We start from the raw sequence: 144,179 nt of genomic DNA, 5'->3' as shown, positions 1-144,179 counted from the left end.
ATTTAATTCCAGTGTATTTTTGCAACCATCGTAGTCAGTGCTTAAGGCGAATAATTCGCATTCACCTCATGCCTCGAGTCACTCATATATTTCAGAGTTGGTTGCTGATGGCGAGCTGGCTACTGCAGGGAGTTAGCTACACGGGTTGGAACTAAATACTGTTCTGAATCCGCCAACGTACACCTTGGTGTTACCGAGTTGGGAATACTTTTTGGCAGCTACCCATTAAATTGTGGTAGCTAATAAATTGCACTGGACCTCCGGGTTTTTCAGTTCTACAGGGCCTTCGGGTCATCTGTTCCATCCGGCACTGGACCTTCGGGTTTCTCAGTTCTACAGGGCCTTCGGGTCATCTGTTCCATTCGGCACTGGACCTTCGGGTTTTTCAGTTCTACAGGGCTCTTGAGTTATCTGTTCCATTCGGCACTGGACCTTCGGGTTTCTCAGTTCTACAGGGCCTTCGGGTCATCTGTTCCATTCGGCACTGGACCTTCGGGTTTTCAGTTCTACAGGGCCTTCGGGTCATCTGTTCCACTCTTTGGGTAATAGTAGTACATTGTAGAAACTAGACCGTAGTCCTAGACTAACACCCGAGCGCCGAATTTATCGCGTCAATATACGAACGCCGTACATATCGCCTCCCGAACACCGATACCCGAGCATCAACACCCGAAGCCGTGTTCCCGAACATCAACAGCCGAACGCCGAAGCCATCGTGTTCCGAACATCAACAGCCGAACGCCGAAGCCATCGTGTTCCCGATCATCTGCAGCCGAACACCGAATTCATCGTCTTCCCGATCATCTGCAGCCGAACACCGAATTCATCGTCTTCCCGATCATCTGCAGCCGGACGCCGAATTCATCATCTTCCCGATCGTCTGCAGCCGAACACCGAATTCATCGTCTTCCCGATCATCTGCAGCCGAACACCGAATTCATCGTCCTCCCGATCATCTGCAGCCGAACACCGAATTCATCGTCTTCCCGATCATCTGCAGCCGAACGCCGAATTCATCGTCTTCCCGATCATCTGCAGCCGAACGCCGAATTCTTCGTCTTCTGCAGCCTAACACCGAATTCATCGTCTTCCAGATCATCTACAGACGAATACCGAATACATCATTCACACCCGAACACAAACAACACTGTTTTCCCTGAAGACTAACCCGCTTCACAACACGAGCTCCTCAGCTGCCAAACCCCAGCGAGTCTGCATAATACTTAATCAAACTATTAATCCAAATATATACCCATTGAATTCATTCTTATCGCATTTAAACACAAGTAGATTGTAAATTAGTATTTAATCAATAAATCCCTAGTCTTTCCGTAAGGTTTAGTGGGTCCTTATGGAGACCTTGGACGCGACTGAGATTACCCCAGCCGACGAGAAAACCACGTTACAAATGGCGCCCGAGCAGGGACCCGATTCGAAATCGCATTGCGGAAAACCCGAAACCACCGCCAACGACAACGGATCGAGTCAGAAATGCGATAAGAAGATGGAAGCGGAGTCATTGGGTTGGATTTATCTGTTAAAGAAGGAGCGGCTCGTCGAACAATGTCAGGCAGCGGCAATATCGACCGAAGGTTTAACAGTCGGATACTTGAGGAAGCAATTGGCAGACCTCGTGCGGAAGAAGCGGCAGAAGGCCGAAAATTTTCTTCGGGAGTTGAAAAACGAGTTGCGAGCCGAAGAGGAAACTCTGGTTACAAAGCAATCCCTGACCGTTCCTGAACTTGTCTCCCGACGAAGGACTTGCGATTCCGAAATCATAAATGTTGTGCGATGCTGGAACATCAAATGCGCTGGCGAAGAAAACTTGGTGGAGTTCCTAGAAAGGTTTGAGGAATTGGCCGAGTGTTATGGTATACCCAATGACCGTTTACTGTCCACCCTACCCATCATCCTCGAGGGTAATGCCTTGAAATGGTACAGGGTGAAAAAGAGTGACATCGTGTCTTGGAACACTTTCCGGAGGGAAGCCGAGAAGTTCTTCCTTTCAAAGCGACATCTAGCACAATTAGAGCATTGCTTCTACAACTGCCGACAAAATAACCGGGAAAAAGCGAAGGACTTTATCCTGCAGATGTTGACAATGGCGAAACAACATCCCACCCTCAGAGCAATGGATCACCTCGACCGAATCGACGATGGTCTCCGCCCCGAATATCGCCATTACATCCGCCGATTCGATTTCCAGACCTTGGACGAGCTTATGTCACTTACGGACGACTTTGAACTCTTAAAAGGGGATGAAGCCCGTACCGAACGTCCACATACCTCGCATATGCTTACTTATCGGGCCGAAGACTATCACCGTTCAACGCATTGCTGGAGGTGTAAGCAAAAGGGGCACACTCGCTTCCAATGCAGAGCCAAGTGGAACATCTTCTGTTCGTATTGTGGCAAGGAGGAAATACTAACAAGGAACTGTCAATGCCGGGACGATACGTACGACGTCGCCAGGGACAGCAACCTCTATATACAAAGGGGCCAGCAGCATTACAACAACTCCAGAGCACAGACGAATCCATTGCGACTTAACCCACAATTAATTTCTCCATTGGGAGAAAGCGCGAACCAAATTGTCGGGGAGGAATCTAACCCCAGCCGGCAATCCATTAGCAGATGTTCAACTGACCGCCGCGTCACCAAAGCACCGACGCCACCCAGCCAACGGTCGGCTTCGATTGCAAAGGAGGAACCTAACGTAAGAGGAACCGTTACCGTATTGTTCAATGTCAACGAGCATGCAACCTTATCGAGGAGAACCGATTCACCGCTCCCTAGAACTTCACCAACTAGCGAAGACTCTGACCAGGCGAAAGGAAGATACAAACCCGAGCAAAAATGTGATAAAGACAGCAGAGGAATAAACCAAGGACTGGCAAGGAAAGGGAAACAAAAGTCAAGAAGGAAGAAGAAATTTGAATCCTTATGCTAGTTTTAAGGGTTCCTTCGGTATACGAAGTATCCCTTTCCGAAGAGGGGGGGAGATGTAACGTGACAATGTGTTCACGAACATAATACAACAACTACTACAAAGAAACCCCTTTACAGTCATTGGTAAACAGCGCTTTGACAACACTCCACCATAGATTGTCTCTACGTGGCATTAGTGGTATAACAGGCCACACACTGGAAAATTTAATTCCAGTGTATTTTTGCAACCATCGTAGTCAGTGCTTAGGGCGAATAATTCGCATTCACCTCATGCCTCGAGTCACTCATATATTTCAGAGTTGGTTGCTGATGGCGAGCTGGCTACTGCAGGGAGTTAGCTACACGGGTTGGAACTAAATACTGTTCTGAATCCGCCAACGTACACCTTGGTGTTACCGAGTTGGGAATACTTTTTGGCAGCTACCCATTAAATTGTGGTAGCTAATAAATTGCACTGGACCTTCTGGTTTTTCAGTTCTACAGGGCCTTCGGGTCATCTGTTCCATTCGGCACTGGACCTTCGGGTTTCTCAGTTCTACAGGGCCTTCGGGTCATCTGTTCCATTCGGCACTGGACCTTCGGGTTTTTCAGTTCTACAGGGCTCTTGAGTCATCTGTTCCATTCGGCACTGGACCTTCGGGTTTCTCAGTTCTACAGGGCCTTCGGGTCATCTGTTCCATTCGGCACTGGACCTTCGGGTTTTCAGTTCTACAGGGCCTTCGGGTCATCTGTTCCACTCTTTGGGTAATAGTAGTACATTGTAGAAACTAGACCGTAGTCCTAGACTAACACCCGAGCGCCGAATTTATCGCGTCAATATACGAACGCCGTACATATCGCCTCCCGAACACCGATACCCGAGCATCAACACCCGAAGCCGTGTTCCCGAACATCAACAGCCGAACGCCGAAGCCATCGTGTTCCGAACATCAACAGCCGAACGCCGAAGCCATCGTGTTCCCGATCATCTGCAGCCGAACACCGAATTCATCGTCTTCCCGATCATCTGCAGCCGAACACCGAATTCATCGTCTTCCCGATCATCTGCAGCCGGACGCCGAATTCATCATCTTCCCGATCGTCTGCAGCCGAACACCGAATTCATCGTCTTCCCGATCATCTGCAGCCGAACACCGAATTCATCGTCCTCCCGATCATCTGCAGCCGAACACCGAATTCATCGTCTTCCCGATCATCTGCAGCCGAACGCCGAATTCATCGTCTTCCCGATCATCTGCAGCCTAACACCGAATTCATCGTCTTCCCGACCATCTGCAGCCGAACAACGAATACATCGTCTTCCAGATCATCTACAGACGAATACCGAATACATCATTCACACCCGAACACAAACAACACCGTTTTCCCCGAAGACTAACCCGCTTCACAACACGAGCTCCTCAGCTGCCAAACCCCAGCGAGTCTGCATAATACTTAATCAAACTATTAATCCAAATATATACCCATTGAATTCATTCTTATCGCATTTAAACACAAGTAGATTGTAAATTAGTATTTAATCAATAAATCCCCGATTTAGCCCCCAGGAAAGGGAGAATACTAGTCTTTTCATTTCGTAAGGTTTAGTGGGTCCTTATGGAGACCTTGGACGCGACTGAGATTACCCCAGCCGACGAGAAAACCACGATGTTGTTTTAGTGTTTGGTATCAATAAACCACCACCATTTATAAATGTGTGTATATGGTAGGGATAGCCAGTGAGAGCTTACTGAGAGCAAGTGAGCATACATTTCAATGCGTTTTACATTGAAATTTACTCTCCTTTGCTCTCAGTAAGCGCCCACTGGTACATGTGGTTGTTTTTTTGTGGCTTTTGGGTTTGTATTTATATTATATCTAAACAAATAATTGTTTGCACCCAAACATAAATTTGTTTGCACCCAAACATAAATATGTTTGCAGTCAAACAAATATTTCTTTGCACCCAAACATAAATATGTTATGTTTGGGACTGATTGTAAACAAATATATGTTTGCTGCAAAATATGTTTGGGACATATGTTAAGAGCAGTACACATTGTCAGTTTTGAATGTTGATATTTCGCAGTTATCGATAACTGTCCAACCGTCCAGCAACCACAAAACATTTTGTGGTTGCATGATGAATGACAAAAATGAACGGCCACACTAGCAAGCACCAACAAAGCTGTCATTCAAAACTGGCAATGTGTACTCAGCTTTAGAGATGCCTTTTTTCCTCCGTGTAAAAGTTCAAAATTTTCGCTTTAGTTCACTTAAAGGGCTGTTCAAACATTTCTTTGAAATTTACATCAAAGGTAGACCCTGCGATTCTGATTACAAGGACATTCTTCAGGACAATTTAAATGGGTGGTTGGTACAAAAGTAATAACTCACAAAATTAGATCATTTCCAAAATTGACTATGTCGGTAATCCTCTGCAAAAGTTCAACAGTACTGTGCATCGAGTTGTGTTAGTTTATCTCTACATTATTTTTTCCCCACATCGGCATCCCTATTAAATTATAGTAGGAGCCTATTTCGGACAAGGAATTAATTGAACTATATCCACCTCTTGCGTTTCTGTAGTTCCTTTCGTGTTTCTCGTTCTTCAATTTAACGCCTACGTCGGTCTTTCGTTGTTGCTGTTTGTTCGCTGCAATTTATTTATTTTTATGTTAATTCATACACCAAACAATGAAAACATTTCGGTCTCGGAACTATTTGGAACAAAGGAAACAAAAAGAGCGACGAAAGAAAAAGATTCGTTGAACTATTTCGGTCTCGGAACTATTAGTAATGAAAAGAACGATGAAAGAAAAAGATTCGTTGAACTATGTATTTCGGTCTCGGAACTATTTGGAATGAAATGAACGATGAAAGAGAAAGATTCGTTGAACTATATCGATCTCGGAACTATTTGGAACTAAGGAACTAGTTCCTTTTGGGAAATGGAACTAGAAAGATCGATCCGCTCCGGGTACTAGATTGCCCAAGTCTACTCTATATATCTGTTCCCATCGAACATCTTCCCTGTCCCTTTCTCTTTGCCCTATATTTTTTCAGGATTACCACTATGAACCACTGGTCTCCGCGTGAAGTGGCGGTTAATAATCAAGGGAAGCTGCGCAAGTATTTATGTGGCATTTCGCTATCCTAAGTCTATGGTTAAGGTCGCAGGATTTTATATAAAAACATTCCTTGTTAAAGTCGTTTGGCACAGCTAACCTCAAACCCTATCGTCTTGTTTTGTCACATTTCGCTCCCAATAGCACTTTCGCTAAGGTCTTTATATCACCATTGTATTATATCAAACTGATTTTTTTTCTTTAAAGTGTCCGAATGATTCAGGAAAAGGATGGCAGATCATAATCCCCAAAATATTGGCTGGGGTTCGAAAAATTCGCCGTTTCTTCATAGAAAACGCTTTTTTACACTTCCAACCAAATTTTGTATTGTTTTTTGGTGTCAAGTCAATGCCAATCAGAGAGATAAATGTCCACATTGGATAGATAGTGTTTTATTATCTAAAGTACTTAATCCGCAAAATTATTTCTTAAATTATTTGTTTATTATTTCTGTCGGAAAATATGTCTGACATTCAATGTCTCATTTCCCAATTCATGGGTGTCCCCACAAAATGCATTAACTTGCTAATGTCAGGACAACCTCAAACTTTCTTTGTGATTTATCCTTTAGATTTATTGAAATCACTAGTTAATGGACAAATTTGCTTTCATTAAGAAAATCAAATGGAATTTTTCTGCACATTACCCCCAAGAGGATAAAGTCTCACAATGTCACACAATGCATATCTTTGCACTCACACAAACACACAGCAGTCCAAACCACTCAGCCACAATACATTTCAACAAAATTACTGTCGAAATCATTTCAAGGACTATTGGGAATAGACGACAACAACGACCTCACAAATGGACTAATTAGGAATTAAGGAGATTTCTTGGGTAAAATTGCCATGGTTAGTTGCTGTCACTATATGACAAAACAACAACAACAACGACAATGAATAAGTTCAAATCGAAGCTAGAGATACATTTACCCATGAAACCTAGGGGAACAAGTGCCACAGATCCCCTAAAATATTTCCCAAAAATCCCCATAGTAAAAGAAACCACAACAAATGCAACAAAATAAACAATGATAAATTATGAAAAAAAAACTATAAAACAACAAAAAAAGTGTGCAAAGGAAGAAATATATGAAATGAAATTGTAGACAAAATTATTGTGTAAAGAAATCTTAAGGATTTGCTATTGCTATTGTTGTTCTTATTGTTTTTCTTCTTCTTTCACTTTAATGAAATAAGTACACAGGACATAGAAGTAGTTGTCGAGAACATAACCTCAAGTAAAATTACAATACAAACAAATACACTTGCACACCTTCAAATGCACACACACGCACACATAACAACAATAGTCAACAAACCCACAACCAAAAGTTTCAGCAATGTAACATACCAACAGATGAAGAGACCAACAGCAGCAAAAACCTTAAAAGCTCTCCTCCTTAAGGATATTACTCTTACTCACTCTTTGCTCTCAAAGTTTGTTGTTTTTGTTGTAAACATTATGGTAACTCTTATAGGGTTGCCAGATTTTTTGAAAACCTTATTTAGGATGTTGTGGATTCTTTACACCAAAGTTTCCGCATGCAGAGCAACATCATCACTTAAGATGTTGGTATAAGGATTGTCATATTAGATGCCAAGAGTAATGGTACCAACGACATTGACGTAATAGCTTTTTCGTATATGATGAACTATGTCGGACAACTACTTCCGATATCTCCCTCATAAAAGTACAAAATTTTCGTTTAAGTTCGAGGGCTGCTCGGGATTTTTTTTTTGAAATTTACATCGAAGGTAGTCCCTGCGATTATGATTATAGGGATATTTTTTCGTTTTGTGGGCAAGTACATGCTTCTTAACTGACTAGGTGGCACAAAAACTTTAGAAAGTAGTAACTTCCAAAATTGACGTGATAGTCTTCTCACACAGAACATCCTCAAAAGGTCTTCTTTCTCTAGAAGATCATCAAAGGCCGTCACGGTAAGTATTAAGTGTCGTCTTACACACTTAGCTAGACTAAAACCTGAATGTGACTAAAATCTTCAAAAAAAAAGCTTAAATCGGGTGGTACCCTTATATGGGGCTATGCCAAATCGTGGACCTATATTGTCTGATTTTTTTAACACTTTTGTTTACCTGTTCTACTGTTTTCAGTTATCTCCAATTCTCTCTGTTTAGTGCTTCACTTTTTGGAATACCGCGCCTTGTCATCTCTTCATCCACTTGTTTGCGCCATCTATTCTTTGGCCTGCCAATTCTGCGTGCGCCATGTGGCTCGAATTTATACGCCTTTTTAGAGGGTTCATCATCGCTCATTCTTATTATATGGCCTAGCCAACGCAATCGCTGCATCTCGATACAGCTCGTGGTTCATACGACGTCGATATTCACCGTCAACGCAGATCGGTCCGTAGATCTTTCGAAGAATTTTTCTCTCAACACGCCAAGCACTGCCTTATCTGCTTGCGCAAATACCCACACAGAAAAAAATATTTCAAGAATTTTTAAATATATTCGTTCGTGATGTAGTTTTTTCATACATTACAGGTACCTCACATAAGATACATGTGCAGTTTCTTATTTCTATCCAAAAGCCACTATTGTTACAAAAATATGTAAGATGTTCATGAGATACAAAATCATTTTCTTATTTTTCCCTATATTCCACTATTTTCTCTCATATTTCCTCTCTTGGTTGGTAAATGCTCTCAACATTGTTCTCGTTTTCTTTTGAATGGCCTCGTTGTCTCACCATCGTATTGACAATGTATCAACAAACCACAACACAACCCCCACATTGAGACTATATCAACAAACCACACCACACATATACCCACCACAACAACATACCTAAACTACGTGGCAACCATTTTGTTGTTAGTTAACTGACAAACCAATCAACTACAGTGCGTTTGTGGTCGAAAAAATAGTGTTTGGGGCTCTGTAGTTCGCAACTACAAATTTTTAATTTCTTTACTATAAAGCCAACATCTAATACCTCAACCTAGTGCTGATAGACTCAACACGTATATATGTACATATGGTTCGTATTGTTCTGCTATGTTCACAAGACGATAACAACTACAGTGAAAATTATTAGAAGAAACGGTAAGTTACAATAATACAAAATAAAAGAATTAATAAATTTAGCAAAATTTGTCTCTGGTTTGGTTGGTGGTGTGTGGCGGTTGTTAGCCCAACAATAACAAAAAAAACAACAACTCGTCAAAAATTTTTTTCCAATCTCTCAGAAAAAACCAGTGTTTTTATTTGCTTTATGAAAGGCGTTCATGAAATGCAGAACTTTGAACTTTGGCAAGACTTTATGAACACTATTCCTGAAATGCAGTAATTATTTTTTTCTGTGCAGGCTTCGGAACCATACATCAGCACGGGTAGTATCAGTGTTTTGTAAAGCGTTATTTTTGTTTGACGAGTTGTGCCTTTGTTTTTAAAGTGCTTACTTAAGCCAAAGTAGCATCTGTTGGCCAATACAATTCTTCTTTTTATTTCACAACTGATGTCGTTTGTTGTGTTTACGGTGGTGCCACTTTAGCAGATTCTCCTTCGACCTTCATAAAGGTATCGGTTTCTTCTTTTACTGATCGTCCCATGATGTCTATATCATCAGCATAAGCAAGTAACATGTGGCTATTGGTGTAGATTGTGCCACTTCTTTTGACGTTTTCCTCTTTTGACGTTTTCCTTTTCTAGCAGGATGTTGAAAAGATCACACGAAAGGCTGTCTCCTTGTCTGAAACCTCGTTTGGTACAAAACTCTTCGGAGAGGTTCTTTCTTATTAAAACTGAAGATCTTGTGTCAGTTAGAGTCATTTTACAAAGTCGAATGAGCTTTGCGGGGATACCAAATTCAGACATTGCTTGGAATACATTTGAACGAAGCGGGCTGTCGAAGGCTGCTTTATAATCGATAAAAAGGTGGTAGGTGTCGATCTACATCTCTTGCGTCTTCTCCAGGATTTGCCGCAGGGTAAATATCTGGTCAATGGTGGACTTACCAGGTCTAAAGACGCATTGGTATGGTCCAATTATTTCGTTGACCATGGGCTTAAGTCGTTCGCACAATATCCCTGACACTATCGTGTAGGCTATAGGGAGAAGACTTATGCCCCTGTAGTTGGAGCATAAAGTCTTATCTCCTTTCTTATGGACTGGACACAGGATGCTCAGGTTCCAATCGTAGGGTACGCGTTCTTCCTGCCAGATGGAGCTAACTAGGTGATGCATACACCTTATCAGCGTGTCGCCTCCGGTTTTAAACAGCTCGGTTGGTAGGCCATCGGCTCCTGCTGCCTTATTATTCTTAAGCCGGTTTATTGCTGTCTTTACCTCATCTTTGCCGGGTGGTATACATTCAATATCGTCTTCTGGGATTGGATCTGTGGTATCTTCGTCGACTTCGCTACTATTGGATACCAACAGTTTGGAAAAATGCTCTTTCCATATCCTTAGCACACTATCTGTATCAGTTACCAAATTACCTTGCTGATCTCTACAGGAGGATGTGCCAGTTCCAAAGCCATCAGTTTGATGTTTTACTCTTTGGTAGAATTTTCGGACTTCATTCCGTCTCCTGTACATCTCGATTTGTTCACACTCTCGCTTTTCCATCTCTCTCTTTTTCCTGCGGAAAAGACGTTCCTCCTCTCTCGTTTTCTTCCGATACCTCTCTCTCGTGCACTACGCGTTGCTACTGATTGTAAATTAGCCCTATATGCCGCATTTTTCTCTTCGGTAGCAGCACGACACTCCTGGTCATACCATGGATTCCTTGGGTGAGGTCTCTGGTATCCAAGAACTGATTTTGAGGCTGTTTGCATGGAGTGGGCAATGTTTTGCCATTGTACTGATACGCTATCGGGACGAGAAGTGCTTTGATTATGCTGTAGCTATCTGTTATGATTGGAGCTTACCGATGTCCAACTTCCGTGTTGTGTCTGTTCGCACTTTGTTTGCTACGTTTAATCTGGTACGTACCTTTGCTGCAAAACGTTAGTGGTCCGAGTCTATGTTTGCACCTCGAAACGATCGTACATCCAACACTCTCGATGAATGTCTTCCATCTATCACAACGTGATCAATTTGATTTCATGTTCTTTGATCTGTCGAGATGCTTAAATCTGGTACTGCTAACTAACATGTTTCTTGCAGCTGCAAAGTCTGTCAGACTCATACCATTGTCAGATGTTTCACTGTGGAGACTGAATTTCCCGACTGTTGGGCCAAAGATATTCTACTTTCCAATTTTGGCATTAAAATCGCCTAGTATAATTTTAATATCATGGGCAGGGCAACGGCCATTAGTTTCTTCTAAGCGCTCGTAAAATATATCGTTCGTCTGTTCGTCCTTGTCTTCAGTGGGAGCATGAGCGAAAATAAAGCTGATGTTGTAGAATTTTGCTTTTAATCGGATTGCAGCGAGTCTTTCATTCACTGGGGTAAAGCTGGAGACCAGATGTTTTAACCTCCGACCTACTACAAATCCGCAACCAAACTCATGCTTTGTGTCATGGCAGCTATAATACAGTGCGTCACCTTTAGGTGTTGTTGTGACGCCTTTCCCGTTCCATCGTATTTCCTGTATGGCAGTAATATCGGCCTTGTACTTTTCAAGTACATCTGCCAATGCGTAAACTGTACCTTCGCTATAAAGAGTGCGAACATTCCAGGTGCAGATTCGCAGATCATGGTCCTTAAAACGTTTGCGGGGTTCGTCAAATTTAGATTGGTTTGTTTTTCTTTTCTTTCGTTTTTTCATATTAGGCTGTTTTTTCAAGGGGAGGGTTACTAACCCGACGCCCAAACCCAAGTTTTTAACGTTTTTATGTGTGAACGCGCGGCACATGTTAGCTCACTACCTTTAACGGGTGTTAAATGCAGTTTCCCAGGTGACACCACGGGGAGGTCAGTGTCCACTTGAGATGAAAGAGGGACCAAGATAAATCCTGGGCCTTGCCATGTTAAAGTCGGTCAGGACCGTTCCTTGGTATCTTCCATCCCCTACGTCACCCGTAAGTGGTGAACATTTAAGCAAATGCAGTGTGTCATGTGCTCCTAATCCATGTGCAGGATTTTCGCCTTAAACCATTCGTGCTTGCCTTGGCAGGTGGCGATCTTCTGCGGCAATAGATGGGGGTGGTATTCGAGCACTTTAGCTTTGTACTGCCTGCTCAACTGCATAAGTGTGAACGCTATCCAAGCCTGTCTGATAGGTTTCCCTGGTTTGTACCTTTGGACTTCTCTCTCTCTCTCTCTATCATAAATATCTCTTCTGACGTGTCTGGTGCGTCCTGTCCACTATATTGTGATAGGGAAGCTCAATGCGATGGCAACAGATACTAAATCGACATCTTCTTTTGCTGAGGTATAGGTAAAATCTAAGTCTCCCCATGAAGGTCTAACATGTAAGAGGTTAACAAGATTTCTTTGACAGCATCGCAAGACCTGCCGGCCAGCGAATTGAGGGCATTGTTCCTACTTTTGATCTTGCCGCAAATAGCTGTGACTTGCTCGGACGACTTAAACATGATATCGAACGTTATACCGATTATCGTTGGGTAGTTAGTGGTCGGAATCAGGACTCGGTCTACCAATATGTTTAGAGGGAGCCTCATTTCAGCCGTCCAAGTGGTGAAGAGTATGGCAGGGAATTTAGCGGATATTTTCCTATTCATAATTTAGAACTGCACTAAATCAGCTACATATGTAGTCATTTAACATATCATGTATGTCATTGACGAGATAGGACGCGACACTAAATCGTACAATCATCCGCATAGGTTCCGTTCTCTTGCCGTCTGGGGGCATGATATTTCAGAATGGTTGAGGTTAAACAGTTCCGAAGATATCACACTGCCTTGGGGAATTCCCTATGTCACTGTCACTTCATATTCCTGAATTCCAGAAACGACAGGCGCCCACACTATACAGTCGAACTGTCCGATTTCATTCAAAATTCCCTATACATACTTTATAGAGGTTTTGGCAAATATTTCGATGCGTTACTAATGGAATGACAATGTTATTTATACCCTCCATATTATGGTTGATGTAAGAAAAGTTCATGATTACTAACGGAAAACTAAATCCTGAATTACCATCTGGCAACACTTCACACTACTAACTCACACACAATTTTACTCGAAACAGTTCAAAAGGACTGTGGCCTTTGAATGTTGTGTTATACAACAATACAATACTCATTCGCAGTGTTACCGTGAGTTATTTGTTCTCCGCTGTTATTGTTGTTACTACTGCTATTTTTGCTGTTGCTATTGTTATGTTGCTTTTACGGGTGCTTTTGCTGCTGCTCCTGGCTTGTGTGTCTTCAGCAAAGACGACGACACAACAAGGAAGAAGAACAATAAAGCCAAAGCGTGTAGAAGACAATTCATTTTTTCATTATAACAATATTGTGTCATGTGAAACGTCCTTCAGCCTAAAGGGATTACTTAACTTGAGGATGAATAAATTTCCGTGGCGTGGAGAAACACCGCAACACACCTTTCAACATACACATTTTATGTTTATGTCCTTTTTATTTGTGTGTGTGTGAATATGTAGCCCAACAACAAATGGTGATTGTTTGTGGCTGACGGAGGGATAGATGACAAGAAAATTAATTGCAAAATTTTACTTTTGCCCAAACTTTAGTTTTAAAGATTTTTATTTCCTATTTGGGGGGGACCAACGACATAAATTGATAGAAGGAACGTGATTTCCACATAATCAAATGAATGTGCCAAAATGTTGTTGATGAATATTAATACAGTGGGCATAAAATGACATCCAGTGGCGCCCAATACATATGCCATTAAATTGCAACTTTTAGAAAATATTATGTAAAATATTTATTTGAAAATAAAATTAGGAATTTTTATTAATTTAATAGTTATACTGTATCGACCGGGCCGAACTTTTTATACCCTCCACCTCGAATAGTATTGAAGCAAAATGGAGTAATTAGTGCTAAGCTTCTCCGCCAAGGTGTTTTTACCAAAACATTGCCATGTATTAACAACATTCCGAATAAAACTTTTTTATCCACATTTCAGTCTGAAGCAGTGGGAAAGAACCCACGAAACAGGGACGTACGCTGGGGGTGGCACAGGGGGCCCAAGACCCTTCGAAAGGAAAATATGTCATACAATTTTTGAACATTTTGCTTCCAAAAAATCATATTTGGTCTTGTTTCGTAGTACCAATTTTCAGCCATTTCCGTTTGATATTGACGCTGAAACCTTGAAAATACCGAAAATCGGGAGGTATCTTTCTATGGGGGCTATATCAAAACGAGGACCTATAGTACCAACAAATTTCTAGAGGAATTTTTTGTAGTCCCCAAAAAAGACTGATACCAATTTTTAGCCATTTTGGTAAGATAATGTCGTTAAAACCTTGAAAATACCAAAAATCGGAAGGTTCCGTTCTATGAGTTCAAAACGTGAACTTTTACTGAGATATTCCTGGGGAATGTTTTTTAGCCCAAGAGAAGGCTAATTGCCACATTTCAGCCATTTCGGAATGATAATGTCGCTAAAGCCTTCAAAATACCGAAAATCGGGAGGTACCGTCCTATGGGGACTATATCAAAATGATGTCCTATTCTGACAAATTTCTGGGCGGAAGTTTTTTTTTACCAAAAGAAGACTTAATGCAAAATTTCAGCCAAAATCGGAAGCTAACGTTCTGTTGGGGCTATATCAAAACGTGGACCTATACTGAGCCCCAAGGAATACGAAATACCAAATATCAGCCATTTTGGTAAGATAATGCCGCTAAAACCACGTAGGGGATTGAAGATACCAAGGAAGTGGGGGATGAAGTAGGGGATGACAGATACCAAGGAACGGTCCTGGCCGGCTTTAACATGGCAAAGTCCAGGATTTATCTCCGAGGTGTCACCTGGGGAGCTGCCTTTAACACCCGTTAAAGGTAGTGAGCCTACATGTGCCGCGCGTTCACCCATAAAAACGTCAAAAACTTGGGTTTGGGCGTCGGGTTATTAACCCTCCCCTAGAAAAAGCAGTCTACTATGAAAACACAAAAGAAAAACAAACCTTCTAAAGTTGACGAATCCCAAAGTCGGGAAAATGGGCAAGGATGCCAGCAAAAGTGAATCGTACAGGCCGATTTCTCTTTTATCGCCCGTAGCAAAGACCCTTGAGGCCTTAGTCCTCCCCAGTATCAGGAATAGCTATCATGTTGCCGGTCATCAGCATGGATTCCATAAGCAGCACAGCACGACAACAGCGCTGCACGCCATCTTCACATATATTTGTCAAGGATCCAACCAGAGACCGCCGTGTGATAGAACGGTGATGATGGCGCTTAACTTATCAAAAGCCTTTGATACAGTCAGGCACTCCACGCTGTTTGAGGACATTGACCAGACAACCCTCCGACCAAGCTTGAAACGTTAGATAGTCAACTATATGTGTGGACGCCCGTCGTACGTAGAATTCAGGAACAAGAAGTCCAAACCCCGTAGAGTGGAACAGGGAGTTCCCCAAGGTGGGGTGATATCTCCTGTATTCCGCCCCCTCCAGACTGCATCGAAATCGTAACGTAACGATCCTGGCGTCAGGTACCTTCCCTGATGACATCTGTGAGATGTCTTTTTCCACGCGAGTAATATGCAGATTTCAGCCACAAAATCTACAGACACTCTGTACACCACATGGACAGCGCAGTTTGGAAGAGATTTGAATGTCGTGGTCGACGGTAGCAGAATTCCGACCACAAACTGCCTCAAAATTGTAGGGGTCACATTCGACACTACTTTCAAGTAGAGCGCGCACGCCACAGCTATCTGCGACAAACTGAAAAGCAGGAACAAGGTCCTCAAGTCCCTAGCCGGCAGCACTGTGGGTGCAGATAAAGAAACCTTGTTAACCACATATAACGCGATAGGTCGGCCTGTGGCAAGCTATACCTGGTGTCGGGATTATGTGATATGAATTGGGAAAATATTCAAACTTGTCAGAATGCCGCCCTAAGAACAGGCATAAGGCATATCAGGAAGGATATTCATGCTCTAGAGGGGGAGGTTCAACAATATAGGAGAGAACCCCTAGATCAACAGGCATACGAAGCAGGTTTAAATAGTATTCATACGGATGAAGTTGCTAAGGCCATAAGCAAATATAAATATCTAATATCAAAGTCCTCGGAGTACATCCCCCATCTATTGCAGCTGAGCAGCGTCAGCTGCCACTACAAACCAGAGTAGTTTTGGCTCAACAACGCTCGGGATATTACAGTCGCCTTAATTCTTATTGCGCACTATGCGGCATGTGCCCGCACGACACAAAACACCTTTTCAACTGCCCCGCCAAACCTACTCATCTAACTCCAGTGGATCTGTGGTTACATCCCAACGAAGCAGCCACTTTCTTTGTACTGGAAATAGACCCAGAGCCAGATTGAACAGAAGAACGAACATACAAACATAATAACAAACACTGTTACAACAACAACCCCGCAAACGTTTTAAGGACCCTGATCTGCAAATCCGCACCTGGAATATTCCCACTCTTTATAGAGAAGGTGCAGATACAATAACAAGTACTCAAATTGATTGCCTTGTGATAGATGGAAGACATTCATCGAGCGTGTTGGATGTACAATCGTTTCGAGGAGCAAACATAGATTCGGATTAGGTATCGTGAGAAAAGAAGGGAGGAGAAACGTCTTTTCCGCAGGAGAAGAGAGAAATGGTAGATCGAGATGTACAGGAGCCAGAATCAAGTCCGAAAGTTCTAATAGAGAGTGAAACATGAAACTGATGGCCTTAGTACAGGCACATCCTCCTGTGGAGACCAGCAAGGTAATTTGGTAACTGATACAGATAGTGTGCTCAGGATATGAAAAGAACATTTTTCCAAACTTTTGGTATCCGATAGTAGCGAAGACGGCGGAGATACCACAGATCCAATCCCAGAAAATGTTATTGAATGCATACCGCTCAGCCAAGATGAGGTAAAGACAGCAATAAACCGGCTGAAGAATAATAAGGCACCAGAAGCCGATGGCTTTTCAGCCGATCTGTTCAAAACCGGGGGCGACACGCTGATAAGGTGTATTCATCAGCTAGTTACCACCATCTGGCAGGAAGAACGAGTACCCGACGATTGGAACCTGAGCATCCTGTGCCATGTGCCAGAGTGAAACCTCTTTCAGACAAGAAAACGGCCTCTCGTGTGACTTATTGAACATTCTGCTGGAAAGTGTTTTTCCACTAATAAATTATTTGTTTTAAAATAATAAAACAACAAGAACGAAATTAAGCCAGAGTATTTTGAAAAAAAAACAGAAGAGATGGCAAGTTCAAAAGAAGTGGCAAAATATATACAAACAGCCATATGTTATTTGCTTATGCCGATGACATTGACAATCATGGATCATGGGTCGATAGGTAACTGATACCTTTGCAAAAGTCGAAAGGGAATCTGCTAATGTGGGTCTGGCGGTAAACGGTGAGAAGACCAAGTTAATGGTGTCGACGCGCAATGCGTCCATAGAGATCGCACCAACTGTTGATGCTGGTTCCTATAATTTTGAGGTAGTAAACGAATTCGTCTACCTCGGGACCGCCGTAAACACAACATACAACATCAGTTGAAAAATAAAAAAAAAGAATTATATTGGCCAACAGATGCTACTTTGGCTTAAGTAAGCAGTTTATGAACGAAGCCACATCTCGTCAAACAAAAATAATGTTTTACACCCGTGCTGATGTATGTTTGAAATTTCATTGATTGAGTGGGTGACTGAGAATAGTTTCTTTCGAACTTCGACATAAATGTACCATTGTCCTTATCATTTAAAATTGCCTTTTCGGTGGTTGTCAAAGCTGTTGTAGTACCAACGCAAATATGTTCGTTCTTATATCTTTCCAGTTATCTCATTCCAACTAAACAAATTCAGTGACGTGTGGTTCCTATCCATATGCCGGCCCTGTGTTGGGTATCGTAGTATCAATTCGGGCCCTATACAATTTGAGGCGGCTGCATTTCCGGATCTTAACTGAGCTAAAACCACTCGTGTTTGCCTTGGCTTACCACAGAAGATTTTGTACCAAATATCTGTGGCTTGCGTGAACGACTTGACGTTACACCCAATATCTTGGGGTAGGACAAACAAAAAAAAAACATTGTTCCACAACATCCCATACGGGACAAGGGAGACTTCTCTCATATCAATGAGTGCACCCCGATTCATATTTAGCTCAATGATATGGGACCTACTGTTTATCGCCGAGTCCGAACGGCGTGTCCTAAGACACCACTTATAGAGAAGTTTTTCAAGGCTGAAATACTCAGGAAATGTCGCCAACATTACTGAGGGGTATTTTGCCACCGTTGAAAAATGTTTGGTGTTGCCTGGCCGGGGAATCGAACCACCGACCTTCTGCGTGCAAGGCGGGCGTGCATACCATTGCACCACGGTGGCACCCTTGGGGTAGGAATCAGGGCAATATGTTCAGGGGGAGACTCATTTCAGCCGTCCAGGTGGTGCCTTGGGCACATTCATGTTTCACTCTTCGGGGTTTGGACTTCTTATTTCAGAATTCTACAGACGACTGGTGTCCACACATTTAGTTATAGTTATTCAATGTTTCAAACACGACTAGAGAAGTCTTCTCTATATCCTCGAACAGGAGTTCATAAAATTAGGTCATATGACCAATGTTACTTACTTAGCTGGTTCATTACAAAACATTTGTTCCATAAACCGAACTAAGAAAATATCTCCAATTCTCTCTGTTTGTTGCTTCGCTTTCTGGAATACCGCGCCTTTTCATCTCGCCATCCACTTGTTTGCTTGGCTTGCCAATTCTGCCTGTCATGTGTCCCATATTTATAGGCGTTTCTATATATATATATATATATATATATATATATATATATATATATATATATATCAAAATGTCGTTCTAAACCGACAAATTTCTGGCGGAAAGTTTTTAGACTCAAGAAGACTCAAATTTCCGATATTTCGGTAAAATAATGTGGCTAAAATCTTCAAAATACTGAACATCAAGAGATACGCTTCAATGGGGGATATATGAAGACGTTGACCTATGTATACTGATAATTCTCTTCTGGAATATTTTATAACCCTATGGAAGACTAAATAACAAATTTAAGTCATTTCGGTGGGATAATCACGTCTCAACCTTCAGAATTACGAAAATCGGAAGGTTCCTTTCTGTAGAAACGGTTTTACGCTCAACGTTGACTAAACCAAATTTCAGCCATTTCGGTGGGAGGTACCGTTCTATGGGGCTATATAAAGACATGGACCTGTACGGACTAATTTCTGGGGGAAAGTTTTATACCACCAACGAAGACTAAGTACCAAATTTCAGTCATTTCTGTGGATTATTGTGGCCACAACCGCCAAAATACCAAAAATCTGGAGGTACCATTCTATGGGGGCTATATAAAGGCGTAGACCTCTACCGACAAAGTTCTGGGGAAAGCTTTATACCATTCAGTCATTTCGGTATGATAATGAAGCTAAAACCTTCCTTGGCATATCTACATATTGACCTATCAGTGGTGATCTATTATTCCATTTCTTCCTGGTTGTAAATTTGAGTTTAAAGTCTGATCAAAGCTCATTGCAGGAGTGTAGTAATCAGCATTAGTTGCTATTTGTCTAGCTATGTAGTTTAAGAAGCACGCTTGCATGTCCGTATCATCTATCTCTCCACATTCCTACCCAGCAAAATACCCCTTAAAAAACCCCTATCAACCCATTATTTTAACTGGGGCATGTCGCTTGAAATAAGTGATTATTTGTTATCCTCTAAAATAAGTAGTTGTTAAATGTCGTAAAAAAAATAACCACTTATTTCGAGCGACATGCCCTTGTTAAAGTAATGGGTAAGTAGGGGGTTTGGAGAGGGTATTTTTGCTGGGTAGAGCTCGAAGCATAGCGGCATTACATGTCGCATTTGCTTTGTTGTGTAAATCTATTGTCATTGAGGGCTTCAGCCGGACAAGTTCACTTTGCCCCTGTCACCCGATGCATGCGGATCTTTGTATACTGTATAATATGTTGATCACCCTACTAATGCTCCATATGTGAGAATTGGTATAAGTAAGCTGGTGTACATCCGCAACACCACTTTATGTTTAAGGCCCAGCGGCTCCCAAACGTGCTTCATAAGCACGATATTCGATGTTACGTTTCCATGACAGCTTTAAGTCTAGAACAAGTAAAAAATGCGTAAAGTTTGACCGGGCCGAACTTTTTATATCCTCCACCACGAATTGTATTGAAGTGAATAGGAACAATAAGATTCCTTTCGTTTATGATAGCACTAAGTTCTGTCTCTTATTCCTCGCGGGAGAGAATGTCTTAACTGATAATATTCCGTTAAAAAAAGGTCATATGCGTGGTGCTAGTAGCACTTTACAAACATGAACCAATATTTATAACAAAATACATAAAATCGGGCAATACCGGCAGACATAAAGCAGGATATTCTGGGAAAACAAAATTCCAATTCGGTAGAAAAATGTGAATAAGATCTTCAAAGATCTTAAATGCGACCTATCTTATACGTATACTGTCTGAATTTTGGCAAGGGATGTTTTGTACTTGTAAACATGTTTCGTAAATTTTAGGTAGGAAGTTTTATACCCCCAACGAAGACTTAATACCAAATTTCAGCCATTTCGGTGGGATTGTGAGGTCTCAACCTTCAAAATACGGAAAATCGGGAGGTACCGTTCAATGGGGGCTTTGTAAAGAATTTGACCTATGCAAACAGATTTCAGGTGTAAAGTTTTACGCCCCCAATTAAGACTTAATTCATAATTTCAGCTATTTCGGTGGGATATTGAGGCCACAACCTTCAATATACCGAAAATCGGGAAGTACCGTCCTATGCGGGCTACATGAAGACGTGGACATATACCGACAAATTTCAGGTAGGAAGTTTTATATCCCCAACGAAGATTTAATACCAAATTTCAGTAATTTCGGTAGGATATTGAGGCCACAACCTTCAAAATACCGAAAATCGGAATGTACCGTTCAAATTTCAGATGAAAAGTTTTATATCCTTAACGAAGACTATATACCAAATTTCAGCCATTTCGGTGAAATTTTGAAGCCACAACCTTCAAAATACCAAAAATCGCAAGCTACCGTTCAATGGGGGCTATATCAAAACATGGACCGATATAGCACATTTTCAATACCAAAAACCCTAGGAGGAATAGAAACTTCTATACCAAATTACAAAGCTCTATCTTAGAAGAGGCGAGGTGTATCTTGATTTCAATAGACGGACGAACGTACTGACAGACGGACATGGTTTCCGATGAATATTTCGATGTGTTACAAACGGAATGACAAATTTTATTATACCCTCATTATTATGGAGGAGGGTATAATAATGTCTACGTATTTGGTGTGATCTGATAAGGATTTTTCTTGACCTCGTAGTCGTGGTGGATTGGGGTTGCATATTTTGTCTTTGTGGTGAATAGCATCATCTCAGTTTTCCCTGGGTTCATCCCCAGGCCACAGCTTGTGGGCCAAGTATGCATTGAGTTCAGGGCCCCGTTCGTGATATTACTCACCACGGGCGGAAACAAACTAGAGACGGTCGCCATATGATCATGTTTGCTGAGTATTTCTGTAATAACAGGGAGACAAAGCAGTGGTAAGATCACCCCTCTCTGTGGAGTTCCTCTGTTTGCGTGCTTCGTAGTGTGGCATTTTTTCCTGGTGTGGCATTGATGACTCTACTCTGTACCATGATGGTTATCCATCTGCTAATGAATGGTTCCACTCCGAAGTTTTATAGAGCTTGTTCTATTGCTGAGTTACTGACGTTGCTGAAGGCGCCTTCTATATTCAGAAAGATATGACTAGAAAATATGTTGTTTTAGTTGTCCTTCTTTTCTCCAATATGCACATCGATTAGTCTTTTGATTGATTTAAGCAGAAAAGATGATAGGCTTATATTTCTGATGTTTTTAGCATTTTCATAACTACGCTTTCCTGCTTTGGTTATTAAGACAACCTTTATCTGTCTCCAAAATCTATATGAATATAAATGAACACTAACCAAGGATTTAATATGGAATCCGCGATTTGCAGTATTTTTAGTACAACAACATTTGGTCCCGGAGATTTATACAGAAGGAAGCTGATAATAGCCCATGAGACTTCAAGAAGAAGAAGACGAATTTCTAGAGATTCTGCAGAGTTTTATGACCAGGTGCCGTTGTTTCTCTTTACATAAGTGGAATTAGAGTGACCCTTTGAAATAACATTACATAGTTTGGCTGTAAGTTTGGTGAGTCAATCCAGTATTAATATTATGCGTTGGCTATGGCTTAATCTAAAGCAACTGATACACACTCCTTATAAACATGCCGCCGTCTTGAACAGTTTGGATGGCAGTCCATCAGCTCCTGGTGCCTTACTTTTCTTCAGCCGATTAATTGTTACCATGACCTCAATCTGGAAGCCGCAGTACTCGTATTGGAGTGGTAAACACGTCCGCCTTGCACTCAGAAGGCCTGCTGTCTAGTCCCTGATCAGAAAATTATCGGCTGTGGCAAATCACCTCAGTGTAATGATGGCTTACATTTCCTGAGTATTTCAACCATGAAAATTTTTTCGTCGTAAGACGTCCAGACTCGGCGATAACGATGACCCAATATGAATCGGTAAGTATGTTAGGATGTTGTGGGAACATGTTGATGTGTGTGTATAATCTCACTTTTACCAGGTGGGATTGTCCAGGTTTGAAACCAAAAGCTTGATAAAGTTATCCTTCCAGATCCTCAGTGCGCATTTAGATTTTCTTCATAATCTTGGCAGAAAAATGTGCCTGCCCTTTAGGTGGTTTTATACTGTATTTTCTTACACGTTTTTGTTTTTTTACGTTGTTTTTGTTATCCAAGTTTTGAATTTGCGATAAGTTGAAGAGAATGGGTTTTTATTGGGATAAAGAATGCCATCATTCAGCATGTGGGTAAGGTTTGTACTAACTGTTGTGTTTGTAGGTTCTCGACATCCAGTTCCGTCCTGTGTTAGACCCCACCTTTACTGCATCATTAAGATGAGGGCGTACTATGTCTGTATAATCGCTCGTCGAATCGTTCGGAGGTCTAAAACGCTGGAAGAATTATTTCGATCCACGTGGCCTTGTGTATGTCGAGGTTTTGGAACATGGTGCTGTTGACTCCCACGCGGCATGGGCGTAGATGATACTAATGTTAAAGAACTTTGCTTTTTACGCGGATTGTGGCAATTCTCTCCTCCATCGGGGTCTGAATCTGAAGACGTGATATTTAAGTCTCCGATTTACCATATATCTAACATGTAGCTCTTGTTTCGCTTAATGACAGCTATAATAAAGTGTGTAATCGTTTGCGTTCTTTACGTCGATTCTCGATTCCATCGCACTTCCTGTAAGCCGATGATATCAGCTGTGTGCTTACGATCCGCCAGGGCGCAAACTTCATTTATTCATTTCAGGTTAAAATTCGCAGACCATGGTCCTTAACACATTTGCGAGGCTCGTCAACTTCAGAGGGGTTTGTCTACTTTTCTTTGTTTCTATACCCTCCACCATAATATGAAGGGTATAAATAAATTTATCACTCCGTTTGTAACCCATCGAAATACTCATCGGAGACCCTACAATGTATGTACATATATTCTTGACCAGAGTAAAATTCTAATATAACCATGTCCATCTGTCCGTCCCTACGTCTGTTTAAATCAAGATACAGCTCGCAACATTTAAGATAGAGACGTTTGGTATTATAAATGGACTATATCGGTCTAGGTGAAGGTTTTAGATTCATTATCACAACGAAATGGCTGAAATTTGGTATTTAGTATTCATTTGGGGTATTAAACTTTCCATATGAAATTTGTTGGTATAGGCCCATGCTTTCATATAGCCTCCATAGAACGGTACCTCCAGATATCCGGTATTTTGAAGGTTTTGGCCTCAATATTCCTCCGAAATGGCTGAAATTTGGTATTAAGTCTTCATTTTGGGTATACAACTTTCTATAAGAAATTTGTTGGTATAAGTCCACGCCTTCATATAGCCCCCATAGAACGGTACCTCCCGATTTGCGTAATTTAGAGGTTTTGGCCACAATAATCTATTGAAATAGCTGAAATTTGGTATTTGGTCATCGTTGGTGGTACAGAACTGAAATTTGCAGGTATAGGTTTACGCCTTCATATTGCCTCATAGTACCTCCCGATTTTCGGTATTTTGAAGGTTGTGGTTTCAATATTCCACCGAAATTTGGTATTTAGCCTTGGTTGGGGGTACAAAACATTCCCCCAGAAATTTGTCGGTATAGGTCCACGCCTTCATATAGCCCCCGTACAAAGGCACCTCCCGATTTTCGGTATTTTGAAGGTTGTGGCCCCAATATCCCTCCGAAATTGCTGGAATTTGGTATTTAGTCTCCTTCATAAACGAAAGGAAACTAATTGTTCACTTTTGCTACAATACAACACGTGGTGGAGGGTATTCGGCTCGGCCGAACTTAACGCCGTTTTTACTTCTTTTTAGTTGTGGTTGTCGTAACAGTGTTTATTATTATGTGCTTGCGTGTTCGTTCTTCTGTTCAATCTGGTTCTGGATCTATTTCCAGTTTCAGGAAAGTGGCTGCTTCGGTGGGATGTAACCACAGATCCACTGCAGTTAGATGAGTAAGTTTGGCAGGGCAGTTGAAAAGGTGCAGTGTATCGTGCGAGCCCATGCCGCATACTGGGCAGATGTTTTGCACAGTGCTATCGATACTGGCCCAATAGGTATTTAAGCGACTGCAATATCCTGAGCGTAGTTGAGCCAAAACTACTCTGTTTTGTCGTGGCAGCTGACGCTCCTCAGCTGCGATTGATGGCTTTAGCAACTGCGGACCAGCCTGATATGCCTGTTGATCTAGGGGTTCTCTCCTATATTGTTGGACCTCCCTCTCTAGAGCATGAATAACCGTCCTGATATGTCTGGGTGTGACGGGCCTAGCCAGCAGATGGTGACTGGGATGGCTCTCACGGTAACACCCGAACAAGTACTGCAACGAAAGCATCTCATTGTGTTGCTGTACTGGAAGAATCTTTGGTCCACTGAGGACTTGAGGAGGCTGTTCTCAGGGCGGCATTCTGACAAGTTTGAATCTCTTTCTAATGCGTAGCAACTAAATTCGGGGACCAAACTGGCACTGCATAGCTTACAACAGACCGACTCTATCGCGTTATATGTGGTCAACAAGGTTTCTTTAACTTCACCCAAGTGCTGCCGGCTAGGGACTTGAAGACCTTGTTTCTGCATTTCAGTTTGTCGCAGATAGCTACGGCAGTCGCGGACGAACCCTAGAATTTTGGGGCAGTTTGTGGTCGGAATTCTGCTACCATCGACCACGACATTCAACTCTCTCCTATACGGCGGCGTCCATGTGGTGAACAGAGTCGTAGAACGTGGTCGTAGATTTAGTGGCGGATATCTGCATATTCCTCGCGTGAAAAAAGGTTGTATGATCGGCTAAATAGGAGTTCTGTCTCTCACAGATGTCATCAGGGTAGGTACCTTACACCAGGATCGTACAATCATCCACAGACGTTACGATCTCAATGCCGTCTGGAGGGGGCGGAATACAGGAAAGGTAAAGGTTAAACAGTTCAGGAGATATCACCACACCTTGGGGAACTCCCTGAATTCCACACTCCACACATATAATTGATTATCCAACCTTTCAGACTTGGCCGGAGGGTTATCTGGTTAATGTCCTTTAACAGCGTGGAGTGCCTGACAGTATCAAAGGCCTTTGATAAGCCAAGCGCCACCATCACCGTTCTATCACACGTCCTTTCCTGGTTGAGTCCTCGACAAATACATGTGAAGATGGCGTGCAGCGCTGTTGCCGTGCTGTGCTGCTTACGAAATCCATGCAACTAGATAGCTATTTCTGACACTGGGGAGGACTAAGACCTCAAGAATCTTTGCTACAGGCGACAAAAGCGAAATCGGCCTGTACAATTCACTTTTGCTGGCATCCTTGACTGGCTTCAGTACCGGGCCACCCTGCCCATTTTCCAGACTTCGGGAACAATGAGGGTGGCCAGCTATAATAACAATTATTATATGACTCGTGTGGTTTTCAAAACATAATAATCGTACTAATTGAAGCCATGAAGGGTATATAACCACCACGAAAAACTTTGTTAAAAAAGATTCCCTTCTGGACGTGCATAAAAAACACCCTTCTAGATATCACCCCATAAATACTTTAATAGGTTTACTTTTTTATTAATATTGTCATTTTACCGCCACATTGGACCACTGTCCACCATTGGCTATCCTTGGAGCTGAACCATAAAATAACGAGTAAGTGTATGATAGTTATTTTATTGGTAGTAGTTGTTGTTGTTATTCTGTTCTATTATTTGTATAGTAACTACTCTTGTCTGGCGTTCTGATTCTTTTTGCTATACTGTGTGAATTTCGGGGGTGTTGTATAACACACAAGACGAACCGACCGAACCAAACCAAACTAAATCGACTCTTAGGTAACAACAGCTGAGAAATGACGTAAGATTTGAAGGGGTAATAAAATTGTGTGCTAGTAGTAGAAGAAGAATAAGTATGCGAAATATGGCACATAAATGTGAACCAAAACTTTAGGACCACTGGCTCTCTTCTTGGCTGTTCCATGGCTATGCAATCAGTGAAAATTGTATAAGAGTTTGTCGTCTAAAGCACTGAGATTACTTAACGATAAAACACATCACGTGGTTTGGTCAAATGCAATAAATAAAATCACGCTCCTTCTCTCGTGCCTTTTGGTAATGTTCTGCTCAGAGTCAGCAGAGTATTTTGGTGGGTCTCTTGTGTATGGGATTTCCGCATAATTACCATTATTACCAAACCCTGCAAATAAAACAGCCATAATGCCAATGTACCTATAACCAGATTTATGTATGTTCTAATGCCACACAAAAGACACCAAAGGCCTGGCCTAGGAGGGCAGATGGGGGGACGTGCATTAATAGAACTAAATGCAAATAGGTATGCACACTTTGCTCAGAGCATATTGTACTAACTGGCGTCGTGCATGTCCGTCCCTACCATACCTCACCCACTTATAGTTAAATAACTTTTTAATCAATATAGTATGTGTCCCGAGAACACACACAGGCACACTTAGGCAAACGAATTTTCCCTTTTCTCTTTTAATTTCTTTGCAAAAATATATATTTGGTCTCTCTCTCGTGAGCATAGTCTTCCTTCTTTTGGTTTGTTTCTTTCATATTATATTTTATTATTACATTTTCCATCATTTTCATTACGTTTGGACTTGCGCTTTTCAACCATTATTATTTCTTCCATCGAGCCATGTAAAGCGAAATCAAAAAGTATAAAAAGAAAGGTAATGTTAAAGTAGAATAGAAAAAATAACAACAACGTTCTAAGTCAAGTATGTGCGTAAAAATTCAATATTTTTGTATGTGTGTATGTCTGCATAAATATATATGTGTGTGTGTTTGTTCGAATATCTTACTTAATCCCCAAAAAAGTTCGTACAACATTTCATACTCCTTAAGGGTGGAACTTTTTCTTTTTTCGAACAAAGGAATTTAGTAATGCTTCTTACTGTTCTAATGATGGAAGAAGAGTCGAGTTCAGTTCAGTACTAAATGAGAATGAGAAGAAGAGAGTGAAAAACGAGAGAGAGAGCTTATTATGCTTATACGAAAGTAGTCAGGAAATGATAATGAGGACAACGAACATCCTAGCTGAAAAGTTTTTACAGGTTGCACACAAATTATTATCCCGGAAGAGGTAATAATTCCCTCAGCCTTTAGTCCAACAATGTGCTTCATCGAAATATGGAGTTGATTTAGCCCTGTCCGTCCATCCGCGTGTCTGTCTGATACGAACGATAACTCTAGAACGGATCAATCGATTTGGTCCAAGCTTTGCACCTCCTAATATTTTGCCCAAACTCAGATTAAAGAAGTACCATATAAGTCCATTTCTTCGGGTACATCCCCCACAAAAGTTCAAAGCTTTTTATGTTAAAATTTTACACACAATAGCTCTACAGTTGGTCTAAATATTGCACATCGTAATATTTCTCCCGAACCTAGATCAGATTCGAATATCGACTATATCGGTCCACTCTTTTAGGTATCTCCACACAAATATTCTAAATTATTCTCAAAAGTGCAGTTTAAGGACTTGCATCGGATGGTTTTGACTTTTTTGCGAGAGGTTATCCTAATGGTCCCTTTTACAACGGTAAAATTTATTCTGGGATAAGTTCATACTAACTGAGATAATGACCCTAATGCTCTGAAAAACTTGCTGACACCAACTAAACTGGCTAATGCTCATGATAAACCAGTAAGGAGAGGATCAAAGTCGGCCGGGCCGACTATATGATACACCTACACCACTGTGAATATGTAAAATATATATGGGAGATATATAAAAATCTGAACTAATTTCTATATAATATGGTACACTTATTACTAAACCAAATTGCGTCACACATTCCAAATTCCAGATATTTGGGGTCTTTGGTGCAGCAATTGCGTGCGAAAATATATGGGAGCTATATCTAAATCTGAACCGATTTAGATATAATTTGGCACATTTATTTTTATACCGACTTCAGTCACATATTCCAAATTTCATCGAAATCAGGTATATATAGCATGTTTGAAGCAGAAAATACGTGAAATCGGCTGCAAATATATATGGGAGCTATATCCAAATCTGAACCGATTTCGATATAATTTGGCACATATATTTCTAGACCGAATTCAGTCACACATGTCTAATTTCAGTGAAATCGGACATACATAGCGTGTTTGGTGCAGCAAATACGTGAAATCGGCCGAAAATATATATGGGAGCTATATCCAAATCGGAACCGATTTCGATATAATTTGGCACATTTATTTCTAGACTAAATTAAGTCACACATTCCCAATTTCATTTAAATCGGACATATACAGCGTGTTTGGTGCAGCAAATACGTGAAATTGACCGAAAATATATATGGGAGATACATATATCCAAATCTGAACCGATTTCGATAAAATTTAGCACATTTATTTCTATACCGAATATAGTCACAAATTCCGAATTACACCGAAATCTGACATATATAGCCTGTTTGGTGCAGCAAATACGAGAAATCGGCCGAAAATACATATGGGAGCTATATCCAAATATGAACCGATTTCGATATAAGTTGGCACATTTATTTCTAACCGAATTCGGTCACACATGCCAAATTTCATCAAAATCGGACATATATAGCGTGTTTGGTGCATCAAATACGTGAAATCGGCCGAAAATATATATGGGAGTTATATCCAGATCTGAACCGATTTTGATAAAATTTAGCACATTTATTTCTAAACCGAATTCAGTCACACATTCCGAATTACATCGAAATCGAACATATATGGCGTATTTGCTACAGCAAATACGTGAAATCGGCTGAAAATATATATGGGAGCTATATCCAAATCTGAACCGATTTTCACCAAAAGCAATAGCGTTCTTCCTATAAAAAATTATATTCCCCAATTTTGAGCTAAATCGGACAATAAATGCGACCTGTACGTTGCGAACGGACGGACGAAGGACGGACATGCATAAATCGACTCAGGAAGTGATTCTACGTATATATGTGGTATATATGTGATATACGTATATATATGGCTAGCGTCTATCACGTTTCCTTTTGTATGTTACATACAAATGCACAAAGACATAATACCCCTTACCACAGTGTGGTGTAGGGTATATTTACGAATTGAGCATTCGATTTGATCAAAGTTTTCACATGGTAAAATTTCGTCCAAATTCCAAAAAGGTCAAAAATTTCGCTTAAAAAAGGGCTGTTTGGAAAATTTAACTCTTCAATTGTGGTGTTGTTTACGGCGACATAATATTTGTCGTGAGCATGTCCATGTTCCAGTCTAAAATCTTACAGTGGCTGACATTGGCCCAAGCTTCAAAAATCATAATATTTCTCTCAAACCTAAATCACGTTCCAAGATGGACTTTATCGGAGAACTCTTAGCGGTGCTTCACTTGAGGTCATGTTTACAGCGATAAAAGCTTTCCGGTTTGGTGACATAATGTTCCAAAAGTTTTAAAAAATTTTATGGTGACCACCTACATTGTCTTGTTGGCACGATAACTATCAAAATGAATGACTCCTAAAATTGGATTCACTTTAAGATATATTCCCAAATAAAAGTAAAAAAATAAATGTTGGAAAATATAATTTTATACCCTCCACCATATTATGGAGGGTATAATTAAATGTGTCATTCCGTTTGTAGCACATCGAAATATTCATCGGAGACCCTATAAAGTATATATATTCTTGATCAGGTTAAAATTCTAAGTCGATATAACCATGTCTGTCTGTCCGTCCGTTGAAATTAATATTCAGCTCGCAATTTTAATGATATAGCTTTGTAATTTGGTATGGAAGTTTCTATTACTCCTAGGATGTTTGGTATTACAAATGGGCTATATCGGTTCACGTTTTGATAAAGCTCCCATAGAACGGTACCACCCGATTTTCGGTATTTAGAGGGTTGTGGCCACAATGGCCTACTGAAATGGCTGAAATTTGGTATTTAGTGTTTGTTGGGGGTATACAAATTATAATATAGCCCCATAGTACGGTACCTACCGTTAGTCTTTAGTCTTTATTTGGGTTATACAACTTTCCCCCAGAAATTTCTCGGAATAGCCCCCATAGAACGGTACCTCCCAAATTTTGAAGGTTTTGGCCTCAATATTCCAGCTGAAATTTGGTATTTAGTCTTCGTTGTGGGTATAAAACTTTCCGCCAGACATTTATCGGTACGGGTCCATGCCTTAATATAGCTCCCATAGAACGGTACCTCCTGATTTTCGGTATTTTGAAGGTCGTGGCCACAATAACCCATCGAAATGGCTGAAATTTGGTATTAAGTCTTCGTTGGGGGCATTCAACTGTCCCCCCTAAATTTGGCGGTATATGTCCACGCCTTCATATAGCCCCCATAGAACGGTATCTTTGAAGGATATGACCTTAATAATACACTGCAATGGCTGAAATTTGGTATTAAGTCTTCGTTGGGGGCATTCAACTGTCCCCCCCTAAATTTGTCGGTAGATGTCCACGCCTTCATATAGCCCCCATAGAACGGTATCTTCCAATATTCGGTATTTTGATGGATAGGGCCTTAATATTCCATCGAAATGACTGAAATTTGGTATTTGCGTTGGAGGTAAAAACTTTTCCGATTGAAATTCGTCGGTATAGGTAGACGTTTCGATATACGCCTCATAGAACGCTACCTCCCGATTTTCGTAATTCTGAAGGTTGTAATTCTGTAATTTTCGTAATTCTGAAGGTTCCACCGAAATTACTAAAATTTGTTATTTAGTCTTCCATGGGGTTATAAAATATTTCAGAAGAGAATTATCAGTATAGGTACACGTCTTCCTATATCCCCCATAGGAGCATACCTATTGATTTTCGGTATTTTGAAAGTTTTAGGCACGTTATCTTACCGAAATATCGGAAATTTGGTATTTAGTCTTCTTTCCGTCAGAAATTTGTCGGTATGGTATTTAATCTTCTTCATAAACGAAAGGAAACTTATTGTTCCATTTTACTTAAATAACAAGTTCGACCCGGCCGAATTTAACTTTTTTATTTTATTTTTTTTTTTTTTTTTTTTTTTTGGTAAAATAACAAATGTTTCACACTGGTAGAAAGGAAAACTGTTTTGACAAATTTTAAAAATTAAGAAAAAATAGTACTCATTTGAATTTCACTATATTGCTCGTACTTTAATAAAAACAAATTTAAAGAAAATCGAAGAGTACAATCATTGATAAATTTTGATTTTAAATTTTAAATCGCGAAAATTGCCTCCACCGCCACTGTGCAAAATTGTTTTTCCATTTTTTATTAGATAGCTGATAAAACAACAAAAAATTCACTTTGGCAGTTTTGTTGAGATGTGTATTATTTTATTGTTGTAAAATAATTCCAGCGCAATCTCGAGTTTTGTTGTTTTTAAATTTTTAAAACAACAAGTTTTATTTAAAGTGGGGTGTAGTTAAAATTGATTAAATTTCGGGAAAGGCAAAGAAGTTTCGTCCAACGCCACTTGGACTAATCAATGCTCTTAGTTCTTTGTATTGAAACAAAGAACTCTTCCCCAGTCTACCCCAGCCTACGACAAAACCACGTTTGCCTTTCTTTGCCTTTCCCGAAATTAAATCAATTTTAACAACATCCCACTTTAAATAAAACTGTGTTTTTTTAAATTTAAAAACAACAAAACCCGAGATTAATCTAGAATTATTTTACAACAAAAAATAAAAAAAATATTTTTTCTATTTGGACCCATATTAAAGAAGTTAAGTATTTCATTGCACATAGTTTTTACAGAATTTGACTTTTGCAAGACGCGATATCTTTGTACTGCTTAGCTGTGTAGCTTTGGAGCTTTCTATCTCTAGATCAGGGCTGCTCTTTTTTGCAAAGACAGTATACTCAGCGATCCCACTGAGTTGTCTTTGCATTAGCTTTTTCCTTACTCAGAGTGTACGTGAACAAAAGCAAACGACAAACATCATTTGGTTATTGTTTTTTCACCCATATATACACCCATGTTTAAGTATTGATGGAATTGCTCTGATCGCCACTGCTCTAGATCATGAAGATCTCTCGTGACGTGTTTGAGGGGTGTGTCCTTTCCACTAGATTGTGGCTGGAATGCTCAAGGCGGTAACATCAGCATTACAAGTACTTCATTGACCACATCTTGTTGTTGGGTTGAAATCGGGACTCATCGATCAATATGTATTCTATGCCATCTATAGGGTGTGGAATTCGAGGCAGGTAGAGGTTAAATAGTTTCGCAGTTATCAGCCTTAGGGAACTCTCAGTTTCACTATAGGGATCTTAGACTTCTTATTTCTGAATACAGAAACGAATGGCCTCCACACATCCAGATGATTATACACCGTTTCAAACAAATCTAGAGGCAAGTTTTCGAATAGCTTGACATGGTTGACGGTATCGAAAGCTTTCAAAAGGTCAAGAGCCACCATATCTGTTCGGTCGCATGACCTGTTCTGGGAAACTGCTTCTTTGCTACTGTACGATACGCCTTTACTGTCATCCTTGCCTGGCTTCAGCAGCTAGCTTTTCAGGGTTGTGGTACCACATGGGTGGCTAACCATAAATTTAGAACACTTCTCAAGTACGGAACTACGGGTTCACAAATTATTTAAAAATTACCATTGATATTTTGTGTGGGTCCAACGTTTAGGAGGGTCACTAAAAACCTTCTGTCCTAGGCGTCATTTGACTTTTTTTGCAAAATTTGACAATTTTTAGCCTAAGAGTACTTAGGACACTTTGACATACGACCATGAGTTGGATTGTTTACAGTGGTTTGATTGAGACTCCTCCAAAATATGGTTTTTGAACGTCTTTACAGGTTCATACACATAGTTCCATGATTCGTCACCTGGATCCATCTTATACACGTCTTTTGAAGCGCCGCGATCGTATTTTTTCGATTCTTTCATGCACCGATCGACAGGGTTCATGCCGTCAAGTGTTCATGCAATATCAAATGTTAGTTGTTGGAATAAATGCCCAAGGATTCCTCTATCTCACGGTATATAGCACTGCGTTCTAGCATTATCCGTTCACACACATCTTAATTTTTTGGGCCCAACGGCCACTTTTGGGACTACCCGCACGAACTTTTACTAGTCCCGTCGCCTCTGAAGGTTGTGACCACAATAACCCACCGAAATAGCTGAAATTTGATATTTAATCTTCGTTGGGGGTAATCAACTTTCAACCCTAAATTTGTCGGTATAAGTCCACGCCTCGTGTACCCACCATAGAACGGTACCTCCTGATTTTTGGTATTTTGAATGGCTGAAATTTCGTATTTAGTCTTCGTTGGGTATATAAAACTTTCCTCTTGAAATTTATAGGTATAGCTCCAAGCCTTCATATTGCCCCCATAAAACGGTACCTGCAGATTTTTGGTATTTTGAAGGTAATGGCTTCAATATTTCACCGAAATGACTGAAATTTGGTATTTAGTCTTCGTTGGTGAAAAAAAACTTTCCCCCAGAAAATTGTCCATACAGGTCCACGCATTCATAAAGCCTCATAGAAAGGTATCTCCGAAATGGCTGAAAGGTTGTGACGTCAATATCACATCGAAATGAGTGACTTTGTTATTTAATTATCAAATATTCCAGAAGAGAATTATCAGTATAGGTTCACGTCTTCCTATATCCCCCATAGAAGCGCACCTCTTGATTTTCGGTATTTTGAAGATTTTAGCCACATTATCTAACCGAAATATCGGAAATTTGGTATTTAGTCTTCTTTGAGTCTAAAAACTTTCGGTATATGTAGATCGATTAAAGACTAGCCACATTTTTTTACCGAAATTGCTGACATTTGGTATTTATTCTTCTTCATAAACGAAAGGAAACTAATTGCTCCATTTTACTTCAATACAACTCGTGATGGAGGGTATAACAAGTTCGGCCCGGCCGAACTTAACGCCGTTCTTACTTATTCTACTTAATAATAAGCATACGTACTAAGGTACCAAGGTGAGAAATACAAAATTTTGAAAAAAAAGAAGTTTAAACACAAAAAATACGTAAATAATTTTTTATACCCTCAGCATTTATGCTAACGAGGGTATATAAACTTTTATACGCAAAAAATGTGCCATATCGAAATAATAGTTTTAGACCGCAAGTATGTTTGGACGAAATCCGTTTCAGACAATTTGGAATCGATTTAGCAATGTCCATCCGTCTGTATTTCTGTCTGACTGGCTGGAGCGCACGATAACTCCCGAACGGATTAACCGATCTGGTCTAAAATTTGGCTTTCGTAATATTTTGTCCAAACTTAGTTTAAGTTCGAAGATGGGTTATATCGGTTCACTCCTTCCGGCACCTCCCCCACAAAAGTTCGAAAATGTTCGGAAAATTTGTTCGCACGATATCTCTTGAAGGGAGTAACCGATTTGATCCATACTATGCACATCGTAAAATTTCTACCAGACTTAGATGAGGTTCCAATATGGACTCAATCGGTATACTGCTTCGAATACCTCCCACACAAAATGTCGGATAAGTTTAGTTTAGGATTTGATCTCGAATCGCTTTGGTTTTTGTTGCAACAACTTGTATTCACTCCCCCCATGCGACGGTACAAGTTTCATTAGGGGCAAGTCCATACTTCCTGAGAAAATAGTAAATGGACAAAATCCGAAATGGGCTGTTTTGGACTATTTAATGTTAATAAATAAATTGAAACTTAACGCTGTTTTATATAAATTCAAATTTAAACAATTGAAACGTTTTTTTAAATTTTTTTAAAATAGTTTTAAGTTTGTCTTGATTTGAGCTTTCAAAACCTACCCTTTGTGGAATCAACGAGAGCTTGTATTGATTATATTCTCTCTCATATCTCACTGATGTGTTCGTTGTACTAATGGAATACCAATTATTTTGCGAAGTTCTAAAAAGCTTGCAGTTACACACACACACACTCGTATAATATGATTTAGCTTTTGCCCAATGCTTGTGTGAGTTTTTGAAAACGCCAGACATATGGCGACAGTGAATAACATACATACTATAAAAATTCCACTCCCCCTTTTCGGGGTTTCATTCACATACACACAGCGCGAACGAGTAATTTGAAATATTCGAACGCTGGCTCTGTGCGGTGGAAAGGCGAATCAAAAAAACTTCTCTTTCAGTTGCAGTAAAGACACTATCATTGGCGTTTCAACTCTGGACGACATACGGTAGAAAATTTTCAATACACGGATTATTAAAATCATCAAAAAAAGAAATACTAAAAAAACTCATAAAGAAAAAAGAACTATGGAGCAAAATTAAAGTGAAACAAAAGTGAATATTTAATAAAAATATACTTTTTCTGCAGACTTCAGTAAAAACACAAAAGTTATTACTAATTTTAATGCCAAAAAAATTGTTAAATAAAAAAGAAAAATTAATTCAAAGTGAATGAAAAGCAAAAATGGAGAAAAAAGAAATGGAGAAAAAATGATATCCTTGTAACACTTATATACATACTAAAATACGATTGGATTTCTTTACTTCTGTGGGAATGAATATTTCTTTTGCAAAAGTGGAAATAAAAAAGTTTTCAAATAAATGTGAAGAAAAAGAGACTTTTTTTCTTGAATAAAAAAATTACAAAATTATTGTAAAGACTTGAAAAATAATTGAAATTGAAAAACAACGAACTTCCAGCTATTGTGTAACACAGTTGCCTTAGTTACTTTTTACAACAACATCAAATCAATACAAAAATTAATTATTAATTTTTCAACAACTTCATGGACATTTCGTTTTTTTGCAAACTAAAAACCCGCCGCCAATAAAACCAATTAAAGAAAGAAAAAAATATTGTTCGAAAAAAAATTACACCAAAGAAATTTTTTCTAGTGATACACAAGTGATTTTGTAACACTTTTGCTCTTCGGTTTTATCATAGAATTTTTTCCATCCATTGTTCTTTTTTCCCTCAAATGGTTTTTGTATGTAACAATGATGATATAGTTTTCCTTCCATGCCAATTCTGCTCTCCTCCGCTTGCCAATATATATTTTTTCCAATATTATATCCCAACCTCTCGCGCTCTTTCTCTCTTTATTTCTCATTCTCTGTGGGAATAATGTGTTTTCTTGTGTATGTATGGGTACAAGGACTTTTTCAATTGTTACAAAACTTTTCTCGAGTCAAATAAATGTCTCCGCCGCTTAAACTGAAGCAAAGGAAAATATATATAATATATAAATTATATATATATATAAATATATAAATTTTTATAACGCCAGAATTCCCAAAAGGAGCCTTCTAGGGATCTCCCACACTTAAGTGTTATGGAGTTATACGATTTTGAAAGAAAAAAAAACTCACACTCTTTTTTTGCCTCTCGCACTCTCTATAAATTCCACAGTTTCCTGTAACTTCGCACAGCCCCTGACATGCGCTCTGTTTTTCTTTTTAAGTTTTGTTTTATGTTCTCATATCATTTTCAACAAATAGCTTATGGCGACTAGCTTAAAGGATAATGGAGTAAAGTGGAGTAAATCAAATAGGTGGTGTGTGTAGCTCCAACACACACACTCACCATCAGTCCCATTTACTCTCCCAAATCAACCATAAAACTCAAAAGAGCGTAACAAAATTCCGAAAAAATTAAGAAACACCAAAAGCAACGAAAAAAAGTAACTGCTTGCTACCTTCTAATATGTGTCAGTAGGATAAATTTGATTATGCTCATGTCAAATGTGGGTCTAATACCCTGCCAACATTTGCTATCTGTTTATTGTCCAATGAGTCACTTCAATTAGATTGCACAAACGAATGCGATAGTCGCATTCTTATCCAAAAAGATAAAGCTCTCGGGAAGAACTGTTCCACTCATTAGATACTTTTTTGAGTGTCTAATTGGACACTTCAGAAAGTTATTAAAACGATAATATCGGTGGAGCAGTGGTAAGCATGCTCGCTTTGCAATCTGAATGCCCGGGTTCGATTCCCAGGCCAGTCGACATTTTTTAATGACAAATTTTTTTTTTAACTATAAAACATTAATATAGCTAAAAACTTGATAAAAATAATAATAAATAAAAAAGAACAAAATTTTATTTTGATTTTTTTTAACTTAATTTAATTCCTTTTTATTTTATGTTTTGTTTTATTGTTTTGTTGTGTCGTTAATCCTTTGTTTGGGTTATTTTTAACTTTTTGGTTTTTTATTATTTAATTTAATTCATTATATTTTTATAATTGTTTCAGGAATTGTAGCTTATATTAATTTTGTCATTTGAAAAATGTGATGTCGCCTGACCTGGTAATCGAACCCCGGGCATTCACATTGCAAAGCGAGCATGCTTACCATTGCACCACCTGCGTATATAACCATCTGTGTACAAAAGTCTTATTTGTTCAACTTACAACAATTCTAAAAATAAATGTAAGCTGTCTAATTTGTATCCAAATAAAGGATGGAAAATAGATATGTCTACCTAATTTCCATCCTTCATTGGGATATAAATGAGATAGCTTACATTTATTTTTAGATACATATGTTATTGTTGTTATTTGTCAATCGTATTCTTTTCTAAATGGTGACTGGATACGATACAAATGGGATAACAATGCAATTGTTATTGTATATTAGACAAATGTCGCATTTTTACAGAAAATTAGACACCAAAAAGATCCTCATTTATAAAATTAGATAAAACTCACTTCCAATTGCTGGCAGGGTAGGTTTGTATGCATGAGCGTGTTCATTACATGTACATAAAACTGAAACACACACACACTCACTCAGGCTTCAAACTTCATATCCTATTAGAGTTGGACATGTATGAATATCGATTTTTCCAATTGCCATTTTTTCGCCGTTCCTTTTCTTCTTCTTCGATCCGTCATTAATTTACAAATGTCATAGTTATCGTATGTTTTTTTTTTCTTTTGTTATCGATTACCATGTAAATTTATGTAATTGAAAAAAAACCTGAAATTTGATATTATATTTGGAAAAAATTGAAGTCAATTAGGCGGGTTGGATGTGTGGTATTACATCGCTATTGCACTAATCGAGCAATTTTTCCAAAAGAAGAAACATTTCAGAAATAAAAATAACTGAAATTATAAGTAGCTAGACGAAAAATTCAGTCCGAATTCGAATTGGAGTCGAATGAAAAAAGTTAAACGAAACCAGAAAATTCAAAAACTTCACTAGCGCTGCCAAAAAATAAAATTATCCATCTAGATTGACGCGAAAGTAAAATGGAAGTTAATACATGATATTGGGGAGATAGGAAAGTCCAAGTCAAACATTCGATACCACTCGAAGATTCGAAACTAAATTCGTTTGAATTACTTGCAAGCTTCTGTTTGATGAAAGCATGTTTCAATCATTTTTGTTTTCAATCAAACAAAAAATTTTTTTAACAAGAGTTTGGTAGTAATTCGAACGTATTTGGGTTCAAATACATACATACATACCATTAAAGGGTAATGTATGGAAGCTTCGTAGTACCGAACTAGAGACCCAGTTTTATGGGTCTCTATTATTATTTTAGTTTCCGCCCTATTTCTCTTCTGTCCGGTCCAGGATTTCTTTTCAAAATTCTCAGACACTACAGTCGATTCCAGACCTGTCCGGGCAAACTTCTACAAGTTCGAGATACTTTGTAGCACTCTGACAAAGGAATCCGGAAAGTTTACCTTGCGTGGTTCTTGACCCTTTAATTTTGGCATTCCGCTTGTAACACATCCAAATAATCGTCCGATGCCCTATAAATATTTTCTAAATATTTTTCAAAAAACAGTAGCTTGATAGTAGCTTGAACGAATTTCTAATTCGAATCGTCTTAGTAAAACAGACATATTATTAATTTTTAAAGGTAGTTGATAATTGTATTTATTATAAACGCTGAACTACAAAATTCCTATGCATATATGCTACAGCGTTATGTCGCATTAAATTATACTCTCCACCATAATATGGAGGGTATAATTAGATTTGTCATTCTGTTGGTAGCACATCGAAATATTGTTCCATTCAGATTCAATACATCTCGTGGTGGAGGGTATAAAAGTTCGGCCCCTCTGAACTTAACGCCGCACAGTGTTTCCGCGTGGACAAAAATCAAAAAATGTGATGTTAACTTTTACATATGTTTATATTTTTTTTCATACAGTAAACACATCCGATACAACGAATCTGAAAAAATTTTGTCGATATGTGCATCCATAATGAAGTTATAGGTGTTTAAATATGAAAAATATTTCCCAGGTAATCTAAAGCGATAATCATATGAAAATTAGGCGTTATTTATAATAACATTTTTTGAAAAGTTAGTTGATAATATTAAAAGTTTTGGATGGGAATTTGATGGGTGGGCTATAAATATAAAATTTTAGTACAAAAAGTTGACATCAACTGCACATGGGGAAAGTACCGTTATCAAGAATTAAAAACTTACATTTGAACCGATTTTTATGAAAATCTGTGAAACTACTCAGGGGCCTAAGAAAATATTATATATTAAATTTGAAGGCTATTCGATCAAAATTGACCGAGTTATAGCAAAATCGGGGAAAGATATATATGGGGGCTATATCCAAATCTGAACCGATATGGACCAAAGTTGAAATTGAATTCATTCCTATGCTCTTATAAGTACTTGTGCAAAAATTCATCAACCTTGGTCGACTCCTTCTATTTTTGTCCACTTTTGTATGGAAGCGGCAACATTGTGCGCCGTTCTTACTTGTTTTCTTCTCTTAGTATCATTTGGGTGCACCGTAATGCAGTGGTATGCACACAGAAGGTCTGCGCTTTGATTCCATAATATTAGCAACATTTTCTAAGTATTTCAGCCATGTAAAACTTCTCTACAAGTGGTGTCGTAAGACACGCCGTTCGGACTCGGCGATAAACAGTAGGTCGTATATCATTGAGCTAATATGAATCAGGGTGCACTCATTGATATGAGAGAAGTCTCCCTTATCCCTTCTGGGATGTTTGTGAAACAATTATTATATTATCATTTTACCATGCTTATTGCCATGTTTTTTCAATAAGTCGTATATTTAAATGTACCTGATCGGAAAAATAGTTCAGTGCCCTAAGAATGTTTCAACGAAATACGTTTCAGACAATTTGGAGTCGTTGGTGCCCTGTCTGTCCGTCAGTCTGGCTAATTTGTCCAAACTTAGATTAAGTTCGAAGATGAGTCATATCGATCCACTCTTTCGGACATAAGCTGCCTCGCCTGGTTGCCCTGCTTTCCTGCTTCATTTCTGACATAACATAAAATAAAGAAAAAAAAGGCCGAGCCGATTTCGAACTACATTGGCCTTTTCATCTTCATTCTTTTATTTTTGTTATGTCAGAAATGAAGATGGAAATCAAGGTAAGCAGGCGAGGCAGCTTATGTATACAGGCCTTAAGGCTCAGAGTGTGTGATCCATACGGACAATCTCTCCATGTCCAATCTGACAATGTCTAAGTCTAATATTATCTTCACCGAAGTTGCAGAGCAAGAATTGGCTTGAATAAGCACGCCATTAGTGGTGGTGAAGATGTTTCATTATACCACCTTAGGTAATCGGCAAACTTATAACATGTATATAAAAGGACAAAGTTCGGGTCAACATGGGTGCTAGAAATCCTTGGCCAAAAAAAATTAGACGTTTAGAGATAGATAGTTTTGTGTAGGTCTGCCAGTAATCAATATATACGATTTCTCAATGGCCACATTGACAAAGTGCAAGAGCTTGGCAATCTTGTATTCGATTATTGTCTTCTGAACAGTTGCCAAGACAATAATCGGCATGGACCTACCATTACTTGTTATGAGATCGGTAGCCATCAGAACTGCTAAGCCCTTTCACAAGATTGGGCGCCAAAGAAAAGGAAAATACGAGAAAGTTAAGGCCAACATTAAGGTGGAAGCCGTAAAGAGAGTCAGCGGTATCAATTAAATACAGTTTACTGGAGAACCGATGGTCCAGCAACTATCGCTTTCAAAGATGATATAAGTTGAGGTAAAATATAATGGTACAATGGACTGGAGGGAAGTTGTCAAATTTGTCCAAAAGTATTCTGCTGTTAACAGCTCAGGCAATTGATATAAGCATCCATGATAATAAGTATCTACACAATATAGCATAAGGTAGTGTGAATACTAACTTCAAAGATATGCAGTGATACATTTCATTAGAAATTTCTGAGTTTCTGGGAAAAAAACACTGCGTTTCTGGATTTTTGGGTACCTAACTATTCCACTGGCAGACCCATTTAACATAATCTACCCAAAAATATAATACACTTAGATGGGCTTTTGTACCATTCGCACTAAAGACCACATAGAATACTAAAACTTTAGTACGAAGGATGTATGAAAGAGTGACCCTTAATATTGGGACATTTCGGGTCACATATCTCAGGAAGTATTGACTTCCCCTATCAACGAAAAGTGTAACGTTGTAGTCATGATCAATACGATCCGAGAAATGACATTAAACTGGGTTTAAGCTAAGTCTAAGTCTAACTTTGACGGAGGATGTAACTGAAGTAATAGACCGACATGATCATCCAACCGATAATTTTAGGAGTCATTAGTTGGTTACAGTAGAATTTTTAGACCGTTTGAGTCATTATGGCAGGAATTTTGGGCTTGCCCTCGGAAAAATTAATCGTCATCAGTATATCGTTATGTCAGTCACCCATTTCGATAGTTATCATGCCAACCAGCCATTTTAGTTCGGTTACAGTACGATTTTTTAAAGCTTTTGGGTCATTATGACATCAACTTTCCTCATTTCTACATCCAAGCATTCCGTCTTGAACATTCTGTATCGTCGATTTACTAACGGAACTTAAGTTTGCCGTCTTCGGAATATGTATAATACATACTCTATAGCACATTATTGGCCTAGTCGTCTTTGTCGATCCAAATACCGAGCACTATATTCGAAACATCGAATGCCAGGCCCAGTGACTTGTCAGAATGACCATGGAGAGATCTTCTAAAACACTAATGGCCTGACTTTGTACAGGCAATATTTCGTGTGGTAGTTGTTTAATGGATACATCAATAGTGCTTGTGTAATGGCCACACATCACTGTTCTAAACCAACCTACCTGAAAACCAAAAATGTCGAACAATACTTCAAGCTGGAACTTTCTATCACATCTTTTTTAAATATGCAGTTTATGTAATACAAATGAAATACAGAGGCAAAGTATTGGAAAAAGGAAAGTTTTCTCTTATTTAAGCATTGCTTCAAACTGACCCAATATTGCCGACAATCTCTTTGAATGGGAAAATGTTTTAAAGAAGGCTGAGAGAGGTATCCTCTGACATTGATTTCACAAAACAGTATACTCGTCCCCGTTAGACTTAGAAGACAGAAATCTCTTTTTCGGTGAATTCGCAGTATTCTGTTGTTAGGATATCTACTCATATCTGCCTCTTCAGATTACCTTGCTAGCATTTGCTGAATATTCTGCAGTCCTACCGACTATTTTTATAATCCTATTTGTTTGAGTTCCTATGGCAATGAATTCTCGACTCTCCTCCGCTTCTTTCGGACAAGTTTTTTAAGGACGACTTTTGTGATATATTAATATTTCTTATCAGTTCATAAGCGAAAGGTTTTACGGCCAAGCAAATGATACCCGTCTCCTTAGTCTTTTTTTGCGAAATATTAGTCGTGGTTTGCATTATTCTTGTCCTTCATAATCTCCTCTGCAGCTTTTGCAGCAAGTAGTGTTTTTGTGAACATTTGAGAAGTCTCAGCAGTCAGTTAGAAGACGGAAATATTTTCTTCTCCAGCGGCTTCGATGTGTTCGGCACATGAGGAGATCTGAATATTTCTTATCAGTTCATAAGCGAAAGGTTTTACGGCCAAGCAAATTATACCCGTCTCCTTCGTCTTTTTTGCGGAATATTAGTCGCGATTTGCATTGTTCTTGTCCTTCATAATCTCCTCTACAGCTTTCCACCAAGTAGTGTTTTTGCGGACATTTGCGAAGTCTCAGTAGTCAGTTAAAAGACGGAAATATTTTCTTCTCCAGCGTCTTCGATGTGTTCGGCCCATGAGGAGGTCTAAAGTTCCGTAAAATATGTGTTTTCTGCAACTTATGGGCATGAACAGGATTCCTTACCAATCACTCCAGTCGCTGCTGAAGATTCTGGGGCCGGACTCAGCTTCTTCATTTGAGTTTATTATTTCGTTTTATGATATATGTATTTCAGTATTTCAGTATTTCACGAAGATGTAGTAGTAATGTGATCCATTACCTACCAGTGAAGTACTATATTCCTCAGCTTTCAAAGTAGCCGAGTTTTTGCAGGATTGAAGCTAAATTTATAAAATGCTCGCAGAAGTCTATTTAAGGATGTACTGAACGTGGTTTGCTCAAAGCGTTAAAACGTCAATTTTTCGGTGGCTGTGAAAACATTTGTAAAACAGGAGCTGGATTCTTGTTCTATGAAAATTTGAAATGAAAAATATTTCCTTTATAATTTTTTTCATTTGACAGATGTTTCCTCTATAAAAGTTTTCATTTCACATTTTCATAGAAACAGAATTGAGCCCCAGGACCCAAATTTTCCGAAATATAATTGGGCGCCACCCTGGTGTACAAACAAAAAATGTCTGTGTTAAAACTTCACACGTGAATACTCAGTTCCAGAACAATTTTTCCTTTATGTAATCGAAAAAAAAAATGTAAGAAGTAGTAGATTCTTGCAGTACTGGAACAGACCATATATTAATAATTTTCAATAATGGTTATACTCCTCATCGTAATGTTGGTCATTGCAGCCATATAAAACCGCTCTACAAGTGGTGTCGAACTAGCCCCGTTGCGTCGTTCGAACTTACTGTGGAAAGGAGGTCCCATATTATGGAGTAGCTTTCTCCGCTTTCAAAGAACTCGCTTTTTGTTCGACTTTGAGGTAGGATTGAAGCTTACATTGCCAACATCTATCATAGGATTCTAGGAAACGTTTCTTTAGTGAGGTGCTAAACACAGTTTATTCGAAACATCAAAATCTTCTCTTTGATGCTTCATAATTGTTGTGAGCTTTGCACTGTGAAAACATTTGTAAAACAGTGGCTCAATTCTGCTTCTATGAAAATGTAAAATGAAAACTTTTATAAAGAAAATAAACGTCAAATGAAAAAAATAACAAGAAATTGTCTGTTCCAGAACTGCAAGAATCTACTAATTTTTACTATTTTTTCCGATAACATAAAGGAAAAAATGTTATCGTAGTAAAGAATAGTAGCTGTAGGCAGGTTCTGGAACAGAGCAAAAATATTTTTCATTTAAAATTTTCATAAAACAATCCAGGGGCTCAATTCTGTTTCTATGAAAATTTGAAATGAAAAATTTTATAATGAAAATAAATGTCAAATTAAAAAAATTATAAAGAAAATATTTTTCATTTCAAATTTTCATAGAACAAGAATCCAGCCCCAGCTCAGAAATAAATTGGGCGCCACTGTGTGTACAACCAAAAACTTTCTGGGTTAAACATTTCGATAGGCGGTTATAATCCACTTCCACAGTAGTGCAATGTTATGCCCATCCGCCAGGCTAGATAACATCACATTTTCAACAATGTCAAAAAACTTCTCTATAAGTGGCGTCTTAAGACACTCCGTCCGGGAAACACTCCGGGTGGATTTTTTGCTGTTTGTGGGAAATACTATTTTTTCCTTAACTTTTTTTAAATGGTAAAAGTGAACAGCTCCAATAGCAATTGTGTTCCTTTTTTTTGAAAGAGAACGATTTTTCGCTTAAATCGTGTCAAAAAAAGTTTTCAGTGAGAAATTCTTACTGAGAATGGACAAATGCAATCGATTTTTCATATTTACGACTTTGGTAAGTAAATTTATTACTAAAATTCTCGAAGCAAATATTAGCAAAAACACATATTGTAGGTTTTGTAGCTTCTAATTTTCTCAAATCCCTGAGGTCATAGACTTGATACATCAATGTAATACATTTGCTTTATTTTCTTTATCCAGCAAATTAATAATTGAGATTTGTTAAAGATTACCTCCAAAGTGGTTATTCAATCTAAACATGACGAATAAACGAAAAAAATGAAAATCCATACTCCCTGAGGTCATTTGGCGACAAATGAAATTCCCATAGACATACATATTCGAAAAAAGAAATGCTTTCAAACAAACCTTAAACGCTAGTAAAGAAGAAATAAAACCAAAAGAAAAAACAGATACTAAGAGAGGAAATAGTAATCAAGGAAATACACACAAGTACACATAAGTACTTATGTATGAGAAGGAAAATATGAGGAACAAAAATGAGAATGAGAAAATCAAAATTTTCTTTAAAAAAATATTTCTTTTCAAACTCAATTTGTTGTTTTTATTTATTTTATTTTCTATATAGAGAAAGAAATTTTTAGATAACTTCAAAATTTTTTATGCAAAGTAAAAAAGACAGAGAGTGGGAGTGAGCCAAGTTAGTGACACATATCCAAAGAAAACCCTCTCCCCCATCAAATCAAATAAACAACAACAACATGAAAAGGAAAAGGATTTCATTAGCAATACCAATAGAGAAATGTTGCTACAAAAGAAACCATAAAATAAATAAAAATACCAAAGAGGAATGTGAAAAACATACAGAATATAGAAATCACACAAAGAGAAGAATAGAGAGGGCGAAAGAGGAACAAGTAGAGAGATAATCTAAAGTTCTATATCACAGTGTGTCCTTTTGCAATGAAATATGCGTACGAACACGAATACTTTTTCTCTTCTTCTCAAATTATCACAGATTCTCTCTGCTCTCAAAACTTATGAGCTTTAGTACATTTGCCTTTCCTGTGTAAGTGAGAGCGTTGTGCTTTTATTAGTACTAAAGAGCACTGCCAAGGAGCGAGCCCCAAGAATTGCTGCTGCTGCCACTGGCTTTGTATTTAACAAGCCATAGTTCAAACGTTCGTTCGGTTGGTCGGCGGTCGGTCTTTTAAAACGGAATCGAAAAAGAGAACGTCGTCGTCGTTGTATACTTGACTAGAAAAAAAAACTTTTTTCTTTTTGGTTTGTGCGCTCGGTTACATAACACAGTTCTGTAGGCCAAATGTTGGGACAAAAGTTATAAAAGTAAAGAAAAAATCCATGAAAAAAGTTTTTAATAAAAATTAAAATAAATAAAACTGTAAAATAATGATTAATTAAATATAAACTAAATTAATTCTATTAAAAAGTGAAGTTTTTGTGCAGAAAAAAAACTGTTAAAAAATGCTAAAGAAAAAGACTTTAAGTGCAAAGAACAATTAAATTGAAAAACATTTTCAAAACTATAAAAAACTAAAAGAAAAACTGGACAAAAGTTGGAAAACATTAAAAAATATATTTTTAACTGAATATTTAAATTTAAATCACATAACAGATGTTCCCATTATATTTCTATGCCTCAATTTTCCTTTTAATACCTTAAAGAAAAACCCCTCCCCCATTACTCCTTGAACTTTTTTTCCTTTACAATCCACCCGTAACAGATGGATAGAAAAAATGTTCCATATTCAATAAGAAATTTTAATTTTAAAAGTTATGCTATTATTTTATTTCTAATTTTAAGACTTGGTCTGAAATGTTACGATATTCCAGATTATAACTTCTGAGTCTTCCTAATATTTCAAAGGCGTCCATGTCTCATTCTATATTCAGAAATACGCCTCAGTTATCCTACAAAAAAAGAACATTAAACAGATGTCCTCCATTCTCTGCATACGTTTCAGCTGGTTGGTAAACCCTTAAAGTTCTTCCCAATAACTTTACTGCGATAATTTTCTTCTTCTAGATGGATTTATGGATTATTATCATCATTTTTTATAAATTTTAGGGAAATTCTTACATCTTTGAGTTATTTTCAGCCTGAAAATATGCCTCACTTATGCTATTAGTAAACACTAAACAGATGCTACTTATTTTAAAGGGAGATTTATGTACCTCTTTAATTATTTCGAATTGCCTTAAAGCCCACCTTAATTTCTGCGTTTTTCCAACAGTTCAACGTCACTCTTACATCATTCGGTTATCTTCAGTCTGAAATTAGGTCTCAGATGTGCTATCAAAACCATGAAGCATATGTTCCCTATTCTCTTCCTAGTTCTTAATACCTTAAAATCTGCAATTGAACCTGAGTGGACTGGAGGATGAAGTTCAGCGCTTCGTGAAGACCTTTAGATATCAGGTTGTAGATAAGTGAATGGTGCAAGGAATTAAAATAGTAAATTCCTTGCACCATTCATTTATCTACAACCTGATATCTAAAGGCCTTCACGATTACTTCGCCACAATTATTTTCTTCGTTTATGGTGTAAAAAATCCGTCTTACCTTTCAAGTAACTCTACAGTTCTAGATCTCAATTTATTGGCACTGCCACGGCTATTCCCTTATGCTATTTACTTACAATGGTCGTTTGACCGCCATATTATGCTTATAATTGATGTAGAACTTCGATGATGAGTTCGGAACCATATTTCAATAATTCTACAGCGTTCATTGAGCACATCGATTTTTCATCCTTGACATCGCGCTCTGCCGCTTGGTTGGCCGCTAGTATTTCTTCCTGAGCTATCCTCCTTCCACATCTTCACGGAGAGCATTCTTGACTTGTTCCCTTAGAGTTTTGACAAGCTTGACTGCACCTACTTCTTCAGTTTTGTACGCTTTTGATTTTTCATTCTTTCTGCTTTCAAAGCCTTGATCTCGTGTTCTACCTCTTGCTTGGCCGCTATTACATCTATCGTTTTGTTTTTCCTTAGCTTTACGTAGAGTATTCATTACTTGCTGCTTTAGAGTTGAGTTTTGACAAGCGTGACTGAACCTACTTTTTTCAATTTTGTGCGATGCTCTTTTTGATCAGCTTCCATTTTCTTCATGGTCGCCACTGCGACTTTCGATGTCCGCTCGTTGTCCAATGCATGGTGAAGTTCTTCTACTTGTTTCTTCTGGCCACTGATTTTCTTTTTGGCCTCCACATCTTTTACCTGTTGGTCTCGAAACCTTTAAAAGTGAGTGCTCACTTTAGCTACAACGCTTGGTTTAGCCTCTTCAGGGGTTTTCTAGTCAATTTAAAGAGTGTTATTCATGGTCCTCAGTTTGTTAGCTGCGATCTTTAACCTGGTGATCTCGAATCCTTTTAAAGTGAGTGCTCACTTAAGCTTCAAGGCTTGCTTTAGAATCTTAAGGTTTCCACAAGTCAATATGAAGAATCATAAGGTCGTTTCACGCGTCAAAAACAACAACCACATGAAAAAAGTGTAAGTCATGCCAAATTTGTTCTTGAAGATTTCATGTGGTTGTTGTAACGAGACACTAAACGGACAGTAAATTTGTTCACCCCAATCTTTACCATGGTTCGAGACCACCATGAGTGCTCAAACTGAGTTCTCACTTTAGCTTCAAGGCTTGCTTTAGAATCTTCAGCATTCTATCAGTCAATTTGAAGCGTCTTATTAATGTCCATCACTTTCGCCGTTGTTCGATCCGTTTTTCACTCTCGTATTGCCGGGTTTTTCTTTCGTTGGCCTTGTTACTTCATCCCACGATAGGGGTATACTGTTAAATTTATTTTTTTCCATTCTCCTTCTTATCATCGGTTCCCCTAACCCAGTTTTCTTGGTAAACAATTGGAGCATTTTCTCACTTTTTTGTTTGGCTGTAGCTCGCCGAATATCAAAGTACTCATTAATCACTTCATGGTTCTTTTCTGACTGCGTTTCATTCATTTCCTCAAACGCCCAGTTGACGAGACCAAGAAGTCTCTCTACTTCATCTTCAGTTCTTGGTGCCGTCCCATTGTCGCTGTAGTTCTATCCAGAGCAGTGTAAGGTATTGTGACTCACAAGAGAGCCCATGTGCTCTAAGGGAGCGTAAATTGGTTATCGCTCACAGCCTGTGTAGATGCTAACACGTTGCGAGCAACAACAAATTTACGCTCATTGAGAGCACAAGGGAGATCCAAAAAATTTCTTTGCCTCACTTTGATCCAGAGCATTATCTCATTTTTTGCTGCAGCTCACTGAATTTCAGGGTGACGTAGGGGATGGAAGATACCAAGGAACGGTCCTGACCGGTTTTAACATGGCAAAGCCCAGGATTTATCTTGGTCCCTCTTTCATCCCAAGTGGACACTGACCTCCCCGTGGTGTCACCTGGGGAACTGCCTTTAACACCCGTTAAAGGTAGTGAGCTAACATGTGCCGCGCGTTCACCCATAAGAACGTTAAAAACTTGGGTTTGGGCGTCGGGTTAGTAACCCTCCCCTAGAAAAAACAGCCTACTATGAAAAAACGAAAGAAAAGAAAAACAAACCCCTCTAAAGTTGACGAACCCCGCAAACGTTTTAAGGACCATGATCTGCGAATCTGCACCTGGAATGTTCGCACTCTTTATAGAGAAGGTGCAGTCTTCGCATTGGCAGACGTACTTGAAAAGTACAAGACCGATATTACTGCCATACAGGAAATACGATGGATTGGGAAAGGCGTCACAACAACACCTAAAGGTGACGCACTGTATTATAGCTGCCATGACGTAAAGCATGAGTTTGGTTGTGGATTCGTAGTTAGTCGGAGACTAAAACATCTGGTATCCAGCTTCACCCCAGTGAATGAAAGACTTGCTGCAATTCGAATAAAAGCTAAATTCTTCAACATCAGCTTTATCTGCGCTCATGCTCCCACTGAAGAAAAGGATGAACAGACCAAAGATATATTTTACGAGCGCTTAGAAGAAACATATGACCGTTGCCCTGCCCATGACATTAAAATCATTCTAGGCGATTTTAATGCCAAAATTGGAAAGGAGAATATCTTTGGCCCAACAGTCGGGAAATTCAGTCTCCACAGTCTAACATCTGACAATGGTATGAGACTGATAGACTTTGCAGCTGCAAAAAACATGGTAGTTAGCAGTACCAGATTTAATCATCTCGATATTCATAAGGGCACCTGGCTGTCTCCAGATCAGAAAACAAGAAACCAAATTGATCATGTTGTGATAGATGGAAGACATTCATCGAGCGTGTTGGATGTACGATCGTTCCGAGGCGCAAACATTGATTCGGACCACTACCTTGTTGCAGCAAAGGTACGCACCCGCTTAAACGTAGCAAACAAAGTACGAACAGACACAACACGAAAGTTAGACATCGGTAAACTGCAATCACAACAGATAGCCACAGCATATTCCACTCAACTAGCCCAATTGCTTAATCAAAGCCCTCCTCATCCCGATAACATATCAGCGCAATGGCAAAGCATTGCCCACTCCATGCAAACAGCCGCAAAATCCATACTTGGATACCAGAGACCTCCACCAAGGAATCCATGGTATGATGAGGAGTGTCGTGCTGCCACCGAAGAGAAAAATGCGGCATATAAGGCTACTTTACAATCCGTAGCAACGCGTAGCGCACGAGAGAGATACAGGGAGAAAAGGAGAGAGGAGAAACGTCTTTTCCGCAGGAAAAAGAGAGAGATGGAAAAGCGGGAGTGTGAAAAAATCGAGATGTACAGGAGCCAGAATGAAGTCCGAAAATTCTACCAAAGAGTCAAGCATCAAACTGATGGCTTTGGTACAGGCACATCCTCCTGTAGAGACCAGCAAGGTAATTTGGTAACTGATACAGATAGTGTACTCAGGATATGGAAAGAACATTTTTCAAATCTGTTGGTATCCAATAGCAGCGAAGACGACGAAGATACCACAGTCCCAATCCCAGAAGATGGTATTGAATGTATACCGCCCAGCCAAGATGAGGTAAAGACAGCAATAAATCGGCTGAAGAATAATAAGGCAGCAGGGGCCGATGGCTTACCAGCCGAGCTGTTCAAAACCGGAGGCGACACGCTGATAAGGTGTATTCATCAGCTAGTTAGCACCATCTGGCAGGAAGAACGAGTACCCGACGATTGGAACCTGAGTATCCTGTGCCCCGTCCACAAGAAGGGAGATAAGACTGTATGCTCTAACTATAGGGGCATAAGTCTACTCCCTATTGCCTACAAGATCGTGTCAGGGATATTGTGCGAACGACTAAAGCCAATGGTCAACGAGATTATTGGACCATACCAATGCGGCTTTAGACCTGGCAAGTCCACCATTGACCAGATATTTACCCTGCGGCAAATCCTGGAGAAGACCCAAGAGATGCAGATCGACACCTACCACCTTTTTGTCGATTATAAAGCAGCCTTCGACAGTCCGCTGCGCTCAAAGGTATTCCAAGCCATGTCTGAATTTGGTATTCCCGCAAAGCTCATCCGGCTTTGTAAAATGACTTTAACTGACACGAGGTCCTCAGTTAAAATAGGAAAGAACCTCTCCGAAGAGTTTGGTACCAAAAGAGGTTTCAGACAAGGAGACAGCCTTTCGTGTGACCTCTTCAACATCCTGCTAGAAAAGGTTATACGAGAGGCAAACGTCAAAAGAAGTGGCACAATCTACACCAACAGTCACATGTTACTTGCTTATGCTGATGATATAGACATCATGGGTCGATCAGTAAAAGAAGTAACTGATACCTTTATAAAGGTCGAAGGAGAATCTGCTAAAGTGGGTCTGGCGGTAAACGGTGAGAAGACCAAGTTGATGGTGTCGACGCGCAATGCGTCCATTGAGCTCGGACCGACTGTGGAAGTTGGTTCCTATAATATTGAAGTAGTAAAAGACTTCGTCTACCTCGGCACCTCCGTCAACACAACAAACGACATCAGTTGTGAAATAAAAAGAAGAATTGTATTGGCCAACAGATGCTACTTTGGATTAAGTAAGCAGTTTAAAAACAAAGCCACATCTCGTCAAACAAAAATAACGCTCTACAAAACACTGATACTACCCGTGCTGATGTATGGCTCCGAAGCCTGGGTACTTGCGCAAGCAGACATGGCAGTGCTTGGTGTGTTTGAGAGAAAAATTCTTCGAAAGATCTATGGACCAATCTGCGTTGACGGTGAATATCGACGTCGCATGAACCACGAGCTGTATCTGCTATACAACGACATGAATATTGTTAAACGTATCGAGATGCAGCGATTGCGTTGGCTAGGCCATATCAAAAGAATGAGCGATGATGAACCCGCTAAAAAGGCGTATGAATACATGCCACATGGCGGTGCACGCAGAATTGGCAGGCCAAGGAATAGATGGCGCAAACAAGTGGATGATGAGATGACAAGGCGCGGTATTCCAGTGTGCAAAGCAACAAATAGAGAGGAATGGAGATCTCTTCTTAGTTCGGCCTATAGAACAAATGTTCTGTAATGGGCCAGCTAAGTAAGTAAGTAAGTCACTGAATTTCAAATTATTCATTAATCACTTCATGGTGCTCGTCGGACTGGGTTTCATTAATTTTCTCAATCGTCCAGTTAACGAGACCAAGCAGTCACTCTACTTCATCTTCAGTTCTTGCTGCCGCCTCACTTTCGCTGTAGTTCTATCCGGTTTCCCCTTTCGTGGATCTTCTCAAGTTCTCATTCCTCCCATGAAAGAAGCATAATGTTAAATTTAATTTGTTTCAATTTCCTTCTTATCAACGGTTCCCGCAACTCAGTTTTCGTGGTAAACAATTGGAGAATTTTCTGCTACTTGCTACAATGCTGCAGCTTGCTGACTTTCAACGTACTTATAAATCTCTTCATGGTACACTTCAGACTGGGTTTCATTAATATCCTCAATCGCCCTGTTGATGAGACCAAATAGTATCTCTACTTCTTCTTCAATTCTTGCTGCCCTCTCATTCTAATGCAGCATGGTGAATATCCTTAAGATCAATATCCACACTTGGGGCATCGTTTTTTAAATTCCACCACCTCTTTCTATTGCTGACTGAATATCCACCCAATTTTCTTTCAGTCAATTTGAGGAGTCTCCAATTTTTCCTATTGTAGGGTTTTCTCTATATATGTAATGTTAAATTTATTTTTTTCCAATTTCCTTCTTATCGCCGCTTCCCGCATATCAAAGCATATAGAGCATTTTCTCGTGTATTATTTGATTTTTTTCTGCCTGCTTCAATGCTGTAGCTCGCTGACTTTCAACGTTATCATAAATCTCTTCGTAGTACGCTTCAGACTGGGTTTCAATAATTTTTTCAATCACCCAGTTGATGAAAACAAAAATTCTCTCTACTTCATTTGAAATTTTTCCTGTTAGGGCGAAGATCATTTTAATTTTTATTAATTTTCTTGTTGGAGTTGAGCTTGATGATCGAAGATTTTTGCAAGTGAAAGAGGAAAGTCGAAGATTCGAATCCACACAACCACCAAATTTTGTGACTGGTTTCGCTGTTGGTTCTGCAGCTCATCAGACATATCGGCTCTGAGTGTGGCTTCTCTGTCATCGAACTTTAATTTCTCATCACGGTTAATATCCTTTCCCTTAAGGACAATATCTACATTTGGATGATTGTAATACTCCACCACTGTTTCCTACTGCTGACCGAATATACGCCATATTTAGGCAAATTCTCAGATTTACAGATAACGAAGGACAACTAACAAATGACGATCGTTTACTTGTAAATAATTAGAATAATAAACTTATGCCATGTTTATATGACTGTTTAAATTACGTTGTTCATTCACACAATTACGTACGTTGAAGTTTCAGCAACTTTAAAAACTGATAAATGATGAAGAAGCTTCGAATACTCAGTTTTTAATTATGTTGAATTTAAAATTTAAATATAATTTCTACAAATGAAATATTTTTCTGTCCATCTATTTAAAATATTGTATCCCAGAATTTCGCATAACCCCTTTTCCATGTTATAATTTATGAAACATTCTGTGTATACTAGATTTGTTATCCTTCCCTCATATCTCTCGTCATACATTTTGCTAATTTATTTCTTACATTTTCCTCCTCACTCTCCCTTTAGGTGTCATCATTAGACTCAACCAAAAACCCAAACTAAAATAAAACTTATCAAAAAGTATTAAAAAAAAAACAACAAAACGACGGAACGCACCATATAGAAAAAAGTGTAAAAAATCTAAGCATTTCCACAATATCGCCCAACGTACACTCGAACAAAAGTCCTAAGCCCTCGACGAGCCCGACAAAGTAAATAACAGCAGCATCCAGAACAACAACTAACAAACAAAAGAGCTGTCAACATGTTTTTGCAACACCACAGTTGATTATGATATTTAAAAGAACATTGCAACAGCAACTACAACAACAACCGCAACAATATTATTATTCAATAATTAATTGTTATACGAATATATAAGAATAATTAACAACAACAAAAAACTAATATAAATACCTTCCACAAAAAAAAACAAATAAATTAACAATTTTTTTGTAAATCAAAAAATAAACTTTCAACTCTACACATCTTAAAAACAAACAGTTAATTTTTAAACTCCTACTACCAACAACCCAACCAACACACACAACAAATCGCAAAAATGGCCGATAAAAAGATTGCTGAACAATATTATGCGCCACCACCCAAAATGGGCAAATGGGAAGGCTTCAAGAAATTTCTGTGGAACAGTGATACTAGCCAATGTCTGGGCCGAACAGGTGGCAGTTGGGGTAAGTAAAATTTTGAACAAATGTATTTATGTATATAAAATATTATTAAAAAAATATATTTTTTAATTAAAATGTTGTTAAATACAATGCTGATTAGTCCAACGTAATGTAACGTAAGAGATAAGTATCGTAGAATTGCAATAATTTGTACCTCAATAAGACTATGTTTACATTTACGAAATCCACTCGATTTCATCTGTCAATTCCTTTGTGTATACGTCAAATGAAAACTAATCTGAAATCGATTGGATTTCATTTGACGATTGAGCAATGGAATTGACAGTTGAAATCGAGTGGATTTCATAAATGTAAACATAGTATAAAATCGGAAGTATTAAAGAAAGAAAAAGATACACAATGGAAAGTTTGAGGATTCAACAAAAAATAGAAAAGTCTATGAACGTCAAAGAAGATACAAATAACATCAGTATTAGTTACCGAGTTGCAATACAAAATAATCGATCTGTGATAATAATTTTAAGTTGTATTGTTATTAAGTTTGTTTCTTGGCAAAAACCTTCATCTCAAATATATTTTATTTATTACATATTCCCAAAAGATGTCAACAAATATTGACGAAACGCCAGGACAAATGCAATAAAAATGAATTTTTATTTACAAATACGGAGCTTAAAGAATAACACAATCAATGAATCTGAATAAACCGTCAGATGCTTGAGACAATTATAGTCCCTTTGAGCTGTAATAATAGGTCTGTACGATAACTCCGCAAGTGAAAAGTATTTGCAAGTACTCAGCAAGTTCTCAGTAACCTCTCTCCACTAATTTTACTCACTCGAAGCTAAAAATTTGCAGATTGTTATCGAACAGCAATTTGCCAATACTTGCAAGAAGTCAGCTGATTTGATAAACAAGAAGAAGAAGTTGGCGGAAATGGTTAAATAAATAATAAAATAAAAAAATAGTCACCACAAACTACAAAATAAGTTGTTTTGCTTACATTTTCGTTTTTCGTAGTTTATTTAATATTTTTTCCCTTCTTTATTTCTATTTATTTTAAAAACCAAACGTTTGTTTATGTTTTTGCCAAGAAGTCCGCCACAGAGAATTTGAATTTAAATCAGCTGATCAAACTTGCAAATTCTTACAAGAAAAATTTTCTTTGCAAAAACTTGTAAACAAAACTCTCCAAAATTCTCTCACAATTGTCTCAAAATTCGCTCTCTTTTACTTTACAAGTTTGTTATCGAACAGCTTTTTGTAAAAGTTTGTGCAAATTTGTACAAACTTTTGGGTTATCGTACAGACCTAAGCTCTGTTCCAGAACTAAAAAGTTTTTACAATTTTTACCACTTTTACACATTTTTCGTTTTCGTACACAAAATTTATATGAAAATCGTTTACGACTTTTACAACTTTTACCTCTTTATAAAGTACGGGAACAGGCCACTAATATCAGTGCATTGAAATATGAAGTTAAATTAGTGAAAACGCATCGTAACTATCGTACTCAACAAAATGCAACACTGAAATGGCCGTAAATCAAATCAAATTGAATCTTTTAGTATGATTTATTCGGAGATAATTAGTGCAGAAAATAAAAATCGCAGCCAAATTATATCGAAACTAAATGTCAAATATTAAGACAGTCGAAAAATTCAACAAATCAGCAATTTTTATCTTTGAAGCCTGATAACTCACTTTGTTGAGGGTTGTCATATTGAAAAGAGTACATTTTAACTTTTTCGCTTTGCAGAAGCGGAACAAATAAGCAACAAGAATCAATTGAGTTATATCCTTATGGCCAATGTGACAGCAAAAAGCTGATGAGACCCTATTAATGTAAACTCTGCTTAGGATTCTTCGTATTTTCTTATTGTATTTAGAGAAAGCAATCATTAACTAGTAAAAAGGATAAAATAAACAATTTTATGAAAAAATATTGAGTTTTTTTTAATTTGCTTTTTTACGAAATATAAAATTGTAAGTTAAACAATTATTTGTGCGTATTAAATGTGTCTTTGTATATAATTTTTTTTAAGATAACGACAACAAACTAACAGTCTACTACATCAAGCGAGCCGACGAGCCAGTACACATCTGTGTTACTTCGCCTCGGTACATAAACGGCTGGCTTTCTTGCTATTTCAGGGAAATGATTAAAAGGCATGTAGCGATCTCACTGAGCTAGCCAACTTATACCTTTCTGCCTTTAATACCTTCACCTCGCGATTTGTCTCTTGATTAACAGCTATTAATTCTTCCTTGGCCACTTAGGTTCATGACTTGCTCTTTTAAAGTATTGGCAAGCTTGACTGGAATTTCCTTTTTGCTTTTATATGATTTCATGGTGTCTTTCATTACCTTGACGTCAGTTTCCATTTTCTACTGGGGCTTTGTGTTCCATACGATCTTTCTGCAATTCTTTTTGAAGCTAGTCCACTTGTTTCTCAACGTCCCGGAGTGTCTTTTTGGCTTCTGCATCTTTCAGGTGTAGGTCTTCGACTACGTCAAATTGAAAAATATTGCATCTTGATAGTCAAATCAGCATTGTGTTCACTATTTTGTGCGTTCAATGTATACACCCAATTTCTCCAATTGAGTGTTCCCGACTCTATAAAATATGATGCCCGTGAAATATTTGACACTCTCACGCTAGAATTCCGCATGTAATATGCCAATACCCAGTAACTTCTGTTCTCGACAAACCCTTTGTGTAGGCCTTGCCATTTCCTGCTTTTTCGATTCTAGTAAAGTTAAGAATTTATTCCTCACTTCTTTATTTAAGGCTGCCTGTTTCAATAAGTCGAAAGAATGATTGCGAAGGTAAAACACCTAAACTTTGGTTTTCATGGCAATATCGACTTTGTGTTTGCTTTAAAACAACTACAAAATGATTGCTTGAGATGGAGTATTCCCCCAATGGCTCAACTTCATTTATTACCCTATATTACAGAGAGTAATGTTTTTCAAAACTAACTGAAAGTTCCCTTGCGCGTGCCTCCGCTGTTTTTTGTTTGTTTTGTTTATTGTTGAAGATTCAATCTCATTTGATTGCTTGAGTTGGAGTATTCCCCCAATGGCTCAACTTCATTTATTACACTCTATTACAGAGAGTAATGTTTTTCAAAACGAACTGACAGTGTTGCAAAATTTTACTGATCGCTACCAATATCATGATTTCATCCCGGCGAAGGGAATTATCAATTGGTTTCTCAGTTTTTGAAATGATGCCTTTTTAGCGAAAAACCGAACTCTTTAAGTGTCTAGTATTCCCATATGAATGAGAATCACACGCACTTTTCGGCTTTTCCAAAGAAACACCAAAATCAAAATATTCTGCAACATGTCAGCACGTATCAACTAAGAATTCATCGAATTCTGTGAGTTGAAAAGAACATCACAACAGTTGCCTGTGAGGTTGTTGTTGGAATTTTGTTTTTAACAAAGTTCCCTTGCGCGTGCCTCCGCTGTTTTTTGTTTGTTTTGTTTATTGTTGATGATTCAATCTCATTTGATTGCTTGAGTTGGAGTATTCCCCCAATGGCTCAACTTCATTTATTACTCTCCATTACAGAGAGTAATGTTTTTCAAAAAGAACTGGCAGTGTTGCAAAATTTTACTGATCGCTACCAATATCATGATTTCATCCCGGCGAAAGGAATTATCAATTGGTTTCTCAGTTTTTGAAATGATGCCTTTTTAGCGAAAAACCGAACTCTTTAAGTGTCTAGTATTCCCATATGAATGAGAATCACACTCCAACTCAAGCAATCAAATGAGTTTGAATCTTCAACAATAAACAAAACAAACAACTACAAAATTTAAAAATCATACACGAGTTTAGTTGTTTTTCTTTCGTTTTCATTTTTGTTCGACATAGTGAAACAAGCTGTAATACTTCACCACTGATTTCTCTTGCCGAACCAATTTCCTCCAGTTGAGACAAATTATTACCTCTCTTAGTTATTGGTTTCGGACACCGAATCCGGCTCGAAGGACCAATGATAAACTGCCATCATACTACATGTAACAATGGGATGGATCCCTGTTAACTAAGTATCTCTCCTCTTTATAAAATACTCTCACCAAGACATTCACTCTCTTTAAGACAATCAACCTGTTTGCTACGTGATCGCGTACATAGCAGAGTGGGTCATGTAATGTTTTGGATGGCCAGCTTATACCATGGAACTATCGAGTTGTAATTCTTGTCCACCACAATGAAAGCAAATTGCTATAAAAATGGGCTTCAAAAAGTTTTTACCACACTTCATCAATATTTTGGAGACTTAGAATGGAGATTCCATCACAGCTGGAGTCGTAAAGTCATGGATTCGAAGCTAAAATTTCAAGCTAATGGACTTAGTTAGCTGTCGTCTTCAATTCACTTCACACACCTGGTGTTGTAAAGTCGTGGATTCGAAGCCCAAATATTAAGCTACTGGGCTGGCCACTTACTTCCCGGACAATAATGTGATTGAAAATGTTTGAAGTTGGCTAGTTTGAAAAGTTTACGCTTCTGACAGTATTTTAGGATTTGTCTTTGGCAATTGTTAGCGCCTTGGCATTATATTATATCCAATCCATATACTACATATTTGATAGTAAAAACTTAAGATTTGGGTACATAAGCTGCCTCGCATGCTTGCCTTAGTTGCTTCTGATAAAAGAATAAAGAAGACCGGGCCAATTTTATAACTACGTTGCCCTTTTCTTTTTTATTCCAAAGATGTCAATATTATAAGATAGGAAAAGTCAATTGTGAAAAATTAACTGTAGAGGGAGTTAACCTCTGTTGCTACGATATCATAGCAACATTCTGTTAAACGAAAACTGTTACTCATTGGAATATTGACAAGAAAAACATTAAAACTCAAATTTTACGGCGTTGACTTTTGTTTTTTTATTAAATAAAAAATAACAAATAGTGAAGAAATAAATTTCAGCCACAAAACACGACGTTAATGTTTTCTGCTGCGAGAAATAAGAATCAAAAACGATTGACATTGCTGTTATCAATTCCAGTGAGTTGTGTAGCCATCTGTAACCAAAATGTGGAACTATTAGCATATGTTTTTGGAAAATGCATTTGTTCGGGTCTTTATTGCTATACGTCTTTGTTTATTCTTTTATCAGAGGCAAGCAGGAGATGCAATTTATGTTCCCAGGCCTTTAGTTAGGTGCCGTTTTTTATTCAATTCACTCAGCTGGGGCCGAAAAGTCGTGGATTCAAAGCCGAAGTGGCAAGCTACTAAGGTGGCCTCTTCTCATAGGACATTATTGTGATTGAAAATGCTTGATATTGGTTAGGCGGCCATCAGACCGTCTGCTTTTTCACATGTATGTTGTCACTTTGGGTATACTTAAACAAAGAACAGCTGATGCCATACATGTGAAAAAGCAGATGGTCTGATGGCGGCATTAGTTCGAAAAATTTACGCTTCTGGCAGTAGTTGTGTTCCTTTACTTAGCTGAGGTTACCATTTTTACCACTTGTTACCATCTTTAACCTGCAAAGCGTTCCTTAACCTCCAAAAACTGGTAAAACTGGAAGCCATTTTTAAGAGAGTGAGAGAGTAGAGAGATCAAGAATACCTTTCTCTTCTACCACAGGATACCAGACGAATTTCTTCAGGTAAAAAATGGCAGAACTGTTTTTTCGATATTTTTGACGGTTATTTGACAATGAAGAAAAAAATTAACAAAAAACAGATGAAAAAGGCGAACGCTGACAAAACAATATTAAAAACTGTGAAATAAAAGAAGAAAATTGAATTTTTATGATTCTTTTTGACATTGCTACCAGATCTACCATATTTTCGTTCCTTTACTTTTCTGGTAAAACTGTTCATGAAAGAGCAATTTTGACAGTTTTCTCTTTTACCATTTTTACCATTAAAAAGTAAAGGAACAAAGCTATTCTGTTCTATCCATATACCACATATTTGAGAAAAAACTTAGTCAGCTGCCGTCGTCGAATCTTTTCACCAAGAAAATTGATTTATTTTTACAACTTTGCGTCTTTATAATTGAAGAACAGTATTAAAATATCTTCTGTACATCTCAATTTGTTCATGAGACATGTAGTTTTTTTGGCTAACAATATCACTGTCTTCCAATAGATCTCATATGCTTTTAATATTTTCATTTAATATATGTATGTACGAATAATATTTAAATATAATGTTGCTGTTATTAATGATGTTCAAAGTTTCACCATTAAAATACAAAACCCTTCTGTATACAGTTTCATATAATATGCATTGGCTATGATTTAATGACTAATCATGTGCATCATTAATTCATTCGTTCATTAAAACAATGTTTGTTTTCATTTTGAATGGCTGGTGGTGATACCGCATTCTCCCGGCAAATTTATTTACACATTCTTGGGAATTAGTTTTTCGATTGTTCGTATTATTAATTCGCTTATCTTTTTGTCAATACTCATTTTTTTGTATTGTTATGTTTACCAGACAAAGCTCAACCACATTTGTGAATGTGAACATTTGTAATAAATTACTTTCAGTATTTACAATTTCTTGATAATGAACCGCGATGTAAACTTTGAACTGATGAATGGAAGCAAATATAGATTCTATTTTTATAACGTCTGCCAACCAATAGGGAAAGTTTTATAAATGTTCAAATCGATCCATTGGCGGTAGCACCGTGCGATCGGTCGGTCGTCGCAATACGAGTATATGGCATGGCAGTTCGGAATATTTTATTTGGCAAAAAATTCTCGGTTGTTTGCCGTAAACTTGGGTTGATGAATACTTGAGGTATTCGTCGTTTGCGTTAAACTTCAAGTCGTGTCGATCTTTATTTTTTTTTATCAGAAATAACGTAAGCAGATGATCAGTCGTCTCGGTACATGAGAAGCCCCACTGTCTGGCTTAAGTCATTGGCTGGCGTATTTGTATATTAATAAAAGGATTGGTAAAAAAATCGACACCATCAGGATGATTCAGAACTTCCAAGAAAAATTTAATAAAACGGGTTTGAACTTTTTAAATAGGGTATTCAATAGCTCTGTTCCTTTACGTGCAAGAATCTTCAAGTTTTACCACATTTTACTCGAAAAGTGTTCCTTTACTTTAGACACCATACAATTTATATGGGAACAGTTTACAACCTTTACTACTTTTGCCGGTTTTACCATTTTCAAAAGTAAAGGAACAGACCAAATATAAGTGGCCAACGATATCATCAAAAGAACGAAGAAAAAGTATTCGAAATATTGACGGAGAACGACTTTCCATAACCTTCTATCCTAAAAGCTCAACTCGAAAGATACATATAAAATGGCTGATTTGATTAAATATACGAAAGCCGCTTATGTACCGAGGCCTTAACATTGTAAATAAGTCTCACACTAGAGTGATTTCAATGAAATAATTTCATAAAATTAGTTGTTCTTAGATCGATTTCCCCACCACAGCAATTTCAACAAATTACTTTAGTATGGAACTCGATCTAAGAACGCATAATTTCATGAAATTGTTTCAACGAAAACACTCTAGTGTGAACTGAGAATAATTTTGCTACTTTTACTGAAATTAATGTTGTACCTGGTCATTCTAACATTTATTTCAATGAAACTGTAGAAAAAAATCTATGGTCACACTAGCGAGTTTCATGAAACGAATAATAGAAAGAGGCAACATCGCAAACACAGATAACCATATACAGAGGTTTCACTACCTCATACTCCTCGCCTATAAATTCGTAGTCGCCATGTTGAAACAGCACTATTGTGACCTTCGACTAAGCGGCTAAATATGACAACTCATGTTGCCAATAAACGATGCTATAAATTCGAAGGCAAGAAGTCTGCGGAAGATATGGACTCAGGAATAAGAGCAACTAGCTCGCAAAGATTTTCTGCTTCAAGATCTCATTAACGACGTAAGTCCCGGTCCACACTAGAGTGATTTCATTGAAAAATTGCATGAAGTTATGCGTCTCTAGATCGACCTCCATGGTAGGGTAAAATCATAAAATTGCTGCAGTGGGGAATTCGATTTAAGAACACCTAATTTCATGAAATTTTTTTATGAAATTCACGCTAGTGTGGACCGGGACTAAACAATTTTGCCGCTTTCACTGAAATTCATTTTGTTCCTGGTTATCGTAAAGGCCTCGACATATAAGCGGTTGGCTTTCTGGCTGAAGTCATTTCTGGTCAAAAACTAAAGACCAAGTTCGACCTAATTCAAATGTGGTTCTGACATTTCGTTATTCCTTTCCCAGAAATGACTTCAGCCAGAAAGCCAGCCGCTTATGTGTCGGGGCCTTAATACTTATTTCAATAAATTTATAGATAAAGTGGCTAAATATGCCAACGCTGATGGAGAACCACTTGACATTTATTGGCCAATAAGCGATGCTAATATTTCGATGGCAAAAACACTGCGTGACGAATACACTTAGGAATATGAGGAACTAGCTCAACCTCGAGAACACCTTTAAAAAAATTTACATAAAGCCCAACAGATCAAAAGGTGTTAAATAGAGTCCAAGGCCAAAATGAGTATGAGGAACTAGCTCATGGAGGTAATTCCTAATTTCATGAAATCTTGAGAACACCTTGGTAGACAAAGCGAAGTTGCCGGCTAAAAATGTCAACTCAAATGGAGAAACACTCGACATTAATAAACGATGCTAAAAATTCGATGGCAAAAACACTTTAGGAATAGACTTAGGAATATGACGAACTAGCTCAAAGATGGGATTCCTATTATTACCTACCATCAACCTTGGGAACACCTTGTTAAAAATGACATAAAGTCCTACAGATCAAATGATGTTAAGTAGAGTCCGAGACCAAAACTCATTCATCTCTTTGCTTAATTTTTCTGCTTTTCTAAAGTTATCTCTGGTAAAAGAATATATTGCAACTCAGTTCGAAAATGTCTCGGCCGTTCTTGCAGCAAAAGTAGCAAAATATGTTCATTGTTAAGGCCTCGGTACATAAGCGGCTGACTTTCTTGCTTTTATCGTTTCTGGCCAAGGGTAACTTAGTTCTGAATAAGTTTTTGCCTTAAAGGCCTCGGTACATTAAAAACATGGAATTTTTGCTTATGTAATAAGGAACGGCCAAGCCAATTTCGAAATAAGTTGCCCATTGCCTTTTATCAAATATACATTAAGCAAGAAAGCCAGCAACGATTCTTAAAGAAACCCCTTTATAGTTTTCCAATGGTTTAATGTAGAGAATGGGTAAGGTAATACAACAAATACCCTCTTGGGGTTAGGGCTACATAGTATCTTTCTATTTTACGAAGTATCTGCAACTACATTGTATACGATTATTACGCTTTTCTACCACCTATGTATGACATTTGACATTTACATTCTTTACTTTGGGCTCCCATCAGCAGAAATTATTTTTCGCCCGGAACTACTTTTTGAAATTACTGTAATTACCTAACAACGCAAGTGAACAATAACCTCGTCCTACACTCATCCCCCCACCCCTTACTTACATTATGTAATGTTTTCAATTCTTCGTTTTGGTGTGCCTCTTTTTGCCCTTAAATGGTATTAATATTTTAGATTTTTCTTTATTTCATTGTCCTTATATTGGCGCCGAATATATCACCTCAAACTATTGAAGAACCGAATAACACAAAGAAAAAAAACAACAACCTCCTCTACTTTGTATGACTAATCATCAAAGTTGTTGTCATGGCATGTAAAGTCTGTTCGTCGTTTGTTCGTCGTGTGTATCGTGTCGTGTTCAGGGACAATCAGTGGCAAATGCTTAACATATTTTATTTGGTTAGAAATTTTATTGTTCAATATATCAATAGGTTCAGTTGGGGTTGGTTTTATGGTTGAGTGGTTGATGGTTGGAAGATAGCTTGATTAAATTGCCGCCTATCTACCTCCCTCTGGCACCCAAACAAGGGAAAGACAATAAAAATGATAACTATATTTTTCGTTTGTTGGTTGGATAAAAAAACAACTTAATGTTGTCATTAGCACGAATACTAGTGAATGATGACGTAATGTATAGCAAAAGGCAAAGACATTTAGGGGATTGATAATAATAACAAATGTATGTTTTATTTATTAAATATCCATGGCAAAAGTGACACTTGTAATACCCTTCTTCATTTCCTCCTCCTCCTTCCACTCAAATTTACTGGCATTGCTAAATGTGGAACATTTAATTTGTTTTTAAAACTAAAATAAACAATTTCCTGTTATAAAACACGCACGCAATTTCAATATACCGAACAGCTACCCACCATCCCCAGATTTTTTTATCACAACAACATGCTTCGTTATTAATTTTCTATTTCCATTATTTACATTTGATTTACAATTTTATTTTTGTGGCTTTCTGACTGACATAAATATAAAACGTGATTTTGGTTGAATATTGTAAATTTTCTAATAAATTGTTGTTTTTTTTTTTGTAAATTACTTAAATAAGTTAAATTGTTAGACAATATTGCCTGCCATAAAATACAATGTAGTGTTGAACCTAATGCGTCTTTTTATTTTCCAGAAATTCTTTGAAATTAGCTGAAAAAATTTAAATGTGTTATAGTACGTTTACCTTGAACTGGATTTAGTATTACTTATTAAACCTTATTTACACTTGCACATAAAACCAGTATTTGGGGTAAATGTCGTCATTTATTTGACAGATATTCAATGGAAATGACAATTTAAATGAGACATGTTTTATAAAACCTGTTAAGCGGGGTACACACTATCAGTTTTGACTGTCGATTTTTCGGAAAATATTTTATGGTTGCCTGATGACTGACAAAAGTGAACAGCCCCAATGGCAAGCAACCAATTATTTGAGTAAAACTGACAGTCAAAACTGATCGTGTGTACCCCACTTTAGATGTAAATTGAGCTTTAGTCCTCGGTACATACGATAAAATGAATCAAGCAACAGAAATCCATTGAGTTTTGGCCTTTAAGGTCTCGGTAAATAAGAGACCTCTTCACTTGCTTTGCTTGCCTCCTTCATATCTGACCTTTTCTTCTTTATTCTTTTAATTTTTATTATGCCAGAAATGAAGCAGGCAACCAGGCGAGGCTGCTTAAGTACCCAGGCCTGTAAAGTGGAGATACATAAGCGAATGGCTTTTTTATACCCTCAGCATTTATGCTAACGAGGGTATATACGCTTCCATACTGACAAAATGTGCCTCATCGAAATAATGGTTTTAGAACCCAAGTATGTTTGGAGGAAATCCGTTTTAGACAATTTGGAGTTCATTTAGCCGTACAAAAGTTCACCGGAGATGTCTTTTCCTATACAAAAGTTCACCGGAGATGACTTTTCCTATACAAAAGTTCACCGGAGATGACTCTTCCTATACAAAAGTTCACCGGAGATGACTCTTCCAATACAAAAGTTCACCGGAGATGACTCTTCCTATACAAAAGTTCACCGGAGATGACTTTTCCTATACAAAAGTTCACCGGAGATGACTTTTCCCATACAAAAGTTCACCGGAGATGACTTTTCCCATACAAAAGTTCACCGGTGATGACTTTTCCAATACAAAATTTCACCGGAGATGACTTTTCCAATACAAAAGTTCACCGGAGATGACTTTTCCCATATAAAAGTTCACCGGAGATGACTTTTCCAATACAATAGTTCACCGGAGATGACTTTTCCGATACAAAATTTTACCGGAGATGACTTTTCCCATACAAAAGTTCACCGGAGATGACTTTTCCCATACAAAAGTTCACCGGAGATGACTTTTCCCATACAAAAGTTCACCGGAGATGACTTTTCCCATATAAAAGTTCACCGGAGATGACTTTTCCAATACAAAAGTTCACCGGAGATGACTTTTCCAATACAAAAGTTCACCGGAGATGACTTTTCCAATACAAAATTTCACCGGAGATGACTTTTCCCATACAAAAGTTCACCGGATATGACTTTTCCCGTACAAAAGTTCACCGGAGATGACTTTTCCTATACAAAAGTTCACCGGAGATGACTTTTCCCATACAAAAGTTCACCGGAGATGACTTTTCCTATTAAAAAAAGTTCACCGGAGATGACTTTTCCTATACAAAAGTCGGTCTGTCTGGCTGGAGCGCACGATAACTCTCAAACGGATCAAGCGATTCGGTCCAAATTTTGGCTTTCGTAATATTTTGGTCAAACTTAGTTTAAGTTCGAATATGGGTTATATCTGTCCAATTCTTCTTGTACCCCCACAAAAGTTCGAAAATGCTCGGAAAATTTGTGCGCACGATAGCTGTTGAAGGGAGTAACCAATTTGGTCCATACGGTTTCAGTATGAACTCAATCGGTCTATTCCTTCGGGTACCTCCCACATAAACTTTTGGGGATGACTTTTCCCATACAAAAGTTCACCGGAGATGACTTTTCCCATACAAAAGTTCACCGGAGATGACTTTTCCCATATAAAAGTTCACCGGAGATGACTTTTCCAATACAAAAGTTCACCGGAGATGACTTTTCCAATACAAAATTTCACCGGAGATGACTTTTCCCATACAAAAGTTCACCGGAGATGACTTTTCCTATACAAAAGTTCACCGGAGATGACTTTTCCCATACAAAAGTTCACCGGAGATGACTTTTCCTATTAAAAAAAGTTCACCGGAGATGACTTTTCCTATACAAAAGTCGGTCTGTCTGGCTGGAGCGCACGATAACTCTCAAACGGATCAAGCGATTCGGTCCAAATTTTGGCTTTCGTAATATTTTGGTCAAACTTAGTTTAAGTTCGAATATGGGTTATATCTGTCCAATTCTTCTTGTACCCCCACAAAAGTTCGAAAATGTTCGGAAAATTTGTGCGCACGATAGCTGTTGAAGGGAGTAACCAATTTGGTCCATACGGTTTCAGTATGAACTCAACCGGTCTACTCCTTCGGGTACCTCCCACATAAACTTTCGGATAAGTTCAGTTTAGGACCTGCTCTCGAATCGTTATGATTTTTGTTGTAACAACTTCTATTCACTGCCCCACATACGACGGAACAAGTTTCATCCGGGGCAAGTCCATAGTTCTTGAGAAAATAGCTTGAAATATGCAAAAAAAAACGCTATGACACCGTGTGTAGTGGTTGGAGCGAAAGATAACTTTGAAGGGATCTGCCGATTCCGTCCAAAATTTGGCCTTCGTAATATTTTGTTAAAACTTAGTTTAAGTTCGAAGATAAGCCATATCGGTCCACTCTTTCAGGTACGTCTCCCACAAAAGTTCAAAATTTTTCGGAAAAATTGTAAGCACGGTAACTATTGAAGAGAGTGACCGATTTGGTCTATACTTTACACATCCTAATATATATACCAGATATATGTAGACCAGGTTCGAATATGGACTATATTTGTCCAATCCTTGGGGTACCTACCGCAAAAACTTCGGATAAGTTCCCTTTAAGAGCTGCTCTCAAATCACTTCTATTTTTGTTGAAGCAACTTGCATTCATTTCCTCCATTACGACGGTAAAACTTTTTTCAGTGTCAAGTCCATACAGCCCCTATGGCTCCATATCGCTCATTTACTCAAAGAATGGCATAACTCAAAATACGCGGTTCCTGAGTTAGCAATTTCTATTTCTTCTACGACTTCTACTTTATCTGGTGTCAAATTTTTATGCTGATATCTCTCAAATTCGATGAGTTACAGCTCATTTACTACTTCTTCGTATAGCTTCGTATAATTCAACACAAAAGTTTTTTTAAGTTTATGAAGCACTAAAACACTTCAAATCATGCTTGATCTTGCACAGAAATTTAGCACTCATGTCTGGCTAGCCGTTTGCAAAACATGGTCCAAGTAGTTATTTCATTTTTTGCGTAACAATCTTTTTAAGTTGGGAAGTCAAATTTCAATCGCCAACTTAAAACGCGTTTTTTTTTACTCTTTGAGTAAATGAGCGATATGTAGTGGCTGGAGAGCACGATAACTCTCGAACAGATCGACTGATTTGGTCCAATATTTGGATTTCGTGATATTTTGTCCAAACTAAGTTTCAGTTCGAAGACGTGTAATATCGGTCCACAACTGCAGGAACCTTCCAAACAAAAGTTCGAAAATATTCGCTAAATTGATACGCTACGCGATATCTCATAAACGGAACAAGCGATTTGGTCCAAACTTTGGATCTCTAAGCATTTTGCCCAAATTTAGATTATGTTCAAAAGTGGGCCTGATCGGTCCACTCCTTGGGGTACCACCTACACAAATGTTCATCATTTTTGTGGGGTTAGGGGTCTATTCGAGGATCCTTTGGAATTTTTTATCAAATATACTCCTTGTATACTCAAATATACCTGTGTGTAGGCAATTACATGTTTCCTCGTATAATGGTCCAAAAGCTCTAAATTTTATGGTAACCAACTGAAACCTATTGAGAGAAATGACTCCCAAAATACGACACACTTACAAACGGTTCATTCTTTTAGGTATCTCCCCCGAAAAACTTTTAACCTTTAATCTAAATCAAAGATTTTTGGAAACCCCCTAAATACATATTTTTGGGAAATTAGTGTTTCATTTCACACATGCTGAGGGTATAACTCTGACTGATACTTTTTTACTTGTTTGTTAAAGCATTTTCTGGTAAAAGAATAATGAACGATCGAGCAGAATTTGAACGCCCTTTTCCTTTTGTCTTCAACCAGAATTGTATTAAGCAGAAAGCTAGCCGCCTTGAGTAAAGTGTTGGGTCGTTTCTGGTAATAGTAATACAAGACCAAGCCAACCAAGTTCGAATTTTGTTCACCCAAAGCTAATCGCAACCAACAGTTTAATTGAATCTCATGGATCATAGAAGATGTTCTAGAAGTGTCCCAAATGAATTGAATTTTGATTCCCACAGCACTACAACAAAATTTACTAAAACCTACAAATTAAAATCCACCAATGATGTGTTTTGTAGTGTATATTAAAACCTATATTAGGTCTGTTCGATAACCCAAAAGCTTGTACAAATTTGTATAAACTTTACAAAATTCTGTTCGTTAACAAACTTGTTCTGTAAAAGAGAAATGAGAATCAGTTGTAAGTACTTGCAATATCTTGCAAATACTTTTTACTTGCTAAGTTATCGAACAGGCCTATTGTTGCATAATTGTTCCTCAATCTTCGCTATGGCATATGAAGTGTGTATATATGAATCATTGGCAATTTGATAACGTCAAATAGTCGTCACATGAAATAAAGCAAATTTCAATAAAAGCACAAACAAAATAAAGAACATGTATTGTCAAAAGTATACGAACGTCATAACAACTGAATTGCAAGCAAAAATCATAAGAAGAAGAAGGTCAAAAGACCCTAGAATTTTGATTAGTCAATCGTTTTTTGTTCTTTCGTTCATTCTTTGTTAAGCATTTAATTCCAACATTATGTATTGATAATGATTATATATACATACAAACTACATAAACATGTACGAATGTATCATAGTTTGAAAGTAAATCAAGCAAATAATGTCTGAAAAGTATTTACATAAAATATGTACATAAAAAATAAACGCTCATGACAATATCAAATTTAAGACTCGATATCTTCATTTCACTTTATTTATGTATATTGAGCCTAATGAAGACTTTATAGAGAATTCATGACGTATGGCGGCACAATTGGAAGATGAATACAGCACAATAATAATTTGAAATCAGACGCCAATCAATTTACTTGTGGAGCAAAAAAAAAATATTTTTTTACACAAACATATGAGAACATTGATACATACTCGTACATATGCATATGTGCAGCAATGTGGAAACTATAAATAATATTTCTTTTTTTTTTTTTTGGTGTACATAAAAGTGGGTTTAGCTAATTTTTAAATCGTAAAGGCCTCGGTACATAAGAAGCATAGTATTCTTATTTAAGTCATTTCTGTTAAAAGTGTAAAGAACGGCTGAGGGTTGCAAAAGTTAACCCTCTATTGATCGCACCAACCAATACAAAACTTTCTTAACTTGGGCGCCACTTTATTGCATAATTAAAAGTACTTTGAAAATTACACATTTTAAACATCACAATAATAATAAAAATCCAACAATGACAAAAAATCCCCCCATAATAATTACTGTCTGAATAATTTATGACTCTATTGTATTTTTATTAATTCTTTTTTTTTCATAGAAATATAACAATTAATCATTGTTTATTATATGTAAAAAAAAAATCATTAAAATCACATAAAACGTTTTAGATTATTATCTTCGCCTGAAAACATCTGAGATTTTTCCAAGAAAATGACAATTTATATGCCAAGTGATAGAAATTAGTTTTGACATTAAGATATTCAAAGATAACAGAGCTATCGTCGATGAAAATGTAAGAAAACAAATAAAAACAACAACGACAATAAAATTGTTAAAATGCTAATACATATTGTTTAAGCATTTGTGAATCGCTTTTCAATACGATTGCCAATAAATCAATACAAGTGCATGTGTCAATTTCGATACACGCAGATGTATGTAGTTGGAACATTTCGAGTGTAGCAACAAAGAACGTGATAAAGGTCGTTATTGTCAATAATTGTTAATAATTGATATGTTAAAGTTGTTGTTGAATGCAAAAAGACAACAACAATAATTATAACAGTTATTAATGACATATTTGCAATGGAAATGTTACTATACATTTTTGTTTCAAATAATAAAAAAAACGTAACGACAACAAAAGGCAATACAAAACAACAATTTTCAGATTTTTTAAATTCGATAAATTCACAAGTAAAAAGTTCTTACAAGTGCTTCTCAGTTTTCTTTTACTGAAAAAGTTGGTTATCTAACAGTATTTTGTAAAAAGTTTGTACAAATTTTTGAGTTATCGAACGGACCTATTGTCATGTACATATTTCAATTTCAATTTATTTTATAAATGATATTTTATAAATGAGAACCTAGCCCATAGGGTCAAGAGCGGTTCCACAAACTGCAACACATGTACTACTCAATAATTCGATCCTATTATGAACCTACGGTACCGTGATTGATAGTACATCAACCTATCATCATCTTATAGTAAGCCCTCATCACGTAGTTCTAGTAAAGCTATAGCTAAGAATGCCAGCCTTCCACCATTCCGTTTTCCAGTAATTGGCTTCTATAAGAAATTTAGAGCTTATCTCATCATAAATACATCAATGCGATCGAAGTTGATAACCCGTTGCATGTATATGTTCCTGTTAGCGGGTCTCCAAAAATGTTCATCAACATCAATTGTACGCCTTAGTTCTAGGCATGGCATCAATATCTTTGTCGAAGGTCACAACATGGCGACTTTGAGTTTATAGGCGAGGGGTATGAGGTAGTGAGACCGCTGTACATGGTTTTCTGTGTTTGCGATGATATCTCTTCCTATTATTCGTTTCAAGAAACTCGCTACTGTGACCATGGACTTCCTCTCTCACATTCTTAAGGTCTCGACACATAAGAAGCATGGCATTCTTGCTTAAGTCATATCTGATAAAAGACTAAAGACCAAGTTCGACCTAATAAAAAGATTTCAGAATCACATTTGAATTAGGTGTAACTTGGCCTTTCGTCATTTGCCAGATATGACTTAAGCAAGAATGCCATGCTTCTTATGTGTCGGGGCCCTTATTATTTGCATTTGAGTTGAAGATATGTATGTCAATCAAGGCGGCAAAAAAATAAATGCCTCGGTACATAAGAGGCATGGCAAAGAACGGTATAGCCAGAAATTTATAAGGCCATGCTGTTTATATACCGATAGATTATGTGAAGATTGGTTGGATTACTTGCTTGTAGATAAGTAATTTAACTTCCGACGATAGATCTCCTCGCATAGCAACGAGCCTTTGATATGCAAAATTCATCTCCGTTGCCATTTATAGCATATATTACACTTGTCGACAGAAATCGAATTTATCGTGGAATATAATACCGATGTACTTCATCATATCCGATATACCGATTGTACTGCTTCCAACCTTTTGTCTCCCCTTGAATGCCCCGACATGCATTTTTCAACATTGAGTTAAAATCCCCATTTGGAGAAATATTCCTGGAGTGTTCCCCTGATTGATTTTTAGCCGTCAGTATGCCAAAATCGATCTCGTAGCGCTAACACGTCATCTTCGGGGTATGTAAGTAGCAGACCTCCTGCAGGTAGCCCTCGTATTTTGCTGATGAACAGATTGTATAACATTTGTTCGAGGAGTGGTCTTGGCACACTACTGCTTTGACCTGCCTATATTGCATCTCCATCTGCATTTTGTATAACATACCATGTCCCCAGACAGTGTAAATGCTTTGACAAACAGTATTCGTTACCATTTTATTTTTAGAGCCACCTGTACTGAAAGCAGCCAATGCATGAGTGGTGGAGTGTTCTGCTTTGAAACAGTAGTCAGTATATTTCTCTATCGATGACTCGAAGATGCGGTTTAGGTTTAAACAAATTTCCAAAAAGCATCATATTCAGCCTACGGAATTGGATCCGCAAGTGCTACTTTCCAATACGATATTGCATCTCCACCTCGTACACAAAAGCGTCTTTATTTGAAGAAATTTGCAACCATGTGGCAAGTCTGTGGAACAAATAAGATTTCATGCTGCCAAATGGTGTCAGATGCTTTGACAATGTCCGGATCAATAGCAATCGTTCCCATTTTATTTTAAAAGGGCCTGTTTATGTATGTCGATAAAAAAATGAATGCGTAAAGAAAAACTACCAAATTTGAGTGTGTTTTTCAAATTAGTTTTTTGTTTTGAAGCAAAAGCAAAGAAAACAATATTTCCAAAAATAAAGTTTGGGTGTATTTCATGCGCACACATTTTCGTTTCGAAATACATAAACAGGGGGTACGACATATGCATGTTACGCACGTAGAGAAGTCAACCAAAACATGAGTGGTAGAGTTACCTTTTCTTAATACGAACTGACACGCCCTCAGTATTCTTCTTCTATCAACAACTCGATTGATGCGGTTTAGAAAAAATCGCTCAAACATTTTCCCAAAGAACGACAAAAGGGAAAATGGCCTATAGGTTTCACATAAGCGAGCGTCGGATCCACACTTCAGGATTGGAACCGATTCTTTCCACTCCGAAGGAAAGTAGATATGTTAAGGCAATGTTGGAATTGGATGGCGACAAAAAGTATGACGGCTGCTCCTGCTTTCTTCAACGCAATCTTCGGGATCTTTTCATTATCACAAGATTTCTTTGATCTCGTTTTTGCTATCGGTAATCCGATCATGGCTGGATCAATGAATCCTGCTCCGAATCCGAACTGATACGCTTTCAGTTCTTTCTCCTATTGATGACTCGCTTCAAGCGGTTTAGAAGAAATTGTTCAAACAATTCCGGAATGGAAGTCGGATCTATGCTTCGGAATTGGAACCACAAGCATTTCTTTCCTACGTCAAGTAGCCAATGTTAAGGCAATTGTTGAAGAGCATAGTGAGAAAAACTATGACAGCTTCTCCTCATTTCTTCAACGCAATATCCGGGATCTCTTCAATACCACAATATTTTTTGACGACCTTTTTGCTATCGCTGATCCTACCATGACGGGATCAACAGATTCTGCTCTGAATTCTAACTGGCCCATCCCCAACATTCTTTTTGTATCGATGACACAATTGATGTGGTTTAAAAAATATCCTTTAAACAATTCTCAATTCTCGCTCTCAACATACTTCCTCTAGCGATGACCCGATTGATGCGGTTTAGAAGAAATCGTTCAAAGTTTTTCCCAAAGGGCATCGCTTCCAGGCTTCAGCATTGCAATCCTAAAGGTGAGAACACAATGAGAAATTCATGCTTATCCAGCTCGAATTTCGGTAAATGAATAAAGAAATCCAAGATCGCACTTATATTAGGTAGTACTTGGCCTTTGTTCATTTACATGAAATTAAGCGTGAAGAAAGCAACAAAAGTCATTGTGTTTCTACCTTAAAGGCCTGGGTACATAAGCTGCCTCGCCTGGTTGCATTGTTTTCCTGCTTCATTTCTGACATAACTAAAATAAAAGAATAAAGAAGAAAAGGGCAACCTAGTTCGAAATTGCCTCGGCCTTCTTTATTCTTTTATTTTATGTTATGTCAGAAATGAAGCAGGAAAGCAAGGCAAGCAGGCGAGGCAGCTTATGTACGTAGTGCTTCTTTCCGAACCGAATGAAAGTAGCCGAATGTCAAGACAATGGTTGAAGAGAATGTAAAGAAAATGTATGATAACTTCTTCTCCTTTTTCAACGCAATATCCGGGATTCTTGTCGATACCACAAGATTTCTTCGATGGCCTACCTAATCCCACCACCATGTTTGGATCAACGAATCCTGCTATGAACATACATACTCTCAACATACTTCCTCTATTAATGACACGACTCAAGTGGTTTAGAAGAATTTGAACTACCAGTGTTTCATTCCAAGACTTAGGGAAGTAGATAATGTTACTGGTTTGAAGCGGATAGTGGGAAAAAGTATTACGGCTTCTTCTATCTTCCTTCAACTCAATGTCTGGGATCTTGTAAATACCACAAGATTAATTGGACAACTTTTTTCTATCGCTGATTCGACCAAGTCTGAATACACAAATCCTCCATCATTCGATATAGTGGTATTGCTGATTGTCGTTCCATCGGCTTTCATACCATTGCTGAAGTCTACCTGCGACGGAGAAGAATCTCCATTTCTTTCGCCGCCACATCAACTGGGTTGCGAAAAGTTTAGTTCAAAGATTCTTCTGCTTGATGGTCATCTTGAATTGGTGGATATTGTGTTTTTCGTTTTATAAAAGAGGTCCAGCTGCTTTTTTACTTTTCCATATGTTTTGGGCCATACTGGAATGCTTTCTAGCAACGTACGTAAAAATACTTTAAATAACATTTCCAATCGTTTCGTATTTTCCATAGGAACAACCCACGCTGGCAGAGTTCGCTGTTTAGTTTCGCTTTGTTTACATTCGTGATTGCGAACAAAGCGATACGTACTCAACTCCACAAGAGGAGATAGAAAACTAAATAGTACTAAACACATGTGACTAAATCAAAAACGTTTGGTGGTTGATAAAATATTCACTGTGGTATGTTGATGTTAGTTTATAGCAGCGTCAGGCGATTAGGCGCCCGTGTGGGACCATTTAACGTTGCTCTCTCCACACACACAATTCATGCACTCACACAATGACACCGTAAAGTACCCTGCCAACATTTTTTCAATTTTTGGAAGATTGTTCGCTTAGATTAATCTTCTGTGATTCCCCACGGCGATCATTGGGTGATTGTTTACATGAAACAACTCGGCAAAGCATAGTCGAAGTTACATTTCAGCAATCGTACGGTTTCCATCTTTTTACATTGAAAAGTTTGTGGTTTTGTTTTGGTTTTGAGGTTGAAACGATTCAGAGAAGCTGAAAAGTTTGTGGCTATATATGATTGGTACGGGAATCGCTTTGTTTGTTTACGTTCATTGCTTTCTAGATATAACTTAAAGCAATCACTCTCGTAGATTGTAATGAATTCCTTGGGCTTTGAGGATTGGATAGTGTTCAAGGCTACTGCATGGCCTTTTTCGCTCATTGATTAATCTCATGATGTTCCATCTCGTGGATTGTAATCAACTCCCTAATTATGATACTTAGATTCTTGATAATCGTTTTGAGGATTCGATAGTGTTCAGGACCTGTACTTTGCCGAGTGTTTTCCGTAGCCTTTTTCGCTCATCGATGAATTTCTTGATGTTCGGTAGAAGATCAACAAGGAAACTACGCGTTATTTCTGGCATTTCTGTCAACAGGAAGGGTGTATTCTTCTAATACTTATCACCGAATCCTTATTTTGCTATAACTACATAATATCGCTTCTTCTTGAATGTCATCAGTTTGCAGGCACATCTCATATATGACTTTTGTAGTTTTTGTTGGCATTTTCCTCCAACATGTCAATGAATGAAAACTCCCAATCGGAAAACTCACACTTTCCCGATATTTTAGTTAAGTTTATCTATAGAATTCCATACTGTCATTATGTAATTTATGATTTGTCAGTGACATTTCCAAGCATTTGTTAGGTATTTTGCTGTGACACAACGAAAAAAGTCGGCTAACTTATATTTTTGCCCAGCTATAAATAAAATACTATATTCCTGAATGCTCAACAAAAAAAGAGAACAGCTTTCTCTGTAGCAACATAAGGCAAGGAACATTTTTCAATGTAATTTTTCCCGATAACAATAAGAATATCTGGTGTTGTTGTTATATACAAAAAAATATGATATACAATATGCATGCTGCTGGACACTTTGCTTATGGTCGGTGTCTTGTGTTGGCACAATTCAAAATGTCAAGTACATTGGATGCAATTGTCTTCTTGCACCCTCCTTTTACTTCTGGCTGTGCAAAAAAAAAATTAAAAGCTGCAAAATGGAACAAATAGTACAATTATATAATTGATGACGTTAGCAGAAAACGTCAGTTTCAACCGAGCCCACCAAGAGCAATGCAATAGCAAAAAAAACATCAAAGGCCATTATTGTCTTGCATTACCAAGCTTTCTCGCATACACACTCGGAGCGTGTGTGTAATTGAAGCGTCTTTTATGGTTTTGCCAACTATTGTACATAGATTGCGATTTCTTAAGTGGTAAACGGATTTATTACCACTAATAGGATATGTAAAATAAGTTAAATTATTGGGGATAGCCCACTTTGGGATTTTTTTCTAATTAATTTGGGATATAATTCACGTACGAACTGGTTCAGTTGAACTATTCACTGATAGGAGCGACTGAACTTTGTCAGTCCAAATATTTTATAATAGTTAATTAAAAGTGCGAACGACGATAATAATTCCTTTGGGTTTCTCTGTACTGTTCCATGATCCACGAATCGCATATCAAAAAAGAGCCACCATCACCAGATTTGTTGTGAAATTTCCCCATAAATCTTATATGTAAAGAGTTACATGAATCCATAAAACTGAAAATAAACCTCGAATTAGGTGCAATGAAAAACATCTCATTTGACCCTGTTAAGAAAGACGGCCCTCATCCTCAAATTATGCAGATGAATACTTGCAAATAAAGGCCTCGACACATAAGAAACATGGCATTCGTGCTGAAATCATATCTGATAAAAGACTAAAGATCAAGTTCGACCTAATAAAAAGATTTCAGAATCACATTTGAATTAGGTCGAACTTGGTCTTTAGTCATTTACCAGATATGCCTTAAGAAAGAATGCCAAGCTTCTTATGTGTCGAGACCTTAAGAATTCTCGGAAAAATTTGAAGTTTGTTATTAGGAAATTTGCTTTTGTACAAATTGAAAATAATGAAAAATGAACGTTTGAAAAATTATAACAGAGTACAAAAAGACGGATAAAAAATTGAGGCATCAAATTGGTAATAAAGCCCTCTGTACATACGAATCCTCTCTGGCTGGCTTTCTTGTTCCGCTTCAAGGCCTTAAGGCACACTTACAACAACGAGATGTACTTAAAGAATCAAAAAGTAACACTTTTTTCAAAAATGATTTGTTCAAGTACTTTGTCATATACACTAAAAAGTTGAATGGTTATTTATATTATTGTTATCACCTCCCGACATGATGCCACTCAACTATGTATTTGTTCCCATTAAATGTATATTTTCAATAATAAAAGTTGTTGAACAATAACCTTAAATTCCATGATAATCAATCATTGTAAAGTGGTCTATTGACTTGTCACTTGTTGTCACCGCCATTACCACCCATGTGAAATAATTATTTGTGGAAAAAATTGTTACAAACGCATAAATAAAAGCATTTGAGATATACAGACACACAAAAATATGTCACGTAACATAGTTTATCTTGGCACTAGGAATTTTCGAGAGACCCATTGAAAATATTACGCATTAAGAACTATTTTTGTATATACATATTTCTCCGTATTAGGATACGACTTTTTATTTGAAATCTGCCATGTTCCATGTGTCCAAACAGCTTTAAAATTGTCTACCATTTTATCTTAACATTGTCCTTAACATACAGGCTAATGGATCACGAATAGAATCCATCTGATTAATTCCTTTGTCATAAGAAATATTTCAAAACACCCCGCTAGCAATGATAATTCCAATTGACACAACAAAATTAGTCCAGAACTAGTTCTGAGCCGTACTAGTACAAAATCGTCCCCCAAGTAATGCGAAGGCAATCAATTGACACCTTTTTATGCCCAAGTAAACGACGAGGAGTCAGTTGCGACTATTTAGTCTTAAAAAAATGTACAATTTTTTTAAACAACAACAGAAGAGAGGAATGATAAACATGCTGGTATTTGACTATAAGCTTGGAACTAGTACAATACTATATACAGGTAATACATGAAAAGTCAATTGGTTACTTCCAATGACATTCCCATGTTAAAGTTTACAGTTGATTCCATTGTGAGGGGTCTAAAGTGGAACTAGTTACTGTAACCTTGAGAATCGACGAGCTTCCGATGCCGAACTAGTTCATCTCGCAAGCAGGACTCTAAAAATAAAAGATACGATTTTATTTCTATTATGCCTTTAACATTAGCACAAAAATTAGGTTTTAGGGATGTTTCATCATTTATTTGCTAAAACAGGCAACATTTTTCGTCATTTACCATATAAAAATAAATGACGATAGCTGCGTCATTTATTCTAAACAACGAACGAAAACACCATACCGAAAAATGCAACTATTTTATGTTGTTGTTGTATGGTGGAGAAAAACTAAAATACTCAAACAATAGATCTGTATGGTTACCCTAAAATTTGTAACAATTTCCCAGCAAAATGTTCGATGCCAAAGATGTCATTCAATCATCGGTGCAAGTGATATGGCTTGCCATCTTTTTAGCATCTTCATCGATGAATTTTATATGAGCGTGGACCCCAAAAGATGCTATTCATTTTTGGATCCAAAGCATGTCATTTACACCAATGCTTTGACATGTCATTTTCATCAATGCTTCGGCATGTCATTTTCACCAATGCTTTGGCATGTCCTTTTCACCAAACCCTTTGCAATGACATTATCATTACGACGAGAGTTTTAAGAACGTTGGTTGTGATTTCGAGTCCCCGACAACATCAAGACTATTGTAAATAATTAATCTTATATATTTAGAAAAATTTGTATAAATAAAAACACAAAATTCATCTTTATTGAAACGATGGAATGGGTTCAAAAGCTGATGAAAAGATCGGATCTTTCACGACTTCCTTTGCATTGGTTCAAATGCTAATGAAAAGATAGGATCTTTCACGACTTCGTTTGAACCAATGAAAAAGATGCCATGAAATCACGTCATCGCATGTAACCCCTTCCTTCAAATTTTGCTGGGTTGTACCAATTGTTGCTGGAAGTCGTCTGTTAACACAAAAAGTCAGCAAAAGAGAGCGATTCGAGAGAGACATTTTGACAGTTCTTTTACTGAAAGTTTGCAAATTTTTGCTGGACAAATTTCTTCTTGCAACCACTTGCAACTCTTCTTCTTCCCGAAAACAATCAATCATCTTTTTTAAATTTTTCGTTGATTTATGTTTTTGAAAATAAAAAAACAATTTTATTGTGGAAATAGCAAGTTTAATTGTATTGTTTTTTGGAGCACAAAGTTGCAAAGTGCAAAAAATCCTTTTTGGGTCATTTTCTTTTTATACCCTACACCACTATGTGGAAAGGTTTAAGTTTGTTTTGGGAAAAATTCATGTAACACCGCGAAATATTCGTCGGAGACCCCCAATGTGGTATACCAATCTTCATATCTCGACGAGATAAAGCGATTTTGAGATGTGTGTCCGTCCGTCTGTCCATTATAAATTGTAAACACGCTCCAGGCCGCAATTATGGACCGATCGTCACGAAATTTTGTATAGAGGTCGGGTTCAGGCCAGAATAGATCCCTATTCTTATTGGTGACGATCGAGAAATGGATCAAAAACCTAATATTTATTAAATTTTCTAGCGGCTTTGTATGTTGCAATAATAGTCCGATCAACGCGAAATTTTATATAAGGTAAGAGTATATGTCAGAGAAGAAGCTTTCAATTTGAGATGGCGATCAGATAATATTTAGAGGGTTAAATGGACCACAACTTTTGTGTGAAAATTTTTAATATACAACTTATATCTTTATTCCTGGAAGATACATTCCGGACAAGTAAGCTACCCTTGGAAATGGAACGCTTGACCTTTCAATTGATGCCAGTTGTGTTGGTGTGCATGATCAGATAACAGAGTTACATCCCAATATTTTCAGTTATTCGTATATAGTGTAATCATAAACTCGTTAGAGGTCGCAATTTTACCCCAATAGTCACGGAAATTTTCACCGGGTAAGAGTTAAGATCAAAGAAGATGCCTACAATTTTGAATGATAATCTGATATTATTTAGCGGGTGAAATGGACCATTACTTTTGTATGAAAAATATACACATTTTATTTTTGGTCGATATTTTAATTCTTTGAGGACATATATCGGCAAAGTAGCCGATTTTGATTTGTAAAAAGGTAATTCCTAGGGGTAAAGGTGTAGGGTATCACATGGTCGGCCCAGTCCGACTATATCCTTGGCTTACTTGTTTATTTTTAATAAAATACAACATTTTTGCTTACTTTGTTTCCTTTATTGGCGAAAAAATTGTTCTGTTTTGGCAAGTCAGCTGATTGCTTGCTGGAATTTGCTGGGAATGTGTCTGTTTACTTTTTACAATTTTCTAGCAAAAGAGAATAAAAACTCCTTACTTTCTGAGAAAGATCTTGCTGGTCAATTCGTGTTGGGAAAGTAAACAGACAGACCTAATAACAAAAGTGAAAATAAATGGTTAAAAAATGTGCAAAAATTATGTTTTTTTATTTTTGAATTAAGTCAAATTAGTTGAAATTTCTTTTTTTCCGAATTAAAATTATTGCATACGTGCACGGAGAAAAAATGCAGCAAACAAATAATATGTTTGTGTGACAACAAATAATATGTTTGGACCCAAACATATCATTTCGACCAATCAATCAATTAATTTTTATTTTATTTTTGTTTCATAATATTAGCACAGCTAAATTAGTAATCAACCAATACTAAAATTTACTCGATTATAGGTAAATAATAAAAAAATCGAAAATGTACTTATTTTTTGGCCGACCAAATTTTGGACTTTTAGACAAAAGTGACACAGAAATAAAATGTTACCAATTTTTAAGCTTGTTGCAGTTCACATCTTTTTTCGAGAAAAAACCCGATGGTGACGCACAACATCAAACATAAACTATGCAACCCAATCATGAATGTAAACTCCCCGTGAGTTGTTTCACTTTCTCCTTTAAGATGCAACGGCAGAAAGACAAAACTCACGGGGAGTTTACATTCATGATTGGGCTGATGATGTACTTATTATTTTGGCCATATGTGTACCTATGTATATAACCAGATACTTAAACCAAATTTGGGGATTTGCTAGTAGAAACGTAATAAATCAAATCTAAGTGTTCCAAAACGAAGTCCCATGCTATATCAGAAATAGTGATCTTCAACAAGTTCTAGGTATCATGAAAAGCAATAGAGATGATTGGAAGGCGAACACAGCAAGCGATGGGTCTTTAAATTTGGGTCTTTAGATCGACTTCCACACCTAAGTTATATCATGACATCTGAAAACGTCTAATTTTATGTAATTTGTTTTATAAAACCAGTGTAGTGTGGATTAGACTGAAATATTTAAAGAATCAAATAATCTAAACATAGCCCTTCATGTTAATTCTTTAAATCATTGTGGGTGTTAAAATCACAATGCTAATTAGGTATGTCTGCACACATCAAAATTGACATGTTATTCCAAAAATACACGCAAAATGTGCTAACGAATTTATTGCACATTTTTCACACCATTATTATTCCCCATATTAACGTCAAAAATCAACACCCCATGACAATAGGTCATACACGTTTTTAGCTAAAATGCCAATATCTAAATTAAGTCATATGTAGCATATATTTTTAGTTAAAGCTCACGTGTGAATATTATTGACTGGGATTTCTTTGTCGATGTTTTACAACACACAGCCACACAACCAGTCACAGACGTCATGGCTAAATTAACATTTTAGCGGTAAATTTTGCAAATGTCAATTAGCAACAGCCACAATTTTTACACATTTAGTTTGTTACAGAGTGCTCAAGTACTTGAGAGTGTGACTTGAAGGTTGTTGTTATAATGCTAACAAGTTACATAGAATGGCTTTGAAACTATCAATTATGTAAGTTAAAAAAAAATAAATATATAATAAAATGTTACAGATTTTCAATTATATTTTCAAGGTAAAAGCAAACAAATTGTGGCGAAATGTGTGATAGTTACAACAACAGTTACCATCAACTTTCCAAATTTCCGAATTGTGGAAGAAGACAAATAGAGAATGATGATGATCCAATTTTCTGATATAGAAGACTAATAAGAAGCATGGCATTCTTCTTTAAGTCACATCTGGTAAATGACTAAAGACCAAGTTCGACCTAATTCAAATGTGATTCTGAAATATTTTTATTGGGTCGAACTTTGTCTTTAGTCTTTTATCAGATATGACTTATGCCAGAATGACATGCTTCTTATGTTTCGAGGTCTTAATACAAATGATTAAGGAATAGTATGATATACGTATATACATATGTTAATATACGTATACGACGTTCGTTTATCCGCTAAAACCACATCTAATAAGTCTGATGACCGGGATTTTAATGCACCTGCGAAACGTAGCTTAATTGTTGAACTTCGTTAGACTCAAAATTTTTCAATGTACTTGTTAAGGCCTAGATACATAAGAAGTTTTACCTTCTGGCTTAAAGCTGAAAACACATCCAACATTTCAGCAAAGTTGGGCGCCATTTCCGATAGAAGAATAAAGAAACATTCAGTCTATGTTGCCCTTGCTCTTTTCTTCTTTTTATCAGAAATGATGCTCAACTTTACTGAAACGTTGTATGTGTTTTCAGCTTAAAGCCGTAATGTTCTATCTAAAGGCCTCGGCACATACGGCGGGTTGAGCGTCGCGCTACAACAACCACATGAAAACCCAAACACACCGGGTTAATCCGGTTAATTGTAACCGGGGTATTATCTAACCTATTAAAACTTTTAAATAATCCAATCAATGCAAAATGTAAATTCAAAGTATTTGGAACATGGAATTCATTTCAAAGCCTTTTCAACGAAGTATATTTAAGTTAATTGGAATAAAAACTGTACTTCATTGTGTATCTGCAGCTCCCGATTCTCTGCTACTGAAAGTTATACACGCCAATTTTATTTTTAGAGAACTACCATCTTATTCCTTCAACAGAAGCCTTTTAAAGTGTCACATCTATGTTCTTTTTGTTTTTCCTTTTTAAATTAAAATATCAAGGGCATTCTTTCTGCAATTCTCAAGAATACTTAAATTTTACATTGAATTTTTTCCAAAAACTTATCTCTCTCGGTAGGTACAAAAAGACCTGGCTATTCATTTCTATTATAGCTAGAACAAGCATAGGCTCAAATCAATGACCGAAAATTGTTTTTAGTTTTGTTTTCCTCTTCTTTCTACCCACACACACACCTCCTATTTACATTACATTCCAAGGACACACACTTGTTTTTGCTGGTATTTCCTGTTCTTATGATTAGGTAATAAATTATAACCTTCAGCAACACTACTTATATTTCTGCTGCTGCTACTTATGTATGTATGTGTATTTAAGGAGGTCGCAGTGACATCATCAATGAAGGAATTTGAATCATAGCCAGGATTTTTGTTGTTGTCATTTTCAAACCTTTATTTTATGTGAAAGATTGGAGGAGAAGCTTTTTAGTTTGAAATTAAAGAGGTCATAGGCGCTTAAAAGATACTTCGTTAGGCTTATCCGTTGTTTAGATGATTGGCGCGCAGTCGAATACAAGGCTGTGTTAGGCCAATTAATAATGTCATAGAATCGCGTAGTGAAAAAATTTATATATTTAGCTTAGGTTTAAGGATGCGCAGCCATCTAATAGTATAGGTGACTGCTTCACTCGGAGACCGTTGGTCCATTGTGTAACAGTGTTGTTGTAACAGTGTAGAAGAAGAATCTTTGCCTCCTCATGTAGATGGTCCACTGTAGATTTGAGGAGACACCCTGTTGCTGTTCTCAGGGCGGCTTTTGATATGTCAGGCGCCACCATCACTGTTCTATCACACGGCCGATCCTGTTTGAGTCCTCGACAAATATGTGTGGTGATGGCGTGCAGCGCTGTTGTCGTGCTGTTCTGCTTACGGAAACCATGCTGATGATCGGCAACATGATTGCTATTTCTAATGCTGGGGAGGGCAAAGGCCTCAAGGGTCTTCGCTACAGCGAAATCGGCCTGTACGATTCACCTTGCCTGGCTTCAGTAGCGGGACCACCCTGCCCATTTTCCAGACTTCGGAACAATAAGGGTGGCTAGCGACAGGTTGAGAACTTTAGTGAGATACTCCACTCCCGGCTCATCCAGCTGTTTCAACATTACCATGGAAATTCCGTCAGGACCCAACGCTTTGTATGATTTAGCGTTCCTGATGGCATTCGCAACATCATCCATTGTAAACTATGGTGGTTCATCATCGGCAGGAAGAGATCTAATGCGACGTAACACTCTTCGCCCTGTCACTCTCAGGGTGCTGACAAACTGTCGATTGAAGTAACTTGCACACCTCTTCGGGTCAGTCAACGTAACGTCGCCAAACGTGACTGAGGTCCTATCATCCCTCATTCCGGGTGACTTAACAGTTGCCCACAATTTACTTATACCGGCTCCAATGTTGCAACTCTTCAGATGATTCAGCCACTTGTTCCGCTTATGTTCGCCGACCAGCCTGTTAACTTCTAGTGTCAGCTCCCTGACTCTGGGGTCGTCGGGGTTGGTTCGACGAAGCTCATCACGCTCATTTGCTAATCCTGTCGCCTCTGCTGGGAAATTTGGTCTTACTTCGGGTATTCGACCAGCAGTTATATGGCGAGCGGCTGCAGCATTGATGATGTCTGGAAACGTCGATTCCGCTACCCGAACATCAGAAGGATTGGGCAATTCTCTAAAGCGGTGATTGGTGAACTCTCTGAAACTTGGTCAATCAGCTTTCCCATGATTGACGAATGTGCGGCGTTCAGAGGTGATAAAATCGGGTAGTCTGCTGAAGGAGACAATTATGGGGAGATGGTCTGACCCAAGGAAAATGACGGGTTGCCACGTGAAGTCATTTGTCAGACCAGGTGACACGATGGTTATGTCTGGCGAACTGTTACACGCTCCTCTAATTCTGGTAGGGGCGTCCTCATTGACCGAACAAAACGTAGAGCTATCAATCTGCGCTATACCCCTCTAGTCGTTTCCGAGGGCCGAATGCCACATCTTATGATGGCATTTAAGTGCCTCAGGACCAGCTATTTCTCGGCGGGATGTATACGTTCAGCAACTCTATCTCGGCAGTTCCACACCTGACAACTACCCACATACATTCCATTTACGGGTCGTTAGAGGCAGGCTCAAGCGAGATAGGTATGTATTGAACAGACTGGGACCTTACTCCGCAGTGACCTGTTATAAGTCCCACTAGGGTTTTTATCCATAACATATCAAGTGAAAGGAAGGAGGTCGTTCTACGACGAGAGACCACAGTCCAGATTGCTTTAGATACCTTGCAAACAGGTTCCAACAGCCATCTTTGATGTTCCCTCTCGTTGAAGATCTCACGAAGTTTGCCAATGTAATAGCACATTGGTGGCCGTGTAGTTTCATCAACCGGGAGGTCGATAGAATTAGAGCCACATCGAGCTAATTCATCTGTTACCTCGTTTCTCATTATGTCATTATGACACGGAACCCAACATAGCTTTACGATATTGTGTATGTCATGCAGAGCTTTCCTGCAATCAAGGATTGCTCGAGAGTTTAAGGTCCATGACTTGAGGGCCGCTTGACTATCGACTAATATAGCCATCGGTCCTGCAAGACTACATTCAAGTCTTTTCACCAGTTCTGCTGCTTTCCTGATAGCAAGAATGTCCACCTGAAAAACGCTGCAGCTATCGTCAATTAATTAAGTTTGATTAATAGGTTCTCGCAGTAGATGCCAGCACCAGTACCTTTTTCCAGCATTGAACCGTCTGTGTATATTGCCAGACCGTCCAAAGGAGATTTGCCCTCAGCCCATGCGTCCCTCCTTGGAAAGATAACGGATAGGGAGTCAAACTTGAACGAAGTTGGCTACACCTGTCATTTAATTCAAGTCGACTGTCAACTAATTTTAAAACTTTCGAATGTCCGAAGTGTGAACTTCGCCACGATACTGATTTGTCAATGTCCATATTTGTGATGGTCAGGGATAATGAGATTAATGCACTTGTGGGTGTAAGGACTGATGGTGCCTAGGCATCCACACCTATAGCAGTCGACGATTTGTTTTGTGGGTTTTTGGTTTTTTTATTGAAAGTTCGTATGTCCATTAGATTTTGAATTGTGGAAGGACTGAGGTCCACCGTGGCATAGCCTCCTTATTACGCCAAGGGCTTGGCGGTTAATCGTTGAGTCGCTAAGGTATCAACGGGCGAGTTGAGTTAGGGTACCTGCAATCCTTGAGAACACTGATAGGCACGTGGTCGCTTAATACCCCGGTGTTAGGGGATCTCAAAATTATTTTGGTAGGAGATCGCTACCTAATATGTATCACTCACTCCAGAGATACACTGTGGGTTTCCAGTGCATTATGCCGGTTCGTGACCGATAACGTGGATAACCTTTGGTCGGTCACAAGCACCCAGTTCAACACTATAGGAAGTTGAATAAGAAGATTGTGGCGTCTAGCCCCCGCATCACGCCAGGATCGTTTTCTCCGGCGGTGAATCTATGTTTAGATTCTATAATTTATTCAAGATCAAAAGATGTTGGGCGAATATATTGTGTCACTTTATTAAGAACTGAGAAAAATTAGTCAGAGCAATTAGTCAGAAACAAGGGAAAAGTAATAAGGCCTGGGTACATAAGCTGCCTTGCCTGATTGCCTTTGCTTTCCTGCTTCATATCTGACATAACAAAAATAAAAGAATAAAGAAGGCCAAGCAAATTTCGAACTGGGTTGCCCTTTTCTTTTTTATTCTTTTATCAGAAGCAAGCAAGGTAGGCAGGCGAGGCAGTTTATGTACCCAGGCCTTTATAAAATAGTTAAGACCTGGGTACATAGGTAGCCTCGTCGGCTGGCTTTCTTGCCTTGCTTCATTTCTGACATAATAAAAATAAAAGAATATAGGAGAAAAAGGGCAACCTAGTTCGAAATTAGCTCGGCCTTCTTTATTCTTTTATTTTTGTTATGTCAGAAATGAAGCAGGAAAGCAAGGTAATCAGGCGAGGCAGCTTATGTAAGCAGGCCTTTAGTTCCTTCACGAAAGCAAGAAGGAGTTTAGAGGGAGAGTACATTCGCGATAATAGTGCATTCGCCTTAGGTATTTTAAAAACGACATGATAGTTCTATTTGGTTTTTAATGTTTTATACATATGAATATATTTTATTTACGAAATACTCTCTCATGTTCTTGCACAATCGTCTCTCATGTCGTTTCACATAAAACACAAATTGTCTGTTTATTAAAAAGCATCCATACAAATAATTTCTTTTGACGGTATAACAGAAACAAACAATTGTGTATTCTAAACCTCTTGTTTTGGAGTGAGTACACAAATGAATGAATTGTTGTTATAGTTGTCGCCACCATAATTCAAGCATTTACAGACAATCATACATACATATGTATGTATATGACAACCGAAACCCGTGCTGCAGCCGTTTATGGTTTTGTCGTTGTTGTTGTTATTTTCTTGATTACAATGAGCATGCAATACAATTGAGATCAAAAGACTGACATTTATCATTTCTTCATATTTGAATTTTTTCCAAGAGACGGAGTGAGGCGCGATGTATTGAAGAACATTTTCAATGAAATACAGATACAACTTATTGAAGTTTACTATGAAACCTCATAAAGGGACTATGTACATAGACTTTAACAGAACGAACTGAAAGAAGTGAATTGTATTTCAACATACTGTATGTAAATGAGTGAGGTGATAGCCTGCAGTTCTCCCTACAAACAGTTTTAATCGCCCAAAGAACTACTGAAATTCTTGGAAAGTCAATTGCCAATGATTTCATCAAACGATATTCTGAGTATCTTCGACATTAGGTCTGTTTGATAACTTCGCAAGTAAAAAGTTCATGCAACTACTTCTCATTTCTCGTTTACTAAAAAAGTTTATCTAACTGAATTTTGTAAAAGTTTCTACAAACTTAACAGTTATCAAACAGACCTATTAAGTGTATCTGAAAAGCGATTCGCCACAAACACTTGTAGACGATGTTCTAGTTTGATATTTTGTTACTTGCGGATTAGCGTCCCAAGTCAATTACGTTTGGCCGCTTCAAAAATTCCCATACAAAATTTCAAAAAAAAAAAAATGTTGATGAAATTAAGAAAAAATAATGATTTTCAAAATAGTTAGACTTAATACCACAGTCGCTGTTTTAATATTTTGCTTGTTTGAAGTTGTTCGGGTTTAGGTAGTGCCAAAGAAATTCTCAATCAGAGTGTTTCTTTGGATACTTATCTACTTGAGCGAACAGTTGACATTCGCATCAGTGAATTGTATTTCTAGTATTCTCTCCAAAAAACACGAGCCTTCAGAGCCTTTATTTAGAATAAAATACAGATGATAAAATGAATGACAAAACGGTTATATAGAGCTAAATCTGACCAATCTTGACCAGGGCTGAGCAACTAGAAGTGTTGGAAGTACATTATGCTATCATCTTTAACGGTTCTTCTACTCTCAGAACTATTTCGAAAGCAGAAATTTCGGTTAGGGCAGTATACCAGAATCTGCAACTTCGTTTACTGTGTCAGTGATTAGCAATATAACTGAGCAACTAGAAGTCTTGAGAGAACATTAACATCTATAATGGTTCTTCCAATCTTGGGACAATTTCGGAAGTAGAAACTTCTATACAGCCTGTTATTGACTAATTGGGTGGAAGATTTCGAAAAAATTAAATGGGGTGCGGAGAACAATGGAAGTATGAAAATCTTTATAGGCGATCACGATATTCGAATAGGAGAGGAACAAGAATTGCCACAAGAACTCCCATACAACTGCTATACCACAGGAAATTCAAATGACAATACCATGAATGCAAATGGTAGGAAATTTTTGGAGTTTTGTGACAATAGTGGTCTGATTGTTTTAGACGGAAGACCACAAGGAGATGAAGAAGGTAGATTCACATGTACAAATAAAAACGATAACTCAGTGATAAACCTATGTTCGGTATCCCTGGAAATGCTAAGCTATGTAAAGCTGGGTACATATTGTCAGTTCTGAATGACAGCTATGTTGTTGCTTGCTAGTGTGGCCGTTCATATTTATCATTGTGGTTGCTAGATGGTTGGACAGTTATCGATACTTGAGAAATATCGACATTCAAAACTGACAATGTGTACTGCTCTTAAAATCTCTTCGAGTTGAAGATCAAATCTGGTCAGATCATTTCCCATTAGTCTTAACTTTGCATTTACCTAGCAGAAATCTGTCGTTGCCTAGAAATTTCAAACTTCTGCCGAAACTAAAACGGAAAGAGACAAACAAAGAGCTATACCAAACATCACTAAATCAAAACCTATCAGTTTTGCCATCAGGATTCAAGCTTACCGATTTAATCATAACGATAATTCAGTCGTATCCGAAAGATACAGAATCCGATACGAATTGTTTTAAGAACAAATGGTTCGACTACGAGGCTTAATCTGCAGACTCTGCAACTTCGTTTACTGTGTCAGCGATTAGCAATATAACTGAGCAACTAGAAGTCTTGAGAGAACATTAACATCTATAATCGTTCTTCGAGCCTTGGGACAATTTCGGAAGTAGAAACTTCTATATAGTCTGTTATTGACTAATTGGGTGGAAGATTTCGAAAAAATTAAACGGGGTGGGGAGGACAATGGAAGTATGGAAATCGTTATAGGCGATCACAATATTCGGATAGGAGAGGAACAAGAATTGCCACAAGAACTCCCATACAACTGCTATACCGCAAGAAAATCAAATGACAAAACCATTAACGCAAATCGTAGGACTTTTTTTGAGTTTTGTGATAAAAGGGGTCTGATTGTTTTAATCGGAAGAACGCAAGGAGATGAATTAAATCAAATAAAAACTGAAACTCAGTGATAAACCTTTTTTCGGTATCCCTGGAAATGCTAAGCTATGTAAAATCTCTTCGAGTTGAATATCAAATCTGGTCGGATCATTTCCCATTAGTCTTAATTTTACATCTACCTAGCAGAAATCTGTCGTTGCCTAGAAATTTCAAACTCCCGCCCTAACTAAAAGGGAAAGAGACAAACAAAGAGCTATACCAAACATCACTAAATAAACACCTATCAGTTTTGCCATCAGGATTCAAACTTACCGATTTAATCAAAACGATAATTCAGTCGTATCCGAAAGATACAAAATCCAATACGAATTTTGAAAATGCCAAACTTTGGATTTTCCTAGAAAAGCTGGGATGGTTAGTTGTTGCAGATTGTGGGAAAACTTTCTTTGGATTAGAAAGGATTTCCACTCGAACTCGCATGAAGAAGAAGAGAAAAAGAAAAACACAAGATTTTTTCAGCGAAGGAAGTGAACAATATTGGATTTTATTTGTAGATAATTTAAGGATTTTGGAACGAACAATGCGTTTGTAGGTTAAACAAGAAGTGATTTTATTTACAATGGAGAGAAAAGAAAAACCCTTAGGAAATGAGAACGTTTATATTTAGTACCAAGAGAGAGATACAAATGCAGCAGTAAAGAACTAAAAATATGAAAAGGAAAATAGGGTGACCAGCACAGTTAACATTGACGTTAAAATTAACGGGCCCCTTGCAGTAACTGCAACTAATGAAAAAGAACCAAAAATAGTTAGACTTGCACTCTCTCTGGTTTACAAAAAAGTAAGAAATTTAAGTATATGTAAAATATAGCTGTAATATTACTGGTACCAGGATGCCATCTTTCTTCAGGGTGAGTACTCCAGAGGTGTATAAACGTTCCGTATCCATAGTCACTGCATACTGATCTAGATGAAAAGGAAGTTTGTGCTTTCGGGGAGAATAGGAAACAACAGTGCTTTCGAATGATAGTTAATTTTATTAGTGAAATTCATTGGAAATAACGGAAAGGATGGATAGGCTTGGAACGGACAGTGGTTTCACTGAAGCAACTCTTATCTCGGAATACACCAGGTGAGGGAATACGGACGTGTCGCACGTGTAAAATGGCTGCATATGCCTTTTGCGTTAAATTTTTTGTCACAACTATACATGGCGAAAGCCAGCCAGAAGGATAGAATAAAGTGGAGATCTGAGAAAGTGTCTCCCTTTTTGTATAAGAACGTGGTTACGGAAACGGTGTTGGGATAAAGATGAAAGAATCAGAACTAACGTCCCACCGAATTCCGAATGGTTTGGCCGTGCTATGGTCGTCGAGGTTCAGAAAGTTGTAATGAAGCAAATGATTATTGGGAAGATCTGTAGGAATAACTCTCCAGATGGTTGTAAATTTCCGAAAGGAAAGGACGACTGATTCCAGCGCCGATTTGAGAGCAATTCTAGACTGGATTGCAGCTGGAACTGAGTGCGCGTCAAACCGCACATTATCTACATACATGAAGTTATGAAAAATCTCGCTAGCATTCGGATACTGATGTTGGACATCATCAGCTATTTGGAGAAGAGTGCGAATAGCCAAGTACGGAGAAGAAGTGACACCGAGGGTGGCAGGTTGTAGCTCGAAATCATGAATGGTCTTTCCTAAATTAATAAGCCCCATTAGTAGACTTCTACATTTGAATTCCTGTGTCAGTTAGTGGCATTATTCCACTCACTTCATCCCACCTGGTGAGAATCCGCATAACCGAGTTGGAATCCAATTAAAATTAACAAATTAATTGAGAGAATTGGAAGAATAATTGAATGTTGGAATTTAATTACACGAAATTGAAGTGAACTATATGTAGAAATTTGGAAATTGAATTAGGAACACTGTGCGCGAAATAAAATTGAAAATTCAAATTGCCGACGGCAAAACGCACTTGACCTTTGGACTTGAATATCACTTCTTGTATGCACTATTGTTTCACTCTAGGGAACTGAATATACAAAGCACAAACTTACCTCTTTATCGATGAAATGGAATGAAGATAGAATGGAAGGATGAACTCGATGAAATCTCAGCAACAAAAACTCGCAATCCGGCTCGAAGGACCAAAATGAAAACGCCAATTGTGGGTGTTCTCACTAGAAAGAAGGGCGGTTGGTTTTCTGCTGTGAGCCGCGAAAATATTTCAATAATGGAAATATTTTCCTCAAGATTCATCCACCGATTAATATAGAAATGGAAAAAAGGAAAGTAAAATGCAATGTGTTAGAACTTCGGATTATAACAATAATGGTTCTTTATTGAATTCAGTGAAACAAAGCGACTGCTTACCAAGGACAACAGTACTGGTTGATGCTTAGTTGACAAGTGTTTATTGAAAGTAATTTACAAAGGAAAGTTCAGTAAGGAAATTCAAAGAGAGAATGAGAGCATACATGGCACAATTTTGGGCAGAGTTAGGAACATTGAACAATGAAAATTGGGTTGCCAGTTGGGGAAATCCGACGTAAACAAATTATTTTAAGAACAAATGGTTCGACTACGAGTGCTTAAAACCTAGAAAAAATATAATGGGTATGCTCAAAAAACTAAGAAAATAGGAAAATCCATATGATAGAAACGCTTACGTAGAGCAGAAGAAATTCTATGTCCAATTATGCAAATTGAAGAAGGTTTCTTACTACAAAAACATGGAGCAACAACTTGGCTCTATCACTGATAGCAAATCGTGGTGGGCAAAAGTGTGGATCAAGATATTAGCAGTGACATACCTGTAGAAAGTCTCAACACTTACTTTGAAGGTATTCTAAATCCGATAAGTAATATTGCACAGATCCTTTATGCTTCGAATTACATTACTAGCTCAATTCTGTATAGAGATTTCACTCTTCATGAAATAAAATAACAATTGGAAAAGGTCAAAACAAATAAAGTGCCTGGGGATGATAGAGTTCCATACGAGTTTTTCATGTAAGGTACAGAAGATCTATTATTAACTCGATGCAAAGCGTATACAAGGATCCAAGGAGCGATAATTCACGATTATGAAACTTTTTGAAAAGGTATAATTTTCCCTATCCACAAAACAGGAAACCTGAATGATGTGAACAATTATCGTGGAATAAGATTTATGAATTGTGTAGGAAAACGGATGATCAGAACGATAAATTTTAGAATTACGGAATGGGTGCATCAGTATCAAATATTAAATGAATACTAGGCAGGTTTTCTGAAAAATTACTCCACTGTCGACAACGTCTTCAATCTCGCTGCAATAGTCAAACTTAAATTAAATGATAACAAAAAGGTGTATAATTTCTTCGTCGATTTCACAGCCGCTTTCGATAGAATCCCAAAAGATCTCCTAATTTATAAGTTACACGAGGCAGGATTAACGTTAAAAACTATACATTTTGTGGAAAAGATCTATGAAAATCCGAAGTCAACAGTTTGATCTGGTAACCCAATAGTCAGAATATTTTGATACAGTAGTTGGAGTGAAGCAAGGGTGCCTGTTATCCCCAATTTTATTTGCACTGTATTCAAGAAGAAGCTACAAAATTATCCTTTTACTTTACATGAAAACAGTTTATAGCAAAACCATCAATATCATTAACAGCAAAATGGAAAATGTTCCTGGCGGTCTGCAGATCGATTCATTGCTATGGTGCGCAGATATGGGGTAATTCATATTACAACTACGTTGAGAAACTGTATCGGGTTTTTATCAAGAAAATTGTACACCTACCAGACTCCACTCCTAACTATGATATCGCCTTAGAAACTGGGTATGAACCGGGATATATACACGCACTCTCTTCATATCCAATACTTGGCAAAAGTTCTGTTCGATTTAAGTAATACCCGGCTACCATATATACTTGCCCAAAAACTTGCCAACAAAAATCTGGATTGGTTCAAAGATCATGCAAATACATATTAACTGAACCTGTATGCAGGATAACGACATCAAGTTCAAAATAAGGGTATCCCTGCTAAATATTAAAACCACATGCAGATAGAACTAATAACACTTATTATATTTCCCCACATGAATTTATTGAGAGGGAATCGGAACCAAATTCACTTATTACACTTTCTCTATTCTGCTGGTAAGTCCTACGGAAACTAATTTAAGTTGTTGGGGGGTATGATAACTATCGAAAGGAGTGACTGACATTGGTCCACCATTTGCACATCGTAATACACGGTGTGCCTTAACCAAATTTAAATGGAAGGTGCTTACCCCTGGGAAGTTTTTGCAGATTCTGAAACTACAATGCTCATAGATGAGAAATATCAAGAAACAAAAATATCGCCGGAGGGATTTTCAAATAAATCGCGATTTAAGTTCAAATTTTTAGGGGTTCTTTAGGTTTTGCTTGGAAACCGCGAGTCCTATGTAAATGACCCTAAAGAAAATGTTATAGGTCATTTAGACTACGCTGGATTTAGCAATTATCTGGCTTTATTTGACATATGTTGTATGAAAATGACAACTTAAATCCACTGGATTTGCTAAATCCAGCATAGTCTAAATCAGGCATTATAGCTGTGAAAATTCTCCACAAGATTGACCTTTATGATATTTTCGTAGGTTTTACCGTTTTTTGAGATTTAGAAGTTCAAATTGAGACAATGCAGTGACTGTATCACCTCCTTATAAAACAATGTCATTACTGCAATTTCCCAAATTGAACTTATGTATATATCTTGAAAATGGTACAACCTAGGAAAAAATAAACCACCCAGTCTTGCAGAGAATTTTCACAGCTTCAACATTTTCTTGAATATGACTTTTGATATGGCTTGTGTTTCCAAGCAAAATCTTGAAGACTTTAGATAAAAACCTAAAAATTTGAACTGGACCTCTAAAGCTCAAAAATGGTAAAACCTATGAAAAAACCTAAAGGTCAGTCTTGTAGAGGATTTTCACAGCTACAACATTTTCTTTAGACTCATTTCGATACGACTTGCGGTTTCCAAGCAAAATCGTGAAAACCTAAAAAAAACCTAAAGTTCTGAATTTTGATCACGATTTATTTAAAAATCCCTCCGGCAATTTTTTCTGCTTTTTTATTTTTCTTATCTATGAACATTGTTGTTTCAGAATCCGCTAAATCTTCCCATGTGGTTTTCATCAAAATTAGTTAAGGCGCACTGAGCATGATATTGTTTTATAAGCAGGCGATACAGTCAGTTCATTGTCTCAATTTGAACTTCCATATCTCAAAAACGGTAAAACCTACGAAAATATCATAAAGGTCAATCTTGTGGAGAATTTTCACAGCTACAACATTTAGATAGGACTCGCGGTTTCCAAGCAAAATTGTGAACACCTAAGAACCGCTAAAAATGTGAACTTAAATCGCGATTTATTTGAAAATCCCTCTGGCGATTTTTTTTTGTTTCTTGATATTTCTCATATATGAGCATTGAAGTTTCAGAATCTGCAAAAACTTCCCAGGTGTAAACAACTTTCATTTAAAATTAGTTAAGGCGCACCGTGAATATTTGTCTCAAACTCAAATAAAGTTCGAAGATGGATTATAATGGACAACTTCATCCGTCATCATCCTCACTACCTACCTACCTGGTTAGAATTTCGCTCTGTCTTTAAGCAAGCTGTCATCCTGCCTATGTACCAAGGCCTTAAGGGCTGTTCGAGGATAGTTTTGAAACTTCCATTGAAAATAATAATTATTACAACGATATTATTTCGTGGGCAATTCCAACCTTCCTTATTAGGTCCGTAGCCTTGTCTACATTTAGGCGTTAGACTTTTAGATCTTTGCTTTTATATTGCCTATAATTAGGCGATGTATTTTTTTTTCTTTATAGTTCACAGATGTCTTCCACATCCTGATTGGCTAAGCACCATCCACTTTTAACCTCCAAAACGTATATTTATACTTACTTCAATCTCAGATTAAATCTATTATCCTTGGTTATTCACAAACCTCCTTGAATAAAATACATTTAATAATGACAACGAAATGAGAAGACACTCTGGAGAATTAAATTACTGACATCAATTTCCTGGATTTTGCTGTGACTTACAAAAGTGTCCAACTTCCCGCCGACCCACTCTCTCCAAACGCTTCATGGTCACCACCATAATGAACATTAAGACGATTGATTTACGTTCGAAAAACTTTGTGCTCAGCATGGCAGGCCATTAAATGGCACAAATATACTTAGGCACGTACACAGGATACCCGGGAGAAGCGTAATTTAACTAATGGTGGTCACAACAACAGCAACAAAAAAATCTGCAAATACTTAGAAATTCACAACGACCTCAAAACAACAAGAAAAATAAAGAACAAAAAAACTTAAATCTTAAGTTATGCCACAAAAAGAAGAAGAAGAATGTCAGGACTCTCTGCTGGTATGAGAACAGGGATAAGTTTAAATGTGCCATAGCAGCAGCAGCAGTTTCGCGAACATGTTGAAAAAGAAACTAAGCAAAGAAACAGAAGAAAAAAGCATCACAAAATAGTATATCAGCTGCTGGTGCTGTATATTTGCTATGAACTTTGACATTTACTGAAAACTTCTGGTGTGCACACACAAAAGAAAGGTGCGGCAAAGAGGAATTTGCAAACAAATTTAGAGAAATCCTTAAAGACATATTTGTGGTCAAAATAAATCCTTTAATGTCATCTGCTGTGGAATGTAAAACCCAACAAAATATCGCAAGAAAAATATATTTCGGGAAAATAAAAAAATCACTAAATATTTTATGGCCTGTAAAATGGAAAAAATTTATACAACTGATTTTACTCTTTACCCAAAAAAAAAAAACAACAAGCATGAAAAGACCTGCGCACTGGCTTTTTGTGGGTATAATACGAACTTTTTTCTTTTCTCCCCTTCTCCCCATACTGCAAAAGGAATCTCTTATATAAAGTTACTAACGCGTGATACTTATACACACCGAAAATCTATATGAAGCCAGCCAGCCACCACTTGGAAACGTTAAGCGCTTTGTTATTTTGTAATTGTGGTTGTAGGTCCTGTTTTTTCGTTGTTTAACTGCCTGCCTTTATGGTGTGATTATTGTGTATGTATGTGGAATTTTTGGTGTTTGTTTATCCAACAATTCCCCTTCTAGAAATTACGTCACATGTCTAAAGATTTTTTTGGGTTTTTGCCCGGAAGGGTTAGTTCACTGCAAACAATGCCTCCCTAATCTGGGCTGTTTCTTTTTTTTTCATCATCATTGGATTATGTCCAGTTTTTTGTAACTGTTCATAAATCAACTCTGCGTCATTGAATATCCTTGTCAAATTTAAAAAAATATATATATTTTTTAATAATATTTGAAAAAAGTTTACGAAGTAAATATTATATTTTAGGTTAGGTTATGCGTTACTAAAACGTAATTCGCATTAGAGCTTCTTTTCGTGTTAACTTTCTTTATGAGGATTTATTTGACGTACATATATGCAATGGAATTGACATTTGAAACCCAGTGGGTTTTGTTAAATCCGGTCAAACGTTTTATAAATCCTAATAAGACTGACAGATATTGACACTTTTTACAAACTTGATGTTTACATACCTTAGTTGGTCCTCCAAAGAACATTTATCCTATAAGTAGAACTACTCCATCGAAGCCTTGCGTTTACCGCCATGCGGCCCGTATTTATACGCCTTCCTAGCGGGTTCATCGTTGTATCTCGATAGGCTTATACTGATGTCGCTGTATAGCAGATACAGCACGTGGTTCATACGACATCGACATTCACCGTCAAGGCATATTGCGCATTTGCCATGTCCGTCTGTTGTAAGCACTCTGAACTATGTAGAACGCATATTTTTGCACCCCGAGTGGTTTTTTTTCATAGACAGGTCAAGGTCTTAGAAGATGGGGTATATCAACCCATGTTATAGGTATTTTTAGGGTTTTAGTTACATTTTTGAATAAACTATCCGTAATTTTGAGGGTATTAGCCAAAATTTTTGACTGAACTACCCCGTAATTTGACATTAAAGGTTTCCAGTGGTCACGAAACTTCTCCACCACAAATCGTCAACATAGGTCCATGTTTTGGCATAGCCCCCATATAAGGGTACCTCCGATTTTCGGTACTTTGAGGATTTTAGCTAAAATTTTTAACCGAACTTGCGTAATTTAATACTTGAGTTTCTAAGTAGCCACAATACTTCTCCACCAAAAATCGTCAACATAGGTCCATGTTTTGGCATAGTCCCATATAACGGTAAATCCCGATTTTCGGTACTTTGAGGATTTTAGCTACAATTTTTAACTGAACTTGCCGTAATTTCATACTTGAGTTTCTGAGTGGCAACAACACTTCTCCACCAAAAACTCTCAACAAAGTCCATGTTTAGGTATAGGATTTTCGGTATTTTGAGAATTTTAGCAAGTTTTTTGTAACCGACCTACGTGTAATTTGATATTTGAGATTCCCTGTCAATATAGATCCATTTTTTTGCCATAAGCCCCACATAACGATACCTACCGATTTTCGGTATTTTGAGGGTTTTAGCTACATTTTTTACGGAACTACTTGTATCTTGGCATTTGAGATTCCCTGTAGTCACGAAACATCTTCACCAAAAATTGTCAACATAGGTCCATGCTTCGGTATAACCCTTATATAACGGTACCTCCCGATTTTCGTTACATTGAGAGTTTTAGCTAATTTTTTTTACTGAACTACCGGTAATTTGACATTGGATGTTTCCTGTAGTCACGAAACTTCTACACCAACAAATGAGAGTGTCTACATGGAGAACATGTGTTTGGTATCGGGCTATCAATTGGCGCCCAACATAAATTGAGGTTGATGCATTGTCCGGATCTTAATAATTACAATTGTTCCACAAACATCCCATAAGGGACAAGGGAGACTTCCGGATCTTAATTGGACTAAAATTACTCTTACTTTTGTCTTGGCTGCTGGCGTTCTTCTGATAGTGTCCGAGTACGGCATTCTCAGTGTGAATATTATCCAAGCCTGCCTCCCAATTAGGATCGTTGATCTAGAGTTTCTCGTTTGTATCATTGGACCTCTCTCTCTCTCTTTAGATCATGAAGATCTCTCCGAACGTGCCTGGATGGGGGAACCCAGTCCACTGGATTGTTACAGGGATGCTGCTGATTGCGATAGCACCCAACTTGTCTACTGGAATAATGAGGAGGCACTCCGCTGCAGCCCTCAAAGCTCTAACATTTGCATACCACACTGGTGCCACATAGATTTCCACAGATCAGCCTATTGCTTTATAAGAGGCCAACAAAGATTCTTTGTAGTGCCGGCCAGCAACTAGTCCTAAATAGTTTCGGCTTGCACGGACGACTTAAACGCGCTATCGAACGTTACACCCAGTGTTTTTGGGGTAGTTTTTGGTCAGAATCAGAACATCATCGACCAATATGTTCAGGCGAAGCCTCATTTCAGCCGTCAAGGTGCTGAACAGAGTTTTGTAGTAGATTTAGCGGCGGATATTTTCATATTCCTCAGATCGAAGAACTACACTAAGTCCGTCATCACATATGCCATCCACAATAGGACCCGACTGTAATCACCCGCATACATTGCGATCTATATGCGGTGTGAAGGATGTAGTATTTCAGAAAGCTAGAGGTTAAACAGTTCCAGAGATACCACCCTGGCTTGGGAAACTCCCTATTTCAATCTATGGTTCTTAAGGCCTGGGTACATAACCAGCGTTGCCTGATTGCCTTACGTTCCTGCGTCATTTCTGACATAAATAAAACTAAAGGAATAAAGAAGGCCGAGCTAGTTTCGAACTAGGTTGCCCTTTCCTTCTTTATTCTTTTATTTTTATTATGTCAGAAATGAAGCAGGAAAGCAAGGTGAGCAGGCGAGGCAGCTTATGTACCCAGGCCTTTACAACATTTCTTATTTCCGAATTCGTCAAACGTTACACACACTGCTGGTGCAAATTTTTCTCAATGTTCTCAAAGAGCTTGACGTAGTTGATGACTCTTCGGCTGCACTGCCTATTTTGGTTCAGTCTTCGACTGCTATAAGTGAATATGTAATGTAATACTATTGTGGTACTGGGTATTTTCCGGAATCCGTGCCGATGTTGGGCAACTGGGAACCAGTTTCTCATCATGGGGAGGTGTAGTGCCTCAAAAATATTCGATACAGCGGATAGGAGGCAAATCGGCTTGTACTATTCATTTCTATTGACATTCTTGCCTGGTTTCAATAGCAGGACCACCCTGCCAACTTTCCAAGCTTCAGATACAATATGGGTGGCTTGCGATAAATTGAGAACACTGTGAAATGCTCAACTCCGGGATCACTCAATTGCTTAAGCATTAGCATTGAAATTCCATGTGGAACCAACGCCATTGATGACGTCCTAAGCTAAGACAGATATTATGGGATGTAGAACAGTTCTCTCCTCCCTATCAATCACGGGGTGCTTTATAAACTATCAATAAAAATAAGCTGCGTAACTCTTCGGAACTGTCACGCCGTTGAAAGTAACGGCCGTTCTGTCATCCTTCTTTCCCGGAGTCCAGTTTAATTTAACCGTTGCCCTTAATTTACTCAATCCTGTAGAATGTTGCCTTGCTTCAGTTGGTCTAGCCACTTTTTATACCCTACACCACTATGTGGTTTTGGCCAAAAAGTTTGTAACGCACCGAAATAATGGTTGTAGACCCATACTTATATATACCAAAATGAATGTCTCGACGAGCTGAGTCGATCTGGCTATGTGTGTCCGTCCGTCAGTCCGTCCGTCTGTCCATCTAAACCTTGTAATCACGCTACAGGTTGCAATTTTGATCGGATCGTCACCAAATTTTGGGTGTTGATGAGGATCCCGGAGGGGAAGAAGCCTATTGATTTTGGTGATGGTCGGATAATATTCAGGGGTCGAAATGGGCAAAAAACTTATTTGCGGAAAAAGTCAACATTTTATTTCAAAGCGCATATCTCTACATCTATAAGGGGTATATCAGAAGCAAAACCTGCTAATGAAAGTAGACAATATCTCCTTTACAACGATCTATAGTAGGTTGTCGTAGGTGGTCACACAACGGAGATATCGCAATAGTCGCTAATACAACCCAACTTTTCATTTTCGCAATTTTAATTTTAATGACAAATATCGCAGCTTTGGATGAAGAGCTACCAAAAGCAAAGCCTGGCTATGAAAGTAAAATATTCCTCCTTTACAATGATGCAAAGTAGGTTGGCGTAGGTGGCCAAATAACGGAGATATAGCAATAGTTGGTAATACATCCCATTTTTAATTTTTTTCGAAATCGTGCTACAGGTCGTAATTTTGATCGGATCGTCACGAAATTTTAGGGGTTAATGGGGGTCCCACAGAGGAAGAAACCTAAAGATTTTGATCATGGTCGGATAATATTCAGGGGTCGGAATGGGCAAAAACTTATTTGGAGAAAAGGTCAACGTTTTATTTCAAAGCCAATATCTCTGTTTGTTTAAGAGGTATATCAGAAGCAAAACATGGCAAGGAAAGTAGAAAATATCACCTTTACAACGATGTAAAGTAGGTTGTCGTAGGTGGTCAAACAACAGAGATATCGCAATAGTCGGTAATGCGTCCCATTTTCCGATTTTTTTGTAATCACGCTACAGGTCGCAATTTTGATCGGATAGTCACGAATTTTTTGGGAGTTGATGCGGGTCCCTCAGAGGAAGAAGCCTATTATGTTTGGTGATAGTCGGATAATATTCAGGAGTCGGAATAAGCAAAATGCTTATGTGGAGAAAAGTCAACGTTTTTTTCTTATGCGAATATCTCTGCTTCTGGTAGGAGTATTCCAAAAGGAAAACCCATCAATGGAAGAAGAAAAGATCTCCTTTATATCGATGCAAAGTATGTTGGCATGAGTGAGCAAACAACCGAGATATCGCAAAAGTCAGTAATATATCTAATTTTTCCATTTTTTGTAATCACGCTACAGGTTGAAATTTTGATCGGATAGCAACGAAATTTTGGGGGTAGATAGGGGCCCACAGAGGGAGAAGCCTATTGATTTTGGTGATAGTCGGATAATATTTAGGGGTCGGAATGGGTAAAAACTCATGTAGAGACCAATTCAAAGTTTTAGTCTTTCAACGGAAGAAGAAAATATTACCTTTACATTGGTGTAAAGTAGGTTGGCGAAGGTGGTCAAACAAAGGAGATACCACAATAGTCTGTAATACATCCAATTCTTCTATTTTTTGCAATCACGCTAAAGGTCGTAATTTTCATCGGATGGTCTCGAAATTTTGGTTGCTTATGGGGGTACAAGAGAGAAAGATCCATATTAGGTTTGGTGGTAGTCGGATTGTATTCCCTAAAAGAAATGTTTACCAGTGAAAAGCTTATGCACAGGGGTAGTGGTGTAGGGTATCACTTGTCGGCCCTGTCCCGACTATAGCCTTTGCTCACTTGTTTCCGCTTGTATTCTTCTACTACCCTGTTAACTTCCAGAGTAAGTTGTAAAACAATTGGATCTTTAGGGTCCCATTGCCTCTGCTGGAGTATATAACCTAATTTCGGGTATTCGACCAGCAGGTTGAATGTGAGCGCCTGCAGTTATAATGATGTACCCAAATAAATTCGATCAGCAACTTGAGGATTTGAGTGAATGGTTCAAAAAAGAACGGCGGTTAGAATTTTTGCATTCTGGTGGTCAGTTAACGGAACGACCGAAAGTTGGTCTGAGCCAAACGAAATGACGTCGTCACTTATCAAACCGAGTTCCACAATAGTAATGTCTGCTGAGCTGTGCCAATCCCTTTTTATTCCCGTAGCAGCGTATTAGTTAATCATGCTAAATGTAGAGCTATAAATTTGCTCAACCAGCGCTGCAAACTTCTAGTCATTGCCTTGGACGGAATGCAAAGCTCATGATGAGCATTGAAGTTCCACAGCACCCACGGTTATTGTCCTCAAAAAGCGAAGTAATATCAAGCATATAACGCTGGGCACAACTATTAAGATAGTAATTTTCATAAAATAAGTAAGAAGGTATCAGTCAGTTGTGCCAAAAGAGATATACCCTAAGTCCAAAATATCCAAAAAACGTGGATAAAAAAACTTCAAAAACGGCAGGCTCGATTTTCACCGTAGACATAAAGTCTAGGGGACTTTTTTGCTCAGTACAATCCCAGGAATCAGAAAAGCAAAGGGCCCAATAAGATGTTCAAATCGCCCCACCCAATATACCCTCTTTCGCCTAAAGGCTCAAGTAATATCAAGCATATAACGCTGGGCACAACTATTAAGATAGTAATTTTCATAAAATAAGTAAGAAGGTATCAGTCAGTTGTGCCAAAAGAGATATACCCTAAGTCTCGGTCTTGAAGAAAAGAAGTAAACACAATACTGCTAACGTCTATAGGGATTCTTTGAGTTTTTGAGCCAATTTCTCAGGAAGTGTGGAATTGCCCGCCAAAAATGTATACCGTCGTATACATAGTACGTATGGGAGGTATCCGAATAAGCGGTCCGATGTAGTCAATATTCGGGCATAATCCGGGACTGTAAGAAATAATACGATGTACAACGTTTATACTAACACGATTCTTGCCTTCGAGGGTTATCTTACGTACTACCCAGTTTAGTTGGTAGTGACCATCTTTTTTGAAGTTTTTAGGTCACAATCTCAGGTAGTATGGACTTACCACCAAAAAATGTACCATCGTAACTAGTTGCCAAAAATTAAAAAAAAAACGATCCCAGGCGAGTCCTTAGACTGCACTCATTCCAAACTTTATGTAGAACCTTTGCACCAAATCGGTTTCTGTCTTCGAGGGTTATTTTACGTGCTACACAATTTTGTTGGTACCGGCAAGCTTTTTTGGAGCTTTTGGGTCATTATCTCAGGAAACGATCCTAGACGAGCTGTAAAAACTGTATTTTTTTCCAAACTTTGTGTGGAGGTGCCTGCAAGAATGGTCCGATTTAGTCAATAGTCGGACATAATCCGAGTCTGTAAAAAATAATACGATGTACAACGTTTGAATCTTCTGCCTTCGAGGGTTATTTTACGTACTACACAATTTTCTGGGTACTGGCAGGCTTTTTTGGAGCTTTTGGGTCATTATCTCAGGAAACGATCCTAGACGAGCTGCAAAAACTGTATTTTTTCCAAACTTTGTGTGGAGGTACCTGAAAGAATGGTCCGATTTAGTCAATATTCGGACGTAATCCGAGTCTGTAAAAAATAATACGATGTACAACATTTGAATCTTCTGCCTTCGAGGGTTATTTTACGTACTACACAATTTTCTGGGTACTGGCAGGCTTTTTTGGAGCTTTTGGGTCATTAGGAAACGATCCTAGACGAGCTGTTAAACTGTACTTTTTCCAAATTTTGTGTGGAAAGTACACGAAGGAGTATACCGATTTAGTCCATATTCAAACCGGATCTATGCCTGGAAGTAATATTACCATATACAAAGTTATAACCAATTCGGTTAGTCCTTTCGAGAGTTATAGTGCGCACCATTTTGGAGAAAACTTTGTGGACCGATATGGCCTATTTTCGAACTTAAACTAAGTTTGGACAAAATATTACGATAACTAAAATTTGAACCAAATCCAGATCCGTCCGAGAGTTATTATGCGCACCAGCCAGAGAGACAAACGGACGGACATGTCTAAATCAACTCCAAATTTTCTGAAACGAATTTCATCCAAAGACACTTGGGGTCAAAAACCATTATTTCGACCAGGCAGAATTTTGGTCGTATCAAAGTGTATATACTATGCCGAGACGAAGGGTCCACTAAGGTAATTTTCCTTCCACCTTAGTAGACCCTTCGCGTTTCTGATTCCTGGCATTGTACTAAGCCAAAAAGTCCACCAGACCATATGTCTACGTTGAAAATCGAGCCTCCCGATTTTGACTTGAAGTTTTTTATTCACAAGGCCAAAACTGCCTGAAGGAGCGTTCCAATGCTTCTGCGTTGTACTAGAGAGTTCTTAATTATTGTCTTGGCTAAAATGTTTGTCCTAGTGTTGAATAGAAAATCCCAATGGTTTGGCTGTTATATGCCAAAATAACAAAAAAAAAACGTGGATAAAAAAACTTCAAAAACGGCAGGCTCGATTGTCACCGTAGACATATGGTCTAAGGGACGTTTTTGCTCAGTACAATCCCAGGAATCGGAATGGCGAAGGGCCCAATAAGGTGTTCAAATCGCCCCACCCTAGTATATATCCTCGTTCGCTTAAAGGCTGAGGTTATAAAAATTAGCTTCTATCGTTTCTTGAATGTTGGTTTATAGTCAGTCTTTCATTCATAAGCATGGCCCCCCGAAGGAACAAGGGAGACTTCTCTCATATCAATGAGTGCCCACCAATTCATATTGGCTCAATGACATGGGACCTACTTTTTATCGTCCAAGGAGGTCATAGACGTTCTTCCTAGAATTTTACTTCCTACAAACATACCTAGAAATTTCGAACTCATATTTACCGATCCCAATAAAAAATCCTAATTAGTTTTTAATTAATTAGTAATTGCCACATAATTCATCCCTTCCACCCCAAAAACGTACCATGTTGAACCAAACAAAGTGATTGTTAATCAGACCTTTTACTTTGCACCATCAAGGAATATGGAAAACGAAGTAAGGACATTTTTAGATTTAATGGCTAAGGCAAACACACATTAAAACACATGTACGAACACGCACACACAAACACATATCATACAATAAGGGCACACATGTTTGTGAAAAGACAATTTCCTGCACGAAATGACCTTTCAATCACTCTTAATTACATTGACATACATCTATGTATGTATGTACATGTGATACATGTGTGTATGTTTGTACTAGAATACACATTTATAAGGATTAATATTGGCATAGATATGTATGTTTTATATGGAAATCTACATATGCATGTACATATGTAAAGTGAAATGCTAAAAAAAGTTTGTAGAAAATAAAATTAGAAATACGTCAATATATCCTAACTGACAAGGGTACTTGTGAGCTTGAAACAATAAAATGATATCAAAAACTTCACGCGTAAAGGAACAGACATGTGTGTTCTTGTTGGGGGAAAGGGAGTGTTATAATTTGGATATCTTGTTTCCCTCTGAAAAAATAAATAAATTGACTTACTTTCGGTTTTGTTTGCAAAGGCATTAAGTCATATCACCATAGCATACATATGTACATATGTATGTACATTCCACATATATGTACATATTTTTGGGAATAATTCTATCTCAGAAGATAATTTGGAGTCTCCCTTGAAACATATTTATTTAAATGTGGCTACGTGCAAACACCCTTCGAGGGTGCTACAAGGGCATAACAAAAATCCTTCTCGTCATTTAGTTGAGACTTTACAAACCAGCGGCTCAATTCTTGTTCTATGAAAATTTAAAATGAAATTTTATAAAGGAAATAAATGTCAAATTAAAAATTTTTTAAAGCAAATATTTGTCATTTCAAATTTTCAAAGAACAAGAATCCAGCCCCAGGATTAAAAATATCACCACTAACATTAGTAATCATAATGCCGAAAATTACAGTACGTTTATATATAACCGGATATAACAAACCCAATTCCATTGCATATACGTCAAAGAAATCCTCACAGGGAAGCTTAACCCGACAAAAACCTATAATATAAACAGCCTATTACAGCTAAAAAATAAAAGGATTCTAACACTGATTTGCGGCAGGCAAGCCCAATGATGGAATGAATATGCCTCAAGAAGAAAGTAGTTTTATTACAGAGCCTAGGACCACAATGCAGGATGGGGCCAATGACAGGTTTTTGAGACAAAAAGTCATTTTTTCAAATCAGTGATTGAAATCAAATTATAGCGGAATTAATCATCTTAACACTTTCAAACCTCCAAAACCAAAAAATTACAATCTGGCAACGGCCCACGGCCACATGCCAAGCTGTCAAAGATTTCATAATTTGCATTCCGTTTTTTTCTGGCATTCAGTCGTAATTGAACAATTTAGGTATTTTGGCGCCAAAATCTGATCTGTTGATATTATACATATATTTTTTTTTAATGGAAAATACGGGTAATGGTATGTAAATTAAGATTATTATTACAAATGTAAATGTAATATTAGATGTGGTCAATAATTTGTTGTGGGTGCCACCGTGGTGCAATGGTATGCATGCCCGCCTTGCACGCAGAAGGTCAGGGGTTCGATTCCCCGGCCAGGCAACATCAAACATTTTTCAACGGTGGCAAAATACCCCTCAGTAATGTTGGCGACATTTCCTGAGTAATTCAGCCTTGAAAAACGTCTCACAAGTGGTGTCTTAAGACCACAGCCGACCAAGAAGAGGGCACACAAAATTCTCAATATTTGCAACTTTTGACAGTGTGTTAGTAACGTTGTATGCACGCATGCTGCAAAACAAAAACAAATCAAAAAATTTGTGTGCTCTTCCGTTGCGTTCGGGTCGTGTGTGTGTGAATTGCCGAAAAACTTCGTAACTTTAACAATATCAAAGCACGACATTGCTTAAGACACGCCGTTCGGACTCGGCGATAAACAGTAGGTCCCATCTCATGGAGCTAAATATGAATCGGGGTGCACTCCATTGATATGAGAGAAGTCTCCCTTGTCCCGTATGGGATGTTGTGAAACAATGTTTTTGTTGTTCAATAATTTGTTGTGTCATTAAGCCCGTGGTATAGTCCATGCGTTCTTTGGAGAATAACTTTTTTTGAATATAAATTTTGCGTATACTTGCGAATTAAAAAAAAATCAATTTCCAGATTTCGTGAAACTTAAAATTTTGGATATTTTTAGTTTTTGGTTGGAAACCCAGCGAAAACCTAAACATGTTATAGATTGGATTTCTGCAAAATTTAGTAGAGGTGTCAAAGACAACTACATGACGGGAGTTAAACAACAAATTAATAACATTTGTTCACGCCTTAACCAAATAAAAAACTTCTGTGTGTAGGAAAAGGCCAAAGTCGGACGGGGCCGTCTATGCGATACCCTATCTTATCAACTTAACATTAAATAGGATGAAGATATATGTATGTAGGATGGAATTGGTTTGGTTACCAATGGTTCGAATAAAACACTTTATTTAATATTTAGTTCTATAGTTCATAGTTTATTTATTAATTATTTTAAGGTTCATGGATTAATATGACGTGAAACAAAGCAAAGGTGTTTACATATAAATTATTTACGCAAATCAAAATATTTCACAAACTTCTTAAGGCCTGCGTACATAAGCTGCTCTGCCTGATTGCCTTGCTTTCCTGCTTCATTTTTGACATAATAAAAATAAAAGAATAAAGAAGGCCGAGGAAATTTCGAACTGGGTTGCCCTTTTCTTTTTTATTCTTTTATCAGAAGTAAGCAAGGTAAGCAGGCAAGGCAGCTTATGTACGCAGGCCTTAAGGTCTTACTTTACTTCGAATACTTCTAATTTTAACTTTACAAAACTTCTAATTCATTAACTTCTAAAGGCCTGCGTACATAAGCTGCCTTGCCTGATTGCCTTGCTTTCCTGCTTCATTTCTGACATAATACAAATAAAAGAATAAAGAAGGCCGAGCAAATTTCGAACTGGGTTGCCCTTTTCTTTTTTATTCTTTTATCAGAAGCAAGCAAGGTAAGCATGCAAGGCATCTTATGTACGTAGGCCTTTAGACTTCGCTGAGAAGAACAACTACAGCGTAAAGGCCTCGACACATAAGATGCATGGCATTCTTGGTGAAGTCATGGACTCAATTCTGTTTCTATGAAAATGTGGAATAAAAAATTTTATGAAGAAAATAAATGTCAAATGAAAAAAAATATAAAGAAAATATTTTTCATTTCAAATTTTCATAGAACATTAATCCAGTCGCATATCTGGTAAATGACTAAAGACCAAGTTCGACCTAATTCAAATGTGATTCTGAAATCTTTTTTATTAGGTCGAACTTGGTCTTTAGTCATTTATCAGATATGACTTAAGCAAGAATGCCATGCTTCTTATGTGTCGAGGCCCTTAAGTGATTTTCTTCTAGCCAACTTCACTGAGGAGAGCAACTGCAGTGAATGTGCCTTTTCTTCGTTTGTCGCTGGTCATTTGACAATTTGTGAAGTTCGCTTTCCTTAATGAGCTGTGTTCACTAATGTGTTTCTTCTGTTGCGCTGCGTTCAGTGTGTGTCTTTAACTAAGTCGTGTGTCGTACGTCTGCTGTGTTCATTTAGTACATTTAGCAAGTAAGTGAGGCGCGCAATGTAGTGGCTGCGTAACCCGTTCCTACATGCATATATAAGGGGACTATAGTTAACTCTGAAGTGAATATAACAAAAATTTACCGACTCTACTCTTAGCTGAAGTACCAAATTTAATCCGGATCGGACTTATTTTACGAAATTAGTGTACAATAAACATCAAATCGGATGGAAAATTTATATTGGAGATATATTTGAATCTGAACCGATTCTAGATATAGGTTGACAAATTTATTTACTGTCCGAATTCCGCGACATTTCACAATTTGCATCAAAATTAGACAGAATTTCCGTAATTGGTGCACCGAATACATCAAATCGGGCGAATATATATATATATATATATATATATATATATATATATATATATATATATATATATACGCCCGATAGCTATATTCAAATCTAAACCGATTTCAGTATAATTTGGCAAACTTTTTTTCTGGTGCAAATTCCGTCATACATTCCAAATGCCATCAAAATTGGACAGACATAGCGTGATTGGTGCACCAAATAACTAAAATCGGGCGAATATATGTATATAAGGGAGCTATATCCAATTCTGAACCGATTTCAATATAACTTGGTAAACTTGTTTATAGTCAGAATTTGGTACCATTGTCCAAATTTCATCAGAATTTGGGTGTTTGATGCATCAATTACTTGAAATCAGGCGAAATTGACCGACTCAACTATATATGAGAGCTATATCTATATTTGAACCGATATCAACGAAATTTGGCAGATTCGTTTGAAGGTCTAGCTTGCCCCTGTGATTTTTTGCCTCAAAACCCTGACTTTGGTCCCACCGTGCAATGACGGAGTTAATAACCATAATCAACAAATATTGCAAAATTTAAGCATCTACCACATATACTTTAAATTCCAATATTCTTAAAATAGATTTTCCATTTGAAAGTCATACTATTTGCAATTATAATTGGATTTGCACAATATTGGATATATGTATTTATGCCACAATTCCCCGTTATTCTCTCTCTAACTACATTTAAATATTTAAAATCGCATTAAAAATAATCTACGGCCTTATTCGAACGAAGCAAAACGGCTGAATGAAAGAGGATACAAAAAGCTAATAACATAGGATACAGAAGAAGGAAAATAAGCAATATTTCCTTTTCCCATAATCAACCAACCACTCTACCGCCCGCCCGCCACCTCCTCTGCCACCAAGAAAAAGGTTGTTAAAAAGAAATAAACTTTTAATGTTAATTAAATTTGCTAAATAAACTTGAACAAGGAAGGTAGAACGGAAATGTATACCACCTTCTGCCACCTTCATCGAGCATTTCTAATTTTATGATATTTAATTAATTCAAACATGTTCAGCATTTTGTATTTAACAACATTGACATCAGCAACATTTTAAAATTATCATAATTTTTACTTTAAATACCCCAAAAATATATGTGAGTGTTATTTTAATTATTGTTATCTTCTCTTCTTTCTTCTTTGCAGCAAAAATTCTGATATTTTATGTTATATTCTATGCGGCATTAACTGGATTCTTTGCTGCCATGTTAGCTGTATTTTATCAAACTTTGCAAGTAGACAAACCCAAATGGATACTGGATAATGGTATAATCGGATCAAATCCTGGTAAGCATAAAGAAAAAAAAAATAAATAAATTGAATAAAAAATACATTAAATTAGTATGTAAATGTTAATTAGGTGGTTGGCCATATTGGGCGCCATATTTTGGCAAATTATAAATATTAACAAATTTCCAACACACCCTAAATCCACCTAATATGGGCAATAACTATGAATTTCTTTACTCCTTGTGGCCCGAAATTCTTTGAATTGGTTGTCAGACATTGTTTCATTTACAAATGCTACCATTTTATCAACATATGTACATACATATGCATTTACATATGTATCTATTTGCTTTAATTAGCTAATTGGATTTTGGTTTAAACATTTCTTTTTTGGTTTGACAAATCCTATAAACATTTCACTTTGATTAAATGTATGTCTTAATCATGCAATTGTTCAATCCACACCAATGTTTGCGTGCAATTATTTTTTTAATACAATTTCTTTTTTTGGGTGTGATTCTAATACTATAATTTATTTTGTTTGGTGTTGAACTACACGCGATATAGAAAATTAAATATAATTTTAATCAATATTTCCAAATTCACGTTGGGCGTCAATCTAGTACGTTTTATTTTTATAGTCTCGCTCGTTGTTATCAGCGATCTACGATCCCCCAGAGGGAACTTGTCGAGGGGATGCCCGATGATGTTAATCAGCATCCGGGATCGACGGACCTCGAGAAATTGAGTTAACTTCAAGGATTGCTCAAAACTTTAGCTTACCTAATCCTGCCTAATTACCTAATTTCAGCCTTCAATGTCTTGGCCTCCCGTTCTGCTTTTTGTTGAGACGTTTATAATTCCCGCCTGACTGCCTTGGATTACTCTGCTTTATGTAGAACATTTTTGACGACATCTGAAGGCATCTTCATGGTCTTTAAGGCCTAGGTACATAAGCTACATCGCCTGTTTGCCTTGCTTTCCTGCTTGATTTCTGACATAATAAAAATAAAAGAATAAAGAAAGTCGAGCATATTTCGAACTGGTTTGCCCTTTTCTTTTTATTCTTTTATCATAAGCAAGCAAGGCAAGCAGGCAAGGCAGCTTATGTACCTAGGCCTAAAGTGCTTGTCGTTCTTGCTTAAGTAATTTCTGGTAAAATACCAAACAGCAAAGGTACGACTTCAGAAATGACTTAAGCAAAAATGCCATGCTTCTTATTTACCTAGGCCTTTGTTCATTGCATTTAATGTAGTCAATGCTCGGACTGGTTTTTCCAATTCCAGGTTCAGAGTTTATATGTTATACTTTGCCCTCTTGTATTCGTGCTCCACACGTGACATACGAATACCAAAAAATTTCATTATTGGAAATAGTCTTTGCCTTGATGTATACTCCAACATAAACACCTTTGTGTTAGGTTAGGTTAGGTTGAGAAGAGGGGTGATAAGATCACCACATGTCCTTAAAAAGAAAGGGCATACACTTAAGCCAGAAGAGGCCTGTTGTGCGCTCTAATTTTATGTGTCCTGGAAGTTGTTGTTGTTAGTTTAGGAGTTCCGTCCCATTGACGTAGTCCCTCAAGTTTTTGAACCCGATGTCCTTGATATGGTCGAGTCCTGTAATTATGTCGTTTCCCATTAGTTGAGTTATCAAGTTTGTGAAAGCCTGGCAGTGGCAGAGATAGTGTTGCAACGTTTCGTGTCCTCGCCACATGCCCTGCATTCACTATTCTTGTAGTTCTAGATGCGCTTGTAGTCCTAGATGCCCTGTGAGGACACCGATCAGTCTACTGATATCCTTTTTACTCATCACTAGGAGGTCACTTGTTTTGTCCTGGTCTGGGTTTCCCCATAGGATTTTTGTAGTTTTTCCCTTTTTCTGGTTATTCCATAGGGATACATGAGCATTCTTTGCCCAAGCTTTTAGTTCTATACGCGCCGCCTTTAAAGGTCATTGTCTAGACTTACTGTATGTAGCTCCCTGGCTTGTTTTGCTAAGGAGTTTGCTACTTCGTTTCCCGTAATCCCTATGTGTCCTGGTACCCATATAATGTTTACCGAGCCATAATGGGAATAGTCGTTAATTGAATTTTTACACTCTAAGACAGTTTTCGATATTGTTGCCTTACTTGTTATAGCTCTAATTGCTGCTTTACTATCCGTAAGGATGTTAACTGTGAGTGGCCTTGTATTTGTTTTAAACCAGTTCAGACATTCTGTGATCGCTCGGATTTCGGCCTGGAGGATCGTGTTATGATCCGGCAGACGAAGGGAGATCCTCGTTTCCGTGTCTACGATATAAAGACCCAGTCCCGTTCTCCCCCCTAACACAGCCCCGTCCGTAAACCCGCAGCTTCCAGCGGGAATCTGTTCAAGGGTTCCATCGATCCACATATCTCTGTCCAGTATTAGAACTTCACACAGAGCTACTTCACTTGATTCTGGTATCCGGTCCGATACTATTTGATTTATAGATTCACCCGTTGTGAACCGTAATATGCATTGGTGGTCTCTTTCGATCCACTCGCTCATCGCTTTCAGTCTTATAGCCGCGATGGCTGCATCATACCTTACCTGTATTTCTATCGGGTGGACAAATAGAATTGTCGCTAAAGCCCTAGTTGGTGTAGTCCCCGCTAATGCCTAGGCAGCACATTCTTTGGACTCTTTGCAATGTTTCCACATTGTACTTTTTGTCCATAGCTGTCCACCATACAACAGATGCGCAAGTAAGAATCGGTCTTATTACGCTTATGTATAGCCAGTGTATCATTCTAGGATTAAAACCCCATTTTGAGCCTATAGCCCTTCTACAAGTTGACCAACATCAGTGTGCTTTGGCAGCCCTTTCCTGAATATGGTCTAGTTCTTCGACGGAGCCCAATTTCGTTTTCCTAGTGTACAATTTAAGCAGAATATGGTCTAGGACTTTATTTTCGGCTGCTTTTTGGTCTACTCATACGTCGCTTCGTGATGTTTCAAAAGCCCCCAGGTGATGACACTAAGAAGCTGCTCCATTTCTTCAGGTGGTGAAATTGGGTGAAATGTAGCTGGGATGCGTTAGACAATGCTACTGTGTAGAGGTGGTGTTTGTCGCAATCCCAGTACGTTGGAGCCATTTCAGGCCTTTAGCAAGGTGAAGTAGATCGGACGGCTCTGCTTGGCTAAATGCTGTTAGTGATTGGATGGTATGTACCCCCATGGTACACAGTCTTCTGGAAATGAGCATAGGACAGCGGCATAAAAGGTGCTCTATCGTCTCTATTTCTTCCTCATCCTCGCAAAGCCTACAGTAGTCGGCCAAGTCTTCTTCCCATTTGCTCGTCATGGATCTTGTTCTGCAATGACCCGTGATGGATCATCACTGCTAGTTTCAGGTCTGGTTTCCTCATTGAGAGCAGTGAGGCGGTTCTTGTCTTCGACGGGACTGGCCAGATTGCCCTTGATGTGCTGCAGCTGGGCAAGTTTTGCCAGTGCTGGCAGAATTTTTCTCGACCTTTTTGTATTATCTCTCTCCTGAAGTGGCACAATGGTGGCTTGATGGAGTTGTCGATTTCAATATTTTGTGGCTCCGATCCGCAGCGTGCCAGTTCGTCGGCTGCCTCGTTTCCCTCGATGTTGCAATGCCCTGGGACCCAACACAAGGTGACGATTGATTTTAGTGGCTCCAAAGCGTGTTTGCAATCCAGAACTGCCGCGGACTTGATATATAGGGACCTGAGAGATTTTAGGGCCGCTTGACTATCAACAAAGATAGTCACCGGTCCAGATATATCCCCTCTCATGTTGTTAATCAGTTCCGCGGCCTTCCTGATCGCAAAGATTTCAGCTTGGAAGACACTGCAATATTCGTTCAGCTTGTATGAAATACTTAGATCCAGGGAATTGCTATAGACACCTGCTCCTGTACCTGTTTCCATCTTAGAGCATTCGGTATAAATCCCTATACCGTCTAGAGGTGGGCTACTAAGTGTCCAATCATCCCTGTGGGGTATATGCACCTTCGCTGCCTCGAACGACATTTGTGGTGACATATAGTCACTAATGTTCCTCAAGGCCGTTGGTAGTCCGAATCGACGTAGGATTGCAGTTCGTCCGTGCTCGGAACTGCGCCATGAACCTAGCTCCTTCAGCCGAAGGGCACTCATTGCTGCCAGTTCCTGCACTACTAGGTCCAGTGGGTGTAGATCTAGTAGCACATTTAAGGCAGCTTGTGGAGTGCTCCTCATGGCACCAGTTATTAGAATTGACGCTGTTCAGTTTGTTTAGATATGTCGTTTTGTTCAGAGCATTCCACCAAACCAGAGAGCCATAAGTAAGAATTGGGCGGACAATGGTCGTATAGATCCAATGAACGACCTTTGGTCTCAGGCCCCAACTCTTACCAATGGAGTTCTTGACGTTCCTTTTCCACGTGAGTTGGTGGTCAAGAATGACGCCGAGGTATTTGTCTTCCGAAGAGAGTTCAAGACTAACTCCATCCAGCACTGGTAGGGTGAATGGTCTGACCTTCCTTTTATTTGTGAACAATACTAGCTCTGTTTTCGATGGGTTCACTCCGAGTCCGTTGTTAAGTGCCCATCTAGATAATTTGACTAGAGCTCCTTGCAAGAGTTCTGATAGAGTCTGTGGGAACTTCCCACTGAACATGATGACAACGTCATCTGCATACGCGATCGTCTTTATGCGCTGCCTATCAAAATCCTTGAGTATTTCATTTATCACTAGAAGCCACAGTAGTGGTGATATTACACCACCTTGAGGTGTACCCCTAGTGACCTGCTTCCGAATGGAACTTCCACCGATGCTTGAATTGATTATTCGGCTACTGAGCATGCCGTCAATCCAATTGACCAGTATAGTCGAGACACCTAGATTTATTAGAGAGCTGTGTATGGATTCGAGTCTAACGTTATTGAAGGCCCCCTCTATGTCGAGAAATGCCGCTAGCGTATAGTCCGAGCCATCCATATTCCTCTCAATATGTCCAACTACCTCGTTTAATGCTGCTTCCACCGATTTGCCTTTTAGGTAGGCATGTTGGGCGAAACTTACGTCTGTGGCTGAAAACTTGGCTCTAATGCCAAGGTCCAGCAGCCTTTCTAGAGTTTTTAGTATGCTAAGTCGACTTAGCATGTTTTCAAGTTCTTTACATTTTTATATTTAACGTCCTTTAACTTAAATTCTGTCAAATTTTGGGTAATGATCGGACAATCCGAACAGAAGTTATAAACAAATATTTCCTTAGCATAGTACCGAAGGTCAAAGAAATTTCCAAACTTTTAGAGCATGTCCTGCAAAACTCGCTTTTATCGTTATCTCACATGTTGCAAGCAAACACGCTACACATGGTCATCAGCATAGATTACATCCCGCAATCTGAAACTATTTTTTGCGTAAGTCTAAAATATAGTTTGTGTTAATTCGTTGTGTTAAGTCTTACGCAAAATAGTTTCATTTCTTTCCAAAATCATATGCTATCAACACAGCCTCCGTTAAATTCAACCGCCACTGAGTTTGCTTCCTCCGCTTTACTTTTAATGCAAGCGCGACTGTATATTGTCTTTTCATCACCAGTTCAGATTCTGCGCAAGACTCCAACTGCACTTTTATTAGGTTTAATTTTTTATTTTATAACAAAATGCTAGGAATGTATATAGCCTTTAATTTTGGAAAAAAATAAGTTCGCTGCTTGTAGGGAACTCTAAGGAAATCTTATAAAATTTAAATTGAGGTCTTCAATACAGCAATGTCATGATTCTACTCTAGTGTGAAAGTCGATCTAAGAAGGCCTAATTTAACGCAATTTGTTTCATGTAACCACTCTAGTGTGACCTTCGACTTAGTAAATCATTGTTTTGTTTTTAGAAAAATAACACATTGGGCGCCAATAATAAAAAATTGCTCTGTTGTACGAGTTTGGGGTAACGTAAATTGGTAATAATTAACAACTACGGGGAAACGGATACACAATTATAATTTTGTTAATATTTACAAATCACACAAATTAATAATTTCTAATAAATTTATTCTTCCTCTCTCTTGTCTTTTTTAGGTCTTGGTTTTCGACCAATGCCTCCAGAGGCCAATGTTGAAAGTACTTTAGTGTGGTATGAATCCTCCAGGCCAGATAACTACAAATACTGGGTTGAGGAAACTGCCAGATTTTTACAAGGTAAGCGTAATGCCACGATCTTTCATCCAAACCACATCACATTCCAAATACATCTATATAAGATATGGATAAAAGTGTTTTGTCATTTTGTTTCTTATTTGATTTTGTTTGGGAAAATAATTTTGATAAAATTTTGTTTTTATTTAAAAAAAAATTAAATTTTTGTTCCGATGAAAGAGGTTTCATTTAGTAAGTATAAGAAAATGGACATTTTTAAGCCTATAAAGCCAGAGCATTTAAACCCGCCTTTCCTCTAAGAGTACATTGTCGCTCGTCTAAGCTAGTAAACCAAGAATAACTGTTTTGAAAGGCTTAACTTATTTTAGTTTCTTTAGAAAATTTGGTATTTTTTATTTTTTTTTCTTTTAAAGATTTTTGTCCTTATGCAATACTAATTTCCATTCCTTGTTACCATATCTAGCCTATGATGATTTACCCAAAGGTAACCAAGTAAACTGCTCATTTGAAAATCCACCACCTGCTGGAAAAGTTTGCGGCATTGATCGTTCTCAATTTGCTCCCTGCACTGAGGAAAATAACTTTGGCTACAATCTTGCCAGACCCTGCATATTCCTCAAGTTGAACAAGGTAAGAGAAGCTTTGGTTTTCAAAATGGCTTTCAAATCTAATTTCACTAATTCACTTTTATATTTTTTTCTTAGATCTACAACTGGGTTCCTGAAATTTACAACGACACAAAGACAGTACCCGACCACATGCCAGCTGAGTTGAAACGACACATTACAGAAAAGAATAGTTTGAGACCACATGAGGTAAGCTTTTAAGGCGAATAGGAGGAAGATTCTTAAGGCCTCGGTATATAAGAAGCCCCACTTGCTGGCTTATTTCAATGGTTGGCGTATTCGTAAGTGAATAAAGAAAAAGGATACTATTTTCCTTTTATTCATGCACGACTAGGCCAGCCAATGATTTAAGCCAGAAAGCGAGGCTTCTTATGTACCAGCCGTTTATGTGCCGAGGCCTTAAAACTGCAAATTCCTAATTTTGTTTCTGTTTTTAATTTCATAAATTGTTTTTAATTTCATACATATTTGTGCATTTTTTTCATTGCAGACCAATGTTGTCTGGGTATCCTGCGAAGGTGAAAATCCTGCTGATGTTGAAAATATTAAAGCCCGTGATTATTATCCACGTATGGGTTTCCCATGGTTCTATTTCCCATTCAAAAATATTGAAGGTTATGTACCACCCATTGTTGCTGTGCAATTTACTGTCGAAAGTAAGTACCGAACAACATTTATTTTGTAATTAAAATCAAGGATTGGTTTGGAATTTACTTGAAAAATTCCAATCTTATTTATGGTACTTCAGTGCGTATTACAGTTGTCGCAACGTATACACAACAGTGTACTTTGAACAGATTATTACATTTATCTACAATAAGAGATCTGATGGTTGATGATATGTGACGGAAAGTGTTGCTGTGGGTGTTTGAGGTCTGTAAGGTTGTCGTGAGATAGTGAAAAGTCTACAACTGAAAGTGGAAACATACATTAAGAGCACTACAGGCTAAGTCCATACACTATTAGGCAAGGTACGAACCACAATAAATTACAGAAACAACGAATCTGAAATTATAATTAATTGTTGACTTTTGGAAGCCTTTTTAAATAGCACAGCACAGCATTTATACTTATCGACGAAATAAGCCTTGAACTCCAAGAAAAGATTAGGGGTAAAGAAAAACCAGAAAGTCAGAAATGCATTAACTAAGCCCCGGTCCACACTAGAGTGATTTCAATGAAAAAAACCATGAAATTATGCGTTTCTAGATCGAGTTCCACTATAGAGTAAAATCATGAAATTGGTGTAGTGAGGAATTCGAACTAAGAACGCCTAATTTCATGAAATCTTTTAATGAAATTTTCTCTAGTATGGACCAGGACTAAAGGCCTGGTTACATAAGCAACCTCGTCGCCTGGCTTTCTTGCCTTGCTTCATTTTTGACACAATAAAAATAAAATAATAAAGAAGGCCGAGCCGATTTCGAACTAGGATGGCCTTTTCTTCTTTATTTCTTTATTTTTAATATGTCCGAAATGAAGCAGGCGAGGCTGCTTATGTACCCAGGCCTAATGGCTGAGCAACAGAAACGATTACAAAAAATGTGGCAATATTTCCCACGTTCGAAGAAAAAGGGTTAGGTTGCACATCGTTAGAAAAACATGAGATCAAATTGACCGTCAAAGATAAGCAGTACAGGAAATCGTATATACTCGACAATATGTTGGCTCTAAATGTCATTGAAGAGAGCATTGGATCGTGGAGTAACAGAACAACAGTCGTGGGAAAACCTGGCAAAAATAGATTCTGCCTTGACGCCAGAAAATTAAAAAAATAAATAAATTAATAAAAAATAAATAAATTAATTAATAAAAAATTAAAAATGAAATAAATTAAATTAATAAAAAAATAAAATAAAAATAAAATACATTAATAAAAAATTAAAAAAATATATATTGAAATAGAAGAAGCCTACCAACTCCAGAATATTGATGACATCCTAAGTAGGATTGACCGGACGTGCTATATCAGCAGTGTTGTGTAAATAAGGATCTAGTACCGTGGAAAGAAAACACTTCTTTCCTTTTTAAATGCTATACATGCACTCATTTATTTAAAATAGAAATGTTCTTAATAACTAAATACAAAAATATTACTTAACCTACTCAAACTAGTGTGTAGAAAAGAGAAAGAGTGCACGAACGCATCTGCCATACAATCTTATGGAGAGTTCATAACACACACCCCATGTGGCAAGCAGACATGCCGCACATGCTTATCAGCCTGCAACTTAGATTAATCGCCGTAATCTAAAACAAACATACAACATGTAGCAATGGAAAACTCCTATCCATTTTTGTTTTATTCTAACAACCTCCTACGATAAGGCGGCCTGCTTACCGCATGTTTACCCTTTTCAAGTGGACTGTATTGAAAGTAGATCCCTATTTAACAGCATGATCTCTTCAATCTACACACGCAACCCTCACCATGGCATTCACTATCTTTATTATAAACTATGTCTGTTTACTACGTCAACAGTTGATTTAAAATACGCTTTTTGGCAAATTGAATTGGAGGAGGAGGCAAAACTATTGTGAGATTGCATGTATTGATTGAGAAAGTAATACCATCGAGACTAAAATCGAGATGACCTGTTGATCATTGCCCATAATTTCGATCATTATAAAAAATAAACGAAGTTGCATATTGTCTTCCAGGAGCTCAATTGTCCGGCTCGAATAGAAAATTTATCAAAGACTTCGCTTCTATATCAGCACACCTCACGGATACTCTAAAGAAAGGCCAAAAGTTCACCTTTGAAAGTTATGATTTCGATCATCATTTAAAAATCCTAGACAATGTTGCAGATTGTCTTCACGAAGTTGAAATATTTTGCGTTTATTAATAGAGGGGGATGTTGAATACTGACCCTAAAAAGGTTTCAGCAATATCGAGAAAAAATTGCCCAAAATCCCAAGAGAAGTCAGAAGCTTCCTTGGGACTGCCGGCTCGAATAGAAAATGTATCAAGAGCTTCGCTTCAATATCAGCACACCTCACGATTACTCTAAAGAAAGGCCAAAAGTTCACCTTAACCCCAAAATTCATAGAAGGCTTTGAAAATTATGATTTCGATCATCATTTAAAAATCCTAGACGAAGTTGCAGATTGTCTTCAAGAAGTTGAAATATTTACGGTTTATTATTGGATGGGAAATGTTGAAAAATGACCCTGAACAGTTTTCAGCAATATCGAGAAAAAAATTGCTCAAATTCCAAGAGAAGTCAGAAGCTTCCTTGGGACTGCCGGCTCGAATAGAAAATGTATCAAAGACTTCGCTTCTATATCAGAACACCTCACGATTACTCTAAAGAAAGGCCAAAAGTCCACCTTAACCCGAAAAGTCATAGAAGGCTTTGAAAATTATGATTTCGATCATCATTTACAAATTCTAGGCGAAGTTGCATATTGTCTTTAAGGAGTTGAAATTTTTGCGGTTTATTATTGGCGGGGGAATGTTAAAAAATGACCCTGAAAAGGTATCAGCAAAATCGAGAATAAAATTGCCAAATTCCCCAAGTCAGAATCTTCCTTGGGACAGCCGGCTCGAATAGAAAATGTATCAAAGACTTCGCTTATATAACAGCACCTCTCCCGGATACTCTAAAGAAAGGCCAGCATATCACCTTAACCCCAAAAGCCATCAAAGCCTTTGAAACGCTTAAGCACTCCTTAACCTCAGCTCCCATTTTACGTCACTCCGACTTCAGCAAAGAATTTTTCATCCAATGCGATACATCGTATTGTGGAGTGGGGGCCATATTATTTCAAAAGAATACAAACGAGGATATGAACCCGATAGCGTACTATTCTCAGGAACTGAATGCTTGTCAAAGGAATTATTCCATGACTGAAAAAGAATATCTATCAGCCGTATTAGCCATTAAAAGATTTCGCCCTTTCTTGGAAACGATGCGATTTACCGTGATTCCACGCCACTCCGCTCCAGTTTGAAGTGGCTTATGCCACTAAAAGATGTTAGTGGGCGCCTAACAAGATGATCGCTGCAGTCTCAAGCCTCTATGACTTTCCCATTATACACCGAAAAGGGGCGGAAAATATAGTTGCGAATACACTATCGAGAATGCCTATAGAAGGGACCTTGGGAGTTGAGGAAGTTATGGAAGATGACCTCTTTGATTTCCGAACAAGCGCCTTTGAAATTGGGAAGTACAGCGATTTAAGAAATTAAATTTTGAAGAATGGGAATGAATTTTTATTCGCCCTAAAGTTGGAAGAGTGGTTGGTTTGGTTGGTTTGGAACAGACGGAATGGAAGCTGCGGATCCCTGATATATCACACACTTCTTAATAAAAAAGGCCTACAATGAAGTAATAACTGGACATGGTGGTATAGCAAAAACTTTAAATCTCTTACCTATTTTTTTTTTTTTTTTTTTTGGCAAAAAATGGCAAGTCAATTTCGTCAATAACTTCCAAGACCGCAAAGAATCATAGCCCTCAAATTAACACTTGCAATCAACTATAGAAAATGAAGTTGTTACAGACAGACCATTCCAAAACCTCTATTTTAATTTCCTGGGTAAATACCCCAGATCCAAGAAAGGTAACTCGTACATATTCATAGTCTTGGACCATTTTACCAAGTTAATTTTTCTCTCTGCTATGAAAGAAGTCATCTCACAAAAAGTTATAGAGTTCTTAACACGTGAAATATTTCATAAATTCGGCGTGCTTGAAACAATTCGCAGAGATAATGGAAAGCAATTTTTCTCAAAATCATTCAAAGAAATTATATCAGCTTATAAAATAAGTTTTGTTCCTTTACATTTTTAATAGTAAAAGTAGTAGTAGAAAAATAGTAGATCTGGCAGCAATGTAAAAAAACAACATGGCTGCCCAAAAAAGTAAAAAGCTAAATAAATTTCATTATTTTTTATTTCTTTGGTTAAAATTTTGTATTATTTATATTTATTTTAATTCTTTTTATTTTGCTTTGACAGTGGGCGATGTTTTCTTTTGCCTTAATTGTCAAATAAATGTCAAATTAGCAGTTTGACAGATTTTCCACTTTTTACACCACGAGCAGAAAGTTGTAAAAGAGAAAGCCATTTTGGCATGCTCTCTCTTAAATTTTGCTTCAAGTTTTACAACTTTTTAGGGTTAAGGAACGCTTTCCAAGTTAAAAATGTTAAAACTGGTAAAACTTTAAACAACTTTAACGTAAAGGAACAAAGCTATAAATAACATAAAAACAGGGCACTACTCTCCCCAGTCGAACGCGGCAGAAAGAGTCAACCAGTCCGTATTAAAATTTCATAACACTTCGACTGACAAGTGATATTAAAACTTTTTTCTTTCCTCGTACCCTTTCCTCTCGGACAAAAAAAAACGAAACTAAGGAAAATAAAATTTACTATTCAACCTCAATTCGTTGAATGACACGGGTATTGTAACTTATTTTGCAGTCAAATATGTATTTACATATGCATATGGTATACATTCTTTCATATTGATTAATATATTTTTCTATGTATGTGGTGTATTCGTACAGAAGAAAGAAAAAAACCCTGTATTTACATATGTATATCAAGAATGACATACTTTTCGACACAATAGTTTTTGTCGAATAACTTTAACGTCCTTAAAAGAACTATCAGTTTAAATTCTTCAACAAATATTTCCATTAAATTTAACACAAAGAATTTATCTTAAAAATTTCTATGTTGAACTTATGTTTGACATAAAACAACAATCTAAGAAAACATTATTGATGTGCAAACACTTTTTTTCGGAAAATTTTAAAGGATTTCCTTTTAGTTGCCCCATTCTATCTGTTCATCAGTTTAGTTAAGCTTAAGGCAATAACATAGATAGCATGAACGAAAAAATGTTGTCAAACAAAATGACGACCAATCCCATTCTATTCACTAAGAAACTATAGCAAATATGTTGACACCATTCACAATGTAATCAATGCCACAAAATCCACCCGCTGCAGTACCAACCCCCTTTTTCTATTTACACTTCATCCTGTCGTTCTCGAACTTCCTCAAGTCATAATGAAATTTGTGTTCAATTTTGTTCGATTTAAAATTGAAAAGAAACGGGGGATGGAGAGGATAAAAGAAGGAACAAGAGGTAGGACAGGATGTTAATACGTGAAATTTGGACCAGGGAAATGTCGTTTAAAGAGTATGTGGTTTTTAAAATGTTTAAAGATATGAACGTACTGTGGTTTTAAGTCAAAGTGGATCTAATCTTGGTAGATTGGATTGTTTTGAAATCTACAGCAAAGCTGAATAAATTAAAAACACTAGTGAAAGAGAGAACACGGATTAAACTTGCAGTGCAGCGCCTAATTAGACCAGTGTCGGCGGGGATTAGAAATCTGCCTCCGAGTCACACCTCGTCGTCAGCCAAAGAACGTTAGCAAATCTGCTACAAGCACACAAGGTAAAGAGAAGCCCAAAGGGAGTTCGATCTTGGCACAACCATCAAAGTGAGCAACTCCGAATACGACAGCAATAGCCACACAACCATCATGGAAATATCCCAACTAAAGAGATGAATGTTCACAAGATGGTGGGCGAAGTGAGCGACATCATCGCAAAACTACAAAAAAGTCCCAATTTACATTAGGCGAGTTTACTTGCGGCAATTGTCAGTTTGATGGAGAGAGAGGTGAAGCATATGGTAACCCTTTGCCTCTCAGCCCCCTCTCTCACCTACAAACTGACAATTGCCGCAAGTAAACTCGCCTAATGTAAATTGGGACTAAGAATCAGTTGTTAGGGACACAACGACGCAAGTTTAAGGAAAGGCTGTCCCTGCTGAACAAAAAAAACAGCATAATGTTTACAAGGACATCAAAAACAATCCTTCCACATCATCGGAAGCGACAATGAGGATAATATATACACTGCGAAATCACCGAAGAAGAAAAAGCTTCCCGCCTTCATATGTTTCGAGTAAATTGGCTAGGGCGACACAGTGAGTGAGCTGGTACATAATTTATTTATAGACTGTAGTTTCGGGAAGAAATCCCTGACCTTTCAGAAGAGCTCACGTCGAAGTAGTCAAAAGGTAATACAGAGACGAACCATACGTATTGACTCAGAGGAATCCAGGGACCGCCATCTCAACAATTATGTGCTTGCATTCGTATATTTTTTCATCATGGGATCGGCAATATATCCCGGAATGATTGCTACGACCTCTGAAAAAAACAGTCCCGAATGAAAAAACAGATGTTTACGAGAAGATCAATAACATTATCTTCCTCGGAAGTGGAGAGAGGATAATATCTATCGAAAAGCAGAACACTACGAAACCACCGAAGAAGAAGAAAAGCTTCACGTATTTAAATGTTACGAATAAACCATGGGGTATAAACAAGGTGAACACGATAACTGAATCTGCTAAAAAGACTGTAGATTCGGAAAAGAAATCCCCGAGCTTTCAGAAGACGAATATGTCCGCGGAAACAGAATCAAAGATCACCGTCACCTATAGTTGTGATGGTTACAATGTTTTGCGAAAGGATCGTAGAAGAGGCGGAGGAGGATTTGCCTTCCATATACCCCAAACTGTCAAGTACAGAGCTAGCTCGATACATACCTGTTGGTCGAACACACGAAACTAGACCAAATTTACGAGCAGACGCACAGGAATAGCAAATGAGCTTAATGAGCTACGTCGTACGAACCCTGAAGGTCCAAGATTTAGGGTACTTTCTCTTGAAGTGAACAGGCTAGTAGGCGAGCATAAGCGGAAAAAAATGCTAGACCACCTGAAGCAATGCAACATTAGCACAGGATAAAATACATTGTGGGCAACGGTTAAAAAAACTCGAATCAGAAAAAGGAGGATGTTAGAATGGCTGTTACTTTCAAAGGAGTGGCAGTGACAGATCCAAGGAGATACGCGTGTTATTTTAACCGATAGTTCATAGAGCACACCGAGAGTGATAGGGCGAAGAAGAGTGTGCTACGCTTACAATTTACGAGGAACGATGTTGCAGACGTCATCCGAAACGCTAAATCATCCAAAGTGATTGGACTTGTGAACCCGGAATTAAGCATTTAACAAATGTCCTCAGCCTATCGTTAGCCATCCATATTGGAAAGCCAGGTGAGGATGCCACCAGAGGTGAATTGTACGGTCCGATCTCCCTCTGTCGACAGTAGCAAGGGACACTACTACTTCGCAATGATGAGAAGCAGTTTCCCAGTCGCCCAACATCAGCATAGATTCCGGAAAATACACAGCACCACAAATCGTGGATATCAGTCGAGGACTGAACAAGAAGAGGCCGTGCGACCGAACAGTTATGGTGTCTCTTGGCCTACCGAAGGCCTTCAATACAGCCAATAATGCCAAGTTGTTCAACGATATAGAGATCCTGGCGTGTTTGAAGTGGCAAACTTTTCACCTCCTGGACGGCTGAAATAAGACTCCCCCTGAATATATTGGTCGATGGTATGCTGATTCTGACAACTACCTACCCCAAGTTATTGAGTGCAACGTTCGGTAGCATAAAAGCCAGAGCTAATTGCGACATGATCAGAAGTAGGTAAGGGTTCTCAAGTCGCTGGCCGGCAGAACTTGGAATGCGGACAAATTTTAGCGCTATGCAGTGGAAAAGTATTTTCTAATCATCGATCGAATCCGATAAGCAGAGCTCCGACTTACTCCCTAGTGAAATTTTGGGGTGAGGTGGTAATTTCTTTTTGGGTGCAATGGGATAAGTTTTTGTTTGGTGGTGGGGAGGGGGCAAGTAACCCCCCTCAATTTGCTCTAATTCGAGAAGAGTTTTCAAGAGTTTCGAGCGAGTATTCGGAGGACGAATTTCCGAAATCGAATAAGAGAAAGACTATGCCAGGAAACGACGAATGGCTAAGAACGGAAGGTATAGACGGAAACGTAAACAAACTAACTGAGACACTAGTAAGGTCATCGTTTCCCATGTTACGAATTTCCCATTATAATAGAGCACGACGCAAAAATAGGACTGGACTATTCTGGGAGAACTACCAAAGCAAACTAAGAGAAAAATAGAAAACGACACGTTTCCGGGGTGGGGTTCGTCACGTATGTATATTATACAGTGACTGAGAGGGAAAGTCCCCGGAAACCTTCGGGGGGAAGACCAAATACCAAATTCCAGCCATTTCCGTGGAATATTGAGGCCACTACCTTTAAAATACCGGAAATTGAGTGGTACCGTTCTATGGGGGGTATACTAAGGCGTGGACCTATACCGAAAATTTTCATATGAAACGTTTAGTACTCCAAATTAAAATCACATACCAAATTTCAATCATTTCGGTGGAATATTGAGGTCACAACCTTCAAAATACCGAAAATAGGCGAGGTACCGTTCTATGGGGGCTACAATAAGGAGTAAACCTATACCTAAAATTTTCATATGGAACGTTGAATACCCCAAATGAAGACTAAATACCAAATTCAAGCCAAATATTGAGGCCACAACCTTCAAAATACCGGAAATAGGGTGGTACGTTCTACGGGGGCTATACTAAGACGTGGACCTATACCGAAAATTTTCATATGGAACGTTTAGTACTCCAAATTAAGATCACATACCAAATGTCAGCCATTTCGACGTGATAATGAGGCTAGAACCTTCACAATACCGAAAATCGGGGGGTACCTGTTCTATGGGGGCTATATCAAAACGTGGACCGATATAGCCCATTTACAATACCAAACATCGTAAGAGTAGAAGAAGGTTCTATACAAAATTACAAAGCTCTATCTTAAAAATTGCGTACTGTATCTTGATTTCAACAGACGGACGCACAGAAGGACTTAGAATTTTACCCAGATCAAGAATATTTATTTATATACTTTATGAATGACAAATTTAAATATACCCTCGCTATTATGGTGGAGGGTAAAAAATTGAAAAATAAATACGAATAAATATAGGAATAAATGAATTACTTTATTAACATTAAAAAAAATCACCATTTTTAAACTTAATTCCATTAAAATAAACAAACATTTTATTTAAGCGTAAAACAATTAACTTTTTTCTTTGAATATGCACTCTTTCGTTTCTTTACGTTTACATATGCATGATGACATATTAACCTGATTCCTGGCAAATGCATTGCCACAAACCAACAACAACGATTTAGTGGCAACCAACAAAACAAAGAATATGGCATGGCACACAGTCTAACTTTATACAGCCGACCGACACCATCATCCCATAGAACATTCTGATACAGTTGAGTTTTTTCTTCTCGACTTATTTTCGTGTTTCTTTTTTATATAACAATTGTTTTCCGTTGAGTTCGACAGTTCTTTTTTCCTTGTTTCTATTTAACTACCTCAATACAAAAAGGGGAGGAATAATACCAAATAATAGCTTTGTATAAAGTGAGTCCGTGAGTAAATGTTCTATGACTTAGTGGTTTATTGTATAAGTTTAGTTTAACTCAGGAAATTGTTATTGTTTCTTTTTCTCCGAGTTTCCTCCTTGACTTAAGTAGAGTGGAAGATTTATTGTTTATTTCCACATTCCATTATTTCATTCAATTTGCCTAAATTTTCTGGTTTCTTCCACTTTTTTTTAAGTAAATCTCTTGTAGCGGAATTATGTATATTCCAAAGAATTTGGAATAGTATTATTGTGTCATATATCTTCTTGTATATTTTGTTAACAATTTATTTAATAACATATAATTATCTTTTTCTATTATTAATACAAATTTATTAGACCATTAATTGGCCGGAAAGTAGGTGGAAAACTATTAAGACCTAACAAATTTATGCATTTCCAAAGGGTAGAAATTTTCTTTTTTATTTATTTATTGCTACTAATGATGGCGGATAATTATTTCAATGTGCCTTCATAATTACAAATATCCATTAGACTTTCTCCGGTGGTAGGTTATGGCAAATTGAGGTTTTAATAATAAATAGCTCATTTAGAAAACATGCATGATAGGTATTTTTCACAATTATTGTTCTTGGTATTGATTGGTTGTTAATCAAGTGGAAATTTCTACAAGGCGTAATTTTAAGTATATGTTTTTGAAGGACTAACGCCGCTAAAATTTTATGGGCCAGCAGAACTAAAACTTAGAAGACTAATAAATATACATGGTGCTCTTGAAGAAACTTTAAATGGAAAGTTCTTACACCTGGGAAGTTTTTGCGGATTCTGAAACCACAATGTTAATAGATTAAGTTGACATTTTTAGGGGTTTTTAGGATTTTACGATTTTGCTTGGAAACCGCAAGTTCAGTTTTGTGTTCCCAAATAATTTTTCTTAATATTTGTACACACATTCAACTTCTTAAAACGACCACGATCATAACGAACAAAAATGGTTTTTATTTTTTTTTACCTTGCCCTCTCCCGAACTTCTGCTTTGTAGCCCAACACACTACATACTCGGCCAAACACACGAACATTAAGGGTTGTTTAATGACTTACATGTGCACCACAAACTGTTCTTTGTTTTTTTTTAACAAAAAAAAAAACACACGGCCGGCGGCGAGAGTTGAACACACAACCCTCGGATTTGTAGTCGGACACACAAGCTCTGTGCCACCGTACTCATAACTTAGTAATGAGTAATATAAGTAGGTATTTTTGTATACAATACTTTGTAATGGGTTACATAATGACCAACGGATCCAAATTTTTGCTGGGTATGTTTAAAATATTGATTCGCGAAGAGATCTTTATTTTAAATAAATCACCCAATCATGATCCCTAGTTAGAACGTATTACGGCTATAATAAACAAACGTGTTGACCACGACACTTCTGTACATTTTTAGAACACATGGTGAATATTTCTTTAAAAAAAGACTTTAGTTCAAATCGGATGCTTTTTTGTGTTTAATATTTCCTTCGCCAAGCAAAAAATTAAAAAAAAAATATATTTTTTCTGCAAGGATGGCGCCTTCAAAAAAGTGATATAACTCAAACAAGTGAGCAAAGGCTATAGTCGGGACTGGGCCGACCATGTGATACCCTACACCACTACCCCTGTGCATGGGCTGTACACTGGTTAACATTTCTTTTAGGCAATATAATCCGACTACCACCAAACATAATATGCCTCTTTCTCTCTGGGACCTCCATAAACAACCAAAATTGCGTACTGTAGCGTGATTGCAAAAAATGGAAGAATTGGATGCATTATTTACAACTGTGGTATCTCCCTTGTTTGACCACCTTCGCCAACCTGCTTTGCACCAATGTACAGGTAATATTTTCTTCTTGCATTGACAGGCTTTGCCTTTGAAATACCCCCACTAGAAACCGATATATTCACAAAGAATAAAACTTTGAATTTCTCTCCACATGAGTTTTTTCCCTTTCCGACCCCTAAATATTATCCGACTAACACCAAAATCAATAGGCTTCTTTCTCTGTGGGCCCCCATCAACCCCCAAAATTTCGTGACTATCCAATCAAAATTCCAACCTGTAGCGTGATTACAAAAAATGGAAAATTTTTATATATTATTGACTTTTGCGATATCTCGGTTGTTTGCCCACTTACACCAACATATTTTGCATCAATATAAATGATATATTTTCTTCTTCCATTGGCGCGCTTTCCTTTTGGAATACTGCTACCAGAAGCGGAGATATTCGCATAAGAAAAAACGTTGACTTTTCGCCACAAAAGCTTTTTGCTTATTCCGACTCCTGAATATTGTCCGACCATCATCAAAATCAATAGGCTTCTTCCTCTGTGGACCCGCATCAACTCCCAAAAAATTCGTGACGATCGGATCAAAATTGCGACCTGTAGCGTGATTACAAAAAAATCGGAAAATGGGATGCATTACCGACTAATGCGATATCTTCGTTGTTTGACCACCCACGACAACCTTCGATACATCAATGTAAAGGTGATATTTTCTACTTTCATCGCCAGGTTTTGCTTTTTGTATACCCCTTATAAACTGTAAGATATTTGCTTTGGAATAAAATATTGACTTTTTCTCCAAATAAATTTTTTGCTCATTCCGACCCCTAAATATTATCCGACCATCACCAAAATCAATAGGCTTCTTCATCTGTGAGACCCCCATTAACCCTCGAAATTTCGTGACGATCCGATTAAAATTGCGACCTGTAGCGGGATTTCCAAAAAAATAGAAAAATGGGATGTATTACCGACTATTGTGATACCTCGTTATTTGGTTACCTACGCCGACCTCGTTTGCATCATTGTAAAAACGGGATCTTCTACTTTCATAGTCAGGCTTTGCTTTTGGAAAGTTTCCAACCAAAGCTGTGATATTCGTCATTATAATTAAAATCGCAAAAATGAAAATTGGGGTTTTATTTGCTACTATTGTGATATCATCGTTGTTTCACCTACGAGCACCTTCTTTACATCATTAGAAAGGTGATATTTTCTTCTTTCATTGTCAGGTTTTTCTTTTGATATACCCCATGTAGAAGCTAAGATATTCGCTTTGGAAAAAAACGTTGTCTTTTTATCCACCTAAGTTTTTTGCCCTTTCCGGCCCCTAAATATTATCCGACCATCACCAAAATCAATAGGCTTCTTCCCCTCCGGGACCCTCATCAACAACCAAAATTTGGCGACGACCCGATCAAAATTGCGACCTGTAGCGTGATTACAAGGTTTAGATGGACAGACGGACGGACGGACTGACGGACGGACACACATAGCCAGATCGACTCAGCTCGTCGAGACATTCATTTTGGTATATATAAGTATGGGTCTACGACCATTATTTCGATGCGTTACAAACTTTTTGGGCAAAACCAACTTATAATACCCTCCCCACATAGTGGTGTAGGGTATAAAAACGCAAAATATCGCAACTTTGTATATTATGTAGTCGACTCAAAGCCCTTTGCTGAAGATATTTCCGTTGGCAGAATTTCAGACAAAGTTGGACAATTTGGTAAAAGTCTATAATATAAAACAATTATTTTATAAAAAAAAGGTTGTATCCTATATATGTATTTCCGCTGTAAGTCCCGGTCCACACTAGAGTGATTTCATTGAAAAAATTGCATGAAATTATGCGTCTCTAGATCGACCTCCAACGCCACCATTCCTCTGAATATCATATCTATGTATTTGATTATTACCAAACTCTTACAAATTGCGTTTAAATTATGCACTGAGTTTTAATCTTTTTTAAAATTTTTTATTTTGTCTTCAAAATTTTGGTTTTAACTTCGAAATATACCGCGAGTTTTTAATATTTTCGGAAAACAAATTGCACATCCATAGAATTTGAATTGTTCTTTCTTCGAATCAAATTAGAAAACTGGCGTTATTAAAAGTGCAAAAATCGACTTTTTGCCTAAAAACCCTTTCCAATTACCTGTAGTGCTCTGGAACGAAAATTATTTTGAAAATGTTAAGGTAGTCTATGTTGTTCATATGAACACTAAGTAAGTCTTGTGCCAGACTATGAAAATTTTCATGAAAATGTTTTGAGCTTATGGGTAAGAAGGGAGAAAGGGAGCTCCTTCACCTCCGCTCTCTCCTAAAAGCTAAAATATTTTCATGTATTATTTTCAGTGTCTGGCACAAGAGTAAGCCAATCCATTCTACCCTATTGCCGGGCCACCAATATGCTTAGCCCCGGTCCACACTAGAGTGATTTCCTTGAAACAATTTCATGAAAATTTTCTTAGAGCATTTCGACCTTCTAACTCGCTTTCTTCAATGTCCTTTTCGTCTTTTATTTCAAGAACCCAATAAAAGTACCACAAGATGACATTTTACAGCTTGGGAATGTTCTGCAAAAATTTCGCTCGGAAGATTTTAGAAACGTTTCCTTAAAACATGAAATCGATACCATCTTGTTTAAGCAATTCTTTTTCACTTTTACCCGTATCGGCCAAGACGTATTGTTGAAACGCATAGGTGGATACATTTCACAAAGCGAAAAATTATGGTCCAGGTCTGCGGGCTGAGCAATTCCTTTTGAGGTTCATAGATAATCTTGAGTATATTTAGAAACCCAAAGGACAGATCCGCGTGAGTCGAACTTTTGAATTCATAAGGAACCGTACCTAAAATCTTTCGAGCGAAATTTTTGCAGAACATTCCCAAGCTGTAAAATGTTATAAAATGTCATTTGCAGTTCTTGGAATAAACGATGAAAAGGACATTGAAGGAGGCGAGTTAGAAGGCCGAAATGTTCTAAGAAAAAAATTCTCATTTGATTTGACTGAAGACATGCCATCTTAAAAATAAGCTTAAACAGCAGCGAACAAAGATATTACGCTGGTTCCAGACGGCTCATAGGGTCTCCAGCAAAATATTCATCACGCCATAACTAAGAAGTTCGACTTACGGCGGATCTGTCCTTGGGGGCTCTGTATGTACTCAACAAGGACTTTCATCCCCAAAAGGAATTTTCCAACCAACAGCCTTTTAGCTTCATTTTGTTGCGCAATGTTATTAATATTTGAACTTGAAGTTTATTCCTGATAGATATCCTGGATGTCTGGTCATTTATTCGTCAATACTTCTTCTCCAGGGATCCTCGGCATGCGTCTTCTTGAGGATTCTTATCAAAAGCTTTTCCACCACATACAACGTGGTTTGATATCAATTTTGTGTTAAATCTCCTAGTTTGATATCTAGATATCTAGCCATAATATGTGGAGAATAAAGGGATTTTTACGGATTTTTTACGAAAAATTGGAGCTTATCCGTGAGCACATACAGCAAAACTTCACAGAACATGGCTTTTGACTACGCGTATCTTTGTCTTTGTACCTTGTTCATGGGACCGTCAGATTTTATACAATCCAGCAATCAACTTTATAGTACGCTTATATATAACCGGATTTAACAAACCCACAGGTTTCACTTCCTCTCGAAGAGGGTTAACCCGGCAAAAGACTCTAGTGTAACCGTACTATTATACAGGGTGCGGCTAAAGTAACTATATGATTTGTTTTTTAAATAACTATTGAATGGAATGAAAAAAACAAAAAAATCTATATATATAAAAATGGTGTAAAAAATGTATAGTAATTCATAAAATGAGAACGGCTAGGCCGATTTCTGTAAAATTTGTTGTCAGTTATTCGTATTTTCGAGGAGAAGGTCTTTACGGAAGAAAATTTTGGAAAATCTCTCTGGAAAAGTCGGAAAATTGGAAAAATCGTAAATTGAGTTTTTGTATGAAATTTTATTCCTTAATAGCGAGACGAAGTTCGCCGGGTCCGCTAGTTTATGATAAAAAGAAAGTTTATTTTATGTTATTTTTTACATTAATTATGAAAAATAATATCAGTTAAATGAGAACCATTTTCTCTAACGCAAAAATGTGCTCTTTTTATGGCATTTTCCATAACTTTGTTGAGTGTTTCTTGTGGTATACGATCAATTTCTTCTTGAATGTTGTCCTTTAGTTGCTGATGAAGATTTTTAGGATTTTGGGATCCCCAAAATCTGTTGTTTTGTTTATTTACGAAACCGTTCAAGTGAAAATGCGCTTCGACGTTCATCATTAAATTTGACAAAAAATTTTCATTTTGATCAACGAGATTTAAAACTGCTCTAGCATATTCCAAGCGCAATACGAAGTCCTCAGGATTTAGTTTTTGGACTAGTTGGATTTTGTAAGGGAAGAGGTGCAAATCGTGTTTTAAAATTCGCCGAAGAGTGCGGTCAGAAAGCTGCAACTGGGAAGATCGTCTTCTCGTTGATGTCTCCGGATTTTCTTCGACGCTCTGTCGCACAGCATCAATATTTTCGGCCGATCTGCCAGTTCGAGGTCTGCCCGTACGTCTTGAATCTCCGACAGTCCCATATTCAGCAAAATTATTCACCAACGAACGAATGGTTGGACCCGTTGGAGCAGTTCTTACACCATAAAATCTTCTGTATGCACGTTGAGTATTAATTATCGAACGATGATTTTCAATGAATAGAAAAACAATCTTAGTTCTTTGCGCAATTGTATAGCGTTCCATTTTTAAATATTCTCCCAAGTTTAATTTCTGAAATAGGAAACAAGAAAAAGTTAAATACTCGCAAGCAAAGAAGTTACAATTGTTTTACATCATATAGTAACTTTAGCCGCAACCTGTATTTCAAATAAATCCTCATAAAGCAGGTTAACCCTGCGCTATAATGTAAACATGGCCTTAGCTTGTATATCCGATTAACTCTTAGATTTTAAAACGACGTCATTAGCATATACAAGGTCGTTCAGGTGTTCCATTTTTAATTGGTGCCAAATTATTCCACGACGCGAATTCTTGTCGATTGTCCCGACAAGCTCTTCACCAATGACAATAAAAAATAACAGCGGTGACAGGATACAACTTTGTCGGGTGGAGAGTTTATTGCCATGTGTTACTGCATTCAAAGTGGTGGTTTTGTGCTTTGATTAAATGGAAATGTTGTCGGGGACACCTTTTTTTGCCCATAGCTTAACAATTGTTAAAATTAAAAATGCTTATAATTTCGTTAATTAACGAAGTTTTTGGGTAAGTTAGCAACCAAAATAAAGTAGTCGCTAAGTACTACTACTACGATTTTTGTCGGTAACCAAAAAATGCCTTAAAGAATCCCATTACAGGGGCCTAATTACGACATTCGATTCTATCGAGTATTTGCTCGTGAATGAAAAAATCGAACTATGAAAACCTACGTGTTATTCAAACGGCATTAGACCGTGTTTAGACATTCAAACTGGAAAGAAAATTTGTCTTCCCAATTTCTTTTAAAATTTCCTTGTTGTTTAGACACGGAAATCATGTTTGTGTCAATTTTATAATTTTTCTTATTCTTCTTCACACTCATTTTCTCATTGCGCCGTTCAAAACCAAAGCCAAGGCAAAATTGTAATGAAAAGTAAAAATGGACGTGTGTGATAAACAATTAATTATTAAAGGAACCCTTGAATTGCATTTTAATTTTGATATTTCCACTTATTTCGAATTGTTTTTGCTTAAAAAAATTGTTTTTCCTCCAAATGTTTTTTTTTCAACTGTCTCCGCTGTTGTTTGTTTCTCGACAAAGAAAATAAAATGAAAGAAAATGCAAAAACAAATCTGCATCCAACTTCAGGTTGTATATGAAGAAAAACGAAACAAAACAGAATTTGCCAGTACAGAGGTGTGTGTACCCCCTCTTATTCCTCTCTACTCCCTTGCCCATAAACTCAATTTTCTTTCCCATCAACTTTCCCTGTATAAACAGGGACTTAAAGTGGGGTACACACGATCAGTTTTGACTGTCAGTTTTGTTAAAATAATCGGTTGGTTGCTTGCCAAAATATTTTGTGGTTGCCTCATGACTAACAAAAATGAACGGCCACACTGACAAGCAACCTATTATTTGAGCAAAACTGACAGTCAAAACTGATCGTGTGTACCCCGCTTAATAAAGAAGATGTTAAAAAATGTGCTTAGTTTTAAATAAAAGCTAAAAAACAAAATTATTGAATAATACTTTGGGTAATAATTTGTACGGTTGGTGGCGCAAATAGGTTTCCACAGTTCGATTTTTTCATTCACGAGCAAATACTCTATCGAATCGAGTGTCGTAATTAGGCCCCAGGATTTTCTGCTGCGAAATCCTTATTTTTGGCGCCTAAGCGTAACGTCAGTTTTCTTCTCAATTCGATTTATTCCCAGCAAAAATTCGGATCCGTTAGTTATTGTGTAACCCATTACAAAGTGATGTAAACAAAAATAACTACTTATATTACCCCTTACTAAGTTAAGAGTACGACTACAAATCAGAGGATTGTGTGTTCAACGCCCACCGCCGGCCGAGTAATTTTTGTTAAAAAAAACCAGGAACAGTTGGTGGTGCACATGCAAGCGCTTAAGCAACCCTTAATATTCGTGTGCGTGTAGTGTGTTCGGCTACAAATCAGAAGTCGCAAGATCAAATCCAGCAGGGAGCGAAATAAAAACATAAAATAAAAAATATAAAGTGTGTTGAAATTGAAAACATTTCCACCTCAACTGTTCTAAAAATAGATTTTTTTGCTTATAGCTTATTTTTCAGCTTCCAGTGGCCATAGAATAACTAGTTATTCTAGTGGTCATAGAATAACTAGTAATTCAGTGCGGCATGCCCTTGTTAAAATAATGGGTTAGTAGGGGGATTAGTAAGTAGTTACGGCTGCCAAAAATCCCTTATAAAACCTATTATTTTGGAAGGCTTTTTGCTGGGTTATTACTTTGCGCAGAATATTTTTAGACACTCATAATTGCTCTCCAATTGTTCAAGTCGCTAAGTGCTCCTTTTTCGGCATTTTACCACTACCCATTGTAGCCAATCATCTTGTAACTTTCTGAAATTCAAATATCTAAGAGCAATTCATGCGAAGCCCAAGCGGGTACATAGTTTATTGTCCAACTTACAGAGCACTACATGGAAATTGCCTATGCCGGCCGCTTTGTAGTTTTTTTTATAATCCATATTGCCGATTCAATTTTAAGGACGACGTGGTTACTTTGAGGAATTGCGAAGTGAGGTACCGATTAAGTTAGGTTGCCCATGCACTCAGTTTGAATCTGAAACAGCTCGGTGAAATGTTCGAGAGATTTTGTACTTTACTGGGACAATTCTTCCTTTAATTACGTTTTGTGTACTCATCGTTAGGAGTACAACTTTATCGAGTCGCTTTTGAAAGATTAGAATCAATCCTTGATAATAAATTAAACAACAATTTATGGTCGTACATCTCTAATAATTAATCCTCACTTTTTTCTCTTGTTCATTACAGCTGGTGTCTTAATCAATATTGAATGCAAAGCCTGGGCTCGTAATATTCATCACGATCGTTCGGAAAGGAGAGGATCCGTCCACTTCGAGTTGATGGTTGATTAAGAACAAACAACAACAACTAATCAAGAACATCTGCAATTGCTAAAGCAGCAACAACAACAACAGAAACTGCATACAGAACAGCATCAACAACAAGAGCATCAGCAACAGCAGCAGAATAGCAACAATGAATTAAATAATACTACAACATCAACAGCAGCAACAACAACAACAGCAAATATGGAAGGTTTTTAAATAATACAACAACAAAAACACAAATAAACCCAAAAAAAAATTAGAAGAAAAACCAACTGTAACAAAATTAAACAAAAAATTCTAAACCCTAAAACAAAACGCAAAGCATTATTTCAAATCCAAAAAAATAATGCAACGAAAAATAAATGGAAAATAAAACAAAAACACAGAAAAGATTACAGCAAAAACCAAAGATGCATAACAAAGAAAAAACAAACTACAAAAAATGAAGAAAAAATTATAACAGAAAAAAAAACCAGACCTAAAATGAAAAAATATAAAAATAGCAAAAAAAAAACTAAGTAAAATCTTTAGAAACTAATAACAAAAAAACCGAAGTTGATAAAAAAATGCTTAATTTTTGAGACAGATTTAAAACAAAAGTAAGAGAAGAAGAAACCACAACAAAACAGAATTAAAATGATGTATGTTTTTATGATTTATTTAAAGTTTTTGTTTTTTTGTTAAGTTTGTGTTTGAAATTGTACGAAGAAAAAAGTCAGAAACAACAATATCCACAACAGTAATAAATAACCAAATTAGATCCCATTAAATGGAAATTGGCTGAATTCTATTTTATTTATTTTTAATATATTTTAATTTTTTTTTTTTGGCTTCATCACAGTATTACAAAAAAGCTATTGCTTTTGTCAAGGTCGAGTTGTGGTTTTTTTGATTTGTTTTTCTTAACAAATAGTTTAAAATTTTTCATAAATTTGAAATGAAATTTGCCGGTATAGATAAAAACTTTAATTGAATAGTGTCCACAAGTTCGCCAAAGCCGCCATCTGTTGTAGATATTACACACTATTATGCATAGTTGGCAACACCTCTCTCTGTCCACTCATTCCATGTTTTTCAAATAGCCATATGAAAAATCAGAGTTGCCGTTTACGGTTAAATGATTCTGTTTGTAGGTAATATTTGTAATATTTCTGAATTATGGAGATTTATTTTAAACGTGATTCCAGAAGGGAAAAAAATCAACAAAAAGTGTTTCATTAAAATGTAAATTGATCGAATATTCTCTGAAAGATCTGACTGAATATTATTTCTATATAAATAAAATAATTCTTATGCGACTATCAGACTTTGGTACTTTTTTTAAACAAGCGCATCTTATCTTTGTGGATCAATCAATGTGTTTTCAGATACCCTAATGCTTGGTTTACATTTACGAAATCCACTCGATTTCAACTGTCAAATCCATAGGTTAAACGTCAAATGAAATCCAATTGATTTCAGATGAGATTTCATTTGACGTTTGAGCTATGGCATTGACAGTTGAAATCGAGTGGATTTCGTAAATGTAAACTTAGCATATATCACTGTTTATACTAAATTCTAACACTTGTCAAAGAAACAGAATGCAAAACCACAACTCGAGCTTGACAAAATTAGCATTTTTAAAAAATGTTTTCTTTTCTAGTATAAAAAAAATTAAATCGAAAATCAGCACAGCGAAATTTTGTTGAAAAAGAAATTTAATAACTGTGTACTTAAAAATAAAATGGAAAATTTATGTAAAAATTGGTATTAATATCGGCAAAAAAGTAAGATTTCCACAGGCCTCATTTGACACCGCATTAATTGTTTTTATTTTTATTTTGGCTAAAAATGGAAAATCAATGCTGCTAAACTAATATAAAAAAGAAGAAATAAACAACAACAATAGGATGTCATAAAATCAACAACCAATATTTTGTTTAAATTTGTTATAAATTAAAAAATAAACCCTGCTCCCTCCCCAAAACAACAACACATGAGAAGGAGATGAACAAAACCTAATTACTTAACAACAAAACCGAAAAAAAACATGAAGAAGAAGATTTATAAAATATTGTAGATTTTTAAATATTTAAAGCATTATTTAGGAAATTTTCAAGTAAATAAATAAAATAATAATAATAAAAAAAAGAAAACCAAGCTAAGGAGTCTAGAAAATAATGATGCATTAAAACCAAAAACTAATCCTCTTTACTTAAAGCAAAAACAAATAAATAAAAAATAAGTAATTTATTATAAAAAACCAGTAAAAATAAAGAAAAAAATAAGTTAAGAAAACAAAAACCTAAACAAAATGAAAAACAGAGACAAATATACACACACATCTTGAGAAACAACAATAATAATAAACAAGTGAAGAGTATCGTTATAAAAGAAAAACCAATTGATTATAATTTACAATATAAATGTATATTTATTTAAAAACAAAAACAGCAACAAAGGAGTCAAGAAATTATTTCATTGTTAACAAAAAAAAAATACAACTTTGTTTTTCTTCTTGTAAACAACCCAAGACAACAACCGAAACTGCAACTGTGCTTATTAAGCTTTGGTTACACTGAACAAAACCAAGTAATAAAAAAATACACCCACCACTCTCTCTCAACTTACACTCACTCTGACACACTCTTCTCTCTAACTCTTCTCACATAATAATAAACTGCTGTAAAACTTTATCAAAGAAACCGTAAAGAGTAAAGAGAACAAAACCAAACAAACCTTCATTTTGTTTTTTGCAATTAAAAAAAACTATATGTGTTCCCAAAAAACAAAACATAATAAAAACTAAGAGAAAAACAACAAATAAAAAACCAAAAACCACATTTGTTTTTGTTGTGTTTTTTATTAATTTATTTCAATTGTTTTCCATCAAAACTTTAGTTGTTAGTTATTGAGTTTCACTCTCCCTCTCACAACCACTTCTAGATCCCGCTTCATTTGTATTTAGTCTCAAATGAATAAGTTCTCTTCTGCATCCTCTCTCTCTCATCTTAATTTAAGTGGAGAGAACAGCTATGAGTATTATTAAAAATGGTCAAAAATAATATAAAAAAATCTTCATAAATTAATACAACTTTTTTCGCAATTGTACGCTGCTATAGCTGAAAGGGATTTCGATGAAGGAAGATTGAAAAAATAGCTAAAAAAAATCTGCAGTTTCGACTTCATTTTATATCTTGGAAGTGGTGAATACTTGCGAGAACACTATGTCTCATGAAAGGATATTCTCATAGATGATGTGAAAATTTTCTCCAAAGAAAGGAGAAGAAAATCGCCATTTAGACTTTGGAGAGTAGACCGGAAAATCGTATGAAAATAAATCGGGTTCCTGACAAGAGACTTACTTATACAGATCAAAAAGGACTCAATGAAGAAAAGCGATTGGCATTCTTGTCGTGCACCGGCAGTTCTTAACACAGAACTGAAAGGCCTTCATATAAATAAATTTTGTTTTCCAGATAGAAAAATCTGTTACTTCTGAACGTCTATATGGGTCCTTGTACCCATTTCTTTACACTTCTCCGTTTTACAGGCCTTTTTATGGAGAAGCAATATGTCTTCTTGTAGAAAGAAGGCTGGGAATTCTGAACTAAGAAGTCCTAAAGGTTTTCTTATGAAAGGCATATTGGTATTCTTATAGTCCAGTTTGGTTTGTTTATAGTAGTCTCATTAGGATTGAAATTCTATAGACTAATTTGCCTTCTTCTAGATGAAAGGTACTGGTCTTCTTATAGAAGTCAGAAGGGCCTTCGTGGCCAATGTTGAGAGGTCACAAGGCAAAGATGTTTTTTTAGATTATGAGGTAATAAAATGGAATACCAAAAAACATCTTTCAGAAGGCAGTGATTTTAGGTCTGTTCGATAACCCAAAAGTTTGTACAAATTTGTACAAACTTTTACAAAATGCTGTTCGATAACAAACTTGTTCAATAAAAGATAAATGAGAAGTAGTTGCAAGTACTTGCAAATACTTTTTAATGCGAAGTTATCGAACAGGCCTATTATATTCGAGCCGAATATATCAACTAATAGATGGCATTACAGAGAAGAGGCATTGGAACGCCTTTCACAACTTAAAAAAAAAGTATCCAATAATTGATTCAATTTCCTTACAAAAGTAAGTATACGGTCCAGTGGTAAGTTTAGATTATCTGATTAGATTATGTCCCACCTTGAAAATATTTAACAATTTCTATTGTTTTTTCTTTCTTTCTTCAAACTCGCAATCCCTTGATAAAATCACAAAAAGCTAGCAATGGAAAATAATACCCAAAACATTGTGTTGTTGTAGGAATCAATAAAAAAAGGCAAATAAAGCGCAAAATTTTCAAACACGAAGTTGTTATTGAGTGTGTTATACGTTGTAGAGAAGCATAAAAATGGGGAAAATATATATATATTCAAATAACTGCCATTTTTTACACACAAAAATGTATGTAAAAACAATTTTTATTTTTTGAGTGTTATGCAAAAATATAATTATTAATTATAAAAACAAATACTAACAAACAACAACAAGAAGAAGAACAACAAACACAAATTTATGACAACACAACAACTTTCAATCTATAAATAAATATATATAAAAAATACAAAATACTACATAATGAAACAAACACAAACAAGAGCGTTTGGTATGGTCGTAGTATAAAATGATGCAAAAACAAAAGAACAGTAAAAGTTTGTACGTATTTAAGCCTTGTCTTTAACTCCATTTAGTTCCAGCAACAATGCAATGCAGCAATAAGCAGAAAAAAAGCATAGTGGTAAACAAGCAAATAACTTTTTTGAAAATTGTTAAACTCAAAGAAAAAAAACAAACAAATAATGACATGAATTATGAGTCACCCTGTAGTTAAGCATAATTCCACAACCCCAAAAACAACAACTTAACCATTAAATGAAAACAAAAAAACAACAACAATGTTAACAATTAATTTTTAAACAAAAAATTTATTTAATAAAGATCATTAAGTTTTGTCTTTAAAAACAACCAAAAACAACTTGATTATGTTTTTTATTTAAACCATTTTCATCTTCGTCATCAATAACAACAATAGATAAAAATGTACACATATGGTATTGTATGCATAATTTTTCACATGGCAAAATATTCGAAGTGTATAAATATTTCATATTTAGATTCAGGATATTTCATTTTAAATGAAATTACTATGAAAAATGTTTGATAGTTTGCATAAGACTTAAAATCTTTGAAATTCGATAGATTTAGCTTTGTTCCAAAAAGTTGTTACTAGTTTTGCAACTTTCACTTCTCTTTAAACAAAAATGACGCTGAGTATCGCTCTTTTTAGAAACCTTTTACAC

The 144,179-nt window shown here is 37.3% G+C and overlaps 1 protein-coding gene across 13 annotated transcripts; it reads left to right on the top strand.

The window, feature by feature from the left end:
- Positions 1-35,716: 35,716 nt before the first annotated feature.
- On the top strand, positions 35,717-139,252 carry nrv3 (sodium/potassium-transporting ATPase subunit nervana 3). Of its 13 annotated transcripts, none has more exons than XM_073967766.1 (8): positions 35,717-35,950; positions 54,644-55,308; positions 112,205-112,345; positions 118,346-118,465; positions 118,887-119,053; positions 119,128-119,238; positions 119,540-119,705; positions 138,769-139,252. In XM_073967766.1, the coding sequence occupies exons 2-8, from the start codon at positions 55,179-55,181 to the stop codon at positions 138,870-138,872; spliced, it is 939 nt and encodes a 312-aa protein (XP_073823867.1). In that variant the 5' UTR covers positions 35,717-35,950; positions 54,644-55,178; the 3' UTR covers positions 138,873-139,252. The 13 variants fall into 13 exon arrangements, with proteins under 13 accessions (XP_073823867.1, XP_073823868.1, XP_073823871.1 ...); XM_073967767.1 differs by having other exon boundaries at positions 35,815-36,056; XM_073967770.1 differs by having other exon boundaries at positions 35,821-36,110.
- The last annotated feature ends 4,927 nt before the right edge of the window (positions 139,253-144,179 follow it).

Source organism: Musca autumnalis, unplaced genomic scaffold (genome assembly GCF_047663935.1).
Source record: "Musca autumnalis isolate F117 unplaced genomic scaffold, ASM4766393v1 scaffold_2, whole genome shotgun sequence".
NCBI lineage: Eukaryota > Metazoa > Arthropoda > Insecta > Diptera > Muscidae > Musca > Musca autumnalis.
Note: the sequence above shows the minus strand (reverse complement) of the source record. Positions and strands in the feature narration are given on the sequence as shown.

Excerpts from the sequence above, each read along its gene's own strand:
- nrv3 (XM_073967765.1), top strand. The coding sequence starts at position 50,044 with ATGAAAAAACGAAAGAAAAGAAAAACAAACCCCTCTAAAGTTGACGAA.